Source organism: Phycodurus eques, chromosome 11 (assembly GCF_024500275.1).
Source record: "Phycodurus eques isolate BA_2022a chromosome 11, UOR_Pequ_1.1, whole genome shotgun sequence".
In the NCBI taxonomy this organism is placed as follows: domain Eukaryota; kingdom Metazoa; phylum Chordata; class Actinopteri; order Syngnathiformes; family Syngnathidae; genus Phycodurus; species Phycodurus eques.
The window spans coordinates 9,339,447-9,468,506 of record NC_084535.1 but is presented as its reverse complement, the minus strand read 5'-3'; the positions used below and the strand labels follow the sequence as shown (position 1 = coordinate 9,468,506).

Sequence of the window (129,060 nt, the reverse complement as noted above, 5' to 3'; positions counted from 1 at the left end):
GATATTATGTGGCATGGAGAGGGAGGGGTCGGCTACTCTTAACGTGCGCTCAATTCTACGTTGATTGAGACGTACGAAGGAAATGTGCTTGGATTCATACGTACGCACGGATTCATACATCTGGATATTTTTGTGCATTCGACGTTTTCTGGATTGGAGCGTAAGCCATGTTTCTTTAGGAAATCCACGCAAGTCCTTGAACATGAAGCCCTTGATCCCTAATAAAGACAAGTGCTAAAAATGATAGGTGATATGGATGGACCCATGCTGTACCCTGCGATAGACTGGAGATCACTCCACGGTGTACCCTGTGTCTTGTCCAAAGTCATCTGGCACAGGCCTCTGGTGAACCTCGACCCTAAAGAATACTAGTAGTATAGAAATTAATTGATACCACTTTCCTTTATGGCCCATGATGAGTGAGAGCCATGGCTGACCACTAGGCGGCCCTGCAGTATCCCTTTTTAATTTTTCCATCTACCCTGGAATCACTGTAAAATAAACTAAGAATTACTGGGAATACATTTTTTGGGTGGATCCTTGTAAACAATTTAACATTGCTAACAAAGTACTGACTGATCATTGAAGAGCGGATCAAGCGTCAACCTATCCAGGTGTCCTCCTTTTACAACTGTCCCAACATATGAGGCAACGAACAATGAACTAGTTTGTGCAGCAGCACAAGAATGTGAACGTATAGCACAAGAAGGCAAACTCAGTTACTGCTGTACTTAATGTTTTTCATTTCTTTTAATTTAGCGGATGTTTGGTGGTGATCGGAGAGGCTGTAGGTGCACAATGGCAGCCACGCGCCTGTCAAGACTGCCCCAGTGCAGCTGTCGCTACACAAGTAGCTCAACACCACTAGAGTGTGCCCGGAGTGAATGAATAATGTGTGCAGCTGTAAACTGTCGCTGACATGGGCGGAGCTACGTGGTAGCCAGACTGAAGGTCAGCCACCCGGCTGGTGCTCCCACTATAGTGTTGTTCAAAGCGGTAAAAGTTCCATCAGCACACACCACCTCTGTTGTTCCGGAAGTGAACTTCTATAGGTCGGCTGCTCTGTGAAAACGGAAGACCAAAATGACACTATTATTCCATTGCTAGTATAAAACTATCTTCCCCAAAAGCAGTGTTTTCACAAAGTTTGATTTGCCACAGTGCACTCTGGGAAGTTTTGGCAGATTGTTGAAGCTGTCAATGGCTCTTTCATAGATGTTTTCAACAATTCACCCAAGACCTGAACCACGCACATATCCAACCCAAGTGGTCTGGAAAGCTTGGAATTGGAGGAGCTCCGTCAGGAACCTTTGGAAAGTAGCTTCAGGCAGTTCAGATTGTAGCTAGTGAAGCTAAGGATATAATCAGGTCCCGATTACAGCCCTCCCCGGGGCCCAAAACCAACTACCCTAATCTTGTTATGCAATCCCTCACTTATAAACTCTGGAATATCACCAGGAGGGGATGGTGTCTCACGTAGTCTCTTACATTTGACCTTTAATGAAGTTCAGCTGATGAATCGAATGTGATCAGATTTGCTGGTCCTAGACTGTACTATGGGTGTCCTTGTCCCTGGCCGTGATGTAATACTAGAAGAGCAAAGTGGCCCGAATTGGAGTAGGTCAAAAGGTTAATCCGGGAAGTAAAATTACGTGAAACCAGCTCAAAACTGGAACTGCATGGATTTTCATATTTATGTGGGTCAGACTTTGCCTGAAAGAAACAAAGCAGAACAGCAGTTATTTTGACAGTTTCACACCAAAGAATATCACATAAGTGCATAGCCATCGCCAAGAACGCTTCTTGTTGTGCAACCCATTCTGATTCAAAGTATTTGAAGCCAAGAGCACAAAGAGTTGTTGAGGGGTAGATTGACGGGATCGACCTTGATGGTTTTGGTTTGGTGTGGAGGAGGATCGCAAAGATCCTGCAGGACCTCCTCTGGATTGTAAAACAAACGTGCAATGGAAAGATGTGAGTGATCAAGCTACATATTAAAATGAATTATGTCATATTTCTGTTGTTTTCTCATGTTTAATGTGATGCAGCGCAGTGACCTACTAGTTACCATGTCTGCCTTAACGGTCTGAGGTTTGGAATTTCGGATATTCAGTACATTTAGTTTTCTTGAAAACATTTCAGGTATGTTAAGGCCTATTATTTTCAAATTCACGAAATACAAATGTTTCCCGAGATGTTGACCCGAGGTTTGTGCTTCCAAGCTGTAAATATTTTCCGCGGTGAACTTGCCTCACCTGGGAAAGTACATGAGAAAAGAGAGCTAGAGATGCTGCATGCATGCAGGGATGTCTGATTTATGATGCGTCACAATCGTACATTGAGCTTTTAACTGGCCCAAAGTTAAGCTAGGGAGGAGTTAATTGGTTTACTCTTTACTACTACTATTCGTTTGTTTCATTGGCCCTCTGGCCCCTGTAGATACTGTTTTTAAATAACACGACGACATTTTTTTTGTTGTTGCTAATTTGCGGATCCCAGTTTGAGAAACACTGTTGTGATAGCTGTGCAGGAAGTTGAAAGCTGACCGCTGGGACTCTGGAGATGTAACATCACAGCAGGTGACTGTGTGACATTACAGCTCCAGCATACACACACAAACACAGCAAGGGTGCACATGAAAGAGTTGTGAGAATTGACCCCGCTGAGCCAAAAGCAATCACTACCGTGTCATGTAAACAAGGGTTCTCAGGCTCTCGCTGTGCGCGCACACCTCTCTGGGGATTGTGAAGGCCTCTTTATACTCCCGTGGCAAAAATTGTTGCTGCGCGTCGAACGCCGCGGAGATCATCTCTCGTGATTGATCCGTTTTAGTCACATGCTCTGATGACGTCCTCAGCGTGCCCCTTGGTTTTACATGCCATCTACGCCGCTGCCTTCTCGATCGATTTTGCAGCATAGTTAAACGCATCATCTGCTCATCTAGGTCCATTTTTTTCTAGCAGACACTGTTCCACGGTCCATTGTTTTTGTTTTGCTACTTGTTACTGAAAGTAAAGCAAAAACGGCTACCAGAAATGGCCCAAAAAAATGCAGAGGAAACTCCACCCTGTGGTGTCCTAGCCAATACCAGCCGTAGCGACACCCCCCGACTTGGAGGTGAACTGCAGTACATTTTCAAAATTGCGCACGTGAGTTGCTCTCGAGTATAAAGGCAAACTACGCGAGGGACAGCCGCAGTGACGTCAGCGCGGTCGCTGTCCGCCTGAGTACAAAGAAGCCTTGAGGGCTGTATATTTTTTTTTTAAAAAGGTGAGTGTTTGTTTGTATGTGCCCTGTGATTGGCCGATGACCAGTCCAAACTACGCGAGGGACAGCCGCAGTGACGTCAGCGCGGTCGCTGTCCGCCTGAGTACAAAGAAGCCTTGAGGGCTGTATATTTTTTTTTTAAAAAGGTGAGTGTTTGTTTGTATGTGCCCTGTGATTGGCCGATGACCAGTCCAGGGTTTACGTTGTTTGTCTCTCCCAAAGTCAGCTGGGATAGGCTCTGGGATTTGTCTATATGTACAATGCGAATGGCTGGCGACAAATGCAGGGTGTTCACTGCCTCTTGCCCCAAAATCACATTCAAGTGGTTTGGTGCTTCCCCCTAAATTTTGCGTCAGGCTTGGAAAAAAAATCGATGGGGTAGGCTCCAGCTCAGCCTCGATCCTAATGAGGACAAACCCTATAAAATACACAAGATTTATGTTAATTTTACTGATCGACTGGCGCCTTTGAGCACAAATGGAGGAGGACCGAGCAGATTATATTTAGTTTGGAGAAGCTATTGATGCTAAAGCTATCGTTAGAACACAAGTGAGTCACTCTATTGAATAATACACTGGAATGCGGTCACAAAGTTGCACACGTATGTAAATAGGCATTTCTAATAAAGCACCATTTTGTTTAAAATCTGTGAGTCTGTTCATCTATAACGAGGCTAATGGGGTCATTGTGATTTTTTTACAGTCTCCCCATAGATTTATAAATAATTGGCGGCAAAATTTGAACTGAAGACTCCCAATAAAACCTGAAGCTGTAAGTCAGGATTTTGTTTTAATTCTTCCCCAAGAGCCAGTTTCAGTTGGCAATGTGAAATTTGGGAGGCATGCCCGTTACGAGTATACCCACAAAAAAAGTCTCTTCAGAGGCCATGCCTGAAAAGACACAGGAAGTCTACCATTTCGGTTTAAAGTGGTCATTTTAGACTGCTTTTGGCCATTTACAGGTGTCCTTAAAAGACCAACTCCTTTTAGAGAATCTCTCAAATTGCTACCCAATTTGTCTAGGCATATATATATATATATATATATATATATATATAGGAATTGTCCAGGAATTTGAGTTTTTGCCACTCCGTGCCGCTAGAGCACAGAGGCAAAGTTTCATGACTTGTCAGAAAACAACTCTATAACCCCACAACTCTATAACGCCACAACTTTAGAGCCGAGGGGTCTGTGACGAATTTAGTCGTTGGGTTTTGCAATACCACCTTCCAAAAACATTCCGTTTTTTTAAAACATATCGTAAACTGCATGCATTTTTTTTTTTTTTTTTTTTTCACGGTCAGGTTCATTCTATTGAACTGACTGAGGAGGAAATGAAAGAAAAAAAATCTGTGTTTGGGTCAAAGTGGAACCGCAGACAGAGAAGGACACACAAACTAAGCCACTTACAGGAAATTACATTTGAGTTTCTGGACTAGATTTTAGACATGCATGCACTTTTAAGAAGTGTGCCGTGCGCACCCACACACACACACAGGGTTGTGTATAGCATGGTCAGCTGACTTGACTTGCTTTAATTCTCATGCATGTGACAGATCACGTGTCGGATGCCGACGCGGCAACACTCCATAACATCTCGCTACCAATCAGTTGGATTTGCAATGACGGTGCGTTCATTGGTTCATTTGTTTGTCAGTTGGCAGTGTTATGCTCAGACTACTGAACCGGTTTAATTTGGCGCACCCTTATCTATCTCCGGCACCACAACCCGCCCACCAAAAATTGAACTAGAACGTATTGATTTGGCATCATAAATGACTCTTTCCCAAACTTATCAAGCCACGCACCGATCAGCACCCTGATCAGCACCACAACTACCCCTGGCCCATCCCACCCAAAATAACAAGAAAATCTAAAAAAAAACCTTCTTTCAGATAAAGCTGCATTGATTTCATAAAACAGCCTTTTCCAAACTTTTGAAGCCATGCACCCTGACAGAGTCGGCGCACCCCTATCCTCGCCACAACAACTTCCCCCAAATCCACGCAAAAATCGTCTTTAGTGTATACTAGCTACATTGGTGGACACCTTTTTTTATTACGTTGACAAAAAAAAAAAAATCGATTTCATGTTGCAGAACAACTTTTCTCCACCACCTCAGCAGCCACAGTTGGCACATCATTATCGCCTCCACCACCAAAAATAACAAAGCATCTAAACAAAGCCTCTTTACCATTTAGCTACTGTACGTTGATTTAACATCATAGAACAGAATTTCCCGAGCTTTTGAAGCCACACACACCCTTCAACACCCCAACAGAGTTGCCGCACCCCTATACGTAGATGTATTCTTTTGCGAGCTCTGTGTATTTGTGTGACCTAACTTCAGACTTCAACAGTGGGGTCAAGAATATAATAAGATAACAATTTAAGTTGTTTGGACATTTTATTGGCGGCTGAGCAAGAGTAGTGAGTAGTCCCGCAGCAAAGTGGGAGAACAATCGAGCGATGGCCTCCAAACGGGGGCAAACAGGATGCGCTATGGACAGAACCACACCACTGAAAACATAGTTCAGGGCAGTGCTCCAAAATATTGATGAGGAAGAGCCATACCTGTATTTATTTTTCATTTGGGGTTGGCAGGATGGCTGACAGCTGCTGATAAGATAGTGCTCCGGGTCAAGAACCATGTCGGAGTCCAACAAAAAGCACAGATTTCCAAATGTTCTTGAGTGATTGTACACACACAACTTCCACTTTCTAAAGATTTGCAGCCTAATGGAATTTCCTATCAACTCAGGCTGTCTGCTGGTATTTGCAGATAATTATGCCGTGCAAAGTTAAAAGACACTATCTATGGTGAGAAAAGACTGTTGAGTTTTCTCAATTTTTCTTGCCAACGTAAATATTTTATTGAATTTGATGCAATAATCACTATCCAGTGTTATCACCCTCTCTAAATCACCATTTCAAAACAAAATATAAGAGGAATGGAAATGAAATGTAAGAGACGTCGCCCCTTCTCTGCTGATCTTCCACCGATTGGAGGCGAGGTGTGAAACGAGTGTTACATAAAAAGAATTTTGGCGCCGCACGCCTCTCCACGTTGATTTCCTGTGCATGTCTCAAAGTGTGTAATTAATCTTCAACAACATCTGTGTACTTTTCAACCTTTTACCATGAGAACTTTAGTGTGACTACATGTAACTATCCGACATAGGAAATGTGTAAATAGGCCCCTTCATCAGGTGCACCTCATGAATACAAGAGCTCTTTCAGAAATTCAAATGATTTACAAATACTGCTCCATTTTGAGAGGTAGTCATCTAACAAAATGCACACAGGTCAAACGATTGCCCAGGTCAATACAATGTGGTTGGAACATACCAAATAGCAGACAAAGTAAGAAACTATCAACAGTTGTGGGAAAAAATAAACATTTTAATATAACTTTATAAAATGACAATGAAACTAAAAATGTAATTAAAAGGGAAGTACACTAATAATCAAAGTATATATATATATATATATATATATATATATATATATATATTTTTTTTTTTTTTTTCCCGTACCGCTTATCTTCACTAGGGTCGCGGGCGTGCTGGAGCCTATCCCAGCTGTCTTGGGGCGAGAGGCAGGGTACACCCTGAACTGGTCGCCAGCCAATCGCAGGGCACATATAAACAAACGACCATTAGCACTCACATTCACACCTACGGGCAGTTCAGAGTCTTCACTTAACCTACCATGCATGTTTTTGGCATGTGGGAGGAAACCGGACGGAGTACCTGGAGAAAACCCACGCAGACATGGGGAGAACATGAAAACTCCACACAGGCGAGGCCGGATTTGAACCCGGGTCGTCAGAACTGTGAGGCAGATGTGCTAACCAGTCCTCCACTGTGGCGCACTAAACAATATATTTAAATTTAAAAAAATTAATTGAAACTTAAGTTACAAATTAAAGTACAAATAAATAAAAAAAATTGAAATCTAATGAAAGATTGAATTACATGTCATTTAAAAAAATTACATACATTGGAATTAACAGTTAAATACATTCACAAAAACATTCAATTAACAAGTAAATTCAAAATGTAAACTTCAACTTGAGGGCCACTGCCAGACAAAAAGTACATAGCCTACAATAAAGAAAGTAATTTCAATTAAATCAAATATTTTAAAACAAAAATAAATTAACATTAAAACGTATTCTTATTTACTGTAAAAAAAAATTTTTTTACAGGGAAAGCATTGCATAAAGTCATAATTGGGATACATAAACCTGTTGTGCAGGTGTGTCTAAAAAACTAGCCAGTGAGTGCATTCCATAGCTTATCAGAGTTTCGAGAGGATTTTTTAAATGTTCCAGAGTGAAGAATGTAGAAGCCACGTATGTCAGTGCTAAAGTAGCAGAGGTAAACCCCAGGACTTTTTCTTCCTGACACCGCGAAATCCATTCTCTGTGGCACATTTCATGCATTTTGTACGGGCATGTGACCTCTGCAGACCATCCACAAAGTCATGTTGGGAATCAGATGGTAAAGACAAGGAGTAGATCCCACTTTCTCAGATGTCCCTTGAGGAGGAGTTGTCTTTTGGTTTGCTTAATCCTTTAAACATTTTTAATCTGAGGTAGAATTCACTTAGGGGTTAAGGCGGCCATCTACTGAATTTCCTCCTCAATGTGTCCTCTTAAATCTCAGTATGTGGTTAGAAAGGCACTTGCAGCTCATTGGTGGCATGCTTGTGGCACAGCCTGCACAGGATGTTCCCAAATTAGATACTTAGCATGTTTGTTTGCGCCTCAACCTGTTCCTTAAATACATTGTGCAGATGTTATTTTGACATGACACACTCGGTGGTAGAATGTATCAAAAGACAGGCCTTCAGTTGTTGTTGACTTTACTTATTGGCAGCGGCAAAGCCCAAACAACTGAAAATTGGTGCGTTTCGTTCAGTCAACGGTAAACGCAAATATCCGAACATTAGTGTGCATCAAACTTAACTCAGATGTGGTTCGTTTGGTGAAGGGAGAACATTATTATCTGCACCCTGAACAACTAAACTCTGTTGTGGATCGTCTGGTCAAATGTGAACGCTCATGTCAGAACCCCGATGCACAACTGAATTGCGGTGCTGATCGTTTTTTCGAGTATCGTTTGGTGCACACCGAGCAAGTGAACAACGGTGTGGTTTGTTTGGTGATGTTTAAATGCAATGATCCGAAACCCCGTGTGTGTATTGTTTGGTCAACTATGAATGCCATTGTCAGAACCGTGGTGCACATTAAATAACTGAACTTTGGCGCCGTTTAAGTGTGAACATTATTGTCCGTTGAACTCTGGTGCGGTTAGTTTGGTCGATTGTTATCACTACCATCCAAACTTAGGTGTGGCTAGTTTGCTCAATTGTGAATGCTACCATCTGAACTCTTGTGTGAACCAAACAACTAAACTCAGGTATGTTTTTTTTTTTTTTTTTTTTGGGGGTGGGGGGGGTCAAATGTGAATGCCATCATATGATCCCTGGTGCACACTGAACTGAAATCCAGTGCGGTTTGTTGGGGCAAGTGTGAGCGCTATCATCCGAATCTTGGCGTGCATCAAAGACTGATGTCAGATGTGGTTCATTTGAACGCTAACATCCAAACTATGATGTGGTTTGTTTTGTCAAGTGTAAACACTATCGTCCGAACTGCGGTGTGCACTGAAACTGGCACTGATTGTTTGTTTTACTGTAAACACTAGCATCCGAACCCCAGTGGGCACTAAACAACTGAAATCCAACACTGTTTCTAAGTGCGAACGCCATCATGTGAATCTTGGTGTGCATCAAACAACTGATTGCCAGTATGATTTGTTCGATCAAGTGTGAAGGCTATTTTATGAACCTTGGGCCTACCAGACTACTGAACTCGGGTGTGGTTCATTTAGTCAACTCTGAATGGAGCCATTCGAACTCTGGTGTGGTTCTTTTAGCCAAGTGTAAATGCTATCATCTGACTACTGGTGCACACTGAACAACTAAACTCTGGTTCTGATTGTTTGAACAAATGTGAATACCATCTTGAGAACACTGGTGCACACAAAACTGAACTCTTGTATATCATACGAACCCCGGTGTGCACCAAACAACTGAAAACTGGTGCTGAACGCTTGTTTTAGTGCAAACGCGATCATCAGAATCCAGCTACGCACAAAAACACTGAACCCCGGTGTGATTTGTCGAGTCAAATGTGACCACTGTCATCCGAACCTTGGTGTGCATCAAACAACCGATCTCAGTCGTGGTCGGTTTGGTCACAAGTGAACTCTGAAAAACCCTTTTCAGTTTCCTGAAGCCTATAAATAAAAGGTGCAAACTGTTATAGCTCCATTTTCACTTTGTGTATGAAGAGTTAAAAAAAAACGTGAGCACAACATTTTGGAAAGTTTATGCCTTCACAGCAGCGCCACAGTCTTCCAGCCCCAGCTGCGACTCTCTCGTCACAGATGGTGTCTGTTCAAGAAAACCCACAGCCGGGTTTTTTTTTAGCACCGGGTGTGGATGTCTGCGCACTACTACCACTACTTTATGACTAAACAGTGGAGGCAGACACTCATCCTGACTGCAAAAAAAGGGTTGAAAACAGCAGTGGAGACGGGTTGCACGAACGTGCTGTGACGCAGTGGTACGCTGGTGTCACTTCTCACAGACACTCAGGAAAACAAAATGTAAAAGAAACATTCGTGTTTACGCTCTGAAGCAGGGGTTGGTCATTTATGGTCCATGTTCCAAATACGTCCCAGTAGAGCGTTTAATCTGGCCCTACCTACAATTCTAAAAACCAAGAAGTCAACATTTGCCTACTCAGTCACAATACGAGCGCATACATACTTTGCTACGGTGCATCCGTCCGTCCTTGCTTCAAATGTCAACAGTCTAGTGTCTGGGTTTTAAAAACACTGTGTTTCAGTGTGCACAGATGATATGACTCACAAGATGACTGATCTTTTCCCCATGCTGTTTTTTTTTTTTTTATATTGTGGCGACTGTTGTTGAGGGTTAGGCTTGTTTTCAATGGAACAGAATTATTCGGAAAAAGTGAATATGCACAGAAAAAAATGGGGTTTTACACATGTAATGCTCATTTTTAAACTCCTTCAATGTACAGAAATTGGGTCTGATGTGATTTTCAACATTCCTCTTGTTAAAATACACAATTTAGTTTTTAATCCGTATTCTAAGATGATATTGCTAAACCCATGTATGTACTGCTTGTTCCAATAAACTAATTTACCAACAAATATGGTAGCAAATGAGTTATTTCAGAAACAATGGCACCATTTTGAGGGAACACAATCTTCTGCACTATTTTAAAGGATCCTGGTAGCATCCTTGAAAGATCACTGTAACGTCCTCTTGAATGAAAGAAATGTAATAATGATGTGAATCTATTTGCAACTCATATATTACTATAGTATGCAGTATATGTATAAACACTATATTGCCAAAAGTATTCGCTCACCTGCCTTGACTCATATGAATTTAAGTGAGATCGCATTCTTAATTTATAGGCTTTAATATGACATCGGTCCACCGGCTGCAATTTTCACATCTTTAAACTCCACTGGAAAGGCTTTCTACAAGGTTTAGAAGTGGCTTTATGGGAATTTATTAAACATTTTCCAGAAGCGCATTTGTGAAGTTACACACTGATTTTGGAGGAGAAGGCCTGGCTTTCAGTCTCTGCTCTGATTCAACCAAAAGTGCTCTATAGGGTTGAGATCAGGATTGTGCAGGCCGGTCAAGTTCATCTGCATCAAACTCTCTCATCCATGTCTTTATGAAACTTGATTTGTGCACTGATGCACAACCCTACCCTGTCGGAAGAACAGGAAGGGGCCATCTCCAACGTGTTCCCACAAAGTTGGAAATGTCCAAAATATCAGCCCCTGAGCTCCAGTGGAACGAACTCTGAATGCTTCAGCATACCAAGAGCTTTTGGGCAGTCAAACAGTTTGGGGAAATCCCCCTTCCTGTTCCAACATGTCTGTGCACCAGTGCACAAAGCAAGGTCCATAAAGGCATGGATGAGAGAATTTGGTATGGGTTAACTTGACTGGCCTGCACAGAGTCCTGCCCTCAAAGTGATAGAGCATCTATGGGTTGATTTTGAGTGGACAGTGAGCCAGGCCTGTCATCCAACATCAGTGCGTAACCTCACAAATATGCTCCTGTAAGAATGGGAAAAAACGCTTAAACCTTGTCGTGAAAGCCTTCCCACAAGAGTTGAAGCTGTTATAGCTGCAAAGGGTAGCTATACATCATATTAATTAATCCATGGAGATTTAGAATAGAATATCACTCAAAATCATATGTGAGTTAAGGGAGGTGAGCGAATACTTTTGGCAGTATAGTGTTTGTTTATCAACATAGCAGTCTTTTTGTCAACTCAATTATATTGTAGAGCACTGTAATCATCTGTACATTTAAAACGTTGGATATGCACGTAACAGGAGAGGTTATGAATCAGTTTGTACTTGGAACTGTTTGTCTAAATGTAACAAAAAAACAAAATGATCTTTTAACTTATTACAAGTTGGCACTCCCTTGTGTCATTTACTATCTACGCGATACCCATCATAAAATAGACTAACTCCCAAGTTTAGCCAAGTATTACATTTCATAATCTTCCAAGCCTCGATGATGGTAGGTTTAATGGTTTTTTGGACAATCGGAATTTCCTAAATTATCAACTCCGTGCGCTTAAGCTATCAATATTTCACAATTTCAGCACAATCAATACAATAAAACGCCATTGCGTCGATTTAAAGTATTGCTAAAACATATACTCGTAATTTTAGGTTCGGCTTACAGCGTCTGTCTGGGCAGCACTGTTTCTCCCCCCCCCCCCCCTAGGTGTCCCTGAAGGCAGCGCGGTACTTGCGAGGCTCCCCTCGCGCTGAGGATACTCAACACAAAACACAAAGTCCACGCGGTCCGCTGACAAGGTAAGATAATTGTACATTTGCCACAGTAGACACGCCACTATCACTCACTACGAGTCTCATTGCCCAAGTCGAAACCTGTTAAACCGTGGAAAATCCGCCGTTCCACACATCAATTGCGGATTAATTCACATACAACTGTAATCAATTTTGCGCTGTTTGGTTGGAATTGACTGCGTGGACACTGTGTTGCGAAAGGAAAGAGAGAGGACGACAAGGGTACCGAGCGGTCGACCGGCGTTTGGGTGACACTCTGGCAGACACCGCCGCCTTTGTTTACGGCGAATTAAATTTAGCGCCAAGCGACGTGTGGCGTGAACGCTCTTGGCTAATTGCTAGTGCACCGCGTGCGTGATACGACCACGCGGCATCCGTTGCTTGCAAATTAATCGATAAGGGTAAACCTTATTAATGGAGGGATGATGAAACTATTTAATACAAAGTGTCTTTGACATATTGGGGTGCTTTGTCACATGACAGCCGTGAAAGTGACAAATGTGGACAAGAGAGTAGAAACTGAGGTACGCCTGCCCCAAAATGGCCGTTGAACACATAACTTAGTCCTCGTGTTTTCCTGGTAATAGCTCATTACAGTTACTACAGTTTATTATAGTCTTATTAACCATTATGTGTAAATTTACAGACACTCAAAAGGAATAATAGTGACAAGTATGTGTACGGCTGCTGCGACAGCCAAAGGTGTAGAAATAGAGGTACGTGGACCCTACAATGGCCCTTCATGCAATAACGAGTTGCCATGTTGGTCATGGTCAATAATTGAATTCCATCTGTATTCCTTATCTCGTTGTAATATATTGTCACTAGAAAGTGGCTAAAGTGACATGGACAAGTGTACGTCGACTGTGACACCAAATGTGTTGAAAATGAGGTATCCGGGTACCAAATGGCAGTTTAGGGGATCACCAGATGCCATTTTGTTTATGAGGGTATTTCTCGTGTTGCTTGCAATTATTGAATGTCTTCAGTCTTTTTCAGCTCTTGGTGTATTTTATAGCCTGTCAAAAGCTGTAAAGAGTGACAAATGTGTACAGCTAGTGTGACAAAACTTGTGGTGATTTATCAATCAGGTGCACTATTCCTCATGTTCTATGTATATTTAATGTCCTTCTGTCTTATATCTTTTATTTGGCTTTTAATTTGGCGTTATACCAATAAAATGGTGTATTTACAGTAATTTAATCTGGGAAAGCATTTTGTGGAGCTTGAGTTTGGTTGTAGGTCAGGAAGAAGTCACAAGTTCAAATAGCGGTTCGGTGGTGGATTATTGACATTTTTCATCTAAGGTCTATCTAAAAGAAAGAGCACCACAAGGAAGATCCAGTGGGACATTACATTTCCTGCAGGCAACAATGTGTCTTTTTGTGTAAGTGTTTACACGTGCCCACCTGCTTGTAGCTTGATTCCATTTTTCTATTTTCAACGATCACGTGGAAAAGTAGTGTGGTGTGACCTGCTAAAGTTGAAAAGTTGCAAAGCGACTACCCAAAACAGGACAGATGTAGATCAGGAAGGTGCCATGATAAAATCAGATTCTTATCAGCCTTCGGGTTTTTTTTTTTTTTGTCAAGTAACAACGGATGATATCAGGAAGGTGTCGTGACACAAGTCACGTAAAGAGCTATGCAAGCGCTTTCCTGGCTGGCCGCCACGCCACACGTGGCTGTGCTATTTGTGTTGAGCACGCTGGACCTGACGCAAGGACGAGAAGTCAGAATGCGGGCTTTGTTTTCTCCAAGAAGAAGGAACAGCTGATGAAAAAGCTGAAGCCCACTGCTGCCATTGCATATGTTGACCCTCCATTTTTGCATCATTTTTGGCTGGATTTACACTGAAGATCTAGAGGCCTATTCGGATATAAGGACTTTATGTAAAAAAACATTTTAATGTATTTTTTTCACTCTATTTTCATGACACTTCCAATGACACAGATTCCAAATATCTGTTTTTACACTGAACACATGAACTAACTGGCATGTGCAGATGCCCAAATTGCAAATAACTCCACGTCAACACGGAAGTAATACATAAATACAAACACAGTGGTGCCTTGAGATACGAGTGAGGCGACTTGTACGTTCTTCAAAATATGAGACAGCGATTGAATGATTTCTTTTTTTGAAAACACTTTGTCTTGCGAGTGCAAACTTCCGATGCAAGCGCTGTATGGTAGCAGGTGACCTAACTCACTTCACAACAAGCAGCAGTCTGGCAGATAACGAGTAAATATTCTTCAAGCAGATTCAAGGGTTTACGAAGGGCCGAAGTTTCCTGTCAAACTAAACATAAAACAAAGAGTTACAAAATTACAGGTTGTGTATTTAGAACAACTACATAGCCTCTGCTAGCTTAATGCTAACATACAATGGGAAACACCCTAGGCACACAGGCTAGCAATTAACATCTATGTGGCAGTGTTGTTACCCTTTCAGCAATGGATAACGGAACACAAAGTGCAGCTGTACATGTAGACAGATAATATAACAATACTTGTGTCTCAAAGCATCATGGTACTATTTTACGTTGACCTGGGCTGACTCACCCCTCCCTCATCGATTTGAATCAGGGTAACTTCCACATTATTCCACAGGCTGCCAGTTAGTGTTTTTGTGCATGTTTGAGCGAATTCTGTAGTAAACACGTCTGTCACCAATAATTGTATTTTGATGACGTCCAGCTGGCATTGACAAGGTTTATGCAATCTGTTTACTTTCTAATCGTGTTGCATATGGAGCATGTACAAGATTTTTATTTACATTTGGAAGATTCCTAATTTCCAACTGAAGATACCCATCTGAAATTATTTTTTTTCTTTACACTACCATACCATACCCCACTTGAGAGCAAAAAAAAAATAATAATCTGAATTTGGCTCACTTGAAACATAGTCTTAATCGAGCCTTTGATAGCCTTTCTCTGTAGTCTACGTTCATTATATTGATATTTACAGTTGAATTCAGGAGAATCAGTGCAGTCATGAAATCCTGGAGAGACTGATAAGGGCAAGTGACCTTTACATTTTAGAACACACTGTCTATTCTTGTACACAAATGAGCATTTAGTCCAAAACAAATGTCCTTTGTCACGCCTACCTGTATATGTATAGTTTTTTTGAATTTCTGAGGAAAATGTCTGCTCATCTTAGTCAAACCTTTTCAAGACCCAAATGCTTCTGCCCCACGAGTCAAAAATACTCGTGTACAGTACATCAATCAGGATAGGAACACGAATTTACGAAAAGAAATTGAGCGACTTCACCCAATTGCCATGCACTTGATTTTGTTTCCCAACACATCTGTTTGGGAATCCCTAGGAAGAAAAAAAAAATCAATCAATGGTGATTAGTGTGTGTGACGGATGAGGTGATTATACCCTGTCTGGGGTGATAGACGTGTTGCTTTCCCCAGTTCAACCTCTCCTGAACCAACAAACATGATGGGCTTTGTCCTAATCTTGTCTAATGGGTGGGAATTGTTTAGAGGGATTTGGAGACGGGTGGGGGCATTGACTCCAAAGACAAAGCTGAAGGAAAAAATAAAAATTAAAGAATCTCTTTGTGATGGAGGGTGACTCAGGTGAGGGTGGTTAAGGAGTCGTCTCTTCAGTTACTTCTCAATTAGGTACGTTCTTTTATTGTTGTCGAGTTATTGTCACTTTAGGCATATGGTGTTGAGCAGCCAGGACAGTATTTCTTGATACATTTTGAGTCTATGGTCATCACATTATTATTCTCCTCCACACTCTCTCCCCCCAAAAAAACCATGATCTCACAAACTTAAAAAAAAAACATTTGCTCATTTTTTACATGCTCACCATCTATTTTTGTGTGTGTAATAATAGCCATTTACACTGTAGAATTATTTTTTTCCCCTCAGTTGAATCTTTTTGGCCCTGCTTGTACAAATAGTGGAAATGGCAGTTTGAAGGAGTGACTGCTGACTCTGGACCTCAGCCTAAAACCAAAAGCAAAACCACACGACTACTAAATCAACTGGTCGGGAGCATAGTGTGCACATTTCCACAATAATTATTAGTCTGTGAGCACAGCGTAACACTGATAATAGACTCAGTGTGAAAGCGCACAAAAAAATAGCCACACCATTTATCATTGCTCTTTCTTTTGCCGTTGGCAAAATAATACAAGCAGCGTTAGAGTGGGGTGGAGATGTTCGGATGAGATACCACACAAGAAGCAGATTTTCTATGTTTTTAGTGCCACTTTTTTTACCCTCTGTTCTGAATAAGAACATTTTAGATGAGCAGGGATACAATTGCTAAGCGGTGTGTGTCATCTCGGTCCCTTGTAGCCTACATGACATTTGTTACGTTGACATGGGGCTTTGCAAAATGTGGTTTGTGTAAGCCATTCGAAGTTGCTGTTTATTATTCTATCAACAAATTAATCTCCTATTTGAAGGTTTTATCGCGGCTAAAAACGGATTTTTTTTGCAAATGCCTGTAAAATATGTATTTTAAAAGTCCCCAACATGACACACACAACTCGGTACCGTGAGTTAGAAAAGTGGAAAGTTGGAACAAATGAGCCCCTGACACCAGTTTGACCAATCGACATGAAATTGGGTGGACATACGTACATGCATCATAACTGGAGGAACAGGAAAGTCTAAAGGACTAATGCTCGATATTGAACAGGAAGTCAGCCATTTTGGGAGAATTTCAAGTGCTCCTACTTTTGTTTGACAAACTCCTACAATGGAATTTGCTCAAATGAACCCCAATCAGAGGTAGTTATCCAAGTCAGATTGATGATGGTACATTGCAAAATCCTAAATGGGTGAAACATGGACACAAAGTTTGTTGACCATTTCAAGGCTTACCCTTGAAATTAGGGCTCGGCACTTGGCCTGTAAATAATATCCCCAATCTCCAATTTTAATCATCACCCTTTCAATAAAAAGAAAACGCTTGAACAAAGTGGCCCTTTAAACCACCCTAATACATTCTACTAAACGCTGTAAACGTTTGACAGTTTAACATCAAATATTCCCTTTGGGATTTACATGTAACAAAACTGTCACTGAACACAATTAACCTTTGTCCCTGAAAATGTAAATTAAATCCTTCATACAGTAACCAATAACAAATGACTGAAAAAAACTTCAGCACCATGTCTTCCGAGTAAACCGTGCACGTCATCAGGAAGCTGCTAAAGGGGAAAAATGGGACCACAAAAAATCAATTTAGTGATTAAATCGCCCAGCCTTACTTGGGTGTAAGAGCATGTTCATTGTAGCTCGCAGTTTTCCTGTTATTCTGATAAATTGATTATCTTTTGGAGGGGCCTCAACATACCTGCAAATGCACCAATTCTTGCAGGTGTGTGTATCTTGGTGAAACAATATGAATTGACCCCCCCAAATAAAAAAACAACAACAAAGCAAAACAAAAACAAAAAACTCCCTCAATAGCTCCCCATGGAATGTTAAATATAATATTAGCTCCTGACACCAGCTTTACTGATTGACACAAAATAGGGTTGGCAGGCTCACAACAGGACACAAGGAGAAGTTTCAAAGACCCATGTGTGAATTTTACAGGAAGTCACCCATTTTGGTTTGAAAGCTTGATTCTACGACGATGCTACATTGAATGGCTTTTTTGCCGAAGCCATGTCATGTGGGTGGAGAACGATGTCATGGTTGTATGTTTTTGTTAGCAATGACGTGCAAATGATTCAATCCTGTTGTGTGTGTGGACTGACTGGCCTTTTAGCGAGGTCATCATAAATGTCAATACTGTTAAGTGTGTACACGTTCTATAAAGGGTTGACCTTTTGCGAAAATGTTTTATTCCAGACTGTTGAAGAACACAATAGTATTCCTGTTCATCTACTGCACCTGTACCTAATCAAATGGGGTTATTTTTTTTATTCTCCCCTCCTCCCCCAATGGGTTGCTGTCTGATTTTTTATTTATTTTTAACTGATTGCCACTCCAATGCCAACTCCGCAGACTCCAAAATGTGTGTGCTGCATTTCAACAGCAAGGCGAATGATGCCAGCTGGCCTGCATTTAATGACACGCTGACCTAAAAGAGAGACGCTTAGCAGGATTCGAGGCTGTCCAGTGAAGTTATGTCACTGAAAACAAAAGCTATGTTGCTGCTTTGGTTTAGCCACGAAAGAGAGACTCATACCCCCTGAATGTAAGGTAGGCTAACCTGCAATGTCACAAACATTATTAGTCCATGGTGGTTCGGTTCACATGGTAGTGGACTCTTTAATCTACAGATGGATGTTGTGAATTGTTCGTCGTTATGGAGCTCTCTCTCTCTCTCTCTCTTTGCACTGACAGCATAATCATGACGATGTGTGTTTGTGTGTGGGGTATGGACACTCAAGTGTGTTGACTTTAGATGCATATCAGCAAATTATATTAATACACTGTTATTGTGGTATGTGGAATTACCACAACAGTGTGATGTATGACAATAAGCCATATTTCCACCTTAAAAGTTGTAGTAACTTATTGGTACTTGTAGTTCCTGGAGCAAAAAGGTTCCAATTAAATGGTCAGTGTCGCAGTCCTTGGCCCCAAAGGTTCCTGGACTTCTCGAAAGGACTGCCACCCCCTTGTACGATTGTCTTTTGGCCCCTGATAAATCTAAACCTAGACAAGAGATAAGATTGTCACGATAAAAAAAAATAAAGACGATATATTTTCGCAAAAACTATCACAATAAACGATATTTTTTTTTTTTTATGCCTCTGAAATCAAAGGCCCGCCCTTCTTTTTATTTCATTTCATTTTTTTGCTTTTAAATTAGTATTGTTGTTGTTGTTATTATTGTTGTTATTAAAATAATTTCCTTTGTGGTTTTTCTATTAAATAGTTTTTTTTTTGTCCGCTGAAGACGAGCCCTTCACCTATCAATCTAATATACGTTGACCTTCGCTGTTGTCAACTACTGGCTGACTGTGTGCCACTGAGTTATGGTTAATAAACAATTAACTTTCCCGTGTTGGTGTTAATTGGGGACTAACATACACATCAACTCAGAGAGGCGCTGACGTTTTAAATGACTTCGCTGCGGTTGAGCGAGCTATTTAGCTCCCTAGCTTGCTAGCTCATTGGCTCCTGGGCTAGCGAACATGATAAACCGTTAACTGTCCCATGTGTGTTAATTGGGGACTAACACACAAAACAACTCTGAGCGAAGCGCTGACGTTTTAATCAAGATAGCTGTGGTGGAGTGAGCTGATTAGCTCCTTAACTCACGAGCTCGGGAGCTTGCAGGCTAGGTCATTAGCTTGCAGGCTAGTGAAAACAGTAAACATTTACTGTTCCCTGAAGTGTCTTTGTTGTGTGAATCTATGTGCTGCACATGGAGCAAGGCTGTAGTGTATTGGACGGAGCCAATACCGGCAAGAGTGTACCGGTCCGCCGGCGTTCCATGAGCCCACCGGCGGCTAATGAGACAGCTCACTGTGTGATCCGTGCACCGGCACACCAGAACAGTAACAATTTATCGATTCCGGAAAAACTATCGTGTCCATTTCATTTATCAAACAAAAATCGATATCGTAATTATCGTGACAGCCCTAACAATAGTTCACGTAATGGTCCTCCAAAGGTTTCTAGTTCCAGTATCAAGTGCAATCACAAAGCAACTCGCATTTAGAAAGGGCATCACAATCGATTAATAGATGGTTGATCTGAATGCAATTGGGTCGAAGTGGAGCGCACTACATCGCTCTCAACTAGTTTGCGGCCTGAAGAACAATGACCAAGACGTCAGCTATTCAAAGCCGAGCTTCATTACGCTCAATACGACACTATGGCATTGAAACAGGAGTTCAGAACAGACGTTCTCCCATCTTGTTGAAAAATATAAAGAAATAATATCAAGGACTTTTAGTCAAAAGCTGTTGTTTGCTTGCTAATGCATGATCTAATGCAGGCAATTTAGGTGTGTCATATAGGCGTGACGTATCATCAATGCAGTTATTAATGACAACCACCGCTCTGCTTTTTAAGGATACTAAAAAATAAGTATTGCAATTAAGCTAATATGTCATGATGATGTGATAGTTGGGACTGGTCCTGTGTGAGAGCACATTAACTCATTCACTGCCAGTCCTCCATGTTAACATGGATATTTGAATTCAACAGCTGTCAGTGGGAGTGAATGAGACCTTACCAATCAGTTAGCATGTTCCATCCATCCATTATCCATACCACTTTTCCTCATTAGGTTAGCGGGTGAGGTGGAGCCTATCCCAGCTGACTTTGGGCAAGAGGCGGGGAAAAGTTTCTATTGACTTGGTTAAAGTGGGAAAATGTTCTATTTTTATCACTTAAAGCACTCTTTATTGGTATCTGTCTTGGTAGAGGAACAGCTTGACACGTGGTGCATCAATAACATGAGGGTGAGCAGTTAGAGACATGCATTTCCCCCCCACAATTTAAAACAATTGTGGTGTCTTAATAAAAAGTCACTGCCATGCTTTTGTCTAAATACCCCAATGATAAAAAATTATAATAGCACAGTACTTCTTGCTGAAATGGGCCGTTCGAAGCGACGGCCCGGTCTCATGCAAGTGAGCCACTGCCTTAACGACAATGAAATAATTTTAACTTGTGGAGTTCATACACTATTCTCGGTTTGTAAGCGCCGCATTGACATAACCAAACACAAATACACCCCGCACCGCACTTCCACCACGTTGACAACTTCACAGAGCAATCAAATCAGTGCTGCTTTATCAGAAGCTAACGCTGTTAAATGAAGCGGGGTACACACATACAGTTTTAACATCTTTACTGATTTTTAAACGGGAGAGACTCCACACATGATGAAAAGTTCTTAGTGTGTGTTGTGTAGTGGAGATGACCAACATACCACACACTACACACAGAATATTTCCAATGACAATGCCCCAAACGATAAGTCTGTTGTAGTACAAAGCCAGGCCTGTGAGAGGCAGTGTGGTGCCACAGGGCATCCAGACTAAGGGAAAACACAAAAAAGGTTGAAGAAAGAAGAAATAGAAGGTAATTACATTGCGGTTTCAAACTCTTTGCTTGGTCATTTCTACTGTGGTGAATGATTTGTGAGACATCATAAACAACCACTCCAAAAAAAAACAGGGAAAAAAAACCAGATTCCCCTCTTTGTGTCCGGCAACAGTGTGACCACCGTGTTGATCACACCATCATAAATGTTGAGCATGTTAACATTGAGGATTGTTGGTACCAACAATTTTGCATGCGGTTCGTGAAGAAGAAAAATCACTCTTATCACAGCCCACGACACAGGTCAATTGCTCAGAATAATCTTTTGAAACTTCCAAGAATCTGGCCTTTGCTGACTTTGATCGCAAGGGAAAATGCTAAAATTTGGTCCGATAACTGCATGTTTGTTGTTAACGCTAATCCGTGCAGCCAACAAAACTCAATTCCGCTTTGCTTGCACAAAGCCACCACTGGCTTATTACATTTTGACCATTAGTTACATTGAATGATTGATTGATTCACTTGCCTTCATTTCAGCACTCTCCAATGAAACTCTCCTATGAAATATTTTATTCAGCGGCGGCATTACATGGTTGCTTGTTCATAGTGAGGAGAAGGTGGGGGGCACCCTTGATGAAACTGAGAGGTGACACATCAGTGTGAAATGTGCTGGTTAATGGAGGGAGAAATTGAAAAGGGAGGCGCCGTGGAAAAATGACGGTCAAACAACCTTCAATCTGACGTCCTCTTAAATTTTCGTGGCAATCTCCTGCCAGGAATGTCAAAAGGAGTTGTAAGGATTTAGTGGAGGACGGAGGGGGAAGAAGAGGGGCAGGTCCAAAAAAGAGAGACAGCAGTGTCTCCACTTTTGAGAACAAAGCATCACAGGCTCTTTGCTCTATGGTGTGCACCACAGGAGAACTCTGCTTTGCAAGTTTTTTTTTGTAAGGTGAATTTACATGAGGGCTTTATTTGTGGTTCTCGTCTACTACAGTATTTATGTAAGTTTACAACATTATGACATTTCTTTGATTGTGCTTTAATGTTTAACCAGTCGAAACACCACATGTTTGTTCTTTTCATGTCCAATTTGAACTTTGGCCAGTTGTCTAGGACAAATATTCAAATTTTTTGAGGAGGTGCGCATCTCTGGCCGCTGATGATAAAGACAGTTTTTTGTACATTTGCCACTGTGCATTTCCTGTTATCTTTGCTTTTCACAGCCGCTGTGCCGTCCTGATCACAACGCCCGACCGGACCGCCGCATTACACACGTGTGTTTAGGACGCAAAGAACAACCATGACCGCCATCAACTCGCCCAGAGACAAGTAAGCCAAAAGCTGCAGTTCTTCTAACTACATTGCCTTTTTGACTGTTTGTCAACTAAATTTTCCAAATAGGTATCCATATAACATTTTTTTATATGCTTACAGTGTCTCCAAAGCATTAGTCAGATTTGTGCAATGACTTTGAAGTTTTGCTTATGTGCAAGTAAACATCAGTGAAAGTTACTTTTTAATGTGAGGTCAGTGTCAAAGTAGTGATGAAATGAAAGTGGAATCATAAAAACTCAAATTAGACTTTGGCAGCAACAATAATCTGTGCTATAGTTTACAGGTGCATTTTTTTGTACTGTACTGATTTAAATGTAGCAAAGGATGATATTTGAATCAAACATAGAGAGGCGCCAGCACACCCGCGACCCTACTGAGGATAAGTGGTAAGAGTGGATGGATGACTTAAATAATACACGTATACCAAGAAGCTACTCACAAATGGCTTAAATCAGTTACATTTTTATCGCTCGTAACTATCTTTAAAGGTGACCGTTAATCGTTAAATCTCCTGAATTTATTCAGATGTTATGAATATGCAATCTTCTCCACTGGTATCAATTGTGAAAAATCACAATTGATGCCAATATTTTGTTAAGATGGAACTTAAGCAGCTTGCATTAATGATGAATCATGATTCATAATTATTTTGCATAGTATGTCAAACTTTTATTTATTTTTTTCTTTTATTTTTTACCAACGTTGTTCATGGCTCAATGTGAACCGCTCTAAAATTAATCCTCAAAAAATATATGCAGATGCAGATTAATTTCTCTCTCTTTTTTTCGGAAAAGGAAAAAAAAAGATAGCAGAATAAGTTTAATGAAATCATTTTTTAAATGATGTAACTTTAGATTTTTAAGCGGGTCAATACCTAGCGGTGGATTAAATGTTATGATTTGATTTTAAACCCATAGCGGTCACATTTACTGAACTATGGGTCTTAAATTTGATCAAATAGATGTAAAAAATCTTACAAACATCTTAAAGTTGGTAGGTCTCCTTTAAACCCCGATTACAGTGACTATGACTTGTATTCATTCATGTGTTTCTAAGATACAATGCAGTGTGGCTGATCTTTTTCATCCTGGGCTTGGGAACCCTCCTGCCGTGGAACTTCTTCATGACAGCCACCATGGTATGGCAAACGACAGAGGCCACTAATGCCTGAAGCCACACACACCCGCAGACACACAGATGGAAGTGATAGTGGGGTAGGCCCCCCCATCTCCCTTGGTGGTCTTCTAACGACCTGGTTAGAAAGGTTGTGACCTACTTAAAGAGAAAGCAATGTACCGCATTTTCACGACCATAAGGCGCACCGTGTTAAAAGGTGCAGTCTCAGTTACTGGGTCTATTTCTGTATTTAACACATACATAAGGCGCACCGTATTATTGGGTGCAGGCATGGTAAAACACACGCTAGTTTAAAACATACAGTAGCATGCATGCACGCTAAAACAATGTTTTTAAAAAGGCAGCGGGAGCAAAACTGAGTTCAGTTGTACTTTATTGAAGTATTTAACAATGTACTCACGTTATTTTTGTATCAATCCTCATCCACAAATCTGTCAAATTCCTCATCTTCTGCATCCGAAATGAACAGATGGGCAAGTTCTCCATCAAACACGCCAGCTTCCCTCTCGTCATTGTCGGAGTCAGTCTCGTTGCCGTGCGGCTCCTCAGAAATGATGCCGGCTTTTACGAAAGCGCGAACAACAGTGCAAGCAGACACGTTAGCCCAAGCATACACAATCCATTCACAAATGTTGCCGTAACTCGCCCGGCGCTGCGTCCTAGTCTTAGTAAAGCTGTGTTCGCCCTCTGTCATCCATGGCTCCCACGCCGCCCGCAACTTCACTTTGAACGCCCTCAGTCGAATGGTGACTGTAGAGACGTTTCTCCCTGCTGTTCATTGCTCCTTAATCCATTGCTCGAGTTGGTCTTCCAACTCGGGCCACCTCGCCTTGTTTCCACACAAGCCAGCCTCCGCTCGTAAAGTAGCAGTCAAGATTTCCATGTTCCTCCACGTAACTAATAGCTTCCAGTTTAAACTGTGCTTCGTAAGCGTGTGTCTCCATAGGTGCCATTTTCGGGGGTCCTTAGCCAAACCGATGCACATACTGGAACTATATGCCTACTGGGGGGGTGTCTTTAGCATCCTCTGTCACGCGCACCCTTCCCCCTTTACGTCCGCATGCTGTCTATATATATATGCTGTCCGCATGCCTTCCTCTCTATAAGCAGGGTGTCGGCAGGAAATGCTCCCAGTCAGTCAAGCGGAGCGCTCATTGAAGTGACACAACATTTACAGATTTTGGAACTTGGTGCACACATAAGGCGCGCCGCATTATAAGCCGCCCCGTCCATTTTGGAGAAAATTTAAGACTTTTAAGTGCGGCTTATGGTTGTGAAAATACGGTAGTTTGTGTTGCGGTCAGTTCCTCCCAAGTCCACCTGGTTGCACTCACCAATGTTAATCCTACGGTGTTATGTCCAACGTAATTCCTATCCCCCACTGAGCTTTAAGGAAGTTTAACTTCTTAAGTGGTGGAATTTCAGCTTCGTTATCAGTTAAGTGAGTTAAAGTAGGCACATGGAGAGAACACAGAGCATCTTCTTGTTTGGCTCTTTGTCACAAAAAATATATATAATTTCAGCGAAATTAGCTGAAAGTTGTTGTTTTTTTAATTATCATTTGTATTTTTTTCCCCTAAGTAAATTATTTTTACGTTTATTTTTCAATTTCAATTTTTTAAATATTATTTTGAAATGGAATAAATTACATATTTTTTTTTTTTTTTTTTTTGCATTGGACAGTGGCGGTCAGAATTACAAACTTTCATCTCAGTGGGTCCAACTTCACCTTTTTCTATACCATACGAATGCACTTGGTACCCTAACAGAAGGGTCCAAAAAAAGTGGCCGTGAAGCTGTTCAGCGGGAAAATATTTTTATTATTTATTTTTTTTACCAAAAATCGATGGGACCCCCAAAAAACAATATATCGATTAAATTGATTAATCGCCCAGCCCTACACTAATAAAATGTCGGTAATATTGTACCTGGTACAAGCTCAGTAATTTCCACGTTTTGTTTTAGACCTATAATAATTGTCAGGCAGGATTCATTCTTCTGCTTCGCTATTGCTTGCTTTTCTCATTAAGTCCGCCTTCCTGTGCTGTCATTGGCCCGGTTTTTCGTTCACTGTTTATGCAATGGTTGGGCATTCTCCTTGCCAAACATTATAGCAGCCACCCTTCATTGATTTACGTGACAGAATTCTTGTGTAATTTCTCTGCAGTACTTCACCAGCAGGCTGAAGGACCCGCCCAGCGAGCTCTCCACCAATCAGACGGCCAACGGCACGCTGGATGGTGGTGACACCCGGAACGTCCTGGAGTCCAAGTTCAACAACGTGATGACGCTGTGCGCCATGGTGCCTCTGCTCATCTTCACCTGCCTCAACTCCTTCATCCACCAGAGGTAACCCGCGCCTGAAAAGTGCATGCAAAAGTCTTGGGTCACCACCAGCATCCATTTTGGCAGCTAATATTGGGATGTATACAGTTTTACAATTGGCGATGGGGCTGAGGACGCACCCATTAATTCTCAGTTAGGCTCAGGATAAAGATGGATTTTTTTTTCACCCTCCCCAGAATCATAATGGCACCAGCCGTGTATTCCTCATCTTCCAGGAACCAGGAAGCAGTCCTGATAACTAACAAACACATGGATAAATTCATCAACTACTCCACTACTACTAAATTAAAGATCAATAATTTTCTTCAAATGTTAATTTTGCAATCAAAAAATTAGAGACGCATTTTACTAAATTTCCTTGATCAATTATTACATAAAAATCACATTTTCCCCACTTCAGGTGCATTCTTTTCCCCAAATCAATTCATCTGTTAACCATTTATTTTTAAGGGTAATGTTGTGAAATACGTTTGAAGTGATAACAAAGTGCTTTTGGGTCATAGTTGGTGGTATGTTTACGGTTCAAACTGTAATTGTAAACATTTTTATTGGGGCCAACAACTACTCGCGGTTGTGCGCTATTCAGGGTAGGGCTTAGCCCCTCTACCCCAGGGAGTAGGGGGGGATTACTGTACTGTGAAGGCGCTGTTTGCACCTACTCCCCCAACATTCACGCCACTATAGGTGAAGTGATCTGTGTGGGTGTGTCTATGGAATGTTTGCTTTAATTTTGGTCAGATTATGAGATCTGTGATTGTTTCTGTACCCAAATATACACGCAGGAATGTTATGTTCACACAGACTACTTTTACTCTACTATCGTGTAGCTCAACATTTATATGCTGATGGTTTGTGCTCAGGATCCCTCTGAAGCTGCGCATTTCGGGCAGCCTGTCGGTAATCCTGGTGGTCTTCCTGCTGACGGCGCTGTTTGTCAAGGTGGACGTGACCCCGCTGCCCTTCTTCACCCTCACCATGATCAAGATCATCTTCATCAACTGTGAGTCCCCAAGGCACAAGTTGAATGGCGGTCTGAGTTCCATTGTTAACCAAAACAGCAGCGACGTAAGCAGTCTCTCAAATGAGTACAAGCGTGGAGACTTAACTAAGGTTATAAATGTCGTATTTCAAATCCTGTGTGATCTGCCATGGGACTTTTTGTATGTTGGTTGTTTCTCTACATTTCTCAAATAATATATTGGTTATTGTGACCTATCGTTTTTTTCTGTTAGCATACCAACTGCTAACATATTAGCGTTTCCGCAATTCCCATGAGAAATAATATAAGATTTTACATTGGGCCCTGTTTTCAGGTATGATCTGCCTTGGCACCTTTTGTACTCTGGTTATTTGTCCACATTTCTCCAGTAATATACTGGTAATTGTGACTCATCTTGTTTTATGTTACCATAGCAACTAAAATGTTAGCATTTGGTCAATTCTCACTGGAACTAGTACCTGACTACAGGCCAAGATGTAAAACTCAGCCATCTGACACTGTGTTATTTGTACTGTGGTTGTTTCCCTCCATTTCTTCTAATGATCTAATTCAAATCTAATTTTCACTAGGAATTTTTCAGTTTGAATATTATTACAAAAATGTCCCTCCCCCCATTGCAGCTGAGTAAATGAGCACCCTCGGCCTCTGACAGACAATCTTTGCGTATACTTTCAAATATCTTACAAGCTGTTTCCACTCTTAAAGCTGAACCTAACAAATAATAAATCTGTGAGAATGTATCCTCCCTTCATTATTCTTCTGATAGCCTTTCCACTTCCTCATTTTCACACTGTAAATGATGATTTCCACATGTTCTCAGGCCCTGTGAAAACAACCAGACAAGCTCAGCATCATTGGGTTCCTTGCAGAGTGTGTGATCTCACGCTGCGTGTTTGTTTGTAAAGAGCAAGCCTCAGCTGCGCCATGTTTGCTTGAGACTAAGAAGAGGCTGTGGCCTTGAAGCTTTATCAGCGCTTGCACATTCCTGCCATTTTGACATTAACAATTTATATTTGAGCACGTGTTCATGTGAATTGTTTTTCCGCCCCCTAGGTCCACTTCTTATCGGCCTTTGCCTTTGTTGTTTTTAATTGACTCGAGAACGTAACTTCAATATGTGATGTCTTTCCCCCCTCAGCGTTCGGGGCAGTTCTGCAGGGCAGCCTGTTCGGGCTAGCAGGGATCCTGCCCACCTCCTACACCACACCCATCATGAGCGGCCAGGGCCTCGCTGGGACCTTTGCCGCCTTCTCCATGATCTGCGCCCTGGCCTGTATGAAACACACAACGCCACGCAACACCAAATGCAGCACAACATGCAACACTAAAGACCGCACTACACCAAACACCACTCAACAACACACCACTAAACGTCATACAACACCAAACGCCACCCAACCACACAACAAAAAAACAAATGCCACCCAACAACACAACACCACACAACCAAACCCACTTAACGTGACACCAAGCACAACACAGCATCAACTGCAACACCAAATGGCACACAACACTAAACACCACTCAACACCAAACACAACACAACTCCAAACACGACACCAAACCAATGCCGCATAACACCATACAAGACTCAATACCACACGGCACCAAACAACCACATGACACATCACCAAACATAAAACCAAACACCACACTTCAAACGACACAAAAACGATCACACGATAGTAAACCAAGCACAACAGCGACGCTGCTAACAAATATTAAGCATCTTGAAGCTAGTCCTTAAATCAAAGCAAATGTGTTCCTGGATGGCTTTTCAATGCGAAATAATGGGAATAATCTGTTCCAGTGTCATCACTATCGTCATCATAAAAGTGTAAAGAGGTTCTCTAAAATCATTTTAGCTACCACCGATGACATGTAGCAAGTGTGTAAAAGTTAGCTATTGTAACCTCTCTGTCCCGTCTGCTCGGGACAATGTCTTAAATGGACTGTGATCTTTTTGCAGCCGGCTCGGCATTGCGGGACAGCGCCTTCGGCTACTTCATCACAGCCTGCTTCGTTATTCTCATCGCCATCATCTCCTACCTGACTCTGCCCAGGATGGTAAGGCCTTATACTTGTCTTGTCTTGTCTCCCCCCTGCTCCTGGGATTGTACCGTTATAGCTGTTGTTATTGTGGTCATCAGGAGTTTTTCCAGTACTACATGGAAAGTAACGGGTCCAGGTTGTCTGCTGATGACGAGAACAAAATGGACCTTCTCAGACAAGGTACATTCCTGTTAATTCATTTGCCCATACGTATTAATAAGAGCGGAGCGTTCACTTGTCCCTCAGAAAATGGAAAGAAGCATCCAATGGCGAGTTTGAATGAACACGACGGCAAACCGGACGTGTCTGTGGTCAAAATCTTTCGCAAGGTAAAAAAAAAAAACAATGTTGTTTTTCTTATACATGATACTTCTTAACAAAAATAATCAAGTAAAATGAAAAATAATGTGTGAAGTACAATTTATCCACAAAGTTACAACAGAGTAAATGTTGCACGTTACTACCTGCTGACACTAGTCACAAAAAGTAAGATACTGGTGAGCGTAAAAGGCGGTAAATTTATAGTAACTTTACTGTACATTACACTTGAAAAACACAAAATAAGTCATGTAATGAATATTGTCGTTGTGGATGAAGATCTGGGTGATGGCTCTGTCAGTGTGCTTCATCTTCACCGTCACCATCGGGACGTTCCCGGCCGTCACCGTCGAGGTCAAGTCCACGGTGGCCAACGGAGGCAGCTGGGGTGAGTCTAAATCGTCTGGGATCAAACTGACACTGTGGTAAAAACCTTTAAATGTGTTGCCAGTGTTTTAAGTAACATTCTGTACCCTGTATTACAGAAGTGCAAAACGACTGTTCATATTTTCAGTGTTACAGGCCTTGTTTTAAGTAATGTAAAAAGTAGTTAGCCAGTGTTAAACATCACATCACATTTTAACATTTGTGACTGTCATTTAAAGTAAAACAAACCCTACCTTGACCTGGACAACACGCGATGATGATCAGTAAGCTAGTGAATGGCACTTTACTGAGCTGGTAGCCATTTTGTATAGACACCAGTCGTAATTGTTACTTAGCTTTCCCTCTTTTCAGAAACCTACTTCATCCCAGTGTCGTGTTTCCTCCTCTTCAACGTGATGGACTGGGCTGGCCGAAGTCTGACGGCCGTCTGCATGTGGGTTAGTATTGAACTCGGCTCACATTGATCAGACGCGCTCACAGACGCCATTGTGTTGTATCCTCCATGTTGGGTGCTGTATGTGTAACATAGTGGTACCTTGATTTACAAGTACCCCAAGTGCCAAAAAGCGATGCGTTTGTTTGTGCATTAGCCTGGCAAGGACAGCCGGTGGCTCCCCGCTCTGGTGGGCATGCGACTTATGTTCGTGCCGCTGTTCATGCTGTGCAACGTGCAGCCTCGCCACTACCTGCCCGTGCTCTTCTCACACGATGCCTGGTACATCGTCTTCATGGTCCTCTTCTCCTTCTCCAACGGCTACCTGGCCAGCCTCTGCATGTGCTTCGGACCCAAGTGAGCAAAACGCCAGTGCCGTTCTAAGATGATATGAGCTTAAGTGAATGCTGTATGTGCGTGTTTGTATACAGGAAAGTGTCACAGCAGGAGGCGGAAACGGCAGGGGCCATCATGGCCTTCTTCTTGTCCCTGGGCTTGGCGCTGGGGGCCGCCCTCTCCTTCGCCTTCCGTGCCATCATCTAAAATGGCCGCCGCCACGTACATACGACAAAGCGCACATACACACGACACGTAACGCCATCCGCTCTTTCCGTGACCGCGGGAGAAAGCCGCCGCTGAGAGAAGACCAGAGACACCCCCCCCGTTCCTCCCCTTGGCAACTATATAAGCTAAGAAAGCGACTGACACCTTTAAGCTGACTGGTTGTTTCCCAGCATGCAACCTGGTAACCATCAATGATGATGTTTTTTTCTTCTTCAAATTACGACTGAAATCATGACAGACTGACGATTGTATGGCAAGAGCCTCGATTATAACTTATTTGAGACATTTTACGAATGAGGCTCCTTTCACTATGTACTTATGGGCTATTTTGTTTTATTTTTGTTTGTGCCAAAAATACTTGTACAAATGGGTTATTTAAAGCCACAGAAAAGAGAATCAAATTAAAATATTACATTTTTGCAAGCCTATGAGAGAAATTTCAAAAAATGGCACAATTTTCATAATTAAGTAGTAATATTTCGAGTCATGAGAATAAAGTAATATTCTGAGAAGGAAGTTATGAGGGAAATAAGTACTTTTATTTCTGAGATGTCACACGATTAAAAAAAAACGTTATTCCCATAAAATTATAGCTGTTGAAAAAAATATATGTTTATATATTCTGATGTTGCATTATTATTTTTGTGTTCCTTTAAAATGGACCGCAAATAGATGGGAAAAACTAGGTGCCTTGCTGTAAGGGTATTATATTAGCACGAGTGCTAATTCTAAGCAATTTTCCACTGACATGAAATGTTCCACCTGGTAATGACACTGCCGCCATTTTCTTATCCAATATTTTTGTATATTTTTACCAACTCTCCCGAGTTTATTTTTATATGGTTGTCAATAGCATAGACCATGTTTTACTGGTGTCTGTATTCGACGGCATGAGATGCATAGAATCTTTAAAGCGCAATTTGTTTTGTGTACAGGAGTTCGCATCATGTTCACTTACAATACAGGACAATAAATTGTATTTTTAAGACTTTGGCGCCCCCACACGTCCATTTGTGCTACCACAGTTCAACTCGCGTAAGCAAGGTGCCTTAAATTTGCGGCTTTAAAAAGACCAAAGGCGGAAGTGCGTCTTAACTATTTATTCTTAAGGTAAACACTTCATTCAAAAATAAATTACCGTAAATGTTTTTAAAAAGGTGTACAGGCATCATCACACCTGCGCCCAACTCAGCCGATCACATTTTCTGTCGTCCAAACTTCTACAGCAGCAACACGACAACGGGAAAGGTAAATTATGTCAAACAAAAACAGCCCTGATTCGCTATAAAATGTATACAAAGTTTATTTAAATATCTAATTCCAACATGCATGCTAAAATGTGTGACAAAACTGGCGCTTGAGGTGATTCAATGAGGCTGCTACTTGCTTATTGGCTCCTGAGAATTGAACAAGTGCGACTTTTAAAAAGGGCAAAAAGTCACATGTTGGTTGATTACAGTTTTAACACAATTTGTTACAAACCATTGTTGGTGAAAATTATTACAGAATGCCTGTAGTTTTGTCCAATAAAAGGGAGCGGCGGGGGCTAGTGGCTAATTAGCTTGAATTAGCAAGATTTAGCTTTAAACTTTTTATTACACCTTGACCGTTCTCGTTAATTAGTTACAGTGCATATAACTACAAACGTTCATTATATTAAAAATAAAAAAAAAAGGTCTACACTTTGGGAGACACATTTTAGCTTGTAAGCAAAGATAAAAGCCAGTTAAAGACTTCGCTAATCTTAATTTTAACTGCTTTTCATGTGTCAAAATGTCAGCCAGGGAGCAAATTGAGTGTTTATTCAAAAATAAAACTTTGGGAGAGAAGCCTTTTCTCTTGCCTCCTAAAGCTTTAAATGCTTACTTTTAACATGGTACGGCAGCTAGTGGCTAATTAAGCACTAAAAGCAGCGGCAATAGTGCTAATTTACAGTTGCTAGCTGTCAAGTGTTTTATTGATTAATTACAGTGGATAAAAGCACACTTATGAATAGAGAAATGGTGGTTGGTCTAAAACCTTTGAAGCCTGTTAACCTTTTTCTTGGAAGAAATACAACTCAAGGAAAGCCTTTTTAGCCTGCTAACAGCCAGCTAAAGTGTTAAACATGTTCAATGTCACTTTAAATCAACTTGTCAAAATGTCAGCCAGGGAGCAAAATGAAATATGGGGGGGAAAAAAACCTACTACTTCATGACAAGCCTTTTAGTCTGCAAGCGATGTCATCAAAAGCCTTAGTTGCTCAATATCACTTTTTTTTTAACCATGTCAAAAATGTTTTCAAATTAGGAGCTTTTCTTTAGCGATAAAACAAGTGAGGGACATAAAGATATATTAAGGATGAAAAAAATACAACTTATGGAGAGAAGCATTTTTAGCCTGTGAGCAGCTAACAGCCAAATCAAGTCTTGAACTTGCTCAATGTCACTTTTAATTGGCTTTATCGTGTCAAAATGTCAGTCAGGGAGCAAATTAAGCGTTTCCATTAAGAAGTAGTTCATTTCTCGTACTAAGTGCGACATCATCGAAGGCAGCGCAGTTGAAAATGCTTCTCCAGGTTCTTTATCTTATTTTAGCGCCATGCAGGATAGGACTACAAAATATTTCCGAGTGTTAAGCTCTGAACTCAAAACACAAAGGCTGGCCCTTACAGTTTCTATTGATGACAATGCCACAAGCATACAAACGCATATTAACGTATAGAGTGTGATGTCATCACTTCTTAATGCTTGCATCCGCCCTCCATTTTGTTTCCTGAAGACCTCGATGGGAGTAGTTGTGCTTTCAAGGCAACGCATTTGCGTCCATTGTTGAGAATGAAGAAAAAGTTTTGTTTTTGGCAAAAGGCCACTGCAAGCTTTGGTGTAGATCTACTCGTCACAGTTCTAAGGACATGAGGAAGAGTGATTTGATGAGGAGGAGGAGGGAAGTGCATCAGTGTGTCTTTAACTTGGTGTTTTGCTGCTGCTGTGAAGAAGAGGAGCCGCCGCTGGGTTCGGTCAGGCTGGCTTTGAGCGAGTTGACCACCGTCTGCCGCACGCTGTCTTCCATGTAATGTTCACTGAGCGGCTTGAGAACCTACAGCACAGTAAAACACAGGCACAATACTCAGCAACGCTTCCTGCCAAAAAGTGAGACGGTGCGTCCAGAGACACTACATTTAAGTATTACCATCAAATAAAATTTCCTGTAGATAATGGATTGTCAAAATATATACTGCACATACATACTGTATTTATTTTTACAACTTTAAACTTGGAGTATTTTTTTTAAAACATTTTACATACATATTGGATTTCAAGTTATACATTGTATTCATCAACATACTGTATTTAAAAAAAAAAAAAGAAGCTTATTCACATACATACTGGATTAAAAAAAATAATAATTAAAACAAAATTGTAAAAAAACCCAATTCAGGTGAAGTTGGAATGTTATCTATTCATCCATTATCTGTACCGCTTATCCTCACTAGGGTCACGGGCACACTGGAGGATATCCCAGCTGACTGGCGAGAGGCGTTGTATGTCCTGAACTGGTCGCTGGCCAATCGCAGGGTACATATAAACAACCATTCGCACTCACATTCACACCTATAGGCAATTTAGTCTTCAATCAACCTAGCATGCATGTTTTTGGGATGTGGGAGGAAACCGGAGTGCCCGGAGAAAACCAACCCAGGCACAGGGAGAACATGCAAACTCCATTCAGGCGGGGCCGGCATTTGAACCCCGGTCCCCAGAACTGTGAGGCAGATGTGCAAACGAGTCGGTCACCATGCCGCCGTTGGAATGTTGTGTAATAGGTAAATAAAAACAATCCATCCATCCATCCATTTTCTTTAGCGCTTATCCTCACAAGGGTCACGGGCTGCTGGAGCCTATCTATCCCAGCTATCTTTGGGTGGGAGAAGGGGTACACCCTGAACCGGTCAATGATTTGCAAATCCTTTTCAAACTATTCAATTGAAGCCACTACAAAGACAAGATATATAATGTTCAAACTGCAACTTTTTCCACTCTTTTGAATTTGATGCCTGCAACACACTTCAAAAAAGGTGGGACGGGGGCAATGTGTTACATCACCTTTTACATCACGCTGTTGTAAACCGTGCAGAATGTGGCTTGGCATTGACTTGCTGAAATAAGCCAGGACATCCCTGAAAAAGACATTGCTTCGATGGCAGCATATGTGGCTCTAAAATCTGTTGTGTACCTTTCAGCATTAATGGTGCCTTCACAGATCTGCATGTTACCCATCTGAGATGAGCTCGGGCCCAGATAAGCCGGCGGCGTTTCTGGGTGTTGTTGATACAGTGTATATGGTTTTCGCTTTGCATGGTAGAGTTTTGACTTGCATTTGTAGATGTAGCGACGAACTGTGTGAGCTGAAAATGTTTTTCTGAAGTGTTCCTGAGCCTGTCAGGGATGCTCCTTTTATACCAAATTATGACACTCCCCTTTCCAATTAACTCATTCAGTGCCAGCCCTCCCAGTTAACATGGATGTTTGAATTCTAAAGCAGTCAGTGACACTGAATGTGTTAACCTGTGGAATGTTCCAAACAGGTGTTTTTTGGGCGCATTCTTCAACTTTCCCAGTCTTTTGTTGCCCCTGTCCCAGCTTTTTTGGATGTGTTGCAGGCATCAAATTCAAAATGAGAGAATCTATTTGAAAAAACAAAAACAAACAAAAAAACCAATCAAACAAAAACAAACAATAAAAACAATCAGTTTGAACATTATCTCATTTTTGTAGTGTCTTCGGGTTGAAAGGGGTTTGCAAATCATTGTACTCAGCTTTTTATTTACATTTTACAACGTCGCAACTTCATTGGAATTGGGGTTAGTACTTAAAACAATTACCGGTACTATACCTACATTATATATACTTTTAAATTAGAGATTTAAAACTATTTGTACCTTCATAGTTTATATTTTAAATACTGTATTTATATATATATATTTTTTTTTTTTTTTTGCTTTGCTTTAAGAGTTTATTTGGACTTTGGTTTGGGAAACCATAAAAAAAAAAAAATTAAAATCAAAAGGTAAAACTAAAAAACAACAACTAGTGTCCTTGAGCATGCGCAAGACACCACCAAAATATAAAACTGAATCCAACTGATGAGGTGTCTAAAACACAACACACTGTAAGATGAAGACTAATAGCAACCGTGAGATTCTGCCAAAGGCCTGGCCACAGAATCCAACGCCTCCTGCCCCAACGTGAACAAACAGCTAAAAGTGTTGACGCAACAAAGTGTAGTCTTAGTGGCTCTTCCTTTGGCAGTAGTTGTTGTTGGGGGGTGAGAGCCCCGGCGCTCCCAACGCCAGCAGAGCGGCAGGCCACGCCAACGGCCACGCCACACCCCTCGTCACGCGCTCGCAAAGTTTGGAAAACACCTGAGGAGCACAGCGGGGAGGAAGAGGAGCAGTTACCCACGAGACCCAGGAGGAAGATCCAAAAGGATCATATCGGGAATAAAAGAGGAAGAAAATGGAGGAAATGGCGGGAGGAAGTGAAGAAAAAAAAAGACAGGAAGTGAAGGCCGGATGAGGAAGGGAAGGGTCTTTGGCTGTCAATGTTTGTTTTACTAAGGGCGTACTCACTTTAAAAAAAAAAAAAAATAATAATTTAAGGATTATTTCTAGTCATTTTGTTTTTCTAAACCCCCACTAGATCCCAGTCGTGCATTAAGCAATTATTTTAATGGGTTATTAGAGTATCCATCCATCCATCCATTTTCTGAGCCGCTTCTCCTCACTCGGGTTGCGGGCGTGCTGGAGCCTATCCCAGCTGTCATCGGGCAGAAGGCGGGGTACACCCTGAACTGGTTGCCAGCCAATCGCAGGGCACATAGAAACAAACAACCATTCGCACTCACAGTCACGCCTACGGGCAATTTAGAGTTTCCAATTAATGCATGTTTTTGGGATGTGGGAGGAAACCGGAGTGCTTGGAGAAAACCCACGCAGGCACGGGGAGAACATGCAAACTCCACACAGGCGGGGCCGGGGATTGAACCCGGGTCCTCAGAACTGTGAGGCTGACGCTCTAACCAGTCGTCCACCGTGCCGCCGGGTTATTAGAGTATATAGGCAAAATCTAATTTAGAGTTGTGACTTCAGTGTACACCATGAAGGGCAGAGGTTGCCAACTAATCTCCAGTTAATAGTCAAGAATAAATGCCTGTGAGCATTGTTGCATGTTGTTTGTATGAGTTGCTGCTCAGTGTTAAAGTCGCATTTATTTTTGTTTTTGAAGGTTTATAGTTACCAACACTGATCCAAAATTTTCTTAGCTCATCTAACAGCGTTAGATAAGCTAAGAAAATAGCTAGATAGCGTTTCACATTATATGTTAGCATGAAACTAGCCGACTTTAGACAAAATTGGTTTGGTTGAACATTTTGTTCAACATTTTAAATATACGTTTTCTGTGTCAGTTTTACAGTAAACTTCAAATAGGAGTGACTAATAAACAGCTTGAAGAAGCAAGCACGCGTTGCCTCTTGCAGAACTGTGCAAGCATGAATCTGTTTGTTGTCTCAAAGTGATATATGATAAACTCCCATTTCTTGACATTGAGAGAGTGGGAACAGGCACCAAGGAGTACTTTAAAAAGTGTTATAAGTTTAAGTGTGTTTAAATTTGATTAAAGTGGGTGGGAATGTGGAAAACAGTTTTTATCTTTTTAAATGTGATCTGTATTGCAGATTTTCACCTAACAAGTGGGCTTCCGTGATAAAAAGTGTTTCACTGTAACTGGCAAGAGGAGTGATTACAGCAATTATCTCATACATTGCACGCAAAAATATGCCCATGATCGACAGGATTATTTGCAGTTTTTTTTTTTTTTTTTTTTTTTTATAAGCGTACACTGTGACTGTTATTGTGAATATCTGGTGAGCAGAACATGGTACATTAACATCCTAGTGAGAATACGCCCTATAACAAATAGTTGTTGATTGGAATACAGAAATTAATGTAAACAATACCCTTTTCCACTTGCAGGATGGTATATAAAGGAAAACCAAAAATGCTCGTCAATTCATGCTTATAAATAAACATACCAGTTCCCACAGCGTCTCGGCCACCAGGTCTATCATGGTTCCCACTTCGCGGAACTCTCCAGAGTACTTGACGTACGCCCACGTGCACAGCGACAGGAGTGCCAGGGCCATCAGCAGGTTGGCCAGCGCCGCCAGCGTGCTCAGGCCCACAAAGCCCGTCACGCCAGACACCACGTAGGCTGCGAACATGACGGCGAAGAGCGTGGCGGGCGTGCGCGCAGCGTAGAAGATGTTCTTGCCGTCGTTGTGTTTGCAGAAGTTGCCGAAGGCCTCGTCCAGCTCGGCCTCCAGCTGGCTCTGGTAGCGCTGGCAGAACTCGGCGCCGCCCATCTTCTTCACCGAACGGAAGTAGCGTACAGAGTGCTCACGGAATTCGTCGTGGCAGCGCTCCAGGTCAGCGGGGGCGATGTATGGCTTGTCGCCACCGCACACCTGAAAGACCATGTACACTTTAGTAAGTGTACAGGCTGGGTTTTAAGTAACATTTCAACACTACCCCAGGTAAAAATAGGTGAAAAAACCCCAAAAATAATGTAAAACTATTCATGTGAAGAGGCCTGACAGATGCATAATGTAGAGGGACCAAGTAGGTGAAGGCACGATACTGTCCCCTAGTGGCATCTGATAACTATTGGTGGAATTCACAAGTGTTTGGTAGTAAAATTAGTTGTCAAGTAACCAAAATTCTGACTTCGATAATATACCTACCTGCATTAAGTATCTTAATACAATACTGAAACAATACTCTGGCAAAAAACACAAAATTTAATAATGGATGACAAAAAATAACTCAAAATAATAACTAATTTTTTTATCAAATCATAAGAAATAGCCAGTGGAGGATTATTAGAAGAAATATATACAATGTACATCATTTGTTTGCATGACATTTATACTTTTGTATAGCCTATATGCCGTTCACACACTTGTTAGCTCTTTCTTAACATTAGTCATGTTATATTTTAATCATCTCTGTATGTATGGAGGCAAACCTTAGTTTTCATATATGCCCATCCATTTGATTCGTCATATTCATTTCATATTTTTTTCTGTATATTAACTATCATTATTCTCCAAATAATGTGTTTGGTAGGTAATATTTTTGGATGTCTGAAACAAATTGTATTTCATTATTTCCTATGGGAAATATTGTTTCAGTTTTCGTACGATTCGGTTTTAGTCAAGCTTTCTGGAACGGATTGAATTATAAAAACTGGAAATAATAAATAAAAATAATAAAGTTTCAGGGATGCAGTGTTGTATCATGAAGCTGGGACACGCAAACGTGACACAGTCCAAAATGCTCTTCATGGAAAAAGGTATTAGGACACACAATTCAATTCATATCATATCATATCATCATTCAGTAATGATGTCAAAGTCAGCTGGGATAGACTCCAGCTCAACTACAATCCTAGTGAGGACAAGTGCTATTGAAAATGGATGGGTGAGTGTTAACATGTGCTTGATAAAATCTGTGTTGCTCCTAATGTACTGAGAAGCCAGACCAGTAAGTTCCATTACTGTGGCTCTGGGCATATCACAGAAAGACATGGCTGTCTTAGGAGGTTTAACCGTAGCCAATGACATGGCCAGTGAGTAGAAAAGCAATGGATGTCAGCTGTTGTTCATTCATGTCATGACAACACTTTCAATGACGTCACAATGGCTACTAATTGTAATCGGTTCTCTTTTAAATACGTCAAGTGGTCTTCTGCTTCAATTCCTCTGCCGTAACGCACGTCCTGACCTGCTCCATGTTTTTGCTGTACATGTCTTTGGCTCCTGCTACAGCAGTCAGGTTGTTGGCTTCGGCTGTTGCCTGGGAAACCGCAAACAAACATTCGTAATCCTTATGGAGCAGCACAACAGGTGAGAGGTTTTAAAAAAAAAAAAAAAAAAAAAAAAGACAGCAAACCTGCAACATGGACTTTGGATGAGGCAGCTCTTCACCTTGATAGATCTTTATGTACGCCTAAAGGTTGTTAGAGTTCATATTAGTAATAGAAGGGTGAAAACTTGATCTTCTGTTACAGTCATTTCGTGGGATCTCTGTGTAAACAAGGTACCTTGAAGTACTCAACAAGATCTCGACAAGTGACTTTGTTGCCGCCGATCTCTTTCACCACCAGTCGTTCGGGGTCCAGCAGCAGAGGCACCAGCCGCGACAACGCCCGCTTAAAATCCCCGTCAATGTCTGTAACACACACTGATGATCTACTCCTTGTGACGCACATCACAATGCGTATTTTACCGACTTTACCTCTCAGCCGTCCATCAAAGTAGGGGTTGGTGGAAACCTTGAGGCCCGGGTGAGGCAGCAGGAAGCACCCGATGTTGGAGAAGCACGAGTGGATGTGCTTGCGGACATTCTGCAGCTCCTCGTGCTGGTTCTGCTTCACCTGTGTGAGTAGACGGCATCACACTTGTCACATTATAACCTGCTAAGGGGCACATTTTAAGTGGGGTACACATATGACAACAATCGGGCCAAATTTGAGCATTTTCCCCTTCCTTTCGATCAAAGTCAGCAAAGGTCCACTTGTTGGAGGTCTCGAATAGTTTATCCTGGGCATTGATCCTATGGTGTGGGTGTGTAAAGAGGGAATAGTCCTCCCCAATCGGTCGGGGCCAACAATCATAATTGTTAAACCTGTTCAATATTTACGATGGAAAATGTTTGTGAGTGGTCAACACTGACTTGTGCCGAGCCAAGAAGCCAATTAGGAAGCTTGTGCTGTTGCCCAACACAAATAGGGCAACCGGTTTTGTTGAGTAATTGTATAATGTGTCTCACAAGTCATTCACCACAAGAAAAATGAAAACAGTTAGCAGAGCTTCTTCTATTTCTTCTTCTACTACCACTTTTTTTATCTGTTTGCCCCATGGCACCATGCTGCCTCTCACAGGACACTCTTGGTACTACACACCACAGCTGGTTAGGGGAGGAGACTTGCTATTGTTAGTGGAGATCGTTGTGTGTGGTGTGTTGCGTTGGTCACCGAGTGCACCACACCCTATAAAAGCAGTAAGAACACACTTGCAGATTGTTTCTGACTTTGTGTGGCTTCTCTCATGTTTAAATATCAAGTTTAGACGTTAAACATTGGCGTGTGCTTCTTAAAACATCACACATGGGCCAAGTCTCACCTGAAGTCGCTTCTCCAAGAAGGCGTTGCCTCCCTCCAGGCCGTAATCGTGCTCATAGGGGAAACTCCAATCCCGAATCAGGAACATGAGGGACTAATGAACAATGTAAACATCATTTTTAACAAGATGAAAAAAACAAGCTTTACATAAAATAGCTTTGTAGTCAAAATTTTGGAGACACTTGGATGAGAAGGTGTGTCTATACTGCATTTGTGGTGAGCACCTGGAAAGGTTTCAAGTAGATCTCTTCCATGGCGAGACGGCCATACTCTGTGAAGAGCTGCATGAGGGTGGAAAAGACAAATTATAACCAACTGTAGTTAGGGGAGATTTTAAAAAGATGACACTAACTTGAAGATGCTGCAGGTCGTCTTCCTGAATATTTTGCGAGAGATTGTACACCTGAGAAGAAAAATAACCAGAATTTTGTCCAGAATTTTCTGTTACGAGGGTGAGTGTTTTAGGACTAACCTGCACAGAACTGGTCATTGTGCTGAGGGCAAACACAGTGGCACAGTCCTTGATGGTGGACTGGCTGTCAAAGGCTCCCTGCGTGTCCACGAGGAGGACGGCGACCTTAAAAGCAATAGCGTTAACAGTGACGCATCCTCTCATTTCAAAGATGACATCCTCTCCTTGTGAGATTGTGCAGGTATACCTGGCTGCCATCCGGCTTATTCACCACAAAGACTTCACTCCAGACTTGAATCCCTGTGGTCTCCCTCTCGCAGCCTCCTCTCCAGGTGAAGCCAGTCAGTGGCTCGTCATCACCTCCAATCCACTGCTTATTTTGCTGATGATGCATGGAAGCAAAATGAGAAGAAAGGTGAACAAACACCATGACCTGGAAATATTTCAGACACGTGAGGCGATGCACTAGCCATTAAGAAGTATGTTTAAGCAGGCCTCCAGAGCAAATAAGTGATTTACAAGTCATGCGCAGACATTGATTCCTGTTGATGGCTGTGCTTCACACACCATCTTGTGATTGAGGCAAACCCTTTTTTGTGGGTTCAATAACTATCAAAACCCCACTTGAACCTCAATGTTCATGTCCTTACGAGAGATGGACAAGGTCAAGAAAGAGATGTAAATTTTATTTTTATTGATTTATTTTTTAAATCGTAAACTTGACATCCATCAATTTTCTATACCCTTATCCTATTCAAGATCACAGGGAGTTGGAGCCCATCCAAGCTGACTTTAGGTGAAAGGCAAATTGCACCAAACACTGGTTGCCAGTGCATCACAGGGCACAGAGACAGAAAACCATTTCGTTTTCACACGGTCACGGAATGGGTATCAAAACCACACTGTCAGGTGAGTAAAACACTATACCATCAGTGACTACAATCTTGACAATCAAGTGGTATTTCGTCAGTGTAACATTCAAAACTTCAATGCGGCAATGCAAGCAAATCAAAACATAGAGCAGCTAACAGTGGTGGGCCAAGTTTTACTGACCCAGTTGCATTGCTGCCTAAACGGGCCGCTGAAGAAATTTTGACATGACATAAATACTTAGTCACTCACCAATGGAAACTCGATACTGCTAAGATGACTGACTTAACATATCTGTGTTCTTCTGCATAAACTGCCGAAAGCATGTACTGTATGTTTTACAGTGTCATGTTGACATTGTTCAAGATAATGTTAAAGTTGGCTGGTGACCAGTCCAGGATGTAGCCCCCTCTGGCCCAAAGTCAGATGGGATAGACTCCAACTCACATGTGACCTTAATGAGGACAAGCGATATAGAACATGGACGAATGATAATTAGGCTTATTATCTCACTTTGCTACAGAGCAAAATGGTCCTTTAAAAAACATACTGGTGCTTCCAGATTAGACAACACATCAACCGTTAACCTTGGACTGAAGCCAACCAGCAAGTGTTGTAAATGCCGACATGCTTCCAGCCATGATTGTCCAAAAACTGTATTTTTGTCTTATATTCTCAGTGGAGACAACATGTCGAGTTTGTCATAGGACCGTGATGTTCTGGAATGGGTTTGACACCATGATAGCGCTAAAGGTAATGTTCACTAAAAAAAGAGAGCACAGTTTGAACTACAAAATGACAATCTTGTGTATATATTTATATACTCCCAGCTTGGTTATCCACAACAAAGCATTTAATGTTTACCTGCTAAGAAAACTGTACATCCATTCCTGTTTTCTATTGCGCTTGCATGTCCTCATTAGGGTTGCGGCAGACCTGGAGCTTATCCCAACGGACTATGGACGAGAGAAGTGGGGTACACCCTGGACTGGTTGCCAGCCAATTATAGGGCACATATTGACAAACAAGCATTCCTATTCACACCTACAGACGACTTAGAGTCTGTAATGAACCCAACATACATGTTATTGGAATTTGGAGGTAGCCAGAGGACAATAACCCACGTGAACACAAGGAGACTAATGCAGACTCAACACAGGAAGACGGATGACATTCTAATCCGGAACGTCAGAACTGTGAGCTGGATGTGCTAAACAAAGTCACTGTGCCTGGCTAAAAAAAATTATATGATATATAAATGATACGTTCCAATTAGAGAAATAAACTTAATGCCATGTTTTCAAATGACTAATATAGACGCAAATTGATAAATAATCTTCCCATCACGAATTCAGAAAGGCTTGTGTTCACATAGCTGTGAGAATTTCACATTCCAAATCATGCGTTGTTACAGTGGGTTTGAAAGACCACATGGCTGTAAGGTGATCCTGCTTGCCATGTATCACTTTCTGTTATTCATGTCAACAATCATCATCAAAGCATCATTTGACAAGCACACGTGTTAAAACTAATAATACGTGCGTGGTGCTCTCACCTGATTGTACATGTAACGCAGCATGAAGTCCAGCAGGAAGGATTTTCCCTTGCGGAAGGCACCAGCCACTGATACCACCACCACATTGAGATCCCGCACGTCCTCCTGCAGCAGGATTTTTTCCAGCGCGGAGGCATCCAGCTCGAAGCTGTGCTCGTCCTCATTGGCCAGCAGGATCTGCACGGGCCGGGCCTTCTCATCCTCCTCATCCTGATGACACCAGACATTAAAAAGGACATCTTGAACAGCAAGGTCTATACGAAAGAGTCAAGTATGTGCATGTGGAAACCTAACCTGTAATTCCTGAATGCCTTCATCGGGCGAAGGGGTGAGGCCGGCCCCCGTGGCCCAGTCCGAGTTCATCTTCCCCAGAAGTAAGTCATCATCAAGGTCCTCTGGTCTGGCTCGAGCAGGCCTGTGACTGTGTCGAACGACGGTGACATCTTGGACTCCACTCAAGCCTTTGAGAAAAAATGTGAGGTTATCTCTGCACTATTTAAGCCACACTACATGTATATGGGCAATTTTCACGGCACTCGATTATTTTATTCAACTACGGTGCAGGGATCTAGGTCATGCTCAAAAATAGCTGTGCACTAAAGAAACACACAGAAGGATACAAGTCCACTAAGTACAAGAACAGTGTTTACTGCTTTTCTGAAATGGACAGGACTGCAGCAGTGCACAGTCAAACGATTTAGATGATTACCCATTCAAATGTGCTTAGCCTCATAGTTTCACAGAGCACCCATGCAAATTAGGTTTGAGTGCACTATCCACTCACCACAGCTGCAGGACGTACCACTCATCACGACTTTGTAAATAATTCAAATCCTTTTCCGAAAGACCCCGTCCTGATGCGTATTGCTTCCATCTCCCTGCTTGTAATTGTTCATTATCGAAGAGTAGCCTGAGCCCGTGTTATGCTAGACTAATTCCTGATAACGGTAGCTCGTGAGCGTTCATCTCGGGAGGGCAAACTAAAATTAGCCACCTTCCTCCGTTCGCTGAGCAGATGTTCACTGGCCTCCTTTTCCAAGCTTGCGCACACTAAAAAAGGTCAGTGCGTCAGGATGAGGACAAGTTTGTCGGTCACACATCACTTTCTTTAACCATAAGGGGCAAGAACAGCGCATCAATGAGAGTTTCTTAATCCGCGCACCAGCTCTTTGCTTCCCTGGACTCCCAATATGGGAAGTTTCTCACTCGAAAGACAAGTGATGGGGCCAAGGAGAATTATCAACCAATGACCTACTGGTTAGGACACATTCACCGGCCATTTGTAATCTCTCATGTCGAAAAAGGGCAAAGGTTGCTTGCATAAAACTCTTGCAACACTGAGGATCTCTGCCAAGGCTTCTCTAGCACAGCTTACTTCAGTCATGTGAAATGCACTAATTGCTTTAAAAGCTACCAGAAAGTCAAGAAAAAAAGTGCCACTAAAGCCCTCATTTCCACTGCCTGTAAAACAATTTCCCGACAGTTTACCATGTCACTGTTCTATTTATGACACAGAATCGAGGGGATGACGTCAACTAAGCCAGTCTTCTTTCTCAGGTAGTATCACAGCCACAACAATGTCAGAATGTTGCTTGTGAGTAAAGGAATGCCCCAAAAGGTCTTTGTCCAGCAAGTATTTGTACATGCCACGCCAAGCTGATGTCGTCACACGTTGAACTTTGAAGGCTCCTCGGCGTACGATGGGAGTTATGTTCCGACTGTGGCGACGTAACCCAAGTTTGTAAGAAAGTCAGAACGTGTCATCGTCTGTTACTAGTCTCATAAGTAATAATTACAGTCAATATTTGTATGAAAAACACCGAGGCCAGAAATATTAAACAATCCAATCAAAACTAGTACACCGGTAAATGAGCGTGCCTGTAACAAAAGTCATGAATGATGCTATTATTGGCATTAGACTCAGACTCAACATTTGTTCTTTTATTATTCGATCTTAGCGTTACTTTTTACACCAATGATCATTGCATACTCTTGGACAGGCTCGAGAATTATTTTGGTATCACAGGACAGGTGCTTAAATGGTTGAGTTCTTGTCTGTCTGGAAGATCTCAACTTTTTTTTTTTTTTTTTTTTAAATAATGTGTATTCTTCCTTGTGTTCAGTTCAGCATGGAGTCCCACAGCGCTCTGTCCTCGACCTACTGCTCATTTCATTGTATTTGGCACCATTAGGTCAGATCTTGTGCTCTTTTTGGATTGCATTTCATTTTTATGCTGATGATTTGTAATTATACATGCCAGTTATCACAGGGAAAGGGTCGGCTTCTGACAAACATACAATGTGCCTCGCTGGTGTGAGGTCCTGGTTATCAGCTAACGTTTTACTTTTAAATCCATCTAAGACCGAAAACATCACTATTGGACCGTTTAAACAGTAATTTTTATCAATTTCACCCCGTCTCTTGATGACTGTGTTATTAATTGCAAGGATAGGGTAAAGAATCTTTTTGTACTCTTTGACCAGACTCTTTCATTTGAGTTGCATTTAAATACGCATGGCCTTTTTCCATCTATGCAAAATTGCAAGGATCAATCCTCTCAGTGAATGAGGCAGAGACGCTAACTTAGGCTTTGTGACATCTAGGCTTGACTACTGCAGTGTTCTTTTATCTGGCTTGGCCCAAAAAAAAACCAAAAAAAAAAAACATTCGATGTCTGCAACTAGTCCAAAACGCGGCAGCTCGGGCTTTAACTGAGACTTCGAGGTATGAACATATTACCCCTGCATTGGCCTCCCTTCACTGGCTCCCTCTCTACATCAGAGCAGACTTTAAAGTGCTGATTTTAACTTCTAAAGCTTCAAATGGCTTAGTACCAGTGTATTTAAAGGAACTTGAACAAATGTATGTTCCAACACGGTCTTTGCGCTCGGAGGGGAGCAGCCGTCTAACCTCCCAAAAGTAAATAGGAAGCCGTTTGATGAACGAGTCTTTTCAGTTCGAGCACCAATTCTCTGAAACGCTCTTCCACTTGATGTCCGGCAAGCCTGATCAGCTGAAAATTTTAAAGCAAAGTTAAAAGACCCACCTGTTTACACTTGCGTTTTAACATATATATGGTGTCCTGTTTTAATGGTGTGTTTTTGTTTTGTTTCTGTTTTATTTACAAATTTGTTTTACTTTGTTTGTCTTATTAAAATTGTTTTAGTTGTTGATACTGTACCAGTATTTGCATTTTATCTGTACAAAACTTTAATTGAAAGCGCTTTATACAAATGAAATTATTATTATTGTGCCAAGTGACCGCATATTCTTATGCTGCATGCCGTTCGTGACCTTGAAATATCGTATTTCTGAACTGTCGTAAACTGAGGACCCCCGTATCTGATTGTTGAATGTTGTGTTCATTGTGTGAAAAGCAGGGCTGCAGCTATCAAATCTTTTTAGAATTGGGTATTCTACCATTATCCCATCAATTAATCGGCTAAAAATGTATTTTGCAATATTTAACACAATCAATATATTATTTTTGTCCATTTAGGGTTGTAACCTCATGTTCTACTCTAGTGTCTGTGACTGAGTGTGTGGCTTTAAAAAAGCAGAGCCTGGCAAGTGACGTGGGCGTCAGCAAATGAGTGAGTAGAGCTGGTTGGCTGTTAACTGGCTGACCCGTTAGCCAGTCCTCGTGTTGAGTGACTCGGTGTGAGTTGTGGCCATCAGTAGCTCGTGTATGAATGTGCTTATTACGCATATGTAACCGGAGTATCCAGAGAAAACCCATGCAGGGACGGGGAGAACATGCTAACTTCACACACGTGATGCCGGATTTGAACCCAGGTCCTGTGAGGCAGATGTGCTAACCAGTCCTTCACCGTGTCGCCCGCAGAAACATTAGTCGGTGTAAGAAACAATTATTCCTGCAAAGCTTGCTTTGACTTCTTTTTGTAGTCAACTTATTTTAGTTATTAAATTGCTGCAGCCCTTGAAAGCTCACACAGTTGCAGAAACATTTTGCCTTAGCTGGGTTCTGCGTAAAGGCAAAGGCAGATAACTGCCAGATCTTCTGTGACGACCGGATCGCTGTTAAAAGAGGATTTACAAATTAATGCTGGGTTTTTGAAAAAAACTAATCAGAATAACAAAGACTGACAGAGAATCCATACGACCTATTTCAACAAGGTTTTATTTAATTAGCTTTTCCTTACTATCCAGAGTAGTACGAATGGAGTGCACTTACAGATGAATTGTTGGGAAACAGAGGAGTCTGTGTGCACAGTTAAATACCAACGTTCCACAAATTTAATCCCACGTTGCACTAAAACCTGTTTAAGCATATCACTGGTGTATACTTGAGCCACACGTTTTTGAACGGCTTGTCATGAGCATGTGGTAGCTTGACATTTAGTGTCGCTGGTTTGCAATGCAAAACTATCAAAAAGCCTAGCAGCAATGGATCCAATGAACAGGCTATACCCCCAATATTAATGAATATCTGAGTAACTACATGTCCTAGGCCAAAGTACTTGAATACCCTTCATCAAAATTCCAACAACAAATTCAAACTCAGATTTTTTTAACCGATTTGTGGTACCATTATTGATTCTTAGGGTAGTGGATGGAAGCATGTCACAGACATGGTATTAAGACACGTGGGAACTCTCTTTTCAACTTAGGTTTTACACATCTTGTTAAAATATGAGCTCATATAAGTGAGGAGTGGCTATGTTACTCCATGTTGTGATTCAGTGTTTCACTCACTACTCGTAGGCTTTCACAAAGTACAATCACAAATTGCAACTTAATGGAAGAAAATACAGTCAATGCATAAAATGCAATAGCGTCAGGCTGTAAAGCACAGACCTTTCATTTGAAAATCCGCATCAATATAGTGAATTGTCAAGGAAGGATACGTCTCCGTTGTTCTGCTTGACCATTGGTCAGTCGTGCATGGAGTTGAAGTCAAGGAACTTGAAGGAAAAGTTGAAATCAAGGAAACCGCAACCAATTGTTAATAGTGTCTTACTATGACACGCTGCCTCTCTGCCAACGTGCTGAGAGGGCCAACTTCAAAGTAAAACCTTCATATATTACTACATTGGACATCAGTGCCATTTTAAGCTTTTATTTTGAAGTTGGTCACGGAGCATGGTACCGGTCCTTCATGAAGCCTTAACCGCACGTTCGCCCCCTGGTGGTTGGCTGACTAGGTTGCGGGCACTGCTACAAATGAAGCACTTTTCATATGCACCAGTGCCTGCATTTTAAATGTCAAATTGAAAAAAAAATAAAAATAAAAAAATAAAAAATAAAAAAATTGGCCGTTCAGGCTCATTCAGTCGTGGCAGCCAAAATCACGATTAAAATTTGATGAATTGTGCAGCCATACCCTACACCATCCATCCATTTTCTGCACCGCTTATCCTCACTAAACCTTCCTTATTACATCCTGATGCCCACCACTGACCAGATAAAAGAAGACAGCAATGCCACGTGGTTTGTCAACCATGACACATTTCCGTTCGCTTACCTTTGAAAACCTGTTAACCGAACCGGTATCTAGTGTACTAGCCCATCAACCAATTCAAATCAGAGAAAGCGACCTATAGAAGTGTGAAAGCAGCTCCCTTCCAAATATTAAAAATAAATAAATAAATAATTTAAAAAAATCATTCAGCCTTTTTAGGATGAATACACCATGGAATTCCAGCTAAAGTTCAACCTGTTCCAGGGCCTCTCTAGATGTGAGTGGAGCAAATCTCCAATTGCAGGGAGCTCAAGAGGACAAAGTGCACAATAAGAGCAGCAGCCAGCAGGGTTATATGAAAGTGGACCTATCTACAAGTATGATAAGAGAGACTTACAGGCTTTACTGACTTTAAATGTTTTTTTATTTTTTTATTGTTTAGCCAACCAACAAATATCACATACATTTAAACTAGCCTTTACACGATCAGGATTTTTGAAGCTGATCACAGAGTTTAAAATAACGATAACCGATCCGATCACAAGATGGAGGAATGTGTCTATTTAAATACAAATACATAAAATACTCCATAATGACAAAGTAAAAACATTTTCAGACATTTGTGTAAATTTATAAAAAGTGTAAACATTCAACCATAACAGGTACATACGTATTCACACCCTTTGCTATGACACTCAAATTTAAGATGAGGTGCATCTGATTTCCACTGATCAGCCTTGAGATGCTTCGACAACTTGAATGGAGTCCACTTGTGGTAAATTCAGTTCATTAAGCATCATTTGGAATGGCACACACCTGTCTGTATAAGATGTCATAATTGGCAGTGCATATCAAAGCAGAAACCAAGCAATGAAGTCTAAGGAATTGTCTGCAGACCTCCGGATTAGTCAAGGCACAAATCTGGGGAAGGATACAAAAAGAATTTCAGCAGCACTGACGGTCCCAAAAAGCACTGTGGTCTTGATTACTCGGAAACGGAAGAAGTTTGGAACCACCAGGACCCTTCCGAGACTAAGCTGAGTAACTGGGGAAGAAGGGCCTTGATCAGAGAGGTGAACAAGAACCCTATGGTCACTAAGGTGGAGCTCCAGTGTTCCCTTGTGGAGATAGGAGAACCATCCAGAAGGTCAACCATTGCTAACGCACTCCACCAACCAGGCCTTTATGATAGAGTGGCCAGACAGTATCCACTTCTCACTAAAAGGCACATGGCAGCCCACTTGGAGTTTGCCAAAAGGCACCTCAAGGATTTTCAGACCTGCAGAAACAAAATTAAAAACAAAATTCTTTGGCCTGAATTGCAAGTATCATATCTGGAGAAGAGGAGGCACTGCTCATCACCTGGCTAACACCATCCCTACTGTGAAGCATGGTGATGGCAGAATCATGCTGTGGGGCTGTTTTTCTGCTGCAGGAACTGGGCCACTAGTCCGCATAGAGGGTAAGATGACAGCTGCCAAATATAGAAAAATTCTTCAAGAGACCTTACTCCAGAGTGCTCTGGAACTCAGACTAGGGCGTCGATTCACCTTCCAACACGACAATGACTCAAAGCACAGAGTCAAGAGAACAAATGAGTTGCTTCAGGAACAGCCTGTCAATATCATTGAGTGGTCCAGCCAGAGCCCGGACTTGAATCCATCTCTGGAAAGACCTAAAAATGGCTGTCCACCAACGGTGCCGATCCAACCTGACTGACCTTGAGAGGATCTGCAGAGAAGAATGGGGGAAAATGCCCCAAAACATGTGTGCCAAACTCAGAGAGACAACTCAAGATGACCCGAGGCTGTGATTGCTGCCAAAGGCGCTTCAACAAAATATTAAGCCAAGGGTGTGAATACTTATGAACCTATTATGTTTAAATGTTTACATTTGCGATAAATTTGCACAACTGTCTGAATTTTTTTTAAATGTCATTATGGGATATTTTATGTCGATTTTTATTTAATTTTTTTTTTAAAGAAAACTATACTTAAATCAGCTTTAGAATAAGTCTAACAGAAAAATGTGGAAAAAGTGAAGGGGTGTGAATACTTTCTGGTTGCACTATTTTAAAAATGGATTCAGTAACAAAAAAATTGCTTGCAATATCTCAATGCAATTTCAGTATAGATTTTAGCAAGAAACAAAGTAAATAAACATGATTTGCATTTGCTGGCTATATAAGAGGATGCCAGATCCTTCTCCCTGGCCTTTTGACTTTGACACGTGGTAAGGAACCATGAGAAAAGCTGTGGATAAGTAAACAACACTAATCTATGGGAAGCACTTAAAGCTTCCTACCACGACAAAGGCTTTGGAACAGAAATAAAACAACACGCTAATCTATTGTTAGACAGCATAGGCCAGTGATTCCCCAAATAGTTTGAGAGATCATTAGGAATGTCACGGTAAATTTTCAAATTTGAACCTAGTGAGGATAAGCGGAACGGAAGATGAATGAATAAATGAATATTAGTATAGTATTTATTTACAAGGAATGTATCTTTTTTCATCTACCCAATGCATGTATTGCGACGGGCATCAACCTTAGATGGCAGAAGGTACCTAACGTAAATAAATAAAAAATTGTGAAGTGGTGCGTCGAGCGATTTTTCTGTAAAAAAGTTAAATATTTCCATTTACTCATTACTATCTGGGAAACACTGGCCTAGTTGATCCACAACAGTGAGCAGCAAAACATTAGCATCGTTACACAGATGCTCAGCGAGCGCACTAATAATAGGCTGTGTAAAAATATCTGAATTCATCGTAGAATGGCGAGTTTTAACGTGTTTGAGTGTCGTTTTGATCACTAAAGCCTTTGTTACCGGGAGAGAGCGGTAAACGCCGTTCATGGATCCCGGCGGTGTGAGCACAGCAACGGGGCGAGATAGAGCCTGAGAACCGAGCCGCTCGCCTGCTGCCGAGTGTCCAGGTGAAAGTGGCAGAGAGGAGGGGACAAGGGAGGCAGGTGTCCCGCGCGAGACGCTAGAGTGTCCGGCTTCGACTCGTATCACAGTTACTTTCACTTGAATGCAGGTTTGGTTCCAAGGTGGAAATATATCTCGTAGCGGTGGCTCATTTTTCGCCGCTGTTTTGTCTGTGCCAGCGGTATCTGTGTGTGTGTGTGTGTGTGTGTGTTTTTCGTTGGCGAAACATGCCCAAACGTAGAAGCCGCGCGGCTTCGGGGGCTAACGAGCTAGGGACAAAAGACGAAACCGAACGAGCCGCTGTTCGCTTTTCAAACCACTCGTTCGCCTTCACCATCACCTCACACGGCGACCGTGTCCGCGCATGAAGAGAGGCCGCTTACCTTGCTCGGCTCGTGTGCCTTTGTAGTTGGGCTCCAAGTGAGTTGTGCTCCTCAGCCCGCTCACCTCCGCCATCTTGGGTCTGAGCAAACGGCCCCGCTGACGTCACAGCACATTTGTGTCCGCCGCTTGTTTCCATGTTGGCCCACCACGAGATTTTTCGCCCTCCTAACACCCACGAGAGCGTTTATTTAAAGGCTACGAAAGATTACCGACGCTGATTTTGGGACTTTCGTCGTTCTTTGGTGCGAAGCGCTCGCGAGGCGAAGTTTCTTTATTGTATGAGCCCAAACTCAGGAAGTGTGGGGCATACAGGCAAGTGTGGGCAGTACCCTCCACTTTTAACAACCCACTTTCGATTCTTTCTATCAAAACATTAATACAAATTGTGTCGTGCTTCATTTACAGCTCAAATACGAGTTTTGGATTCAGCATGTTGCGTTTTACAAAAAGATTTTGAATTCTGTGGCAGCCTCAGCATGGCACACCTGCCTTACAGTTGTGAGGTTTGGGGTCGAATCTCTGTGTGGAGATTGCATGTTTTACCTGGTCTCCAATGCATTTTTGTGAGTACTCCGGCTTCCTCCAGCATCTAAACCATGCATGTTAGGTGACTAAAGAGTTTTTTTTAATTTTTATTTTTATTTTTTATTTTTTTATACTAGTGTGAATGTCACCAAAGTCAGTTGGGATAGTCAAGTCTCCAGCTGTGAAAAAGTTTCTTGCGCTATAGAAAATGGATGGACAGAGTAGTGTGTAGGTAGCATGGTGGGTTTGTGGTTAACTCATCTGCCTTGCAGTCAGGAGATCTGGGTTTGAATCTGCCTTCCTCACACCTCCCCAAAACATGCATGTTAGCTCCACTCAAGACTAACTTGTCCATATTGTGAGTGTGAATGGTTGTTTGCGCCCGACGATTGGCTGGCGACCAGTCCAGGGTGTACACCGCCTCTTGCCCTAAAATAGGCTGCGATCGGCTCCAGCTCGCCCACGTAACCTAATAACGACATACAAGCTAAAATGGATGGAATAATAAGCCCATACATGTCTCCATTTCATATTTTAAATATTCACACTTCAATGCCAGTCATAGTTACAAATATAAATGTTCCTATTACAGGATCATCTTCCACACAAGAGGACAACCTGGACACCCCCACACCTAACAGGTAAGCCACTCAGAAGGCCACAACAGTAGCTGCTAACATGCTTACTAAGTTGATCCTGACTCACCCATTTATTTACACAGTTGTGTGTGTCTATGTTGATGTTTCATAGACTGGACTTAGTTTCTTCCACTGGGACAAAATGACTGCTTTTTGTTGATTCTGTCCTCAAAAGTACCCCATTCAAGATGGTCATTTCCTACAGTTAGTCATTTTCCCCTCAAACCTAATTGTGCGCGATACAAATCATGGAGGACATGTCTTGTGTTTACACAGTATTGTCGAGCATGTTGAAAAAGATAAACCTTTCAGATACATTTCTTTTCACATTTAAAAAGTTTGTTTTGCTTTTTCTTTGGCTTTTTTTTAATGTCCAAGAGGAAAAGCGTGATGATGACAATATAACAAGAAACAGAACTTGATTACGTAACTTCCTATATTTGTATGGGAGTTGGCAATGTTAAAATGTTCCTTATACCATTGTCTGTACAGTTAACAAAGCTTTTACGACCGCGGCAGACGCAAATTAATCACTTTACATTCACTTTGCTTTCACAAACAAACGGCCCCGCTGTAAAGATAAGACCTATCGCCTGTGTTTGAACACACTATTGAGCTTCAATGGCATTTAAACATGCTTTCAGTGAGGCTAAATGCTAAAGCAAATCAAGCCGTAAAACTCATTCGTCACCTCAATTGATGAAGTCACTTGAAGTGTTTGCCCAGCTGTTTACGGACATCCTTGAAAGACAATCTGCTGGGAGCAGAAATAGGAGGTCGGCGTGTCTTGGAGAACTTCTAATCCTTTGACAAGTTCCTCTCGGCTGCAGAGGGCCAGCCTCTGCGACAGGGAGGAACAAGACGTGGGGGGGGGGGTCAGCATGCCCTGATAGGTCGCATGCCAAACCAGGTCTTTGTGCTTTGAGGCCCCTTTCCGATGCAGCTGCCCCTGTCTGATAATATACTGTTTTATCAGTATTATTAAGATGCAAAATAGCTTATAGTAGCCATTTATCTATATATCTACATTATAATTGATGCTATTCTTCACACACAGATGTTAAAGAGTTAACAACTGAATCCCTTTGAACTCTGTTGCTAACCCAAATAGCAGCACACCAAAATATGGAAGCAGTCCCTCAGAAGACTTTGTTCAGTTCCCCTCCTGATGTGATTGCTCCACAATGTTGTGTGTGTTTGTTGATATTCTGGAAGTCTCCAGACCATAAACAGACACAACATTGTGGCGCAATCACATGTCAGAGCCTAAGTCTAAAACACGGGCACTCCCAACATTGTGGAGGGAGCACGATCATGTCAGTCTTCTGAAACATGCACACACACAACGTTGTGGAGCAACCCTGATCGCATGTCACATTCTAAGTAGTCTACAGAACACACACACACAAAATCAACATGTTTTATTGACACAGCAGAGAGGGGGGAAGGCAAGGACAAGTGGTGGACAATCACAGATAAAGTGGTTGAAAGCCGCACGTCCTGAAATAACCTCACACTCACGGAACTCGTTTTCAGACTTGGCCGTGGTGCTGTGATGGGTCGGACCATGTGACCGGGACATCACCCCGCATATCTGTCTCCATCCGGGGATTATAATTGACATTTGGGTACCCATGGGCAAGTTTACATTCAAAGATATAAACGGCAGCACTATCCTGTGCCACTCCTCGAGTAGAGTTCATCCTGAGTTCGATTCAATTTGACTTGGACTTAGACACTGACGTGTGATCGCTCCACAATGTTGTGTGTGTGTCTAGGTTTGTGGTCTGTAGGTTAGATTTAGACTCTGGCATGTGATCGTTTCACACTGTTGCGGTTGTCTGACATGCTCACTTGCTCCATGATGTAGTGTGCATCCATATTTTGACCTGGTTTAGGCCTAGTTTCTTGCCACTTTTCTCTGCATTTTAGGAAAAATACAAAAATGCAGTGGGACTGTCAATGGATTAACTAAATGCTGTAGCTTTTGTCAACAGATTAACTAAGTGTTCTGGCTTTTCATAAATCGGAAGTCACTGAATAGGTGAAACTTCAGTGGCATCTCAAGACTTTTGTCCATATTGTGTGTGCTGAGGTGCAGTGTTTTAATGTTTTACACTGGTTAAATTCTTTTTCCGATGCCCAATTACGTCTGCCATTCATAATTAAAGTGAGTTCTATTTCCCATGCCCTAATATAAAGAGTGGTTAATTTATTTTTACAGTGACAGTCAAAAATGTTAAAATGTTTCTAAAAACATTGCCTGTACTGTTGATTCAGGTATTATAATGACAGTTTAACTTTACAGCCAATTATTTATTTTTACATGATTTCCTATTGGAGAAATAGTTGTATACTGAACAAAATGGAGGTAGACCAAAATCCTGCAGTACATTGCTCCACTCTAGTTACTTATTTTACATGTAGTACAGTACCCAAAGCAATATTTTATAGGTATCATTGCCCATAGTAGAAAATTAGCCAATTTCGTCCTTATAAAATAAAATATAAAAATCCTCAACTTCACGTTGCCTTACATCTAGGAAGCTAGTGAAATAGTGGTTGGCGGGCTCCTTCTAGTGGCGTAAGGCTTAAATTCAGTCAAAGCAGGTCTTGGACAGTAGTTCTTCACTACCACCACATAGAGGCAGCACAGTTTAGGATTTCAGGCTTCTTTGGTCACAAGCAAAATTAAGCATGCACTGTCCAGCATGATAGCTACAGTATGTTTGCAAGCAGTGCGCATACATACTCCCTCGTTTTAACTAAATGCATTAAAAGAACCTCATTTAGGGTGAACCTGTATCATTTTATAGACCAAACATGAATTGGTGCACTTTATTTTAGTAAAATTTGAATTGAACAAAGCATCATCCAGATGAATCTTAGAAACCTATACCTTTTCCTGTATAGTTTAAAACAAGGGAAGGCAAAGTACGACTTTAATCCGACCCATTGAGCATTTATTGAAATAATAAAGAGTCCTGTAATAGTTGCACTAATTTAGACACCCCCCCCCCCCAGAAAGTGGTTGATTAAAATGCATTTATTCATTTTTAGTTACTTTTTATTTATATATCTCATTGAGTAATTGGTTTATTTATTGTGAATAATAAAGTAGTAAAAAGAACAGTTTTATATTTACATTTGCCATTTTTCTTTCTTACATTCATTGTCTAAAAGTAATTATAAATGAAAACAAGAGAATGAATTATCTTTTTACTATTAAAATGTACTGTTTTACAAATTTTACATCCACGTTTTTTTTTTTAAACCTAACCGACAGATGACCTGGCCAATTTTCCATTTTAGCAATCAAATGAGACCCTTTGAACACAAAAATTTGCTCACCCCCATTTTATTAAAAAGAAAAAAAAAACATTACTTCGACTACTTAAATAAATGAACCTGATGCCACTCAGGTTAAAATGGATGACATAACTCATATGTTGCATGACTATTAAAATAATGATTTGTTGAACACTTTTTATTCTGTAGGCATCTAAAATAGGATTGCGTTCCCTGTAGTCCTTTACTCTGCAGCAGGCTTTTATTCGCTCTAATTTAAGTTTGTCATACTGCTCTTTACATCCATTGGCCTATCCCAGTTCACTTGTTTAGACTGGGCGAGAGGCGGGGTAAAACCTGGACTGGTTGCAAGTCAATCACGGGGCATTTTGTTAACTGTTGTAATTATCCTAAAACAATACCAGTACTCCTACCATTGTAGTCTGCTAGTAAGCCAGGCTCTGGGCCCCAGCAGAATCAGCCATAAAGGAGACTCCCAGGCTGGGTTAGCTCGCACGGCGGGGGCCGACAGGGGGTCTCATCACTCTCTCCACACTTCTGCTGTCAGCGCTTTTTGTCCGCGGCGACATAGCTGAGTGGCAAGGCGCTGACTCCCAGGTAACTGGACTGCATGCGGAGATGCTGGCACAGGATGAAAACCATGTGAACCCGACCACTACACAACACCCAAGTAGATGATTACCACAGACTAGACCCGGACTCTGGCATGTGATCACTCCACAATATGGTGTGTGTTTATGTTCTGTAGACTATACTCAGACATGTTCCATGATGTCTTGTGTGTTGACATTTTAGACTTTAGACTGAGACTGACGTGATTGCGCCACAATTTTGTTTGTGAATGTTTGGGTTCTTTTGACTAGACTTACCTTAGACTCAGCTCTAATATGTCATCGCTCCACAGGATTGTGTGCCTCCATTTTTGAGACCCATGTGATCGCTTCACAGTGTTGTGTCCGTCCACGTGTTAGACTCGCCTCATTGAAGCCTCATTTCTTGAATTTTTTTCTCTGCATTTTTCTCAAGTATTGTCATTTGTAAAGTTGTTTTGAATGTTCACTTGGCCCATACTGTAATATACAATTTGGTATATTATTTTCACCAGTCTATTGGTGAAAAATAATACAAATATAAATAACAACACAACACCACTACTAACTATTCAGTTAATATTTAGTGCAGCTACTAGAATCACACTTTTTGTTTTTTTTCTTTATAAAAATAGATATGTTTTTGTGAATAATGGAAAATATAGACATTTATAACCCCCCTGTTTGCACCTTTGTGTCACTGTAAAAACAAATAAAAAATATTGATTGATTGATCTGAAGAATGTGAAGATTGTCTAGCTCTTGTATTGGATCTCATTAGATTGTACAGGTGTTCCCTAAATGTTTTTTGAAGTTTGTGTTAATTTTTCTCGGTTTCACGGCATACAGCTGAAATAACTCACTAAACGAGCGTGTTATATTTTGTCTTTGGCGTCCTGCTGGGATTTTTGAATCTTGTTTTTGTCTTTTGCTCAGTAATTAGCCACACCTTTTAATTCCGCTACAACATTTAAATCGCTTTTTACTTTCTTGTTTCTCGCCAAGCACACAATACTGTTTACCTCCTCCTAAATCACAATTTTTATATATTGCCATTTTCACTCCTAATACAGTATGACGTGTTATTGTCCATATACAGGCAGCTCTTAACAAGGCTGCAACCTTCTGGTTTCTGCTTTGGCAAGCGAGTCCACCATTCAGTGCCGTTGCCGTGGCAATGGCCGTCCATCAATTTAGGGTGGATAGCTTGTGAATGAGTGGCGAAAACGAAGGGGCGTGTTTGTTTGCAAGTTGAGGTCAAAGATGAAAAATCAGTCAACCTCCAAAAGAGGTGAAACAACCTTTCAAGAAAGTCCTTAAAGTGGGCAAGTTGATGGTTTGTCTGTAGTTTGTTTGTTGGAATTTATTGCAATGTAAATCAAAATTAAACTCATTTAAACCTATTGCCGCTGTCCAATGAAAAGCATATATCTCCATCTAAGTTGTGATTTTGAAATAAAAAACATATTTTTCATGCCATATTTTTACTTCTTGTAATAGATTTAGCCCAGAGTGCAAACTAAACATGGCGAAGCTGCATTAAGTGTTTAAATGTATATCATAAGGTTTATGCATTTCATCACACTTAAATATTTTCTTATATATAAAATTAAATAATAGTATTTCATTTTTTATATAACATTAAATTTTTTAAATAGATTTCCTAATTTTAATAACTATTTTAATGTAAGATTTTTTGGTTTAAATTTTTTTTCTAATATTAATTGTAATATTCAATTAGAATTAAATAACTGCCACTTTTTAATTTTTATACATTTTACTTATTTAATATTTAATTTTAATCTGTCTTTTAAATCACATTATTCTAATATACATTTTAATATTAAATATTAGTTTTTTAAGAATTTCCTTTTTTTACTTTAAATATTTTCCTTTATATAATTTTAATGTAACATTTCAATGTAATGTCTTACTTTTTTAAAGTAAATTCTTCTAATAATGACTTATTATTAATATTTAATTTGTTGTAATTTTATTTTTATTTTTATTTTGTTCTTTTATTTAGCATTGCAGAACTGCTAAACTGCCATTCATTTTAGCCATAACTGCTCTGCAGGTACACGTGTCAATATGATTTATTTACACTAAAATGTTCACTAGTTATTTGATATTACAATTTTTTTTTGTCGTTTTCTCTATGTACTGTATGCACTCATATTGTATCATATTGGTTACCAGCACGAGCGTCTCCAGCATCTCTTTCTGTTCCCGTTTTTGTGCGCGATCAAAGGGGCCTGAGTAAAGAGACATGAGCCTTAATTGTTGTGCTTTATCAAGGGGATAAAGGCGGGACGGGCATCAATTGAGCACGCCTTTTTTTGTGCTACAAAGTGTGACAGACTGACGGGGAGGTAATTGGCAGGGGGCAGGGGGTGGGTGTTAAGGATTAAGGAGCGAGAGGACCGAAAGCAAGCTAAACGGTAACAGTTATTTAGTGGAAGAACTGTAGCCATTTATGGGGCAGGGAATCATATTTTAAACTTAAAGTTGAGTCAAAATGGATACTACACGCCTCAAATGGATGCCAATGATAATTACACAACATCGCTTGGGAGTAGCATATTTTCTCAAAAAATTTAGTAGATGGCCATGTAGTTGCTCCACAATGTTGTGTGCGTCCATGTATAAAACTTTGACATGCGATCAGCCTAAATTGTCGTATGTTTCTTTGTTTATGTTCTGTAGACGAGACTTACACTTTGATATAGGATTGCTCCTGTTCTGTAGACTAGACATAAACATAGGCCCTGATGTGATCACGCCTCAATGTTGTGTGCGACCATTTCTTGGACTTCGACTCTGACTGATTTCTATTTTTTTTAGACATAGATTTCTTCTCTGATGTGAACGCTCCACAATACTGCGTGGGTCTATGTTTATGTTCTGTCACATAGACGTAGACATAGACTCTGACCTGTGATTGTTCTACAATGTTGTTTTCCTCCATGTTTGGACCTACACTGTGTAATGTGGTCAGTCCAGTACAATATTGTGTGTGTCTATGTTTATGTTCTGTCCCCTAGAATTAGACATAGTCGGACATGTAATTGCTCCTGAATGTTCTGTGCCTCCATGTTTCAGACTTGCACTCAGACATGCAATTGCTCCACAATGTTGTGTGTGTTTCTATGTTTATGTTCTGCAGACCAGACTAAGACTTTGATTCTGACAAATCAACCATCATTTTTTGTAAGTCCAAGTTTAAGCCTGCCTCTGATATGTGATCGGTCCACAATGTTGTGTGTCTCTGTTTAAGTTTTGTCACCTAGACTTACACAAACTCTGACATGTGCTCACTACACAATGTTGTCTAGTTTTTATGTTCTGTAGACTTAGTGCTCATCTCATTTCTCTGTTTGCAACTTCTCACGCCTCTGTTTACATTAGCGCCTCCTACCAGAAACCCCATTGAGGAGACAAGGAGCTTGACAGAGGAGCGAGGGAGGAAATGGGACAAATGTTTGAAGAAATGAGACAATAATTCCATAACGTGTCAATGTTTTGTAGACTACAGTAAAACTTTGACTCTGACGTAATTGCGGCACAATGTAGTGCCCATTTATTTTGTTGTGTAATAACCCTTTTTATTTTGATTTCAGCTCCACTTTTACTTGACATAAACTGTAACTTACCGGTACTATTGTTTAATATTATTCCAAAAATGTACTAAACGCCTCCTCCCATCTGCAGTTGAGTAAATAAACGGGTACAATTTGCGGAAATATGGTGGCTAACTTTTCTTTAGTGTCAGCAAATACGGCAATTAGCATTTTAAGAGTTCTGTAGGATTTAAATGTTTGCCGAGTTGGATATTCGCAGTGCAGCGCAGCTTGCTAATGTTGGCCGGCGTCCATTACCTCTGAACTGATGGCTCTGCGTCTGATTATACCGCAGCCATGTGACGGCCGTTAGAGCATCATTTCCAATCTGTGCTCAACACAGCAGTTTTAGTTAGTGCATTTAGTCTTGATCAAGACTGAAAGAGCGAGGGGGGATATCTACTTTGCTCTATGCTGACTGGAGAGGCGTTTGTTTGGTTCCAGAGGTTGAAAAAGTACTCCCAAGTATAGATAATTGTGTAAAAACAAACCTGGTAATAGTTGAATACCGCTTAAAACACTTTGGTAAAAGTAAAAAAAAATGTACAGACTCTGAAATGTATTTAAGTACAAAAGCGAAAAGTACGTTTTAATTTTTACTGTGAATTATTCATATGCTATGTGTACTATGCGTTGACACTTGCACATCCATATTCCTGATTTTCAACATGTTTTGATAAATTGGCACAATTTAGCATCGCCTCAGGATTTTATGCTGTCAAAACGTGTTCCCATTGCTTTCATAATGTTGAGAACTGACCAACAAAAATGCTTAAAAATAGCAATTGAAAAAATACACATTGTATGTTTTTTTTTCAGATTAGACAAAAGAAAAAGAAAACACATTCCAAGCGATTGTTTAGTTTTTTTGTTTTTGTTTTTTTTAGCAAAGTAAGGAGTACAAAGTACAGATACTATCTGTTTTACAATGTCGGCAGTAGTCGACGATATAATGTCGAATTCGATTAATCGATGACGTCATCGATGTTTTTTCAGCACAGAACGCCGGTTCCCCACATTTTTTGCAGCACGGGCAGGTTTCTCGTAAAGACATATTTCGACGGACCGGCATGGAAACAAATAAAACAAAGTATTAAAAATACAGCTCACCATTACATGCTAATTGTGGTTGTTGTAATTAGTGGGGGTCCTGCGAATGTCTCTCCTCAACAAACCAGCTGGTCTCATATTCTATTCCATAGCATAGTGTGTTGTAAAAAGGGACATCATAGGCACTCTCCAAAAATATATTCTAGTATTTCTCAGTTTCACTGTTTCTATTTCACTTGTACTTTTATTTTATTTTAAGGAGAGACTTGCTACAGGTTTCATTTTTGGTGAAATATTTTTCCACATGCTTATGATCCTTAAGGTCCGTACACACTGACACCAGCGTTGCTTTCAGTGTCGTAAAGCGACACAAATGTTCCGATGTTGGTGTATGTTGTATCTAACTACTTCTATGATGGATAAACTTGTTAGCACATAGTTATTGACTGCACATTATTAGACATAACTCTTTGGCAACAAAAATGGAGCTTCACGTCACGCCGCTGCCCTTGTTCCTTGCCGCCAGTCCTAGGGACCCCTGAAACTTTTAAGACTAGCGGCGATCGGAATAGTAGAAGCTAGCGAGGCTAACTGCTGTTTTCATCCACCACCGTCTTATTTACGTACTCTCCGAGTTGCGCAGATGTATGAAGACTGTGTCTCCGACTTTCCATGTTGGCCAGACATTTTTCTGCATGATTAGCTATTAGTCGACTTTGAGCTATAAACGTCGTTGCGGAATAGTAATCATCGACTCATTGACTAATCATTCAACCCGTAATCGGGGCTGAAAGCAAAAAGTTGTCTGAAAAATGAATACACTAGTAAAATACTGATACCTGAAAAATCTACTTAAGTACAGTAACAAAGTATTTGTACTTGGCTACTTTCCACCACTGTTTGGTTCGCGCAGTCATTCCCATTGCTCACTGCGCGCCGTCCCTGGCTGACATGAATATATGAGTGTTTTTATGTTTGCAGTCTTAAGACAGAGTTAAGTGGGCCTTGTTGTGTGCCAATGTAAAAGGGTGGAGGCGGCGGGGGTGGATGAAGGCAAGGCCCTCCCTGCCCCCCCGCGTAACACCATGCCTAATCGGCCCTTTCTCGCCAGGGTCAAGACTTTCTGTCTGGGTCCGCAGTGCTCCCTGCCACCGAGGGCCGGCCCATTCAGGCGCACAATGTCCCTGTCAGTCCCGACAACACTTCCTGCCTCCGCTGGCTCCAGCCCTTGCAGGGATACACAATATTTCACGGCTCCCAACAATGGCCTGTCTGCCCGCACCCACCATATGGTTACTATGGGCCTGCAATATTGACACACATCACTAATTATTCAAAGAGGCCGGAGCGCGGAGTCGGGGAGTTTGCCTCCCCTGCAGCTCGGATATGCGGACGCTAGTGTGGGGTTACACTCAAATTCCATTTACTTGAAACAAGACAGATATGATCCATATTGAAGGTTCTTTGTGTGACTTTTAAGAACACGTGGGCACTTTTTTTTTAGGCATCCAGTACACCTCTGTTTGACATATGTCACTTCTTATTCCCGCATTGTGACTCCAGGAATGACCAGAACACTGAACTGCTTGTTGCATAATTTACGTAACTAATTGAAACCGTTAGCATTAAAGCATTCATATTTCTCTGATCATGTTACGATTGCCTTTAAAAAAAATATTCTCCCTGCCGTTGTTTAAATAATATAGCATTGATTTGCTATGACTGCAGAATGTTATTGTGATGTGCATGATTACAGAGTATGAGAAACGAGTTAAAAACATTTGAACTAAAGCATTTATTTACTAATTGATGTCAACAGTTACAATTTTCTTTTCTCTCCCTGTTAATGTTAAAATTTTATAGTACAGTATGGTATTACTGTAAAGTGTAAATGGAAAGTTTGAGGGTGATATGCAATACAATTAGAGTAAATCATATACTGTATTTTATTTTGATCTCACCATGTTTTTATTTGCTTATTTTTTTGTAACCCTACTACTGGTAAAGTTATGTCGCATGGTTTTACTGTAAAGGTCATTTTGACGGGTTTTCATGCAGTGTAATTTCTTTTCCCTGCTATTATTACTGTAATATGTTTTATTGGAACTTTATATAAAATATTAATGTTATTTACTAGTATTGCAGTACAGTTTACAGATGAAGATAAATAGGTTGAAAGTGTCAGAATTTAAGTACAGTACCATTTTTATTTATATGGTGCTTTGGGTAATTTATTATTATTATTTTTTTACTCCTAAGCATTTATTCAGGGTAAGGCATTTATGAGAAGGTAGGACATTTTATAGTAATATCAAATAGTGGTTTATTTCTTTATTGAATTTTTATTTATTTATTTATTTTGCTCTGCATGTGATGTGAAAATGTCTACTGTGTCACATGGTCGTGAGAGGTTGTTAATCACTGCCATTGACGGGTTTAGAAGTCAAATATCCATGTTAACTGCGAAAGCTGGCAGTGAATGAGTTTTAAAAGGTAACTCCAGCAACGTGTGCCTGTTGTTTGTTTTACCTGAAGGGGCTTCTGATTGAGGCTAGTCTTTTAAATGTAAGACACATCCAGCTATTCATTGTGACAAGGGATATATTATAGCAGATGATTTCTTGTTGTTTTTTTGTCTTTATATGTATTTTCCAGTCAGATATCCACTGAATACTTATATTAATATTTAAATCTACCTTGTGCTATCGTCCAATTTCTGTGCGCTGTGTTCTGTTTAAACATGCAGGAACACAAAATGCAAGTTGGCTAATTAGCCGTCGTTTGCTCTACTGCGGAAATGTGCTGTGATTGTCTAATTGAGCTGCAACTCCTGTGTGTGATTACGTTTTTTTTTTTTTTTAAATACTATCAAGAGAAACTTGCTGTTGCATCCAAGAAGATTTTTCATCTCGGCCTTGGCAGGAAGGAGACACGAAATGGCTTAATCATAGTTGAATGTGTGTTTGTTTTTAAAAAAAAAACATCTTAAACAGTGTCGTTCCACATTTTCTAGTAATTTAACTGCTGCGGAAAACTTTTGCAAACTGCCAGACACCTCTAATCTACATGCGCACATCCAAATGCTGCTTTCGTGGAAACTGGGAAATCGTAAATATCTCATTTTGAGTCTGACTTTGAAGCCTTCCAGTGGAAAGTAAACCGAAAAACATGGCTGCAATCGTAAAAAAAAACGAAAAACATGGCTGCAATCGTAAAAAAAAAAAAAAAAAAAAGGGAAATCGGAAATATCACATTTTGAGTCTGACTTCGCAGCCTTTCAGGGGAACGTCTACCCGACACCCTAAAAAAAAAATCATGGCTGCGTTGGATAAAAATGGGAAATCTGAACATTTTTGTCTGGGTTGAAAGAAGAAAAAAAAGAACAAAAACATTGAGAGGAGCGGGAGAATAGGGAATACAGTGGTGCCTTGAGATAAGTGTTATTTAGATACGAGCAGTCGCTTGGCTGACTTTTTGTCTTGAGATATGAGCAAATTTGTGAGATACGAGTGAGCTTCAGACTGTCACCACTAGGGGGCACCAGCAAACTTCACAACATCAGGCCAGCATCAATTTACATTGGTGGAAGTGGAAGAGCACCTTCATGCAAGTCGGTTGCACATCGCGGATTTGAGTTTGACTTAGAAGCCTTCCAGGAAAACATTAACCAAAAAAAACAAATACATAAAATCATGGCTACCTTTGATAAAACTGGCAAATAGGAACATTTATTCTGACTTTAAAGCCTTCCAGTGGATTGTAAATGGGAAAAAAATATCGGAAATATGAGTCTGAAGTCATCTTTTTGCACAATTGTTTTTTGTCAATGTCTTTCTGTCTCCAAAGTGTTCTGTAAATTGACTGTCTGTTGTACTAGAGCGGCTCCAACTACCGGAGACAAATTCCTTGTGTGTTTTGGACATACTTGGCAAATAAAGATGATTCTGATTCTGATTCTGATGAATACAAAAACGTCCAACATTTTTGACAAAATGTAATAAGCATGCCCTCAGTTTGACTTCCTGTCTTCAATAGTTCCAATAATAATGCTAGCTTTACCATTACAACCCTGAATCACGTGTTGGTTTTGTTTGACTCATGTCTCTTGACCGGCCATTCCTGCATTTTCTCACAGCGGGCCCAGTCCTTCCCCGACCGGGAGCGGTGGGAACGTTCCCCTGTGCAGCCGGCCATGACAGGCCCATGTCGGGCCGGGCCTCGGCTCCTCCACTCCACGGAGCAAGTGATTGACAGGTCTCACCGGGGGAGGTGGGACTCCTTATCTGCCATTCAGAACAGCTGGCTGTGGGATGAAGACGCCACACGAAGGTATCATTTGTGGGATTGTGGTATCAAAAAAGCACACGGAAGCGGTGGCAATCAGTTTTCTTGTGGTGTATTATGATTGGCAGTGGGTGTTTATCTACTCAACTGCAGATGGGAAGAGGCCTTTATTACTGCAAACTATATTAGCGGTATACTAAGATTTAAGTTCAGGGAAACTGGTGTTAAATACAAAAGCACCAAGGCAGCTCCCAGGAACATAAACACAACATTGTGGAGCGACCACATGTCAGAGTCTACTGGAACACTAGCATCGTTAAAGTCTCCACATTAAGTCATCTTTAATTCTTTTTTTATTTTAATTTATTTTTATCTGACCGAGGTCACAGTTCTGATGTCGAGGGTTTGACATCAAAATAAATATTGATGTCATTTATGAACAATTATGATTATAGAGTAATGATTATGTTGTGAATTGTTTTTATCCTATCACATAATATACTGCAATAACTGTCCGGTGGTAATGTTCTGGAGATCATTTTTTTATATATGGAAATTCGGACAAATTGTACTGGAAGTGAATTTGTCTCGGTTGGCATCTCTGTAACATGCATGTTTTTGGAATGTGGGAGGGACCCGGAGTTCCCACAGAAAACCCACACCAGCTTGGGGAGAGCTTGCAAACTCCACACAGGAGGGCCAGAGTCAAACCCTGAAGCTCAGATCTGTGAGAGGAAAGATGCAGACGTGCCTCATTAGAAAGTCAATTTTCCATAACGTGGCGCCTTTTAACGCGTTTGCCTGGACCAAAGAACCAAATCACAAGTGTGAACACGGCCCTTTAAAGTCAGCTAATGGTGAAGGTTGCCAGAGGTCCAGATGTTGCCGAGCTTCCCCGTCCTCTCCTGGCTCGTGTTATGTGCTGTGCCACATCTGTCCGGGCGTAGGTGTGCCATATTGCGTCCCATCTGCCACCCGCTCGCACACACACATGCAGCATGCCCAGAAAGTGCTCATTTTAAGCAAGGCCGTAAACGCTTTAATTCATGGGCGTGGAACAGCGGGTTTTCTAAGAGCGCTCCCAGGAGTCGCGCGGCGCCGGAAAGCTTTTGGCAGCTGACGGACAGATTTCGCCGCGTTCAAACTCTTTGTCAAGTGCGTGCCGACCACGCCGTGACCCGCTGGTGCAAGAAAAAAGGAGGCTCCCGATCAACTTCCTTTTCCTGTGCGCATATTGCCATCTGTCCTTCCTTTACACCTCCGTCTCATTCCGTCTCTCTGCCGGGCCAAGGGGGCAGTACGGAAGCGAATGTCACCCCCTTCCCAATGTTGCTTGAGGGAAATTGACTCTTTAGCCTCGGTGCTGTCGGCAGCCATATGCTGATGTTTTCATATTCTGCAGATAAGCGCGTGGGGAGCCGTAATGTCTGCTCCAGTCCGAATTACAACCGCCGGTGAGGAGCCGCCAAGCCTCGTTTGTCGCGCCGCCCAACTCCCAATCCCAACGCCCCGTTAATGGTGTCCCTTCGCCGGCACTTTTGCGCCCCCCTTGGTAGGATTCCGTCTTCTTTTTCACGCGTTTAGTTGGCGTGCTTATTAAACATTCACAGGCAAGAGACCGCATGGACTGTCTCGTACGTCGCGGAGCTGTGAGCAGCTTATTCATATTTCATGCCTCGGTCTGCTCCCGCCCCTTTAATTAGGCTGCTAGCTCGTCGTTAAAATCCGTCTAGAGCAAACTTTTCTCTCGTTACAAAACTTCTTGTGCTGATGTGGAGCTTTTCCAATAAAAGAAAGGTTTAGATGACTTTGTGTGTTTGTTAGCTGGATTTCACACTAAAACTACGTAGTCGTTTTCCACAAAAAAATAAAAAACTCCCCCAAAAAATTATTGGAGGAGTTTCAGGGCCTTTATGGAATCACTGTGTTTATGATTCTGTGTTTAAGACTCACATTTTTGCGGGGTGTCTCAAAATGCCCAGAAATAAAAATAATAAGTATTTGAGGCCTCCCCCAACCCCCACCCCCTTTTTGACCACCCCGCCCACCTGCCCTTCCCCCCAACAAAATTACCACAGCACGATTGTACCCTAAAACTATGTTGCTCGGAGTAGTTTCAGGGCACTCTTGGAATCATTGAGCTTTTTTTTGGGGGGGGGCCTCAACACGCAAAGAAATCCCATTTTATTTATCCCAAACACAACTGCCCAAAGAATAAGCACAGTTATGATCCTTGGAAAGTTGGAAAATTTGCCCCTGACACCAGTTTTACTGACAGACTCAAAATTGGTTGGACATGTCTATCCTGACAGGACGCACAAAGTCTCAAGGAGCCTTGTCCGAAATTGAACAAGATGTCAGATGTCACATCTCAGAACTCAATCCCCCCCAAATTCACTCGCACCCAACACCAGTTTCACCGATCGACATGAAATAGGGTGGACATGTCGAGCATGACAGGATGCATGAAAAAGTCTCAAGGAACCATGTATGAAATTGGACAGGAAGGCCGCCACTTCTGGGCTTTCATTTTGAAAAACTCCTACTGGAGAATTCACCCAAAGGAGCTCCAATCGGAAACAGGTATCAGAAACAGATGGTTGACGCTAAATGTATGCGTAACATGGTCTCAAAGTTTGATCATCCTTTTGAAGGTTTGGAAAGTTAGTAAAAAGTAGCCCGTGCCACCAGTTTCTTGTCACGAAATTGGATGGACATTTTAGGTATGGTCACAAGGAACCATACCTAAAATGGAACAGGAAGGTGGGCATTTTGGATTTGAAGCAGCCATTTTGGGCTAAATTCCAGGGCCTTGACGAACCGCTACGAGGGAGCTTCAGATTCAGAAGCAAGTATCCAAGCCTTTTTAACAGAGGCGTCGAAGTTTGATCATCATTTTGAGGTTTTGCAAAGTTGGACAAAATTTGCCCCTGACACCAGTTTCACCAGTCAACACAAAAGTGGATGTATACATCTATTGTAACAAGGCGCACGAAAAAGTTTCAAGGACCCATACCCGTAACTGAAAGTCGACCGTTTAGGTTTTGATACAGACATTTTTGGGGCAAATTTAAGGGCTTTATTGAACTTTATTTTTTATTATTCAACTTGAAAAGACTTGAAATGGAGTTGTCCGACTTGAAATTGGGCTAGAAACCGGATTGATTCAAGGATCATATGTCCAGCTAATATGATTTGAAGAAGGGCTCTCGTTGAGACCCTCAGTGAGGGTCCCAATTGACCATGTTACATAAGCGTACATTGTTTAAAAGTGGCGTTCGCAGTCCATCCAGGTCGGCCTTGTTGCTTGTAATCGGTGGCGTGGCATGGCGTGGCGTGCGGCTGACAGATGCCCGCTCCAGCTGGTGCAGAAGGGGGGGTGGAGTTTTTATCGCCCAGTTGGAACGGGGGTCCTCGCACCCCTCCACGGCTCTGGCCGCCATCACCGCGTTTAATGAGTCACGAATTGCCTGTTTGTCTTCTGCTCCCTGCTGTTTCCGCACTCCCTCTTCCAGAACAATCCCTGAAACACATGCTGCCGCGCTCCGCCGAGCAGCCGGACGCGGCGGCCCAGCCAAACCGTTAGGAAGAACAAAGTTGTCATCTTTGTTTTATTATTCTTACCGCCTTCCCCTGTCTTGTTTTTGTAACTTCCTTGCCTCATCCGAGCGAGGGAAGGGCCGCGGTGTCGTAAAGCCGCCCAATCAGATGCTGCGCCTGACCTCGCCAATATGGCTGCCCCGAGTAAGTGGTGGCTATTTAAAGCCCCTGACAAACATGTAAATGGCTCTATAATTGGGCTGCTGTCGTCGAGTTGACGTTTTACATTACAACAAGGAGAAATGAGCAGGTGGCGATTCAAGCTCGTGGAAAAAAGAAAAACCTGAAAGTTTGCAGCAAGATTAAAAATTTGTTTTGGCGACGAGAGCGAAAGGACCGATCCAAGAAAACATGCTGAGACGCTTGGATGACCATCAAATGCAGCAGACACAACACAAATGCTTTTTGCACCTTCTCCAAGATGTCTACGGTTTTAGCTCCTTATTACAGTGTTGCCCTGCTATATCGCGATTCATCATTCGCACATAAGCAAGAGGTTTTTTATGGGTGTTCACAGTATACAGGCAATTCCGAATAAAGAGTTATTCACCTACAGTGCAGTACCATGTTGTACCGCAATATGCCGGCCAGAACCGAGGTCTACTGGAAGAGATGCAGAATCATTTAAGAGTATGAAGAGATGATGCCCCTTCAGTGTAATACAGTACCACGTTTTGCCATTTTAGTATTTGTTGTTTCCACTGAGGCTTAAGATCAGTACTAATTTCCGTTAGTCCATCTTTGACGTTTTGCATTATATTTTAGCATGAAGCCAGCAGACTTTTACGAGTACCCCAACTTCCGAGTTTTTCGAGTTACGAGCCTTTTTTTACTTTGTGTTGAGAGCCAAATTTTTAGGTAAGCGTACCTTTTGGATATGCGGCTTCTCAGGTGAAGTGGGAAAAAATAGTGCAATTAAGGTATTATAATTCCCTCATGTGGGAACTATGGCCACGTGTTTGTTTACATGTACAGGTATTTTCGCTTTAGAGGTTTAAATAAACGGAGGTTCATGCCCTGAATTTTGAACAATGATGACATAATGTTCAATTTATACGTACTTAATTTTCTCAATGTGTACTATTCAATTTACAGTAAGCAAAGTTTGTAACATTTGATTAATGACCTGTGAACAACTTGGCATAAAAATCTGACCTGAACAAAAGCAACGGATGTCATTTTCGGATTCAGCGATGCAAAATTGTCCTAAATCAGTCAAAATTTACAATTTTGTTTTGTAACCTACTGTTATTCAATGGTAGAAACTGTCAAACTCAAATACAAAATGAGAACACTCATTAAGAGCAGCTTTCAGGGGCATGCAACCAATCATCGAATCATCTCTGGGGGGCGGGGCTGGGTGGGGGCGTTGATGATCGAGTTTTTCTGCTGCCAAAACTATTCGTCGACAGGGGAGGAGGGGGGTATGCTGATGGAATTCTCTACCGTTAAATATAACACGAGGATCTACAGTATATGACCGACTGGCGAGTGGGGTGGCTAACAAATTTATTTATGGCGCTCCTAGCTGCTCTTGGCAACAACTCATGCCCAGACGGTCTTAATCTTAATCTTAAATTGATTATAAAAATAATTTCCCACTTTTTCAGTGGTTTGGTGTTTTGCACTTTGGTCCTTCACCACACTCGCCCTGTGTCAATAGTGGTGTTGTTTTGGGTGCAGGAACGCATAACTTGCATTTCAAAATGTATTTGATATACAAGTAAATTGAGTTAAGATTGGTTATGGAACAAATTCAACCTGTAAATTGAGATACTACTGTACTACTAATAATACCCCCCCCCACACACACACACTTTTGTCGGTTATATAAAGACACGCAAACAAGGTGTAGCCCGGAGACTGTGGAGCATCAAGTCCCATCCCCAGAATCTTGGCAGCCTCCGGATTCATCCCAGCGCCGTGAAATCCTCGTGGTACGGGGCGGCCCCTTTGTGCGCGTCTCCCGGCTTTGAGAGCGGCATTCTTCTCATTGTACAGGTCAGCGAGACAGAGGCGGACGGCGTGAAAAGCTCCTCGGTGGGGGAAAACAATGGGTCTGGGGATGCCCATAAATGTCTGCCGTTCAGTTCGGGGCCCTATTGACTCTTTGCCTCCCTGCCAAGCGGGACCCTGTCAGACCAGCCCCTCTTTCTAACATCTTAATTAGCAGAAAGGACAACAATGTCCCAGCCTGTTTTGGAAACAAGAAAGGGCCCAAAAAAGGCCGCTCTCCCCGCCTCTCATTGTCCCGCCATAACACCGAGTCTGACTCTTCTCTTCAGCCCAGGACAAATAAAACAACATTCCTGCTCTGTTGCGTGAGGAGCATGACGACCGGCTTGACAGACAAGCCGCTTCTCGGCCTCTTTCGTCTGTTGGAAAAAAGAAAGGGGACGAGTGTTCTGATTTATACTTGCACTATTATGCTCACCCTGCATTCTAGAAAACTGGGAAGTTGAACATTTGGACTTTCACTGGGAAAACTAATGGAATGAGGCTTGAAGTCGTACTATAAATTGATGTAGCTCAAATGCAGGGATGAAAAAGACAATTTCTCGAGCTTATCTATGTCACTAGCGAAGAGCTCCGCCTTCCCTTTCCGCTCCCGAGACAGCACTGTCAACATAACAAACACGTGTGCGCTCACAAGTGGGTCTTCTACACGGAAGCAACCAATCAGAGGAAAGGGGGCGGTCTTAGTCAAATATAATAATAAAATAAATATGAAAATATGAAATATATATATAGTTATTAACCCACAATGTTCCACCAGCCATAGCTTGAGGGTCAGAAAACTAATCTGCAATAAATCATTTAAAAAAGGGCATACCTAAGAGAACCAATTACTTGTCTCTACTGTAGCTCTGGGCCAATTAAAAGCTCTGATATGATTGAAGCTGTCTTTTTAAGAATAAAAAGCGTATTATTACAGGAATAAAGTCAGATTTTTTTTTAAATAACAAAAGGTTGTATGCCTTTAGAATATAGTCCTATTTTCAAAAAAAATATAACTTTCTTTCCTCATTAAACTTTTACTTCAATTAATAATCATTTTTACTTCAACTGAATATCATAGTATTTTATTCTTGTAAGATTATAACTGATCACCCAAACAGAATACATCTCTGTTTCAAATATGACAACTTTTTTTGTGCTAACACTGCCTGCTATTTTGAACTGTTCATAATTCCCTCCACCTTGAATAATGGCCCTAGTTCCAGCTGAAGAAAATCTGCCGCACAGCATGATGTTGCCGCAACCACGCGTTCAAATGCTACTCTATTCTCACAACCTTATAATACCACCCCAAACCCACAAAAATAGTCTGAAAAAAGTTTTATATTTTAAAGTCACATGCATCTGCCTGTGTCTCTGTATGTATACATGCCAAACCGCTTGTCTCGGTCATGTGCTACTGTAGTAAAAAAGTAATCCAACAAGCTAGCAAAAATGAGTAAATTACAAACGTCTTTGGAAAGCTTCTCCAGAAAGGGGAATGGCCAGAAGATGAGACAGAAGAAGAAGAGCCAGAACTTCCAAGTAAAAGAAAGCTACAATTAAGAGAAAATATCAGCAGTCCTACAAATTACTTGAAATATGGGTTTATCGCTCTAGACGCACCAAGCCCACTCAACGTAATTGGTGGCGACAGACCTTGCTTCCATTTGCAATATCTTATCTTCGTGAAGTGTGATTTTCTGAAATGACGGTGACTGTAACAAAATGACAAAGTAGACCCGACATAAGTAACACACTTGTCACACTCGACACATCTGCCATTACTCCAAGAAGGGACGGTCTCGTTGAAGACGAACAAGCGCAGGGCTTTCACTAATTACAGCCATTCCGCGCAATGGAGGGTTGGCTTCTTAATCATTCATTCATTAATCTTCCGTTCCGCTGATGCTCACTAGGGTTGCGGGGGGCGCTGGAGTCTATCCCAGCTGTGTACACTCTGAACTGGTCGCCAGCCAATCGCAGGGCAGATAGAAACAAACAACCATTCGCACTCACGTTCACACCTACGGGCAATTTAGAGTCTTCCAATTGATGCATGTTTTTGGGATGTGGGAGGAAACCGGAGGAGAACATGCAAACTCCACACAGGCGGGGCCGGGATTTAAACCCCGGACCTCAGAACTGTGAGGCAGATGTGCTAACCAGTCGTTCACCGTGCCGCCGATTCTTAATCATTTGTTTTTATTTGTTTCTCTGCTGGTCTATTAAAATATTATTTTATGTGAACCCATTCGATGGCATAAAAAAGGCAGTGGTCCCTGGACCCAAATAGCCCTTGCTACAGACCCCCCTGTGTGTGTGAAGTAAGCTGGGAAAAAGTCTTCTTCCTTCCTGGGAAGTTGTGGATGTGGACATTCTCTACATAAAAGCCGGCGGCACCTCCGGGAGGAGGTAATTTATGCCGCCGCCGAGGCTTTGTGACGCCGCGTAAATCGTCTCTATATCATATTCGTGCGACGGACCGGTGGGTGGTCTTGACACGGAAAGGTTGAATATGGTTCAAACACGGCCGCGCTCAATGAGTGGCTCAAAATTATGTGCACTTGTGCGTCTTGAGCCAGTGGGTGAAGTTGACAAGACTGACTGATACAGCACTCTGGCTGGCCCTGGCCTGAACTTCAGACTCACAACAGCACTTGTTCCCGTTGGATTTATTGACGGCCCATCAAAAAGGTGTCAAATCAACACAATGAGCGCGTTTAATGCCGACACTCACTCGCCTTTCTTTGTGCATGGTGATAAACTTGAACTCAAAAAAAATGGACATAAACAAAAAAATCTTAAATCTTGCCGGACGTTTAAGTGTTCCGAACACAAAGGAGATAAATTGAAGTATAGCACCACATTCACAAGGTCCTATTTATGTCCTTCATTCATTATTTATCAGCACTTTCAGTAAAAATGGCGAGTCAGAAATAATGGAAGAAATGTCAGTGGACCACAGCAGCTATTAAATGATATGATTAAAATTATAACTTAAGACATAGACCCATGAGATCAGATGTATCTCCTAATTTTCCCTGAAATTCACATTATTCCCAGGGTTGAGCAGTTGCCTAGTGGTTAGCTGGTCTGGCTCACAGTTCTGAGGTCCGGTTCTCGCCTCGGTTTGCATCTTCTGCCTCATTTTGCATTTCCAGAACAACCACCGTAGGTAGTTACTTATTTAGTCAGTTAACCTAACTAATTAACTAACTAAGGCCCGCCGCACACCAGGCAACGCAGCCGAACGTGACTGAAGTGGACCATCGCGAAAAAATTACTGTTGGCAATGCTTTGCCGCACACCAAGTGATTGAGCGCTTTGTCTACATGTGCCCTGCCTTTGGCTGGCGACCAGTCCAGGGTATAGTCCACCTCTATACATACAGTAGTATCTGTATCGTAATCATATTTGTCCAGTAACTCAATCTGTATTGTTCAATATACCATATCATCCGTATTGTTACGTGTCGCTGTCGTATCTGTATTCCATGTGGATCGTATCTGATTGCGTCACATCACATAGTGTCTTATCCGTATCGTATCTGAGGAGATCATATATTATTGTAACCACATCATAATCACATCTTCATCGTAATCGTATTTGTATAATCATTGTACCTATATTGTTTCGGATCACAGGTGAGTCTATGCCACACCATTTCATATCATACCGTATCATACTGCATCATATCTTATGATATAGTCTGCTCATATTGTATTTGTATCATATCCGTATCTGTCTCATAATTGGATCCATATAATTTTTGAATCGGATCGTATCTATCCCTTACCATATTGTGTTAGATCACGGCATTAGATATTATATATCCGAATCGTATGGTATCATGTCTTATTTTACAATCTGATCGGATAGTATCCATACCGTATCGTATCTGTTGCATATCCCTATCTTAATTGTATCATATCATATCCATACCATAGCGTATGGTACATTAACGTACAATACTGTATCAGAGTATGTAATTATATATCGTGTCCGGATCCGTATTATACGATCTTATCAAATAGTAGGATTGCACAATTAATCAAATTTTAATCGTGATCATGATTTAGGCTGCCATGTTTAAATGAGCCTGGTCGTCGGTGATTTTTGTACATTTAAAATGCGGGCATTGCTACATATCAAAAGTGCTTCATTTGCAGCAGTGCCCGCCACCAAGTCAGTCAGCCGCAAGGGAGCGAACGCATGGTTAAAGCTTCATTATTACGCTCCGGCACTGCGCTCGTGGCCAACTTGAAAAAATAAAGGCTTGAAATGGCATTGATGGCCAATGTAGTAATATATGAAGCTTTTATTTTGAAGTTGGCCCTCTCAGCACTGTTGGCGGAGAGGTGGCGTGTCAAGGTGAGACACTATTAACAATCGCTGTAGCGGCTGCATTGACTTTTCATTGACTTTTCGGCTGGCCCGACCGCAATAAAAAAAAAAAAAACAACAGAAAGTAAATAGGGAGGCAAAATCACAACTGTCAAGTTCTTTGCAGTTTGTGACCGTGCATGACTGACCAATGGCCAAGCAGAACAACGGAGACGTAGCGTCCTTGACCATTCACTCGATTGACGACAGGGATTTTTAAATGAAAAGTCGGTGCTTGCAGCTTCATGTTACTGCCTTCAATGCACTCATTGTATTTGCTTCCATTAAGTTGCAATTAGGGATTGCACTTTGTAATAGCACATTTATTTAGTTAGCCCTTGCTCAAGTCACATTTCTTGGGTACATTTTTTATTATTATTTTTTAAACTTATTATCCATAATTTATTCCTATTTCAAGATTCATTTGGAACTGAAAACTGTTACATATTGTTTCTTACAAATTAGTGCAATACAAAAAGATTTTTCCCTAACCTGAGGAATAATCGTGATTACATTATTCATCAAAATAGTTGTGATAATTACATATCGTATCACAGTTTTATATATTGTGTCTGGATCCAGAATATATTGTTTTGTATCGTATCATATCCATATCATATTGTATCCATACCATACCGTACAGTACTGCACCTTAATCATAATATATTGATATCTGATCATAGCATATAGCCTAATTGTGTATCTGTATTGTATATAGTATTTACTGTACCATATTGTATCATGGCCGTAGCCATATAGTGTCTATTATTATCTTATTGTCAATATTAGCTGTAATGTGGCATGGTATCGTATTTATCCGTACCTTCCTGCCAGTAGAATGTGGTGCAGCAAAACATTTCTGATGGGAGAAAAAGACTACAAGTGAGCGTCTCACAATCGTCTCATCAATTCTTGACAAAGTTTTTGTCATTTTCCAGCGATAGTTTGAGAGCATCACACCGACACGGTCGCTGACCTCCGCCGAGCGACACTTGGCGCTCCCAGAGGAGCAGAGGAGTGCCGGACAATCCCTGAGAGTTAATCATTACTGCGAGACCACTGACCCCTCAAAGCATCGCACAGCAAGGCACGGGGCAGCTCCCTGAAGGCCTGATAAATGACAGCCCTCGCAACACACCTTCAAAGTATTCCCGTACAAAGACTTAGCGGGAATGAGTGGGAATCTGGACCAGATTTTTTTTTGGTTTAGTTTTTAACATCAATGGAAAGAAATGTACACTAAATGCTTCCAGTTACATAAAACCGGGACGTTTTTCGAGTTCTGATTTGTTCAGATTTCAAAACAATTTTTACAATAGGAAATGAGAGGTAAGAAGTATAAAATGAGTCCAATCTGTTCTAAATCAAACTGGGATGGGCGTAAAAGCCTTTATTAACTGCAGAGGTAACTTGAAGTAAGAGTTCAACATTATTATCTCATATAAGAAGAAGGGGCAAAGTACTCATACTTGTCAAAGTATAAGTCAAAGTACAGATATGATTTAGAGGTCAAAACAAAAACGATCCAATCCAAACAATGTGACAATACCGTGAATCCATTGTCCTCAAACCTTTGAGCTGTGTATTCCTGTAAATAAAAAGTTTTGTTTTTTTACCATGATTCTGCTCTTTATTTTACCATCAAGTGACATTTCACCCTTTGGTATAGGCTTTTAAACCCATTGATAGTTTAAGTATATAAGTAAAACGTAAATATTATTTTTTTTACTGTCATTTATATACGATACACATTTTGATAACATAGCACAATTTCTCTGCGTACAAAATAGTCACTTTTATAAACTTTCATAGTTCTCGCACTGAGGGGGAAAAAGCGAGCTTGCGTTAGCTCAGGCTTGTATGCTATCTAAACATCTAACAATTAATGCTTAGTTAGCTAATAATAACAACTGGAAAAAAAATACATCTTACTTAGATGTTTTTTCAGATGAGACGGAGAATTTTGGAGCGCCAGAGGCTAGTGGTTTTTAGGCTGCTACAAAACACAACGCATTGGCCGCGAATTTTCAATCTCTGTCGCCTTTACCCCTCTCTCTTTTGTTGCATCATTCTCCTCCAAAATTAATTGTTCGATGCTCACTAAATTGCGCTTTTCATGAGATACACCGAGGTGTCGCACGATATGTTTGGAGGCTTTTTTTTTTTTTAATGTTACGTTTTTCAAGACAGCCTGAGAAGTCGCATCGAGCCAGAAGAAGTCCAGCCGGGATAAAATAACGGGAGAGGCAGAGGCCGTGGCTTCTCTCTGAGATGAACATTAATTATGGCGGTAAGCACAAAAGGAGCGCAGAGATCAGAGAGATCACCTCCATTGTGCTCACATCCCTCCACCCCATGACACCCAGCGTTCTGCCCATGTGAGAAGAAGAAGAATGGAGGCGCTTAACCTGGTGACATCGTTGGCCTTTTCGCGGCGTGTCACACTGATAGAGACCATCATGATGCTGAGATTTATGCTACACACATTCATTAGGATTCAGATTTTTGGGCTATTAAGCTCTATTCATTGCACGTTGATGTTCTTTTAGTCTGGCTGTCTTCAAATAACTGGCAGCCATCTTTCTGAATGCATAATTCGATTTTCTTATATAGCTTTATAAGTAGCAGACGTATTTTAAAAAAGCAGCATCATTGGGTCCCTCACAGTGAATATAAAAAGTCTCCACACCCCTGTTCAAACGACAGGTTTTTGTGATAAAAGGAAATTTGAGACCAAGATAAATCATTTCAGAACTTTTTCCTCCATTAATATGACCAACGACCCGTACAATGCAATTGATTTTAAACAAAAATATATCTTCTTGAGACGGGATGTAAAAATAAGCAACTGAAACAATGTCACCGCCTTATAACTGCAATGTGGTTGCAAAAAAAAAATTTCGAAAATCAAATCAATCACATTAAAATCTCACAAACACGTGGGAAATGCTAATAACAAGTGGTTGAACGTTTGGGCTATAATTCCAAAAGGTATGCATGGCCACAAACACGACACTGCTCATCACTAAAACACACCATACTTACTGTGAAGTATGCTGGTGGCGGTATCATGCTTTGGGGTTGTTTTTCTTTCACCTGGAACTGGGGGTTTAGTCGACGTTGAGGGAATTATGAACAGTTCCAAATACCAGTCAGTTGTAACACAAAACCTTTCAGGCTTATGCTAGATAGCCCAGAAAATGTTACATACATATCAATTGCATTTAGTGTTAATCAGTGCCACTTTAAATGGTGGCTGTGTGTTCTGACTTCCATTAAACATGAATTTGGATGCGATTGGTAAATTCTGAACACAGCAACATCCCAGTTATGAGGGTGCACACTTGTGTAACTTTCATTGTTTCAATTACTTATTTTTACTTACCCTCTCAAAAAGATTAAAAAAAAAAAAAAAAGAATTCAAGTGAGTTGTACAGATATCTGGTCACATTATTGGTGGAAAAAGTTTTTAAATAATTTATCATGGTCTCACTTTTTCATAAGACAAAAACTTGTCATTTGAACAGGGGTGTGTAGACTTTTTATATTCATTGTATAATATAGGTTCCTAATTTTAATTTTAAAACTTGTTTTTACAATTTCAAGTGCAATTTTATGTCAAAGAATTGTATTTTTTACATATTATTTCTTCAAATGTATTTTTCATTCATATTCTAATCACCCCATGAAATACTTTCAGGTGCCCTTGGGTCCGTTAAAAGGCGCTACATGAATCGAAGTTATTATTTGTATTTTATCGTCAGTTTTTAATTTGTTACGTTTTGATTTGCTTTTTAACTTACACATCGTTTATGAAAATAATATTTTATTAAATTCAATTTTATCCATGTAGTATATTTTTGGATTGAACATTTTTATATATGTATGTATGTATTTTTGAGTAGCGTCAAACTTTGAGTAGCGTAAAACTGAAGAGTTTGTCTCATAATTTGTCCCTTTCATATCTAGCTAAAAATGATTCTATTATTTTGTTTTTGTTTTTATTTTTTTTTACAAAAATATTTTCATCAAAATATATTTTTTGCCCTCATTTCATTCATTTCTATTTTTCATTTCAATGTTGTTTATTTGTTAAAATAAAAATAAGGTTCTCCATTATTTTTGTAATTAAAGATACTTATGTAAGCAAATATATTATTTTATTATGTTTAGAATGTTGAGATATTTAAAAAGAATCATCAAACTATTGTTTTTTCTTCTTCTATTTTATTTATTTCAATTTGTTGAAAACAAGTAGTTTCAACAAAATGTCTCCGATATTTTTATAATTTCGATTTATGTACCACTCCAACATAGTGTGTAACGGGTCTGCATAGCAACAGGTAATATTTGCCTGGACTGGCTGTTCTGAAGTGGAACCACAACACTGACTCATTACGAAGCTGAGATTTCTTTGTAAAAAAAATTATAATTATAGTTAAAATACCTCATCACGTATTGAGTATCAGGACTGTATAGCGTTTGATATTGAGAGATGGTGGAGGACCCTGAGGTGCTACGGTGAAAGGTGGTGCAGGGTCAATAGAGCAGCAGTGGAGTGGCTGACCCTGTGGTCATTAATCATACGAGTGGACAGCAGACAGGAGAGCAGGAGAGAGAGCTGGACACGTGCGGACCACCGCATGTCCTTGACCTCCATCTTTGGCAACCGTCCACAGTCGACACGTTTTTATGTCTCAATCTTCATTGATAACACGAGTCGAGCGTGTGGTGATTGATTGATTGATGGATGAAGTGCTTCAGAAGACAGATAGGCCTTCCCAGTGTTATAGAACACAAGTGGGTGGTTCATTGAGCAAAAGAAAATCTGGAAAACCCCAGGCGACGCTGTACCTAGATTAGGTCGCCAATGGAAGATTAATATGGATTACTTTAAGGCAAGTGTTTAGAACAGACACTGAACGCCTCTCGAGAAGCCAATGGGCCTCCCAACCAATCAATAAAGAGAAACAATTCAAATAATAAGTATATCTAGCAATCTAATAGCAATTAATCACGACTCTATACTACAGGGTGGACAAAGGGGGCAATATGTACTTTATATTTAATCCATAGCAGGGATTCAGTTAAATGACAGCATTTCCACAAATGTCGGACACATGGTAGTTTTATTTTTGTAATGCGGAAAAATGTGCTAAGTGTCCATACTTTAATTCCAATAAGACTATTTATGTGCCTGACGTGGTGCCTCTGTTTCAGTTACCAACAGAGTCTATCTGTGAAACATTCAATGGTGGTGTATCTTTCCACACTTGAATTAATCAGTGAGACTTGTTCATGTGCGTGGCTAAGTGCTGCTGTTTTAGTTAGCAACATAGTTTAAATGAGATGAGCAGTAAGTCTTTATTTAATTAAAATTTCAGCATAGAATGTCAAAAAAACAGTAACAAATCAGTATTTGATGATGATGTACAGTGGGTACGGAAAGTATTCAGAGCCCTTAAAATTTTCCCTCTTTGTTATATTGCAGTCAATTGCTAAAATCATTTAAGTTCTTTTTTTTCCTCATTAATGTACACACAGCACCCCATATTGAGAGAAAAAAACTGAATTGTTGAAATCTTTGCAGCTTTATTAAAAAAGAACAACTGAAATATCACACAGCCATAAGTATTCAGACCCTTTGCTGTGACCCTCATATTTAACTCAGGTGCTGTTCATTTCTTCTGATCATCCTTAAAATGGTTCTACACCTTCATTGGAGTCCAGATGTGTTTGATTATTCTGATTGGACTTGATTAGGAAAGCCACACTCCTGTCTATGTAAGACCTTACAGCTCACAGTGCATGTCAGAGCAAATGAGAATCATGAGGTCAAAGGAACTGCCTGAAGAGCTCAGGGACAGAATTGTGCTAAGGCACAGATCTGGCCAAGGTTCCAAAAGATTTCTGCTGCACTTAAGGTTCGTAAGAGCATAGTGGCCTCCACAATCCTAAAATGGAAGACGTTTGGGACGACCAGAACCCTTCCTAGAGGGTTCTGGTCATCCAAACTGAGCAATCGGGGGAGAAGAGACTTGGTGAGAGAGGTAAAGAAGAACCCAAAGATTACTGTGGCTGAGCTCCAGAGATGCAATCGGGAGATGGGAGAAAGTTCTAGAAAGTCACCCATCACATCAGCCCTCTACCAGTCGGAACTTTATGGCAGAGTGGCCCGACGGAAGCCTCTCCTCAGTGTAAGACACATGAAAGCCCGCATGGAGTTTGCTAAAAAAAAACACCTGAAGGACTCCAAGATGGTGAGAAATAAGATTCTCTGGTCTGATGAGACCAAGATAGAACTTTTTGGCCTTAATTCTAAGTGGTATGTGTGGAGAAAACCAGGCACTGCTCATCACCTTCCAATACAGTCCCAACAGTGAAGCATGGTGGTGGCAGTATCATGCTGTGGGTGTGATTTTCAGCGGAAGGGACAGGACGACTGGTTGCAATCGAAGGAAAGGTGAATGCGGCCAAGTACAGGGATATCCTGGACGAAAACCTTCTCCAGAGTGTTCAGGACCTCAGACTGGGCCGAAGGTTCACCTTCCAACAAGACAATGACCCTAAGCACACAGCTAAGATACCAAAGGAGTGGCTTCAGAACAACTCCGTGACTGTTCTTGAATGGCTCAGCCAGAGCCCTGACTTAAACCCAATTGAGCATCTCTGGAGAGACCTGAAAATGGCTGCCCACCATTGTTCACCATCCAACCTGACAGAACTGAAGAGGATCTGCAAGTAGGAATGACAGAGGATCCCCAAATCCAGGTGGGAAAAACTGGTTACTTCCTTCCCAAAAAGACTCATGGCTGTATTAGCTCAAAAGGGTGCTTCTGCTAAATACTGAGCAAAGGGGTCTGAATACTTATGGCTTTGTGATAATTCAGTTTTTGTTTTTTTAATAAATCTGCAAAGCGAAAAAGCGCATTGCTGCCATTTTGGTTCGCAACCTAGTTTAAACGGGAATGGCAGTTACGTCTTTATTTGTTTGACATTATAGTGTCAAATGTCTGTTACATGTCATCAGTGAATTGATGATGTATGGTTTGTTTTATCACTCCAGGACCCTCCTACACACACACACACACACCCTCTCTCTCAATGTGTGGCATAGCCAAATAAAGAAGATGAATGTGCTGAAATCCGAAAGCAAACATCTGAGATTGTCAAGGCAGGCAAGAGTGACGCCGTGGCTTAAGCAGCTGACAGATGACTCACCCCTCCTCTTCCTCACCCCCCTCCCGGGGGATGGCGCGTTCGTCCGGAGCCATTTTCAGCCAATTTATTTCTTGATGTGCTCTAACCTGGGGCATCTCCCGCTGGGGAGGCTTTATATGGTGATTAATGACGGCTGTTTAGCCGCGGTACTTCTGGGAGCCGGAGCCCATCTGCACCAGCCTGACAGGTACAACACTGCGCTGCATCACAGACAGAGCGGGACAGACCTAAGGATGACCAGCGCACAGGTGTCATACACTGGTTAGATAACTCCCAATTTGACCTCATATCTCAAGAAAATATAAGAATCCAGAACCCGAACAAACCTTGAAGTCCAATAGTTTGGCAGCTGTTGGACAACCTTGAAACTCCCAACAGCTTGGTGGATGGAAAACTGGTAGCCCAATAGTAAAACAAAAATCCAGAACCCCCAAGCAACCTCAAAGGTCCAATGGTTTGGCAGTGGAGCAACCTGGAAACACGTCTAAAATTTCAAGGAAAGTCTGGTCCGAAAGTTGAACAAGATTCCGTAACCCGAACAACAACTACAACTTTTGAAACACTGTTACAGCTGTTCAATGGTTGGTCAACTCAGAATGCAGTCAGAAGTCAAATAAAAAAACAGCACCCCAATGACCTTCAAAAGTCTAATAGTTTTGTTAGATAACTCAGAATCTGACCTGAGATTTTAAGGAAGCTCTGGCTCAGAAGTCAAGCAAGAATCAAGATTCCGAACTGCCCTTGAAACTCAAATGGTTGTAGAACTTATAATGTGACCGTCCAAATGCTTAATGGTTCAGAGGTCAGACAACTCGGAACTTCACCCAAAAACTTAAAAGTCTGGTCCAAAAGTCGAAAAAGAATCCACAACCCGAGAAAAAACCTGGGCTAGGGGGCTATTTATCCTTTCTTTGAAATGAAAAACTTTTACAATTGAACCTTGAGACTCTGTTAGGCAATTAGGAATTCAACCAAAAGTAGAATAAAAATTCCAGAATCTAACCTGCCCTAGGAGAAACTTAGAATGTGCTCATCCAAACTATTAATGGTTCAGACGTCGAACATGCCTGAACAAAAACTGGGCTAGGTGGCGTTTCTTTGGAATAAAACACTGTCACAGCAGTTCATGTTGGAAAGCTTCAAATTCAGTCAGAGAGCGTAGAACAAAAAACAGAAACCCAATTATCCTCAAAAGTCATAGTCCGGCAGTTAAAAAGTTTGTTTCGAAACAATAATCCAGAATCAGAAAGTTCAATGTTTGCGTATGATATCGTGAGCAGCCAAATGTGGCAGGTAGTTGGAAAACTTCAAAATTCTGGAAATATGGTCCAAAAGCTGACTAAAAAATGGAAGCCCAATGACCTTCACAAGTCCAATAGTTGGATGATTTAGAATTTGACCTAAATTTTTCTCCAAAAATTGAACAACAATCCATAAACCTCAACTCCCCTTTAAAATCCAATAGTTGGTCAAACAACTCAAGGAATTTTAAGGTTAATCTGGCGCAAAAGTTGAACTAGAATCCAGAACAAAGACAGGGCTAGGTGAAACAACGTAACTTTTATGATCACAAAATCTCGACCTGATTCTTGGGAAAAATCCATTCATAATTGAAATACAGTAAACCAAAGCTCAAGCAGCCTCCTTGAACAGATTGTTCCACTGTACCTGTGCTTTATTAGCATAGCCACATGCTACACTTAACACTTCGCAGCCTTTCCCCAATGCATTTCCCTGCATGCTTTGAACGCCAGTCTGCGAGGCTTCATTCAGACGATTTAGATATCCATTATACGCTTGAACGCCTTGTCTCCTTCGCTCCGCAGAAGCGTCCTGAATGCCAGGAGGAGCCTAATGAGATTAGGCTATGGACAGGTTGGCGCCCAGTAGCTGTCACAACTACTCTGCTCTGCGTTCTGTAGACACGCACAAACCCGAACAGTTGACGGTGATTAATGACCGAGGTAATATGTAGTCTGCTTCTATCAATGACGGACACATCTGCACACCGGATGAGGGTAACACACAGATATACACACTCAGGTAACACAAAGTTGAGATGTTTAGTGAGCGACAGGCAGCTGGTTGCATTCCAGCTTGCTAATGGCTCCGAGTCACGTGGCTTATTGATGGTTTCTGTTGCAGCTTTGTGGACGTACACCTCACCACTGCAATGTCAATGAGGGGCCGTCTGGATGCACAATACCCCCCGAACCCCTGTGGCCCCAGACAGCTTTGAAGCCCGCTGAGATCAAAACGCAACTAGGTGAGCACTGTGTGACCCGACCACAGACAAATGACCGCGAGGGATGCAGAACAATGACTTTCCAAGATAAAATCATATTTCCTGGGCACGCATCCAAACCCACCCCGGACCCCTTTCCACTTGCCCTTTCTTCGGTGAATATGGACAATGACTGTTTGCATTTACACAATCATAAATCAGATGTGCCCGTTGCCACAGGGCAGCTGGCACGTTTGCCAATGATTAGGATTATTAATCACACCCATTGGTCACGCGCTTCAAGACAGGGTGGCGGGAAGCTGCGCGGGACAGGGTGCGGCTGGCGCCTCTGGCACCGCAAAGCAGGCTGGGTAAGGTGGCCCGCAAAAGGATTGCGGGGGAGGGGGGGGGCGGTGTCAGGCAAGAGAACAAAAAGCACCAGAGAGGAGTGCAGACCTCCGCCAAGGCCGAAACACATTGACAATGACAATGGGAGATTCTTACTTTAGCTAGTGTTAGCTACTAACTGACTGAGCAAAACAGACTGTTGCCTTGTACTAATATTATTGCACTCCAGTCCTGCGGGGTTTGGTAATGAGCATTACAAAGTGGGGTCCAGCTGCTGAACATAGCTAGCTTATTTTTACCAGAGCTCCATCTACTAACTAACTAGCCGAGCAAAAGTTAGCTAGCAAGCCTCGTGCTATTTGTGCTGACTAAACTTAACTGAGCAAAACAAACGGTTGCCTTTTGCGATTTGTGTGGGGTACGCACATACCGATAATTGGGCCGGGTTTAAGCAAACGTAGTCTCTAGAAACAGACTAACTTTTTCAGTTTTCTTCTTCGGCTAAAACTTTTAATTCTATTTGTTTTGTACCACCATGCTGCCTCCCACAGGTCAGTGTTGGTACTAAGACAGACATCTGGTTTGGGGGAGCAGAGATATGGTTATGTGTCTCATGTTTTGTGTTGGTCATCTCCAGTACACATTTTGTCCTAGTCTTGTGTGGGGTCTCACATTTTGGTAATCGGTTAAGATGTTAAAAATCAGTATGTGTGGACTGCATGCTGTTTAACTAACTCACTCACTAACTGACTAACCAACACACAGCGATTGGCTAAGATAATAAATAGAATACATAAATATCCATCTATTTTTCACTCCCACTTGTCCTCATTAGGCTTACGGGTCAGCGGGAGCCTATCTCAGCTGACTTTGGGCAAGAGGCGGGGTACACCCTGGACTGGTCGCCAGCCAATCGCAGAGCACATATAGCCAAACAGCCATTCACGCTGACATTCACACCTATGGACAATTTGGAGTCTTCACGCAAGTACAGGGAGAACATGCAAACTCCCCACAGGAAGTCCGTCGACCCAGAGCCTCAGAACTTTAAGGCAGACATACTAACCACTTGTCCACCATGCTGCCAACCTGAATTATGAATATGTGAATAAATCAAATCGCATGCAAAAAATATCGCCGTGCACTCGATGGAGGTTAGACAAAGTAAGGTATAACGAATAATTGCTTGGCTTATAAGGCCTTATTGTGACGACGTGTCAACTCTTCCGTCTTTAAATCCCCCGACGCTCATTTTCACCATGGCGGCGCTCTGCTCGCCAGCTGTCCACCAGAGCGCAGCCTGACTCCTACTGTAAATACCTGCATCGTGCATAATGAGGCGCCTCACCAAATGAAGCTGGACACGAGCATGTGTTACTGTACCTGCATTGTCTTGTTGCCTTTATTTTTCAGCGTGGCTGACAGATGGCAGGAGATGTGGACGCTGGTTTTTCAACAATGGCAACGAATTCCAGGAGACGTGCAAGGTCCAGCGTGGGTCAAAAAGTCGCCGCTTGGCACAACTTTGGTGGCTATAACAAATGTCAAGAAGAAATAGCAGTTCACGCTCGTGACTTTTGTGGACTGCTAATAGGCAACAAGGGACTATATGCTTTAACAGTCCACCAGTCGAGTTAAAGCTGTAGACGCACATTAGTAATCCCCCGCCCCCACTTTATGGTCAAAAGAAAGTCCCATTTGTGTCTGCAGGAACATGCAGAAGCACGCTGTGAAGAATAAAGGGCATGGGGCGCTGTTTTTCCTGTACTCATAACATCCATCCATTTATCCATTTTCTTTAGCGCTTATCCTCAATAGGGTCACGGGCTGCTGGAGCCTATCCCAGCTATCTTCGGGCGGGAGGCGGGGTACACCCTTAACTGGTCGCCAGGCAATCGCAGGGCACATAGAAACAAACAACCATTTGTTTCACTCACATTCACACCTACGGGCAATTTAGAGTCCTCAATTTAGAGTCCTCAATCAACCTACTATGCATGTTTTTGGGATGTGGGAGGAAACCAGAGTGCCCGGAGAAAACCCACCCAGGCACGGGGAGAACATGCAAACTCCACACAGGCGGGGCCGGGATTTGAACCCCAGTCCCCAGAACTGTGCGGCAGATGTGCTAACCAGTCCACCGTACTCAAAACATACATTGCAAATTTATTTTTCATACAGAGTTTAAAAATAGAAATACAGATCTTATAAATTCTGATAGCAACAAGTGACAAATGTGTGAAAGAAAAATAATTAGAGGCCGATTATAGAAGGCAGTGTCCCATAACATAGTGCCACTTATTAGATTTATTTTAGATTTAATCAAATATTTTATTGACCAATGAGAGAGTGGGAATTGCCCCTGTGAATTCTGCCTAGCAACAAGCGTGAGAGAACAAAATCAGAATCATTCTGTTGAACTGCGGTGATAGGTCTGCACTTAACTAAACTTTTCTGTCCATTATCACGCCACTGATAATTTATTAAACCAATGGCGGGCTATGCATTTGGTACCCGAGGCCTTCAGTGGAGACTTAACTCGATTTACTGTAATCCACCTCATAATACCACCATCCATGCCATACAAAAGTGTAACTGTGCCACGTACGTCATCTGGAGCCGTTCAGAATCAGTATTTATCTAAAATAGATGAAATATATCCTGCTCACCAAAAATGCCTGTTATTATTCATAATTGTATTAATGTAGGGCTGCACGATTATGGCCAAAATAAAATGAAAAATCACAAATGATCAGGCTCATTTAATTGTGGTAGCCAAAATCGCAATCACAATTAAAATTCGATTGTTTGTGCAGCCGTATATTAATGTGTACAGATCACTACAGATGTGTTTTGCTAGTTCAACTTGGCTAAAACAAGTTTTGCTCCAAACAATCAAGAGGACAGAAAAATACTGACATCATCAAGGGCCTGCGCTCTGGCCCTGTGCGGACGAATTTGCAATCTGATTGGTTAAAGAAAAAGTCTCATTGCTAATGCAGTATAGTATAAGTTACATGGGCCAGCACTACTGAATCAAGGAAGACCCTGACGGATTAGATCGACATCGCAACACATAAAGGCTGAAATCTGATTGGAGAAAAAAATCTAACATCCACATACACGTACAGGAAGCACTGCAGCAAAGAGAAATGCGATAAAATGAAGAGAATAGACTGTTTAAAATAAATTAATCTAACTTGATTGGAACTGGTTGAACCTGTCTTTATCTAAACTCAAACCCTCAAGGCCATTTTAGGCAGTCTCAAACCTGAAGAGAGTCATGTGCGGAAGAGGACAAATGCAGAAAATATGTCATTTTACATGTGATGTAAAAGCAACATGATACTGTAATAACAATACTGCAAACTAAAAGTCACTTTGCAAATGGACAAAAAGGCAAAAACCAAATATACAATAGATGTTTCTTTTAAACATACCTGTGTTGATGTAGCGTCCTGGCCCTGCTTTCCTTCTCCGCGTGCCTCCCTGCATGAGGTTGGAGAACTGACGGGCACTTTGACGGGTGACCTCCAGTCAACTCTCCATCCATCCTTCCTTCTCCTCCTCCAGCCATCCCTCCACTATGCCTCTCCTTAGCCTGGCCCACGCATAACACAGCAACACAGCGTCCCCTGGGCAGGGCCGCATAGGAGGCCCCGTCTTGGAGGCCAGAAATGGAGACAAAAGCCCCCTCTGCTATTCAAATAAGCCCAAACACACACACACACACACACACACGCACACACTTCCCTGCCATACTTCCACCACCTTGAGACCCCCTCCCTGTCCTCCAGGGAGAGTGCTCTCTGCTGGGCAGCGGCTGTTAATAAGCTGCTAATGAGGAAACAGACCTCCATTCTCTGCTAACATTAAGACAGATGGACGCAAGTGACATGTTTGTTTTAAACTTCCCGTGGAGATGATGGATAACAAGGCAACCGTTGGGTGTAAAACTTTGGAAAACACAGGGATACATCACATTTTGCTGTCTAAAACCTATTACAAACGGTTACTTTGAAAGGGCTCTTAAAAATACTTTACTGACGGGCAGCAAAATAACATTATTGCTGTCCGAACCATTCAAGTATCAAAAGTCTGTGATTTTTTTTTCCCCTCGTTTTTGGGATTAAAGGGGGAAAAAAATCACACAATGTGGTTTTTCATCAGACAGCGACAATATGGATGTGTGCTGTGGAAATAATTGTATCATTATGATCCAAGAAAAAGTAATGATATCGTTTTAATTATTTTTTTCATTGTATTTTTTCCCCATTTTATATGAAATATGTTCATTATATTTTTTTCCTCTTTGTATTTCTTTGTTTAGCAGTTTTCTATTACAGTTTAATTATACTGTATATCGTTATATTTTATTTTGAATTTGCTTTCCCAAATATTTGTGTTATTTTGTATGCACTTGCAGAATGTCCAAGAAGGTTTCTAAATATTTTTCCCTTGTACTGTATATTTCTATTGTATATCATTTAAAAATTCTTATGTCTCTCAATTAAGAGAGAAAAGATTTGAGATATATATATATATATATATATATATATATATATATATATATATATATATATATATATATACACACACACACACAGAGAGAGAGAGAGCACATTTGTACATCCTGTAATATTTTGACTCATAATTCTGTGAATTGTTTTTGTTGTTGTTTTCAGTTTCAATGTAGAAAATTATATGCTTCCAACTTTGTGGGAACCATTTGGGCAGGTTCCCTTTCTGTTCCTAGTGCACAATGCAGAAAGGCATGCTTGGATGAGTTTGGCGTGGAAGAAGATCACCAAGAAACACCTTTGGGTTGAACACAAACATACCAATACCTGAGTGGTAGGTGTGTATGTAATACATCCTGGAAATCCCATTCTCCTGCACCCCATGCACTTTCTCCTCAGGCGGGCTGGTCCAGATTTGCCCCAGAGGGGACGAGCGACGGCGTGAAAGGGCGTCATCGGGACGAGGAAGTGTGCCTTTTCAAACACCGCTTTGTCCACGTCCGACAGGAGGGCCGCACCGGAGTGGAGCCCACCAGGAGGGCCCTCCAGAGCAGTGTGTGCCGGGTCCGTCACACGCAGGTATTGATAAGGATGCCCCCTGATAGGCACCCGGGGGGACTCTTAAAAGGCCTCTAACGGGATGACCAGCCCTCGGACGGCCTCCGCCGAGCCCCTGACACTCAGGAAAGAGGGGCACATGATAACAGATGGAGGGTGAAGTTGGGGGTTTGACGGACAGACGGGGAAAGATGGGGATGAGCAGGGGGGTGTCACAGGGGTGAGTGACAGGTCTTGGTGGGGTGTCAGAAAGTGACAGTGCTATTCTGATGAGAAAAAGTCTTCATGCCATTTTTTTAACCTGCAATTTTGTCTCAGTGGGTTTGTAGTCCAGAAAAACAACCAAAGTCCCATCATTTTTAAAGGATTACTAAAATAGCAGATAAAAAAACATCCAGAATCTATTTCAGAGCTTTTTAAATGTTTTTTTTTTTTTAAAGAACCATAACCGACCGAAATCTCTTTCAAATCATTCAAGACAGAATTATATGCAATTCGTCTTGTAGTCCAAAAACCACCTAACAACCAAATCCTCTTTTAAATCATTTAAAAAAAAAAAAAAAAAATGTTTGACACACAAAAAACAAAACAAAGAAATTAATTTCATATCATTTTAAATTGACATTTTGAATTGTTTTGGGCACAGACAGTATTAATTAACCAAAATACATTTTAGATCATTTTATATGGACTTTTGGAATTATTTTTGTCCGTAAAGTTCCAAACAAACTCTACTGTTAATTAAAACAACAACTTTGGAATTTATTTTTGTTCATTAAGACCGCAAACAAACCAAATTCCATTTTAAATCATTTAACAATTGACTTTTGAAACAATTTCCCACATAAAACTATAATAAGAATAATAAAAATCACTTATTATTGTAATCAATCAAACACTGACGTTTGGAATTTTTGGGCCAATAAAAACCATCCATGGTACCTTTTAGATTATTTTGAATTTACTTTTTGGAATTTGTTTTGTTCATGAAAAAAAAAAAAACTATCTCCAAAATAATTTAAAAACTGACTCTAAAAAAAAAAGCATATTTACTGGGGGAAAAGAGAAATTCCCTTTTTATATGAGCTCATTTTTAAATGACTTTAAGGAATACTTTGGCCCCTGTGAAGACTTTCGTTTCTGAAATTGAAAAACTAGCTTTTTTTTTTTTTTTTTGCCAGTCTCCCAGTTTGTCAAGTGTAATTTTTGTCATCTATTTCTTAGACTGTTTTATTAGCGCCAAATACTATCATTTTGCACACAGTGTCCTTCTAAATTAAAATAAAAGTAGGAAAAAAATGTTTGCTTCAATGGAGGACACGTCCCAGGAAGTACAACCGAGAAACCCGGAAGTGGGGGAAGACATAAAAGGAGGCACACAAGTGGGCAGCAGAAAAAAATTTCAATAAAATGTAGGGAAGAGCAGAACTATTCCAGTTTCCTCGCACATCCCAAAAACATTCACGGTAGGTTAATTGAAGACTCTAAATTGCCCATAGGTGTGAATGAGAGTGTGAATGATTATTTGTGCCCTGCTGTTGGCTGGTGACCAGTTCAGGGTGTACCCCGCCTCTTGCCCAGCGTTAGCTGAGATAGGCGCTAGGAAATAGGCTAGTGAGGAAAAACGGAATGGAAAATGGATGGATGAATGTATTGAAGAGTAGAACACGCTGACCTTTTTTGATAAAGTATAGAAAAATAACTCCGATGATAGCTAATATGTTGATGGTAACCGTGGATTATGGATGTCTGGATTTGTTTGAAAGGAACCGTTACCTGGTTGAATAGGAACGACTCAGCAGAAAAGGTAAGAACTATGCTATGTTATTTTATGCTATGCTATGTATAGCTAATGCTACATGTCTTTTAGCGTTCCACTGTTTTTTTACTGTCTCAAAAAACAAACAACCTAACAAATTGTCACATACAAAAACCTACTACGGAAACTTTCCAGGCTGGTGGGCATTTTAGCTCAATTCCTAATTTTCCCATCCTGTTTTAAACTCGGCAGCCATTTTGTCTCAAATTTCTATTTCCCTCAACATATTATTACGCTCAAACAATGCAGTAAATTAAAATAAATAAAATTTCACATTATTCTCCATTCACCATTCATTCTGCCCACCCCTATTTTTGTGCATTTTGTACTTATTATATCAATAAGACTATATGTATTATTGCAGTCACTGCCCACCCCTATTTTTGTGCATTTTGTACTTATTATATCAATAAGACTATATGTATTATTGCAGTCATTGTTTCACTTCTATGTCGCATTTTTAAGCGACCACAGGGAAAGGAGAGCCACAATCGCAGACACACTTTTCTTCTGTTTAATGAACGCCTGGAGAGCACAAACACAATGGCCACACTCATGCAGGAGCTGCTGTCAGCCACAGCTCTTGCCCAGACACTCTCACGCTGATGTCACCCACTAGGTCCCGCCTCTTAAAGGTACACAGACACAACAGCCCATAAAGTATTTTATACATTTTCGGCTTCTGATTTGTATTTTTTGTTAACAAAATAATAATTATATGACACACACGCACGTTAAAAAAAAAATAATTATGACACACACGCACGTGTGTTCATCATATCAGTGTCCACTGTGATTGGGTGGGCGTCCTCAGGGAGGCATTAAATACAAAGCTTTAACATCTGCCACACATTACTGAGGCAGGGCACTTTTGGCCCATATGAGCACCCACGCGCACACAATACACACGCGCACACAACACACACACACACACACTGGGACTGCTGTCACTTCTGTTTTCCCAGCCAGCGATAATGCCTGTTTAGAATTGCCACTGATCTTTACCAAGCAGGGGGTCCAACGTGGAAAGAATCCGTCTTATGTTTGCTTTCAGATGATGCTGTTATTTGTGTATAAAATGCTAGCTGCTGGCATGATACATACAACGAAAATCAAAACAAATAAGTCCATGTAATTCAGTTGCTTTTTTACAATTTAAGGTGCAGTAACATTAAATTGCACCTTAAGAAAAGCATGAAAAAATAAATATAATCCAATTTAAGTCATCACATACACGCTTATACATCGTACAGTGTATAGTGAAATTATTGTATTGATTTTATTTCCAAGTTTTATTCAAATTATTTAAAATCTATACATAGTTACAGTTTTTAAATATACAGAAATTATATATTTGTATATAAATATACATAAATCATTAATACAAATGCCAAAATTAGTAAATAAAAAGATATTGAAAAACTATTCGAAGCAGTAATATAAAAACAGTAAAGCACACATTTATTAAATTAAGATAAAGTCCAAATAAAATCTAAATTAGCTTGAATTTTCTTAAAAATCATGACAGCAGCAAAAAGCCACGTTTTTTTTTGTGAATCAAACGTGATACATCATGTATTTTACATAATAGAAAAATATATAAAAACTGAAAAAAAATCTTGCTTTACTTGCCAAACAACAATGTTCAAATCTTACATTTAATTCTTATTAAGAACACTTAGCAATACACAGGCCGTCATTTATCTCAGAAAGTATAATTTTAGTTTTTATCGTGTATTGAATAATTTTGTATTGACAGTTTTTGTAATAAATTTCGCTCTGCTGCTGTTAAGATCATTTGTATACAGTTGCTATAATAAGTTTACACACCCCTGTTCAAATGGCAGTTTTTTTGTGATATAAAAATGAGACCAAATTAAAGCATGACATCAAGTATTAATCTGACCCTTAACCTGTACAACCCAATTGAAAAGGTTCTACAGGTTATAGGTCATGTTAATGATGGAAACAGTTTCATTGATTTAGCTCGGTCTCCTTTTTGTACATCACAAAAACCTGGGGTGTGTAGACTTTTTATATACGCTGTATCTAGACACGATGCACACAAAAACAGTATTACATCTCTGATAAAATCGCGCCACGTCGCTGATGCGTCGACGCGTCTTTTTGTGTGTTTGTTTGCTCTCCAACAGCAACACCACCACCACCAAGCTCTCAGTGTGTTGTTAACATTGATGAAAAAAAGCACGAACTGTGACGGAGTCCGCCTGGCAGCTCCTTCACTGGCGCGCTCCGGCATGCCAGCTGAATGAAACACCATTTAGAGGTGAAAATCTCCATGGTAAAGGCCCAATATATATATATTTTTAATGTAGTTTTACCCCTTCCACGTGGTTTAAACACATTTAAACTTAAGAATCAAGCAGTATAAAAAAATGGGTGGATAGAAAACACACTTTTTACAGTATTCCTTATACCTGTTGTCACTCTCTTGCTGTGAAGAAATGTAACAAAAAGACTCACTCACACAATTCTCCAAATAAGAGGCAAAAAATGACTGCTTCAAGCTGTTTATTTTGTCACTTGCAGTTGAAGCTTACTGTAAAACTGACACAAAACGGCATACGACAATACTCACAAGCGTGTATGCGTTCTGCTCTGTGGGAACGATGAATATTACTAGAGCATAATTTGGGACCTTCTCTGCTCCATTTTCTTGCTGTTAATTTCACTGCATCTTTTCTAGTCGACCTCAGTGCTGCCCAGTGTGTGGTGGCGAAACCTAGTACTCCAAAAGGCAACTCTAAATTTGACTTGCCTACTGTATATACTGTAAAAACCGTTAAAAAAAAACGATGACTTGAAATTTGCAAAATAGCAGGGCATTATATAGACAGATTTTTTTTCTTCGTTTACGAAAACACGAGGTTCATCAAAGATTCAAAAATGATTTCAGAGTTTACACAAATATTGTTAGGTTCATTGAAGACTAAATTGTTAGATTTTTGCAAAAGCGTATTTTAGGGTCAATGTACAATACGTTATTTAATTATTTTCCTTTTCGACGATAATTTAGTCTCAATTGATGATAACGTGTTTCTGTCTGCCCTATGAGTTCTGCCCAGCAAAAGTGACCATGCAAATATGTGACGAGTGCAATTTTCTGCTGAATATACATTTTAGTTTCAGTGATCGTTGTTTATGATTTTGGTTTTGTTGGAAGATAAATATGAATTTTTAAAATCACATCAAGTGAGACTAATGTTGTTTTCTTGGGACATAGCATACCTAATTTAATTTGATTGTATTTTGTAGAGAAATGCCACCGTGTGTGTGCATGCGTGCGTTGGCGTGCCAGCTCCAGGCCTGGCAGAGTGCTGGGTGACAGTCTTTCTCAGCAGGACGAGTGTAGTGACAAAGTGAGACATGGTCGTGAGGAGCCCGAGTCCGTGCTCAAGCCAAACAGACATCACAGATAAAGACATCACATGGCCACTTTGTCAAAACAACATTTAGGTTACGAACTTTAAATGTTGTTTAAGTGCCAATAGTACAATAAAAACGTGTTGGCGGGTTTTCAGTGAACCTGTGTTGGCTAAACCTTACATACTCGTTTTCCTAAATATCGAAGACAATTTCGAGTCTTCAGTGAAGGTAGTGTACATAGTTCCGTAAAAACATCAACGATCTATTCGAATGTTCAGTGATGCAACCAAACTTGTAGAGTCTTTGATTAACTTAGGTGTTTTTGGAAACATCGAACTTAAGTCTTCAGTGACTCTACCAGTGGTCCCTGGTCAATAGAGGGGGCCACGGTGCTGCTCCACCACATACGATGGTGGTCCCCACATTACTTTCCTTGAAGACAAAAAAAGGTGATAAAAATATTGATGATTAAATGAAAATATTTCAAAATAAATGTATATCTATTTTTAGATGAGCAGGATAAATAGTGTTTAGTTAACGATTAATAAAGTTGTTTTCGTTCATCTCTGTTGTCGGATTTCGTGACGTATTTCCAGTCTGTGGCGCACAAATCTTTACCCATAGACTCTCGTTAAAACTTTGTTGTGTGTAGTAGTTCCTCTTCAATGCAATAGATCGCAAGGACCAAGGGAGGGCACTACCTAACGTTTTCATTAAAAACATTAAAGACTGTTTAGTCGTCAAAGAAGCTTACTTATGGGTTTTTTTCATAAACATTTTACATAATTTAGAGCGGGCATCATCAACCTTTTTGAAGCGGAGAGCTACTTCTTGAGTACAGAAGAATATTAGCTATAATTATCAACAATGATCTAACCAGGTAGGAAATAGATACATAAGCAACACTTTTTTTTCTATAAAGCTCTGCAAGTGTTTACATTTGTAAGCATTTCACTAGTGAGCTATTTCTAGAGCAATAGCCATATTTGTGAATCGTTAACCGTGAATAGGCGGGGGCTCACTGTGCATGCTTTTCATTGGACAGTTATGAACCGCTCTGTATTTAATGTAAAACACATATCCCCCTACTACGCACACACAAAGCGTCCCTACAATGAAACTGTTCAACCACATTTATCCTTGTCTGTTTTCCTCGTCTCATTATTCCTCAGAGACGCATTGCTGCCGACATATTCCAAACATGCGGTGGCCAGATATAAACACACACACGCACACACACGCACACACACATATAATGGTGGTTGATCATTGGTTGACAATGCAGGACATTTGGTTTTGAGCAGTTTGGGGGCAGTTGGCCCCTCACAGGGAGCCTGCAAACTATAGAGGCGACTGGCTGGCAGGCCGACAAGCGCTCTCCCAAAGCACGTTTACGACCAAACGCTGAGCGCCATCTGTCAGTCACTGTAGGAGGATAGCACTGATCAGGATACACACATGTACACGCGCATTTCCTGTCTGGCTCAATGCGCTTCCATCAGTGGGAAGTTGGATGAATCAAAGCGCAAGGCTTACTCGTGCATATTGAGAGACACAAACACAGTCTGTTCATCTGCAGGCTTTTCATTACTGACACTGACAACTACATGCTGATTTACTTTACTAGTTTTTAGGCTCGAACAAAAGTTGAAAGTAGCCATGCTCAGTGGAGTATCTCATACATTTTTGTCCACCTTAAAATAGTTGGGGAAAATGAATTATTCCGGTTAATACGTTTAGGGCAAAAAAAGTTTTTTAAAATGAATTAACATTTTTATTTTTTAAGTAATATTCCCTTTTAAATAAGACAGCTCAAAATATGCTTTTAAATGTCAAATGTTTCTATAGTTTCATTTGAAACCAGGTGAAAACTATAAATAGTTTTGTGAACACATTTTATGGACTTTTCTTGAACTAATTAATGACTATTTTTAATGAATAAATGTATTTTAAAAAATAAAATGTACTTTTAAAGCCATTTTAGATCTACTATCACTTTTAGTCTCCTGGCTTGTTATTCATGATTTATTTCAATAAATTGATTAAAATAAATTTCCCTAATACGTTAATTTAATTGTGATGTCACTTTTACTGAGTGGGTTATAAATAAGTGAATAAGACACTGCAAGAGGCTAAAATATGTTTTATATTTTTCAACTGAATTTTTTTTGCTGAACTAATTTTCTTTAGAAATATTAGTAATTTATTTTTAAAATATATTTTTTCTTAACATAATGTAGGTCTATTGTCACTATTGGTGAATTATTGGTTTTATTAATTAAATATATCCATCCATCCATTTTCGTTACCGCTTATCCTCACTAGTGTCACGGGCTGCTGGAGCCTATCCCAGCTATCCTCGGGTACGAGGTGGGGTACACCCTGAACCAGTCGCCAGCCAATCGCAGGGCACATAGAAACAAACAACCATTCGCACTAATACAAATAATTAAATATACTTTCGTAAGCTATTTTAGGTCTACTGTCACTATTTTTAAGATCATCAAATATGATTTTCTTAAGATAATTTACTATTAATAAATTGATAAATAAAACAGTGAGACCAAAGTAATGTCATTAAATTGCTCTTTTCTTTTTTGAAACAAAATAAATTCATTAACTGGAATTTCCTCTGCCTCATACAATAACTTGATTCTCTCATGTGAGATAATAAGTTTGTCACTTTTATGTAAACTGCACTTTTTGCCACATTTATTGTGTGATTTATTATTGTTGATGGGTGAACATCTCCCAAGTATTTTAGTGTTGCAGATGGCCTCTTTAAGGAGCATCCTGGTGTTTAATAGTTCACTATGTAATCTATAAATAAAGAGACATCACATATTATTTGTTTAGCGCATCACTTGTTGACATTTTAATTCATTTTTTGATTAGTTTAAGTTCAATAAGCTTGTAAATACACTGTAGTGGCATCACATGACACTTTATTTTTACAACGCTTCCTGTACCAGCCTGACAAAAACAACAACAACGATTACAAGAAGAGTGCACCATCCCCTCACTTCCCGCGACCCCGCCTCGGACAAAAAGGAAAGTGTCAACAACCCCCTCACTAACGGCGCAATTAACATGCAAATGAGTGCTTGTCGCTAATGGCGATGGCAACGCGCTCTTATGATGGAAATATGCTTCCCGTTTTGGCCCATGCTGGTTAAACATTAGTCAGCTGAGCGCGGGAGGGGAACCGGGACCCCCACTTCCACCCCGAGGCCTCCCCCAGGGCAGAGGCAGGTGCACCGGCCCACTGTGCACACACACACACACACACACAGAGGACGAGCAGGCGGTTGTAATCAGCCTGGTTCAGCCTGTCATCCTGGTCAATAAGTTATGCCCTCAACTGCTTTTGTTCTAGGCCGCCGCCTCTTTATTCACACCGAATTCACTTTCTCCCGACACCCTTGGGCACACAAACACATGCACCCTGCAAGCAGACCACGAGCAAATGTAAACACACACACACATGCATGAGTTATTGGTTAGCTACAAAAGCTTTACTGTTGTAACTTGACTTACAGTACGTGTGACCAAACACATTTTTTTAGATATGAGCCGTTGCTCGGACGTTTTTTTTTTTTTTTTTTTTTTTTTTTTTTTTTCTTTCTTGATTTGCGGACAAAAAATGTTAGTTAAGAGCGCTAGCTATGGTGGCAGCGAGCTTCACGACAAGCCGTTGCTTGGCAGATAGAGACCATTTCTTCAGAAAATAATCTGAAGCTGTTTCTTACCAGGCGGCACGCTGGGGGACTGGTTATAGCGTCTGCCTCACAGTTCTGAGGACCGGGGTTCAATCCCCGACCCCGCCTGTGTGGAGTTTGCATGTTCTCCCCGTGCCTGCGTGGGTTTTCTCCGGCCACTCCGGTTTCCTCCCACATCCCAAAAACATGCATGGTAGGTTCATTGACAATTCTAAATTTCCCGTAGGTGTGTATGTGAGTGCGAATGGTTGTTTGTTTATATGTGTGCCCTGCGATTGGCTGGCAACCAGTTCAGGGTGTACCCCGCCTCCTGCCCGATGATAGCTGGGATAGGCTCCATCGCGCCCGCGACCCTAGTGAGGAGAAGCGGCTCCGAAAATGGATGGATGGATGTTTCTTACCATTCCCAGTTGAGGTTTATGGGAAAACTGAACATACTATAAAACCAAGAGATTTACACGTTGTGTTTTTAACCTTTGTCTTCCAGAAGTCCTCTAGCTTAATGCTAACACGCAATACAAAACCCTATACATGGGCTAATGAAACTAGCATTGACGTTACTGTTATTACAAACCTTCAAACAACTTATATTTGAACACAAGCACTTTTGAGTAACAATCATGGTCACAGAACGAATAAAAGTCGGAAATCAAGATGTATTTTCTGTAATGGTTATCCTCATTAGGGTCGTTATTGGGTGAGTTAATTCTCTCATCTGACTTTTGGTGAAAGAAGTGGTGTACACCCTGGACTGGTCACCAGTCACTTGGGGGCACATAAATGGACAAACAACCATTCATTGAACCTAACATGCATGTTTTTGGCCAGTCGTGTTTGGTCAGGGCGACCGAGTTGCTGGCCTAATCACTATCAGAAGCAATAATCTACATTTACAACCTAGATTCTAATAATTGTTCCATGAAATTATATGAATTTATTCCCAACAGTTTATCTCTTGGGAGTATGATGTATTCTATATACATTGAAACCTTGATAAAACGAACCCAGATATAACGGATATCAGATAAAACGGACTGTAGGTGAACTATGTGTCCAAAAATAGTTTCCATTTGTCACTTAAACTGCTGTTGACACAGTCTGCTCTGCTGCTGTTGTTTGCTGGTGCTGTGGCGCAATGCAGGCAGAGACTAGGACTGATGTATTTCCGGGTCACAAATATACAATATTACAAGAGCTCATTCCAAAAGACGTGCCTCCCGTGCCAACGTGGCGGCCATGTTGAGTGTGGGGCATTGACGTGGTGGCCGTGTGATGATGGGTCTATCGATTGTCTATATAGCTTTTTCTTTCTTTCTTCTTTTTTAAATTATATTTAATTGCAATAACTTTGTACTGTACTGGGCATTTTAGGCCACGAAAAAAAAAAAAAAACTACAAAACATATGTACATGTATATAAAATATTTAGCCATGTTATTAGATAAATATTGATTGTGACCTACTCCAGATAATGTAGTTTGTGTAGTACTGATGGGTTCTATGATTGTGGTGTGATATTGGTGGTAAATCAGGTAAGAAAAATCAGAATAATGCCATCTTTTTACGTGTTTTGGGTCATTAACAGCAGATGAAGATGTGTTCTTGTGAGGCTTTTCACCCGAGTGCGTCTGCCCATAAGGAACCCTCATTTACATACACGCCTCAAACATGCGTGTGACATTTGTGCGGTGCTGTGTGTGATTTGCATGTGCTCACTATTTAGCGGCCTCACCACCACCCTTGGTGAATGTAACATGGCCGGGCTTCGCAGTTGTTGGCCTCCTAATTAGGCAGAATTAAGAAGTATTCCTCAGCCCATTGAGGAGTCCATTTGCTTTGAAAGGCAAGCATAATAAACCTTAAGTCATTGCTAAGCAGCTTCCCTTGACAACATCCTCCTCAGTGTAGTGCGCTTAAAAGGCCGTCGCAGCTACCCGCCTATTTACATCCCATCTGCCAGCACACACACATGCACACGCATACACACGCGCGCACACACACACACACACACACACACATGCAGCCAACTCATTCCTAAAGACAAAAACAGCAGCAGCAAATGAACTCTTTCACTCCGTCTCAACTCACAGAAGGCCTCCTCTCCTTTCTTTTTGCCTGCCTTTATTATTTCTCTTAATCTTCATTTGCATGACCGTCCCCCCCACACACCCCACCCCAACAAAAATGTGTATAATCCTCTGCTTTTTACAATCGTGTAATCCCACCACCTCTCTGTGATGTCATTCTCCCCTTCTGGGTCCCATGTGAACAATTATCTTGTAATCTGCACAAACATACATTCTGTCATTGCAGAGATGAGACATGGGGTGGGGGGTGGGGGGCACCCATGGGACCTGTGGACAAACCGCTCAGCACTCCCCAAGGTGGATCAACCATCCAACTGGGCTGCATTAATGTAACCTCTTTTCCCTCATTTTCATTTTTGCTTGGTAAAAATCTTGAAATGTTGTGCAACTTAGATGCAACATTTCTTTTAATGAGATGACTTTTTATCTTTCACAATACTCTTTTACTCTCACGTATTTTGAGGCACTAGAGATGTTTTGTTCTTTTTTTTTAAGTATTCATGTGACTTGTTTTATATAAAAATTACAAATTAGTTAAACTATGATGCCCTATTTACAATAGAACGCAGTAACTTGTTCATTTAATGATGGATTTATTGTTGTGGGTTATAAAGTAAGTTGTGCTTGCAGGGCGTTCAATTTCAAATTGTATTTAAATGTAATATTTTCCCTAATAAAAACATTGTAAAAGACATTTTTAATATGTATTTTAAATTTGAAAAAATATACATTTAATATAGTAACATTTACTAGCCAAGTTATATGAATGAGTAGTTTTGGTTTCTTACAGGAAATAGATAGATGAAGCTGTATTCATCTCATGAGGGAAATTAAATAGAAATTAAATACAGTCCAATAATACAAAAATATCCTATAGCTTTTTTCCTAGAGCAAGTTTGAATAAATTACATTTCTATTTTTGTATTCTTCAAATGAAACATTATTGTGTAATTTTTTTAACTATGACAAAAATACAAGTGATATTCATCACGTGATTATTTCATTAAATAGTTTGAAAACTAGACTCAAATTGAATACAATTGCAAAATGTGCTCACGTTAATTCCATACACCGCATGCCCAAGTCCTTTTTTTCCCTTAAATACACTTTTTAAAATGATGTAGATATGTATAAGTCAATGTTGTAGGCTCGTGTCTTATTTAATGCAGTATCCCTAAAAAGGAAGGTTCATTTGTTCGAATAATTTTCATAATGTTCTCAAATAAAGAGTAAGACGGTTAATATGATCAATAATTTTAGTTTTATTGAAATGTCATCCAGGTCCCCTGGGTGATTAATAATAAATATTTCATCAACAATGTAAAAAAATAAAGACACACAGTCTCTGGGCGTAACAAATTGAGCAGTAATGTCACCATTCGAGCAACATGCACAAAGTAACAATAAAACAAATCAAATGAGGGCATGTTTGTACAATGAGTCACTAATGAAAAGTTACATTACAAAACTATAAAGTCAATGTTTGCTACAATTTTGGAAAGGAAAATAAAAGCATGTTTTAATATGGAACTCGTTTTTTGTTTTTTCCCCCCCATTTCAATCCTTGGTACAAGGCACAAAGCATTCTTCATTTTCACAAAATAAAGAGAATCAAAATGTTCATGCACAACAATATTTTTTTCCCTTTTCTTTTTGTTTGCTTTACCTTCAAGTTTGAAAGTGTCAGTCTTTAGTATAACACAAGTCCTTGGTACAAGGAGGGAATTAACACACATTTTCTCAGATGGACCCAACAAGAAAACAGACAACAACATGCACGAATCCACGCTCCTCAAAAAGTCCTTGGAAATTATCTACAAAGGTTCACAGACAGTCTGGCATCATTTCATGCCGTCCTTGGCCTCCCCTGTGAGTCTCGTCAGGCCGGAGGAGGTGATGGGGATGTGCGGCGGAGGAGGAGGCGGAGGCGGAGGAGGAGGCACCTGGCAGATGGCGCACGGACACGGCAACCCGGCCCAGTGCTGGAACCCGGAGCCCAGCTGCAGGCTGGGGGGCGCGGCACCCGGGGAGCCCTTCATCATGGCGTGCGGGGCCCGGATGGAGGTGAGCGCGGGGAGGGTGGAGGAGGTGGTGGAGGACGAGAGGCCGCCGCCGCCCAGGAGCGGGTGCACCTGGTGGGCGGCCGCTGCCGCCGCCGCCGCCGCCGCCGCCGCAGCGGCTCCCGGGTGCGCCACGGTGCCGCAGTGGAAGGCCGAGTGCTGGCCGCCGTAGATCTCGCCCACCAGCCGCTTCATCTCGTCCAGGGAGCTGTTGAGCATGAGGATGTAGTTTCGGGCCAGCAGCAGCGTGGCGATCTTGGACAGCTTGCGCACGGAGGGTCCGTGCGCGTAGGGCATGACCTCGCGCAGGCCGTCCATGGCCAGGTTGAGGTCGTGCATGCGTTTGCGCTCGCGGCCGTTGATCTTTAGGCGCAGCTGGTACATCTCCTGCTCGGTCACCTGCTTCTTCAGTTTGAACTTGTTGCCGCCGCCGTCGCCGCTCTCCACCGACGATGAAGACGAAGCCGACTTGGACTCCGACGTCTTGCCGCCCTGCGTGGACGAGGAGACCGGGTGGTGGCGGTGGTGGTGCAGGGGAATTAGTTGCGGGTGCAGGTGGTGGAAGTGATGGCCGGGGAGGTGCTCTCGGAGGAACATGGCATCCATGTCCGGGGATGAGGCTCTGCTGCTCGGGCTGGAGTCTGAATTCATTTTATGGCTCGGCCTCCGAGGCTTCCCCCCCCCCCCCCCTCTCTCTCTTCCTCACTCACTTTCTACCTCTCTCTATCCTATCTCTCCCTTTTTTTGGTGCTCACCTGCGCACTTTTACGCACCACTTGTCTTTCTTGTCTTCCCGTCTGTGTGGTGGCTCAGTGAGGTGTCACTGGCTATTTATACGGGGCGGCCACACAAAAGCTGCTTTGCTATTCATAACGCCTTAGAAGGATGACGCGCCTCTTTTTTCTTTTTGGCTAGAGGAGGAGGGGGCGTGCTTTGACTGTCCCACTGACCACGGTGCGCATCCATTCAGCGCCATTGTCAGAACATTGCTGGGGGGGCAGAGCTCACCACTTCTCTCCGCTCATTTTTCTTCTTTCATTTTCACTCAAGCCTTCTCATATTCTGCCTTTTTTTTGGGAGGGGGGGGGGGGGGGTGAAGGTCAGTGCGCGTTTTTACGCACGGAAAATATTGGCTCTTCCTCCTTCGATTCCCCCAAATGCAAAAGTAAACTAATTTCAAATAAGATCTAGTCAAGTAAACTGAAAACAAGTCCATTGAATGTACTCAATTTGAAATTGAATTTCGAGGAGAGGATGAGGAAATTCCGTTAGTTTGCCATATTTTAATCATGTGTAACCGATGTACATGATCGAATTGGCCTGTGTAAATAAAAATAATGTTAAAGTCAGAATAAGAAACGCAAAAGGGCGATTCCACTAAACGGTATAAGGGAAAAGTGGTTATAAACGTGGCCTGTGGCTTCATGAGCCCACAAGTTTGATTCCCCTCAGGGCTGTCTGTCGTAAATGGAGTGAGTGGGTATTTGCCAGTGGGGGGCGAAATGCTAAAGTCACATTATTACTTTTTTTCCCCAATTGTTTGCAATTATCCAAGTTTTTTCTTTTTTCTTTTGCTTCATGGTTGAGTGCTTGCAAGGCAGGCCAAAGCGGCCCGAATCTGGACCTAGATGCCTTTCTATAAAGACCCGGACCTGGTATTAAATAATTTGTTTCATTTAATTAGTGCAGCTTTTCCCACATTTACAGTTGAGCGAGCGAGTGTTTTGCGAGCAGTGGGAGCGAGAGACAGAAATCTGTCGTCCAGATCTGGACCTAGATGCCCTTCTACGCAGACCAAGCAGTAAAACATTTTGACCAGTTTAATTGGCACGAGAAACGTTTTACACATTTATAGTTGTCTTCTGGGTAGTGGAGCGAGTGGGTGCTTTGTGAGGCAGGCAAGTGGTGAGAAGCAGTGGGAAAAACATTCTACATTCGGGACCTGGATCTAGACATTGTTTTAGATAGCTGTATGCAAAATGTCGACAATTCGTGCAATTATTTGTTTTGCCCTGTGGTCTTACGGGCAGTTCTGCAAGCGGGTGCTTTTACGAGGCAGGAAAGCGGTGAGGAACGTGACGCAGAAATCAAGGGTGCCGATTTGGGGCCCAGATACCTTCCGATGCAGACGTAAATATTTTGGATGATTGTTTGTAATTGATTGCACATTTGCGGTCGAGCAGGTGGGGGTTTATTGATTGATTGATTGATTGATTGATGTATTTATTTTTGAGGCAGGCAAGCTGTGTGGCGCAAGACACAGAAATGTGCACTTCCAATCTGTACCCAATTACAGAGCTACTATTCAATTATTTGAACAACTTGTTTTGAGCTGAACCTTTCCCACATTAATGGCTGTTTTATTGTCAGTAGAGCGAGTGGGTGTTTGCGAGGCGCACGAGCCGTGAGCAGGGACAGCCCCTCTCTCATCTCATAATATCTCGATCTCTCCAGCTCTCTTTTTCCATCGCTCTCCATCTCACTTTGTCTCTCGGCGTGTGTTTACTGTATCTATATCTAATCCGTATAGTTTGTCACTGAGAAGTAACCGCAGCCACAGGGCGCATGCGGGAGAATGAACACGAGTGGCAGCGACACTGTGCGCTCTGCTGGCCATATGGCAGCATGTGGGCGTCAGTGCCGTGGCCCGCTGTACCCACTACCCCCGCCACATACCCCCCTCGTCTGGACCCTCCTCCTGTAAACCTTATTATTTGGCCCCAATCCCAGTTGAATGGCACACCAGGACCGCAAAGTACAACGACTCATCGTCCTGCGTGTTATTTGGTTGCTTATAACCTACAAAACAAGCAAGATGTGACATCAAGAGGTTAAAAACTATATGAAGATTGGGATAATCATGAATAGACTTCGTGTTTTCGGCTGTCTAAAACAGTGGTTGTCAGATGTTTTACACAAAGTACCACCTAAAAAAGTACTTAGCTCTCCAAGTACCGCGGTCACAGCCAACATTAAAATACGTTAGGGTAGTAGGCCCAAGTGTTCATCCAAAACCTGGCTAGGTTTTTCATCCTAAAAAGTATATGTGATATGATTGTAAACCACTGTCAGATTATTCACAGTTTGAACATTAATACTGTTGAAATATAGGAACATTTAATAAAAAAAAAAAAAACTGTACTTTTCAAAAGATCATTTAATTAATATTCTACTGTCAGGTCATACAGGAAATTTTAACATGTATGACAAAAAGTGTTATTTTTTTTAAACTGTAAACGCCACCTTTAATTTCTCTATAATGGACATTTGGTCAAATGATTTAGCCTAATATTTTTTTAACAAGGGTTCTTACTTCCTAAGCATTACACTTAAAAAAAGTTAAAAGTTAAAGGGTTTTGTACTTAGATTTAATTTTAATTTAGTACTTTAGAAGCATGCTGTCGTGCAGCTTTAAATGAAATGTTTTTTTAAAATTGTATTATCTTACATTTTCATTCAACTAAATGAAAAGCTAACTTCAATAAAAACAAATCTAAATTCTGTGAATTTATCATTTTATTTTTTAACCATTTTAGTTAGAAATACAACAAAAAAGATGGTTTCTTCATGTTTCAGATTCAAAGAAATTTTATTGGACAGAAATAATATTTGTCAAAATATTTGAGGAATTTTGGTACTTTATGATTTGAACTATGTCTGCATTGAATAATATGTTTAAAAATAATATGAAAACAAAACAAAAAAAACATTTAAGCAAACTGCATGCAAATTTCTGTGTTTTTAGGTGAAATTGTAATGTTATATTGAAATGAATAATCATTTAAGATGAATTACAAATAATTTCCATAGGGATAATCCACCAAATGGATTTGTGTGTGTGTGTGTGCGTTTGGTTAAAACAAATCCATATGTTAACCAAGTAAGTTTTCATATACAGATGATTTATTCCTTTTATGGTCTAGAAAATTATTCAAACGTAAGCAAAACTTCAACATTCTGCATTTCTTGGCACAAATGAAATTGAAATAGAGTTAAGATGATTGAAAAAAGTTTCCATAGGCATAATGTATATTAACCTTTTTGTGTGTGTGGTTAAAACAGCTTCATATTTTATTATATATTTCATTATTACAAACTAACCCGTTCAACTAAGGTTTCATCATCAGATAATTTAGAATTTTATAATCTCCTTGTTGAAATGAATAATGAAATATGATGACAAAACAGGATAATGAATTACATTGCTTTTTTTTGTTGTTGTTGTGACATATCCATATTTGTTACCAATTAAATCCAATTTTTAACATTCAACTAAGTTTTTATATTCGGATGATTTACGCTTTTTTTACTCTCCTTGAAAATTGTTCAAATGTAAGCGAAACAGCAAAATGATTAGTTTCTCCGCAAGATTAGTCTTATGTTAAAATTATCAAACAGTCTGTAAGAGTGTTTCGCTGACACTGTTTGGTTCATATATTCTTTTCTTTTAATATGAATATTTTTAATGTATTTTATTTTTACTGCTCACACCTGAATTTCCCCTCTGGGGATCAATAAAGCATCTCTATCTTAAATGAATAATTGATTAAGATGACTGTATTGCTAATGCAATAAATTGTTTGTTTGGTTGGTTAAACAAATCCATATTTACTATACATTTAAAAGCCATTCTTTCCATTGAGCAATGCTTATGTGAAATCTTTCGAGGCATTTTTAAATTCAGATGATTTCTAATTTTATATAGTCATCAAAAAGTTCAAATGTAAGCCAAACTGCACAGTTCAGTTGAGAATTCATGAGCATGTCACAATGATGTTGTTATACTTCATAATTTCAGACGAGACCTTAATAAATATGACTGTAAAGTGTTTCGATTGGTGAGAACGCATTCAATTGAGTCAGTCTTGGCTTCTCTCGGCCCTGTTTTTTTTTTTTTTTTTTTTTACAGCTAAGTGAACCAACAGCTCACGATGACAGCACATCTTTCCTTCATCCGTTTATCCATCCATCCATCCATTCGTCCGCCCGCCCGCCCGTCCGTCTGTCAGTCCGTCCACTCCACACCCGCCCCCCATGGCAGTTGAAATAATAATAATAAAGTCGCTTGCTGACTCTCCTCCCGCGTGCTGTGCCATGAGATCGCCCTGGTAGAACAGTTTTAAAAAAGAAAAAAAAGAAAGAAACGCACATTGACGGCGCCTTCATTGTTGGCCCAACCGAAAAAGAAGGGCCCTTCCTCATAAAGGTGCGAGACCAAAGCGGCGGGCCCTCCTTTGCTCTCGCCTGGTGGCATTTCCAAGTGTCAAGCTTTGAATACCAATTGCTTGAACTGGACATATGTGGATCCGCTGTAAACCTGCTAATCCCGTCCCCAAGTGTTCCTTTGTGTGTGGGGGCAGCTTCGCCGGCCCCTGAGAGAAAGTGTTCCTAATCCGGCCAATGTGTGTCAATGAGGTGTGTGTGTGTGTGTGTGTGTGTGTGTGTGTAGGATAGAGAGTTGTGTGTAAAAATGCCTTGAGAGGGTATCATTTCTTAGAATTACTCACAAAAAGTTAGGGATATCGTGCCTTCGGGTGAAATTTCAGAATGAGCCAAAAATGTATTCCAATCTTTACAGGAGAATTGATGTAATTTCACCTTCTATAAAGACTCTTCTGGTCTCTCTTTGCAACCTGCTGACGTTCTCAGAGGGAAGTGGCCGCTGAGCTTGGAGTATCATCAGCAGGTTGCGACGGAGATACAGAAACTGGAGGAGTCACAGAAAGGCGTAGCAGTGGACGTCGCTGTATATGTCTTGATCGATTCTTTGGCTCAAGGTTTCTGCTAGACTAAACATAAAACCAAAACAATTACACCTCGTGTATTTAAAACAACCATATTGCTTAGCCTCTAAGTCCGCTAGCTTAATGCTAACGCTAAATAGCATCTATGTTATAGTGCTTTAACCCTTAAAGCAACGGCTTGAACACAAACGGTGCAGCAACACATAGACAGATAAATATAACAGTACTCACAGGCCTATATTCTTTATCCTCTGTGTAGAACAGCTAATATCAGTGCGGTACTGACGAGATGTGTTTTGAGTTACAAATGTGTTTTGAGTTACAGATGTGGTCACAGAATGAATTTAAATTTTATATCAAGGCACCACTATAACAGTTTGTATTTATTGGTCGATATTATTATTAACTGAGTTTAAAATGAGATACTAAATATCCCGAACCTTTCGAGAGGAGCGTATGATAGATTTTTGTTGGTCTTTTTGGGCGTCCCTGAAATCTATACCAAATTAGTCATCCACTTGAGACATGTAAACCCTCCTTCGAATAGACACTCACGTACTGTATTAACTGTTAACTGTTGTCCATTTGAACTCTGTGGTGAACCAAAATACCAGTACCTACAAAGGTATCAATCACGCATTTGTGACTTTTGATTTATGTCTCTGTGGTTGCTGCTGGTTTGGATAGCAACAGAGTTCAAAAGTAGACCCCCAATAGGGGTGGGATTACTTTCAAGACAGTCCAGGAGCCTTTGCGGTGCTGGGGTCTGATTGGAACCTTTTAGTACCAAGACGTGCCAAGAAGTAAAAGTTCCTGGAACTCAAAAATTGCTTTTAGTTAGCATGCATCTCCGCATTGTTGTTCATAAACTTTAGTCCTCCAAGTGTGAATCACGCAAGGTAACCCGCTGTGCATTATTAGAAAACAAGCGCAGTGAACTTGCACTTTTAACAAGCTAATAACCGTCATGGGTGGGCCGTGCAGCCCCCACCCAGCAACCAACTCCGCTCATCTTCTCCAACAAGGAGCGCGGGCTGTAAAGTGCGAATGAACCAAGACAGAAATTGGTGATCAAATGGTATCAACGCAACATCTTCCAACTGAGAGCAGCGTGATGCTTCATTAGAGACGTTGGGAGGTCAAGGCCACGGTGGAGATCAGGTCAGTGGTGCCTTGTGTCCAAACCTATACATTTTTCAGTATTCAGTCAGTATATGACTCTTGTTGAACAGAAGTAACAAGTGCTAAGGAAAATCGTGTCCATCCATCCATCCATCCATTTTCTGAGCCGCTTCTCCTCACTAGGGTCGCGGGCGTGCTGGAGCCTATCCCAGCTGTCATCGGGCAGGAGGCGGGGTACACCCTGAACTGGTTGCCAGCCAATCGCAGGGCACAAAGGAACAAACAACCATTCGCACTCACAGTCATGCTTATGGGCAATTTAGAGTCTCCAATTCATGCATGTTTTTGGGATGTGGGAGGAAGCCGGAGTGCCCGGAGAAAACCCACGCAGGCACGGGGAGAACATGCAAACTCCACACAGGCGGGGCCGGCGATTGAACCCGGGTCCTCAGAACTGTGAGGCTGACGCTCTAACCAGTCGGCCACCGTGCCGCCGAAAATCGTGTCGTAACATTAAATAAAATATGAATATATTAGCTAAAAAAATGAAAATTCTTTACTAAAATTGGACCAGTAAGCTATAAATGATAAAAAAAATCATAATAATTATGTTAGAATCAATTTGATTGACCATTAAATGTTGTGGTGTCAGTGGTTTGGGTGCCTTTTACTTCTTTTTAGTGGGAAAAATAATATATTCATTATAGAACATAAGTCAAGATTAATTCATTCAACAATAAATAAAAAGTAAGTTTAAGAAAATACATAACAATTATATGAAATAAATCAAATGAAATAAAAAATAAAATAATAAAAAAATAAAACTAATAAAATGAAAATCTGAAAAATGAATCAAAAATGAATGTAAAATGTAAGTATACAGTATACAATAAAAAACACATTTTAAATAGAAATAAAGAAAACAAATAAAACTAATAAACTACATTAAAGTCATGTTTAAATAGATATACAAGTAAAGTAAATAAAAAAAAATAAGGAAAACCAATTAATCATGAATATAAAATGTGTATACAATAAAAACAATGCATCCATCCATCCATTTTCTGTACTACTTTTCCTCACTAGGGTCGGGGAGCCTTTCCCAGCTATCTTCGGGCGAGAGGCGGGGTCCACCCTAACTGGTCGCCAGCCAATCACAGGGGACGTATAGACAAACAACCATTCGCATACACTTTCACAATTTAGAGTCTTCAATTAACCTACCACGCATGTTTTTGGGACGTCGGCGGAAACTGGAGTACCTTGGGAAAACCCACGCAGGCACGGGGAGAACATGCAAACTCCAGACAGGCCAGGAACCAGGATTTGAACCCCGAACCCCGGTCCTCAGAACTGTGAGGCAGATGTGCTTAAAGAATCCATATAAACTAAAAATAATTAAATACTAATTAAATGTAAAATGTAAAATGTAAAATCATAGAAGTAAAGAAAAGTCTCACCTTATTAAAAGAATATGCCCGCATCATCCCTCATTTCATTCGTTGTCCAGATTGACATCACAATATTACAGACCTCACCCCCAGTAAGTGCATAACATTTTGTAACCCAATTTTTTCCATTTTTCTTGAAGTGTCATCAAAGATCAGTACATAAATATGCCAATATAATTCATATAAATAAATGTGGATTATGCCAATGAGGTCAGGTCAAAATGTAAGGATTGTACTAGTGTTTATGCTGCATGTAATTTGATTTTGTATTTTTTGTTTGTACGATAGAAAAATAGGTTTTTATATAGGTTTGGGGCATTCTAGCAGCATATGCATATAACAAGCAATCTGAGATGCATCATTTGTGATGAGAACATAACATTTTCGAACTAAACTGTAAGTGTAATACTAATAAGAAGTGTAAGAACTTTTCCCACTGATGCATCCTGTGTGAATTCAAGTTGAAAGAGAAAATATCAATAAGACTTTTTGTCTGTGTTTTTCAACAAGTAAACAAACCTTTCAAATTAACCGCCGGCCTTTTAATTAATGATGATCAAACCGTGGGGAGCTTGATAATCACACACCTCGCAATCGTCCCTGACAATTGAAGTCCTAATTGATATTTGCAGCGCTTGGGTGTTAATTAGGCGCCAAACAAGTAAACGGGAGTAGAAAGAACAGGCCTTCGCGGTTGGACAATACTTTGATGCCCAAGGAAAAGAAAAGAAAAAGTATGTTTAGCGTGGTGTGAAATTGAGTTTTATGTCCGACCACCAGATTTGATGCCTTGAAATGGACCCTTTAATAAACACCATCTACACACACAGTTGTAGGCACTCATGCGTTCACGAGCTCGCCTCACCTCCTCACCCGTCTTAAATCTGACATGTTAATCTCCTCTTGCCTCCTTCTCTCAGATACACAAACATGCTGTCCTTTCAGAGACTACACCCCCTCCACCCCCTCATTTTCTGCTCATGTGCACCCATTGCGAAGGGCCCAAGCGGACACAAAGTGACGCAGCGAGACCGGAGGATGGGAGGAGTCGGATTGTGCTCCAAATAAAGCCATAGTTAAAAGGAGAACCCTGTTGCAAATATCCTGCCTGGCTGGCTGTTTAAGAGTGTGTGTGTGTGCGTGTGTGCGTCTGTGTGTGTGTGTGTTTGTGTGTTTGTAAGAGAGAGAGAGCGAGAGATACTGTATGAGTGTTTGTGAGACCGTGTGATTGAGTGAGTGGATGAGAATTTAAGTCTGTGAGCGTGTCTGTGTCACTAACAATAGTATAGCATTATTTAACGGATAAATAATTACATACAAAAAGTCACTGATGGTGTAATGGTACACTCACCTGACTTTGGTGCGGGCAGCGTGGGTTCAGTTCCCACTCAGTGACGGTGTGAATGAGAGTGCGAATGGTAGTCCGTGTCTATATGTGCCCTGCGACTGACTGGCGACCAGTTCAGGGTGTAGTCCGCCTTTCGCCCGAAGTCACCTGGGATAGGCTCCAGTGTCCCGTGACCCTAACCAGGATAAGCGGCGTTGACCTCATTGACCTAGCTACAGACAAATACGTGCATGTTTCTTTTTAGACTATGCAGACGACTGCATAGCATTATCCATCAACAAAAATTTATTAAAAATTGATCTTTAAATCTGAGATTGGTCAGTCTGTTTTTTGGGGGCGTGACTTTGCGACAGGTGAATTCCCCAGCATGCCTCTCTGGACGAGCGAGAAGCGACTTCACAAAGTCACGGCGAGTTCGGCGGGAGCTAACACTTTAATATTAATGCGTCTGGAATCTCGCGTCGGCCTTTTCGAGACACGCGTGGCGCACACGTCCGACAGTAAATAGACACCAGGCTCTGACGACATTTTTCAAGTTTGTTTGACACATTTAAAATGCTAATAACCCCTTTATTATGTGCTACATCAAATGCAAATGCTGCGTTTTACTGCCGCCGAGTTGGGTCCATGTCGGCATTTGCATATCTTATGTCCGTCTCCTTTGCATGCGCTGAGGAAGCTGGAGGGGGCGGGGGAGGATCGGCGGGCGTGCCGAGTCCTAATAAATAACATTAACAAGGCGCTTCCCGATAAACAAGTCCCAATAACGCGGCCCCATTAACGAATGCGAGGCAGCGGCCCATTTAAACGCGGGCGTTTGACACCGGCGGCATATGGTGTGCAAATCCGCACAGAATGGAGAACGATAACGCCCGCTGCGGCTATGCGTAAATGTCACGGCTGAGCATACGGATTGAAAAAACATGGCTTTAGTAGCAGACGCTTTATGATGTGGTGGAAATGCCGCAGAGGAATTTGTCTCTTTAGTACCAAGTGGCGTAGGCCTACGGCTGCAAGGGGGTGCGTATGAGAGGGTGGGAGAGAGAGGTGTGTGTGTGTGTGTGGGAATGTGAGACTGTGTGAGAGCATGAGCGTGCGTGTGAAAGTTTTTGAGTGAGTGCATGTGTCAATGTGAAAGAGAGTGAGTGTGTAAGTTAGAGAGAGCCCATAAGCTCGAGAGACAGTGTGTGAGAGTGTGCACGTTTGTGGATAGTGTGAGAGAGAGCATGTCATGTATGCCCGAGAGGCTGTGAGACTGTATGAGTGTGTATACAGTGTATGTGGAAAGTGAGAGCGTGTGCATGTATGAGTGAGTGTGAGTTAGGGTGTGAGAGCGTGTGTTAAAGTTTGTGAGTAAGAAATAGTGTATTTGAGAGTGTGAATGTGAGAGAGTACGTTTGAGTGAGTGAGGAAGTCAGAGGAAGTGCGCTAATGCGAGAGACAGCGTGCGAGTGGCTGCGAGTGAGAGAGAGCACGTATGTGTGAGAGTGTGATTGAGTGTTAGGTGTGAGATTGTAATTGTGAGAGAGTGTGTATATTTGAGCGTGACGGTGTGAACGTGTGTGTGTGTGTGTGTGTGTGTGTGTGTGTGTGTGTGAGGTGAGAGTAAGTGACGTGAGTGTGAGTGTGCATATATGTGAGGCAGAGAGAATGTGTGAGCAGTGGTCCACAGTGTGTGTGCTTGCGTGTGCGTGCGCGCGCATGTGTGGTATATATAGGACAACAGTTAAGAAACTTAATGTTTCACTGAAAGTCTTAATCATCTCCCTTGCGGGACCATTAAAAGCCGGCGTAAACATTCCATAAAGCGTGTCATCATATTTCGCCCGTTACGGCGCCGCCGATGGCCGCAGAGGCAATACGTTAGGAATACGAGCTGCTGTGCGCTGACGCTTCGAGGCGTCTGCCCTTTATCAGCCGTTATGCCTTCTCAGGTGACTCGTGCGCTCTTTAAATTGAAAGGCCGACTAATAGCGAGCTTGTAGCGCTAGCCTTTGCCCATTGGGATTTACTTACCTGTGTAAATAAATGTATATATTCTGGATAACTACTACGTAGTCTCATGGGTCAGGTTAGTAGTATAATATCAGGTATACCAGGTCCCAGCCGATGCGACTCATTTTTGAAGATTGGCACCAACATAATATTTTGTAATATGTTTGTTCAAGAAAAATAGCACTCGACAGCAGCGGTTCGCAACTGTTGTGAGCTTGTCGCGACCCACTTTTATAGAGGTTTAAAGCAATAACGAATGTGTTGTTTGAAAATAGCTTCTGACAGCTGGTGGATCAAATGAGTTCCACCCAAACCATATTGGTCACCATGACGTCCGCTGTCCAGAGGCTGAGCTGCACTGTATTTGTTTACCGTGTAAACTAACTGCGAGGAAGATATACTAAAAATTAAAATAAGACCACATACCATTTTTTTTTTATTAGCTATCGGCAACACGCGCAAAATGGGCCCGCGACCCACCAGTTGACAAACACTGCTCTACAGTATTTATTACTTTATAAAAACATACAATAATAATATAAATGACATAGAATGTAAATAATTTAACAGTGTGTGTGTCACGAGTTCATGCTTCCCTGCCCATTGACATTGTGCTCCTTCTGGTCAGTGCAACTTGGCCACAGTAAGAACACAAATCTCCATCATACACGAAGATGATTACGGGAATGGAAAAGTAGCTTTTGTCGCCACAATTGTTCATCAAGTGCTTTTAAACGTCACTCTTTTCTCCTTCCAGCAATTATCGCCCCCTTTTAACACAAGTCCTCACGAGCCGGCTGGCACCGCCTCGAGTGCGCAAAGTGCACAAGATGCTAATACTTTTGTCGTTCGCTACTTCCTCCCACCACTCCTTCCTTAATCTCTCTTCCCTCGCCCTCACCCTTTTCTCTCTTTCGCCGCTTAATCCGCTCCACAGCCGTGAAAACTCTCCATGAGGGACAGATGACCCGTTCTAATGGGACCAGTGCATCATGCACAATCTTCGAGGGTACGCACGCATGCACACACACACGCACGCACACTCACTCACAAACTAGTCATTAGTTTCATTTTTGATGATTTGAACAATACGCGGTAAACTTGGACTACATGATTTAAATGCTCCCATTTAAAACATTCAACAATGTTCCAAACATTGTTTCATGAAGCATGTAGTTAGCCTTGTTAGCTTAGCAACACCTAGGCCTCATTTTCGTAGCATGACATTAGCATTCTGGTTATGAGCATTTTATTTGTAGAGCGCGTTTGTCCTCAAAGACACTTTAGGAGTTAAAATTTACAAAACGGGTAAGGCAGAAAAAAGTGAGGACAACACACATTCATAGGAAAAAATAACACATAGCACAGTGGCAATAGAATTATTTTACAGATAACAGAAGTACATTGGTTACCTTGAAGCAGACAAACGTGTTCCTGTTGATTTTTAGTTTTGAGTTTGGCAAATGAAAAAAAAAAAAAAAAAACACAAAAAAATAGAAATCCTTTCAACTCTGTTTGGAATAAAATGATTCGAAAATGCACATTTTGTTTATTTGTTTTTTGGGTGATAATTCGGGTCGCGGGATAATCGGTAGAAAATGGATGGATGGACGGATGGATGGGTGGGGATAATTCTACAGTATATAATAATATGCAATATAGAGAGTGATTTGGACAGACTCACGCTCCAAAACAAACAGTGATACGTGTACGTATGGTTCGTCTCTGCTAGCGAGCGACAGGCAGACTTGGGTCACATAGCTGCAGTAGTCGTGCTTCAACAGATGGCCTGGTAGATCCCCGGCAGGGAAAGCGGGGGAGGTAGAAGCAGTCAAAAGAGGGGAGCCAGGGGCTGGGGTTGGGGGGGTATTAACCGCCTCTTAGGGGGTTGACAGGGTGGGCGAGGGAGGGAGGAGACGTGACCACAAGCTATGGACTGTGCTGACGAGCTCTGTTTACACGCGAGATCACTTACACAAACACGAGGGAGGTGTACGACCCTGAAGCGTCTTTAAACTTTTCTGCCGTGCTCCGGCCACACGCAATGACCGAAACTCAGTTTTCTGTCAATTCAGCATTTTCTGTTCTTCTAGTTTGTGTATGTATTTCAAACTTGGTAGCAAACAGACTGAGGAGGAGTTCATCTTTGAAGGACCTGTGAAAAGGGTCAGGATGACCCTGAAATGACCGCTTCAAACCACGCTGGCAGACTTCCTGTGTCGTTGGAGGCATGGATTCTTGGGGCTTTTTGTGAGTCTTCTCATAATAGAAAACATTTTTATTGGATGACAGTGACTTACTCAATTGCGACCCCTTAACTTTATTTTTTGTGGTTGAAAATTCACCCCCAAAGCCACTTTCACTTAGCCATGTGTTGTGCTATTTGATTGGCATGGCTATCATAAGAAGACCCATTTTGGTTTGAAACCACCATTTACGGACATCCATTATTTGGCCATTTCCTTTAAAGACGAATTCATCCTAAAGATTTTGTAGGATTGCTGCCAAATTTGAACTGACTATAATAGACAGAAGGCCAACACCCATCCATCCATTCTGTCAACCGCTTATCCTAATAATTTAAAAGTGAAACTTTAGGACATTGTGTGTGGGTGCAGCATGGCCACCAAGTTTGATGACCATTAAACACGAAACTCTGGGTCATGATTTAAAAAAATAAAATAAAATCAGCCCCCAAACCTAGTTTTACCGAGCAACATGAAATTGACCGAATGTGAACAGAGTATAATAGACAGCTCGACAACACTGCATTACGGATAATGTGAATTTTGGTCAGTGCGTGTCAGTGGAGCACAGCGGCAAAGTTTGATGACGTGCCATAAAACTGCACAGAGGACCCGAGATACACGAGTTGCAGCAGCAGTAGCTCCTTCTCCATCTGCACCCAAAAGACCCCGACAATGAGGCGAACATGTCACTGCCTGAGCCCAAACAGAGGGATGGAGAGCGGACAATGGGTGTGGGGGTGGGGGGTTGGGTGGGTGGTGAGGACCGGGGAGGGACACATTAACAAGCTATAATCTCAACTGCCTTATCCATAATGCATTGTGTGGGCCAATTTACATGGTGCTGTTCCCTCTGGGGGAAAGGAGATCATCCATCACGCTACTTTATTAGCTCCCTCACTCACTCATACACACACACACACACAGACACACACACAGACGCACACACACTGCGGCTTATTTATCTCTCCCTGTCCCTCTGTTTTGCCAGAGCCGATGCTTCAAACCGCTGCTGCCTCGATAAAACATCTCCGAGTCCATTCGGGCAGACGGAAACTGGCAAGGTGGTGGGATATTTTTTTTTTCCCCTCCCAAAAAAAAAGAAAAATGATGACAACGTTGTTGTAAAATGTGCTGCACATCCGCAGCCAGTCTGAGTCGCCGCACACTCACAGTCTGGTGTTATTTTGCATTTTGTCATTACTTTCCATTGATTTATTCAACAGTTTCAACAATTTTTGTATTTTTCATTGTTTGCAACATTCAGTCTTTCGGTAAGACTTACAATATATTACAAGTATGAATTCATGTAAAACTACTCTGTTTTTCTAATTTGCCTAAATATTTTGTAATATGTAATTTAATGTATGCTAATATATTTAAAACATAAAATTTAGGGGGTAAAAAATCTGCTGCTGATATTTGCATTTATATGCATGTTACTTTTTGTCATTAGTTCCAATTAATTTCATTTTTTTTGCAGATGATGTAATTACAATATAAAAATACATTACAGTAAATGTAATATTTTGATAAATGATCCTGTTGTATATAATTACTTGACATAAAAACTCAAATATTAGTATTTGTTCATTTGCATTATGGCATTCTATGTATCAGTATGAAATATTTAATAAATGAATATTTAATATAATTTATTCGAAATTGATAGAATCTATATTTTATAAACAACTGCAATTTTTATATTTAATAAACTATCATATATCAAATAGGCTGTGGGGTTAAAAAACAAAAATGTTAGTGTTAGTTACTTTAATGTAATTAATTTCCATGTTTTCAACATTTGCATTTTTTGTTTTATATTTTTCAGATGCATTTTATATTTTTCAGTTGCAATATTTATTTGAAGTAGTTTTGTAATTAAAAAACAAAATATTAATCTTCGTTACTTTGCATTATGCCATTAATTTACACTAATTTCTAATAAATAATCAATTCTTCCAGTTATTCATTTAATAGCAATCTATTGAATATATGATATAGGATTAAAAACAAAACTATTTATCTAAAGTATAATCATAGGGCTTATAAAAACAAACAGAGACTTGATTGCTGCCCAATCACAGTGCACATAAGAAAAACGATGGGATTATTTCTACCTTTATAGTTTTTATAGCTTTTGTAGTATCATGTATACATCAAGTTTGTATATTTCTCCTTGTGTGTTTACACTGCACTAACATTTGTTTAGTCTTTAGAGCACACTTGTAGTATATTACAATGATGCCTTTTTATTTTCTTGTAAAATTCCTCCTCCTTGTTTGTGTGATTTTAATTTAAATGTAGACTATATTTCAGGGTGGCTTTAATTCGAAACATAGTGTATATTAAATCACCGCCTGACGACCGCGCCATAAAAAATGCTTATTTATTATTTGGAAGTCATTTAATTTGGCAGAGTTTACAGCGCAGAGGCAAGTCCAGTTAAATTTGATTGTGCCACACTTTTTGAATAATTGATACTCAGACAGCTGGAGCGGAGATTACAACTAAAAATCCCGCTCCTTCAGAAATGTTTCAATGTTTGATGGTTTATCCTGACGCAAGCTGTTGTAGTCGAGCGTAATGATGCTAATTTACTCGCCCGTCATTTGTTGGTGATTTGTTTTGTTCCCTAATGAGTTTTTCAGACACTTTCTGTAACGTCAATTAAAATCGGGCAAATTTGAGGCAAAAAGACGACAATTTCCTTTCTAGGGAAAAAAATGATGAATGACAGCCGACATCATTTTTGGATGACAGAAGCAGTTTATGTGCAATGTGTGTTAGTCCCCCATGAATCCACACTTAAGTCCACCATGTGTCATGCAAATTAATTGTCCGGGCACATGCAAAATGAGCTCATGTTAGCATTTTTTTTTATCTCGTGTTGGCCAGCCTGATGTCAGGGGTTTTGTCCCCAAAAGCAGAAAGACAAGATACACACACATGCAAATGTTTTTATGCTAGTAATTTAACCACCTAAAATGTCCTCGCAAATAAAAATGTCCATATGGCTAAAGGGTAAAGTGGTGTCAGGGCTTGAGCCCACATAGATATAAAGACAAGAAAGTGAACACACATACAGTACAGTTTAATAGGGGAAATGAGCTAATGCTAACAGGCTAGTATTTTAACCATCCAAAATGTCCTTTATGGAACTTCCTAAAATAAAATACAATAAAAAAAATAAAATAAAAAGCCTTCACCCACATGTTAGTTTTTTTCTTGACAAAGGTTTGCACAGTAAAGGTGGATTGGCAAAGGTTTTGCCCACAAATACTGAAAGACAGGAAAGCATACACACATACAAATATGGAAAATTAGCTAATGTTAGCCTTTTTTCTTTTTGACGACTTAGCAATGTCCCCACAAAGAAATCTGACAGTAAAGGTGGGTTGTTCTGGGTTGTGCCCACATCCATAGAAAGACAAAAACTTACACCCAGGATGTTGAATGTGGAATCTAAGCTCATGCTAGCATTTTTACGCTAGCATTTTAACCAGCCAAAATGTCCCTACAGAGACAAATGTAGCCCACGTTAAAGGTGGGATAGACACACATACACACAAGTGACAGAGGTTGTCAGTGAATAAAAATCATTGCAATTGCAATGGCTTGGTCTCTGTGCAGCGTTTAGGATCACAAATAAGTAATAATTTGCTAATGGTAACATTATGTTGAGTCGGTTTAGGGGCAATTAAAGTGAGTGATATTTACATATGCCTAATGAATCACCGGCCGCGGCAGTTTGAGGCCCTCGTGAATATTCATGCAGGCATTTCTCTCTCCTCGCCCCCCCCCCTCCTCCTCGCCCGCCGCCGTTTATAAACTGAATTATGGCTGATTTGCCCTTTTCAAAAGACCAACATGGCCGCGTCGCCCGCAAGGAGGCCGCCGAACAATAACGTCTGATGATAAACCCGTTTTAGTGGCCGCGAGACGGGCAAATCTGTGCCGATTTACATCTGCGGCCGTAATGAGCGTTCATAAAGTCAACTTGCAATTGTGTCGCATATGAACACTTACGCAAATGTGGATTGGTTGAACCTGTCAGGTGCAAGATCAACAGGCGGCATCAGCGAGCACGTTTAGCACGTTTGTCATGCTAATAATGTGCGCGTCTCGGGCAGCAGGTGCGTGCAATTCCACGTAGCGCGTCACAGTTTATCCCAGCTGATTTGGATTGAGGAGTGGGGCACCTACACCCTAGACTGGTTGCTAGTAGATGCCAGGGCACATAGACAAACGGACCATTCGCAGTCACATTCGCACCCGGACAATTTACTCCTCGATGAACCTAACCTGCGTATTTAGCTAATGTGGGAGAAAGCCCAAGAACCTGGAGAAAACCCACATATGAACGGTGCGCAAGCTCCACACAGCAAGGGCCGAGATTCAAACCCTCAACATCAGCACTGTGCAACACACACGCTTAACCACGAGGTTGACCGTGCTGACCTTGTGTGTTCAGGCCTGCTTGAAGCTCACGCGGCTCTGCTGCCACCTAGTGGTGCTTTGAGGTTTCTGACACGTTGCATCAAGCAACAGTCGAACTCGGAGGAGGGAAGGAAGTCATTCGTAAAATGTTAAAGGTCAATATTTATGTAAAATACATTATTTAATCAATAATATTATTCCTATTTTTTTGAATGAATTTCATCTTAAGTAACCAATTTACAGTATTTAGCCAAAATTAATAAAATATTTTTAAATGTAATTATGATTGTATTTTATTTTTTTAATTGTTGAGTAAATAAAGAAACAAATTAATATTGAGTAAATAAAGAAACAAATATAACTAAATTAATACATACATACAGTATATAAATAAACTATGCTAAAAATAACTAAAGTGAATAAATAAAGAGTCATTGGTCTGAAGATGGCTTCAGGTTTAAGTAGAAGGAACATGTACATTTTTCTCTTTTGCTAGCAATAACCCCTGGTGTTATATTGATATATTTCGAAATCAATAGAGTTCTTGCTCAGTACTTGAAAGAATATCCTTGGTCTTTCAAGAATGCTTGAAAATTGTGAACTTGTACCTATTTGTGATATCTGACTTTGTGCTCGCTGACAGCACCGGGGCCTATACTTATTCCAAAATTATTGATTAGTAATTATTGCTCATCTGCAACACCTGTGGTTAGAGATCCTTGAAAATCAACAGGATTCTTGCTTGGACAATGCATAATGAGTAGGATTCTTAGGTGTTGCTTCATGAGTGTTTATTATGTCAGTATGTTACAGTTATGGTGTGGTAGTTGCATTGTGTGAGTTCAGTCCTCGTGCTGCTCCCTCCTGTACACGAAGCTGACGTAGATGACGGACGTTACCGGCAGTTTGGGCAGCCGCAGGTCAGGGAATGGCAGCGTGCCATCGCTGTCGATATGCGTCTGCACCGTGTACACCTTGACGCCCGCCGCGCCGCCCCGCAGCACCGAACCGTGGATAACGCCAAGCCGGGCCTGCTCGTGGAACGCCGCCCCCAACTCACGGCCCAGGAAGATGTCCTGCACTTGGGACGCGGCCCGCCACTTCCACCTGTCGACGTCAAAATGGAGGTCGTTGTCGCTCTCGGACTCCATCTTGGTTTGGGTCATTTGCGGGAAGTCGATAATGCTCAGTTGCTCCAGGTGCTGCACTGTGAAGTGTCCCTCCAGAGAGGGCGTGGGTCCGCCGCTGCAGTCCATCAGGGTGAGGTGGTGCACCTCTGAGTTGTTGAGCAGGCGGGCGGTGTTCCAGGGCGACGTGTACCACACGGTCAGGCGGCGCATGCGGAACACTGACGAGGAGTAGGGCGTCGCCAAAGGGGGCTGCAGAGTTGACAGCGGGATGCTCCTGCAGCGGCAGGCTGCCAGTGACGCCGCACTGCACGCGTGCGGCTCCTGGCTGCACGAGTAGTAGAAGAAACTGTCGTGCGTCACGTACGCCAGACACATTTCGGAGCGCTGGGGCGCCACCGACACCCACAGCAGGAAGCACAGGAGAGGCGCCGGAGGGCCCAGGGAGGCCATCTCTAACGGGGGCGGGGCTCGGTGACCATCTTGGCTGCTATTCGTGCGGACTGATTCCTGAAACAAGATGAGGGAACAATTGGTCCGCTGACTCAACTGTCAACCGTCAGTCAAGTACCAATAGTATGACCTGGAAAAATGAATGCTAGTTTGAGCCGCAAAAATATAGCCTAGTGCTTGTCACAAGGACTTTTCATGCTATGCCAGCGCAAAGCCCTTTGTCCACACGCTAGCTGTCAGGTCTGAATTTGGCCCGCCCCGCCCACTCTTTTGCCTTCTCGCCGTGACGTGCGAGCACTCACAGGTGCTCTAAAGCAGCCACGCCAGCTGAATAGCCGAAGGGAAGACGCATTTTTGTGGTGTAGGCATAGCTATCTAGCTAACATCACATCATACATTCGCCAAATAACTGCTGAAGCGGAAACTCTTAAGTACAAAAAAAACAAATTCAATGGATGTGAGAATTGTGAAGCTGCTCTCAAATGAGGGCTCCTGTGTTAATATGTAACTTAACCTGTTCAGATGTTTTTGACTGAAATAGCTTTTGATTTCAGTAAATGAGACCGAATGCTACAAATTCTAAATGACTATTTTCAGTTCTTAAAAATGGATAAAATTATAGTATTGTAACGCTGTTGTACATAATAATAATTATTATTATTATATGTATATTTTTGGTTTAAAAACATACTGTTAACAGATTGCTTTTCCATTTTAGTTGTAACAGTTCCTTTTCAGAGGCAACGCCTATTTAAAATATGTAATGCAATTGAGATATCACGCATTATTGAGGACTGGATGTGTCTTTTGATTAGCCATTGTGGACGTGTGGCTGTGATGACAGATAGAAAATACATTTTATGCATCTGTTTTTCTATTCATCATATTGTGACCACTGGGGTTATCTGGTCAAATGTTCTACTCATATGTGTGTGGAACGTTGCGAAAAAAAAAAAAAAAAAAAAAAAAAGGTTAGCCAAAGTGCAGCGACTTCGCCCAATTACTAGCCTGTCGCTAAGACGCTTGCTCACACTTTCTGTATGTATTCTTATGTGTTACAACTTAATACATTTTAAAGAAAATATAAGGCCCACTCCTGTGTATATGGCCCACTCCTCTCTCATCTACAAAAGTACTGGCAGCATCTTTTGTTGAAAGGAAAATATCCTTCCACGTCTCAAACTAATGACAACAGATGGCACAAGAAGTAAAAAAAAAAAAAAAAAAGAAAAAGTGTATGACTGAGCTTTGAATTGTGTTCGTGCTGACAAGAACAGCTGCAAGTGCGCGTTGAACTCGAAAAGTCTAGATTAGTGTGGACGCGGTGGAACTCCGGAAATGATGAAATACTGTAAAGTAAGGATGGATCACTTGGAGCACCATAGCATCTGTTTTCATTGGGATTTTTGTTTGGTTTTGCGCCGTTGGCACGTTGAAAACATGGACCACTGCCTAAAAGCCTTGGGTGACCTTTAAAACAACCCAAAAGCATTTAGTGTGGGTTTATCCCAGCTTATCAAGAATTTTTGGGGTTCAATACAATTACAGTGGGCATCAACTATCCATAGATTTTGGCTATTGGCAGTCCAGCCCCTAGCTTCTGAGAATTCATAGAGATTGTCACAACTAAGCACAGTAGGCTGCTGCAATATTTATCATTTTCCACAGAGGATAAAGAAAATAGGCCTGTGAGTATTGTGATATTGTCTGTCTGTTCAAATATCCGTTGCTTTAAACACAGACAACGGTGCTATTCGTTAGCCTGTTTATGGCATTTTCCTGTGTGTGTGTTTTTTTTAAGCTAAGTGGAAGTTCTTAATGCAAAGCTCTGTGGTGGTCTGAAATACACAAAGGGTAATAATTCACTGTCTTTTATGTTTTGTCTGACAGTAAACTTCAACTTGAAGTGGCATTAAGCAGTTTGAAGCTTCTTTTGGACGAATTGCTCACTATCTGTCAAACTGCTGCTTGATGGAAAGTGACTTCACCGCAACCATCAAGCCCTCATATCTCAAAATTTTGCTCGCATGTCAAAGCAAAAAATAAATAAATAAAATAAAAACTAACCAATCCGATTGTATTTAGAAAAACTAAGTTGGGTCACTCGTACCTCAAGGCACTCAAGTATATAATTGAAGAAATGTTAAATGTGAAATGCTTTTATTGCCCAGCACACACACACACACACACACACTTCGCTTCCACCAGTAGAAGCTGCTCGCCTAGTCACAACGCCCTAGCTCCGCCACCGGTTGTCATGGTAATGAAATCCATAATCGCCATTGGCCTAGCAGTGTACGAGGCGGTGTTAACCCTCAATCACATTTTGCTGCAAAAATGGGACAAACTGCCCAAAGATATGTGTGCCCAGCTTGTGGCATCATATTAAAAAAGCATTATAAATGCTGGCATTGGGGCATCAACAAAGAGAAAAATATTGCAAACATTTAAAACAAAACTTAATTCATATTGTCATCGCATTTTATGTGTAGAATTCAGAGGTAAAAAAAAAAAGAATTTAAATAAACAGCAGCAGGCATACAATTCATTCCAGTTTAATGGTGGCAGGTTACTGTCATTACTTGTAATTTGGGTTTCCCACTTTTTCGTTATTTTTGAACCCTTTTTGTTATCTTCTGATTGCATTCTAATATGGAGGTTGTGGTGAAGTGCTATTTAAATGGTAACACATGCGCCGGTTTGTTGATGAGCAAATGTTTCCAGCTGTAAACAAATCAAATTAATGACTTGCCATGACTTAAGTCAGGCTGCTTTGAAGAAAGGGGGGGTGGGGGGGGAAAAACCCAACAACAACTCAATATCCTCGCGATGTGATCACCCCAGTTGGGAGCGTTCCTAATGCTTTGACTGCCTTTCTGACGATATTTTCCAGTAATTTGGGGTTCGTACATTGGATGCTTAACACATGAGCGCATCTCTCAGTCATTAAAAGGCTTCGTTGCCAAAAAGTGACACATCTGGACTTAATCGGGTCCTGCACCACTAACTGTGCTCCGTCTCGGTTTCTAGAACACGGCGGGCTTAAACCCCTTCTGGGGAGCGACATGGACACCTGTTGACCTCATCAACTCTAACAATTAATAAAAAGAGTATAATAAATAGGTAATTGACTATACAGACACTGGGATTTTCTTATTTCTCAGCTTGACACCAAAAACGGTGGAAAGGCTCTTTGCAATAGAATTTCGTAGGCTTACATACACAAATCTTGCCCTGTTGTGAGTGGGAAAATGTACACATTTATTCGGTTTGCTTCTTTTTATGAAATATTTCATTTGTATTACAGCATGTTGGCCAATTTTGGTAGCGTGTGTTTTCGAAAAACACTAAACACCTGTTTTTCGTATGCTTGTATGGGGCATTGTATGAAGAATCTCCATTTTTAAATATTTTATATTTATATTTTAGATATCTTTTAGTATATAAATATTTTCTAAGTAAAATACAGATTTCACATATTACACACATAGTCGAGTTTTAGGATATTGTAAGAAAACTACGTCCTTCAAAAAAAAAATAGTAGAAAACTGACGATTTCATTCACTAGGGGGAAATCTTAATATGTTTATGTATAAAATATATCCTAGCATAGATTAGTTGTATGATTTTGCATGACATTTCATGCATTAAACAGCAATATACTAATGTAGATATACATAAAGTATATAAACATTTTTGTGGGGGGAAAATGCTGAATTTTGAAAGCTGTAAGCTTGTGTTTTGTCATCCACCCCACCTTGGCATAGATTCGATTTTACAAGATAATGAAACATTATTTTTTTTAATAAATGTTTTTTTTGTGGCAAAATGCTGGGGGCGGGGTTCTGCTATTCTACAATGTGTTAAGATAATGTACAAGAAATGCACCCTTAGTAGTAGAAAACTAATTTGATTTTGTTATTTTTATATTATTTTTAGATGCTACATAAAAATATCCACTGGAATATGTAGGTTGGTTATATGACGTTGCATGACAAATTATGCAATATACTTAACAATATTTTTTCTTTTTAAAAAAAAAAAAAACTAATATGATGTTTTATGTAATAGTGCCACAGTATCTGTGGATAATAGAGCAAATACTATTTTGTTTACTTGGGAAATGTTTTATTTTTCATTTAGAAATACAAAAGTATTACCTGGCTTGTATTATTATTTATATTTTATTTTTTGTTGACAAGAAACAATAGAAAAAGCTTATTTCTTTATGAAGAAAAATCATATTTGTTTTAAAGTGCAAACTATATTAGCTGACGTGCATTTTGAGGTATCATCATTTCTTTTTTATTGAGTGTACACTGTAGTAGCAAGTACTCTTACACTTGTCACCCCGCATTGAACTACACATTAAAAATAATTACAGCTGGCTATAGACTTCTTTCTGGGGGGAACTCCAGTTCAGAGTCTTTGTAAAAAGTCTTAAATTTCCTGGTTTGGCTGCTTTGCCGCATCCATTTTGGCAAAAGCACACAGGCACACTTGACCACTGCATTCCTGCTCTGGCCTTGGATGAACTCAAACCAGAACACAGTGTCTTTTAGAATTTTTTTTTTTTTTTCCCCTTCCACATCCTCTGTAGACTT

General features: G+C 41.0%; 4 protein-coding genes and 1 long non-coding RNA gene across 8 annotated transcripts in view; 2 read left to right on the top strand and 3 right to left on the bottom strand.

The window, feature by feature from the left end:
* Positions 1–12,139: 12,139 nt before the first annotated feature.
* On the top strand, positions 12,140–31,776 carry LOC133409372 (equilibrative nucleoside transporter 1-like). 2 transcript variants are annotated; one of them, XM_061689236.1, is made up of 13 exons: positions 12,140–12,226; positions 22,440–22,545; positions 23,608–23,689; positions 25,856–26,037; positions 26,895–27,034; positions 28,173–28,307; positions 29,004–29,101; positions 29,185–29,266; positions 29,333–29,415; positions 29,684–29,792; positions 30,143–30,228; positions 30,382–30,581; positions 30,656–31,776. In XM_061689236.1, exons 2-13 carry the CDS (start codon positions 22,517–22,519, stop codon positions 30,765–30,767), a joined length of 1,338 nt encoding a protein of 445 aa, XP_061545220.1. In that variant the 5' UTR covers positions 12,140–12,226; positions 22,440–22,516; the 3' UTR covers positions 30,768–31,776. The 2 variants fall into 2 exon arrangements, with proteins under 2 accessions (XP_061545220.1, XP_061545221.1); XM_061689237.1 differs by lacking the exon at positions 12,140–12,226 and adding an exon at positions 21,725–22,217.
* LOC133409371 (atlastin-2-like) lies at positions 31,313–54,533 on the bottom strand. 3 transcript variants are annotated; one of them, XR_009769399.1, is made up of 15 exons: positions 52,588–52,872; positions 44,143–44,309; positions 43,849–44,058; positions 41,671–41,805; positions 41,484–41,588; positions 41,364–41,414; positions 41,236–41,292; positions 41,013–41,105; positions 40,126–40,264; positions 39,932–40,059; positions 39,781–39,837; positions 39,613–39,684; positions 37,863–38,294; positions 35,963–36,192; positions 33,779–33,866 (listed from the first exon to the last, which is right to left on the bottom strand). XR_009769399.1 is itself a non-coding variant. In XM_061689235.1 (14 exons), exons 2-14 carry the CDS (start codon positions 44,209–44,211, stop codon positions 33,723–33,725), a joined length of 1,692 nt encoding a protein of 563 aa, XP_061545219.1. In that variant the 5' UTR covers positions 44,212–44,309; positions 54,443–54,533; the 3' UTR covers positions 31,313–33,722. The 3 variants fall into 3 exon arrangements, 2 of the variants coding, with proteins under 2 accessions (XP_061545219.1, XP_061545217.1); XM_061689235.1 differs by lacking the exons at positions 35,963–36,192; positions 52,588–52,872 and adding an exon at positions 54,443–54,533 and having other exon boundaries at positions 31,313–33,866; XM_061689233.1 differs by lacking the exon at positions 35,963–36,192 and having other exon boundaries at positions 31,314–33,866; positions 52,588–52,869.
* Positions 53,703–77,624, top strand: LOC133409373 (uncharacterized). The gene is made up of 3 exons (XR_009769400.1): positions 53,703–53,754; positions 66,456–66,649; positions 77,527–77,624. It is a non-coding gene; the product is annotated as an uncharacterized LOC133409373 (long non-coding RNA).
* Positions 77,625–104,311: 26,687 nt separating this feature from the next.
* Positions 104,312–105,181, bottom strand: olig3 (oligodendrocyte transcription factor 3). The gene has a single exon (XM_061690585.1). The coding sequence runs from the start codon at positions 105,179–105,181 to the stop codon at positions 104,312–104,314; it is 870 nt and encodes a 289-aa protein (XP_061546569.1).
* Positions 105,182–123,277: 18,096 nt separating this feature from the next.
* Positions 123,278–129,060, bottom strand: part of si:ch73-52p7.1 (uncharacterized protein LOC100321084 homolog) — an 8,135-nt gene continuing 2,352 nt past the window's right edge. The window contains exon 2 of the mRNA XM_061690353.1: positions 123,278–124,513. Within this exon, the coding sequence (XP_061546337.1) occupies positions 123,719–124,456 (738 nt within the window). The 5' untranslated portion in view covers positions 124,457–124,513 and the 3' untranslated portion in view covers positions 123,278–123,718. The remainder of the gene's footprint in view (positions 124,514–129,060) is intronic.

Coding starts and splice junctions, on each gene's coding strand:
- LOC133409372 (XM_061689236.1), top strand. CDS start 22,517: ATGACCGCCATCAACTCGCCCAGAGACAA. Junction 28,308..29,003: donor CATGATCTGCGCCCTGGCCT/GTATGAAACACA, acceptor ATCTTTTTGCAG/CCGGCTCGGCATTGCGGGAC. Junction 29,102..29,184: donor ACCTGACTCTGCCCAGGATG/GTAAGGCCTTAT, acceptor TGTGGTCATCAG/GAGTTTTTCCAGTACTACAT.
- LOC133409371 (XM_061689233.1), bottom strand. CDS start 52,660: ATGGCGGAGGTGAGCGGGCTGAGGAGCACAACTCACTTGGAGCCCAAC. Junction 41,106..41,235: donor TCTACTTGAAACCTTTCCAG/GTGCTCACCACA, acceptor ATTGTTCATTAG/TCCCTCATGTTCCTGATTCG. Junction 33,867..37,862: donor CCGAGACGCTGTGGGAACTG/GTATGTTTATTT, acceptor ACTGTGCTGTAG/GTTCTCAAGCCGCTCAGTGA.
- olig3 (XM_061690585.1), bottom strand. CDS start 105,181: ATGAATTCAGACTCCAGCCCGAGCAGCAGAGCCTCATCCCCGGACATG.